Below are 124,704 nucleotides of genomic sequence, written 5' to 3' on the forward strand. Positions count from 1 at the left end.
ATGGTCTCCTCAACTTTGAGTTCCTGAGTTCAGTAACACCAAATCAATAAGGCTACACCCTGAATCAGATGCCAGTCCATCACAGAGGACCCACCATGCACACATACATACACTCATTCACAACTAAGGACAACTTAATGTTGGCAATCTGGAATATTTCTGGGTGGTTGGAGGAAACTACAGAATTTAGAGGAAACCCACAAAGACAAGGGGAAAACATGCAAAACTCCACACAGGCAGTAACCTGAGCTCAGGATCAAAACAGAGACTCTAAAGCTGTGAGCCACCAGCTGTGGCACAATGCTTAATCTTTGCAAGACAATATGCTAAAATTGTTGTCAGATGTTCCTGATTTAAGCTTATCTGTGTCTGAAAATAACTCTCAGTTTCAGTTTGTACAAGCTGACATTCATTTTTACTCAGAGTGAAACCGAATGTTTATCATCTCTGCTCCAGGGACTTTGGATGGCAGCCATTTGGTTTCCATAATAAAAAAAAAATCTAAACGCGTAAACATAATAAAATTTACATACATAAAATTGGCTGGGGAAATTTGTAACTCTCCATGAGATTAGGGATCTGTCCCTAATGCTCAAAAAAGTCTTTAATCCCTTAACAGCTCGATATAAAAACCCCACAAGAGAGTGTTTCTGTATTAAATACTTTTCTATTGTACGACCTGGATCTATTTCATGAAGTGAAATGAACGTCATATAACAAACAGTTGAAGAACTGTCAAAGAACCATTTTTAAGAGTTAAAGCTTAAAATGTTCCAAATCCTTTCCGGTATTTCTTGATAATCTTTTTTATGTTTCCTGCTATATTATTCTGAGTATCTGATGGAGACATTTCCCATTAACCCCACACCTGCAGCAGTGCAACAAAGTGGCTGGAAGTATTTGGTTTTCAAAGCCCATATTATTTTTGATGTTGACGATCTCCAGTTAGAAGAGGAGAAGCTGTTAGGGACATAAAGTCAGTGGGGAAAGAATGCAACAAAGTTGATTTTGTGGAGTGTCTGATGGTGGTCTGTATGTGAATAGTTAATGAGCAAGTAGTTCACAGATATGAGGTATGAGAATAAATAGTTTGTCAGACATTTTGTTGATTATATATTAATTACTGTATAATTAACAGAAGAGATGACACTGATTAGTAATGTCTTTTTTATTTTAGTTAAGCTACTTTTCCCAATTATTCTATCTATCTTTAAGTAACTACTACTACTAACTAATTTTACCATAGCTTCCCTGACATAGCTAATTAAGTTTTATTAATCAGTATTATTAATATTTATTTATTTTTTCACAATTAACCTTCTGGTCACTAGCTATAGCAATGAATTTCTCGCATAGCTTTAGCCGTTTAGCTGAGTTAGTATTATGATGGATGTGTTAGAGCTTTGCGTGTCTGCGTGCTCGTTTATACAAAGTGAAAAGACTCTTACAAAACTTTTAGAGAATTTATGTTCTTCAGATGTCCCTCTTTATGGAGATAAAGGTTCTATATAGGAATCTACAATATTTTTTTTTCTATCAGAATGAGTTATGAGTCCCTTTTTAAAAAAAAAAAAAAAAGCTTAGAACCTTTAATAATCCAGAATGATGAAAACGTTGTTCACAAATTTAATTGATAAACTGGTAAGTCAGGTTCCAGCTCAGTTTAAGTGGAGTAGTTTATAGTTTATTGTAAATATTTAATCTGAAAAAAAAAATCGGTTTGTTGACAGAAGTACTGTATCTTCTCTGAATAAAAGTTTCTGATGTAAAAATTTGACCAATAGTGGCACCGTAGAGCTCCGTGGCATAAAGTGGGATTCTTGGAAATTGTGTAGCATGTGTTTTCTCTGGTATAGGTAATAGAGGTATAAGATATTTTTCCTTATAAACAAGGAGATTTGTCTTAGTTAGTAAAGCTGCTACAAAAATAGCAACTGATAGAAACATTAAAGCACAAAGAAATGACTTAAATAGACCATATGAATTGAATGAGGGGGCGGGGCTTAACACAAAAATGACCTTCTTTGCTTGACAAGCCTGTAAACAAAATTTTATTTTTTAAAGGTTTATTTTATGTCATAAGAACATATTCAAAAAGCTTACAAGACCTGAGTTTATAAATGCATAATTCCGTTGATGTTAAAATGATAAAGATCATTTTGAGGCAGTGTGCCCTCAGGATAGAGCTCAGTAAGAATTAATTGGAGACATTCTCTTTAACATTGGCATACACTTTAATTAATGTCTACCCTATGCTAATAACGTATATTTACATAACTTTTACAAAAAGTGTTGAATACCTACAAATGTACATGCATATTTAATTTAATCATTTATTTGAATTCAACTTTTATTCGAAGAAACCAAATAAACTGAAATGTGGGTTGAACTGAATTTTTTTTCCCGGAAAAACTGGAAATAGCTAGATGGGAAAAGAAGAATAATTTTTTTTTCGTGTACAGGCATTGTGACTATGAACTCCACTGATTACAGTGAAGACGTAGTGTCTCTAAGGGTCCATACTCTGTTGATAGTGATGCCAATTTAGAGCCTTCGTCACTAGATTTGGCAACTTTTTAAACCTCTGTAGCAGCTTCATTTTAAAAAAGAGCCAAGTGAAAACTCTTGCTGCTTTTTGAGAAGACGTTAGCAACCATCCTGCACTGGATATGACTCTCCAGCTCACATCACAGCTGGTGGTTATAAGAGTTGAGAGTGCAGGTTCACTTGACTCACTACCAGTGTGAAAAGCCAACAACCAATCACTGATCACCATTGTTCCAATCACTGATCACCATCGTTCTCATCACTGATCACCATTGTTCCAATCACTGATCACCATTGTTCCAATCACTGATCACCATTGTTCCATACACTGATCACCACTGATCCGAACAACCAATCACTGATCACCATTGTTCCCAAGGACCAGTCACAGATTCTTAAATATGTAAAGTTACTTTTCATTTTCTTTACATAGGAAAAAAAAATATATATAATCTATTATTTTCTATTCTGATAAAAAATATACATTCATGTAACACGTTTTGATATGCAAATGATCATGACGATTCAACGAATATGCCAATTTATTTGTCACATCATAGTGACATCTAACGACTTTTAAAGCTTGCATTAGCTACTTTCCCGTGAAAAGAATTGACGGCACTGCTCCTCTCTTTGGACTCATGTTACCCAGAACGAGACTAAACAGCAGCTTTTGATTGGTCAGATTAAGAAGCTAGAGTGGAGCGCGCGCCTACACATGGGATTGTTTTTCCTGGAAGGTGAGAAGCTGTCCTTCTACCAAGGAAATGTTGGGACCAAAAAATTTCTGGCAATGATGTCATTAAATCACGCCGCCCACGTTTTCCCCTCACGCACCCCCCCCCCCCCCCCCCCCCCCCCCGCTCCCCTGCGTTTGTAGATCCCTTGTATGCTTTACGAGCACGAGTCCACCTTTTCCCGTTATTTCCTGCTTTCCGTCATATGGCCCTTAATGAAAGTGACTCATGCAATGTTTTCTTTTTTCCTTCTCCCAACTACAACCCTACTGGACAGAGAGCGAGAGAGCGAGAGAGAGAGAGAGATAGGGGAGGGCTCGCACTGCACGCACGCGCTCTCAGCGAATAGCGCGTGTATGTTGTGTTTTTTTTTTCTACAGCAGGCACGCGCTGAAGCACACACCGAGCGAGTGAGTAAGTGAGAGAGAGAGAGAGAGTGGATGTGTCGCAGATTTTAAAACTCCGTGAAAGCTCGCGCGCTCCACCGAAAATGCTAGAACACGCAGAAGTGTCCGGATAACGGGGTTGAGGAACGGGACGGATCGAGCTTCCGCACTGATCGCAGAGCAAAGAAGAAGAAGAAAAAAGTGAAACCGAGGCACGCGCTAGAAATTTAAACCAAACAAATAAATAAATACAAGTCAGTTTGAAGGCTGCGCTGCGAAATGGAGCTGTCATCCATCGGAGAGCAAGTGTTCGCCGTAGAGTCCATCACCAAGAAGAGAGTTAGAAAGGTACACTCACATCATTTCTCTTACATTAAAGAAAAGCAGATTTCTTTCAGTGACACGTTGTAAAAAAATAAAAATAAAAAAGAGGGGAAATTCGCGCGCGGGTTAGTTTCTGTTTCGTAGGGGAATTTTTAAATATATATATATATATCAAAGTGCAACGCGATACTTTTTTAATTTCCCCTGCTGCTGGTCGGTTGGTAGTTTTGCAATGACCAAGCAACCACAAAACGAGCTCCTTTGCTGGAATGACGTTTGCAACTTTTTTTTTTCTTAACTGCTTGTTGTTGCTGCACTTTTTTTGACCCGTCACACACATGCGCGCGCGCTGGTCAGAACACAGCTTTATCACCTCAGGATGGGCAAATAGAATAAAATGTTTTGAAAATATATCGTTATATATTTGTACATAAATATAAATATATATGCACATATAAAAAAGATATGAGTAGGATGCGTGTGTGAGAAGGTGAGAGGAGTGCGGCGCGCGCGCACCAATGTATAGCGCTATCTATGTATGTATGGGTCTCGTGCTCTCTCTCTCTCTCTCCGCGCGCTCAGCTTGGCTACGCAGTTAGCTCACAAGCGCACGAGAGAGAGAGAGAAAATGATAGAGAGAGAATGAGAGAGAGGGAGGGGTTTCAAGGATAGCCGAAGGATTTCTCTCTCATATCCATCCCACGCATCTCTCTCAAAGATTATACAAGAAACCAAACACATTTTATTTAAACCATACACGTTTTATTCCGCGGCTAAACTTCACCATGACTACACCATGGTGCCCACAAAAATAAACTGTATGTCAGTGGCCGAGTAGCAGTATGCTAACGTCTTGTTGTCGCGTGCCCTAACAGAATAACGGTCTCCATGACTCTCCATGTTCGCGGGGTTTGAGCCTAAATCGACGCGTTACACACTATGATACAGTGATCATTTACTACAGTAGTAGTGTGTGGCTCGGGATTGGAACGTGACGTTTTTTGGGGAAAAACAACAACAACAATGAAAATCGTCCGTTGCGTAACCGAGATGTTGTTTATATGTTTCCCATTGGCCCCGCCCACCACTCATCCATCCATCCATTCCAACCATCCCATAAATGTTCTAGAACCCCGCGTGGCGTGACGTCACAGCCAGCGGTAGCCTAGCGATGGGGACGCCTACGTCATTAAAAAAAAGAAGAATACAGTTCTGAGAGCGCGAGGAACAATTCGGGTCTTAAAGGGACAGCGTCCATGTTTTTACTGTGAACCTGTGCAAACTCATTTTAATAAAGCTTTCCGTTGCCCCTCTCTCTCTCTCTCTCTCTCTCTCTCTCTCTCTCTCTCTCTCTCTCTCTCTCTCTCTCTCTCAGGGAAATGTGGAGTATCTTCTGAAGTGGCAGGGATGGCCTCCTAAGTGAGTGGAGTCAAAACTTTATCTGCGGCTTTTAAAAAAAACAAACAAAAAAACAAGCCTCACACGTGCGCTGTGCGCATGATAACGGCTACAACTCTCGTCACGGTTAAACCGCTCGGTATCGAAATTACAGTGATCCAGTCTAACATTGTAGAGTCGAAGCCTGAATTCCTTCCCATGTATAAATCTGTGAATAAAGTGCTCTACTCGGACGGGATTAGTTTTTCTGACGTGTTTGTTAACTAAAGCCTCTGGTGTACTTAGTTTTTTTTTTTTTATGCATTCTCGTGTGTGTGCGCAGTCATACGCATAGCCTATTGAGGTATGCTCGAAGGACGACAACAAAGAAGAATCACAACAACATGGAGTTGCAACTTGCAATGTGCCAGCAGTTACACATTTTAATTTATTAACGAACAGCATGCCATGCTTTATATCCGTTTATATTTGCATTTAATATGTTGCAAAACAAGTTAGTTCATGCTGTCACTTGTGTTATAGCAGCTATAAATGGTAGTTCCGTCACAAGCCTCTCTTTATCTCAATCAGTTCGTGTGAAGCGTCCACTTTACACGTCCCTGTGAATGAGCTGTTAGTATAGAAACAATACCATATTAATATAAACCTGTGCTACTGTCAGAGCTGCTGTTATAGAAAATTAATCAACACCTTCTGACCAATCACAATCCAGAATTCAACAGCACTATACAGTAGCATGTCTGCAGTGATTGTGACTGATGAGAGTTACATGATGTATGAATTGTGGTTGCGATAACGTCCCTAAAGCATCAGATCCATCGCTCCACTTGAACACAGTCTATATTTTACTGTTCAGAGTTTTGATTGCAGCTTGGTTTGGGCGAAAGACGGAGCAAAAGTGAGGACTAACACGCAAATTTGCACGAGTCATAAAATATTTAGGTGTGTAAAGGTCATTTTATAGTCGGGAAAAGTTCATGCAGCAAAGCATGGTCTGTAAACAAACTAACAAACAAACAAATAAATAATTAAATAAATAAAAGTTTCTCTGGAAACTGTATACTATGCTTAACTTTGTCTACATTCACTGTCTAGCTTGAGAGACAACTTAATTACTTTATTATTTAATTGGTTAGATTAGCAATTGATTAATAATCGAACAACAAAGAAATATTCTAATAAATTTGAGCTAACTTTATTCATGCTAATAATTAGCCAGTCGATTATGTTTACTAAACGGAGATGGTTCAAGTGGGATTCATTGTACAGCCGTAGATGCAGTTATTCACTGAAGAGACTTGCACACTACCTGGCTGCTATTTCACACGTTCACTTTTGACATCTAGCCATGATTGGACACTGTTAAGTCCTGCACAGATTTCTGATTTCCGTGTTCCTTTAACTCCCTCGATTTGACTCGTCGCTTCATCACCATGTGGTGTTAAAGCACTCGTTTATTTATAGCATACAGAACCATTTCTACAGTTCTGCATGTGTTTGAGTATAGATGTTTGACCCTGTGTGTGTGTGTGTGTGTGTTTATCAGGTACAGCACGTGGGAGCCGGAGGATAACATCCTGGACCCTCGGCTCGTTCTTGCCTTTGAGGAGAAGTGAGTGTCTCTCCTTACACTTCACATTAGCTGGAAAAATGCTGATCAGAATTCTCGAGTTCCTTCTTCTTCTTCTTCTTCTTCTTCTTCTTCTTCTTCTCTCTGTCCGTCCCCAAGCCTTATCGTCTTACTCTGTGTGTGTGTGTGTGTGTGTGATAGGGAGGAGCGAGACAGAGCACAGGCTCACAGGAGGAAAGGCCTGAGGCCCCGCAGACTCGTCTTACGGGTAAGAAGCACTTTCCAGAAACCCATTTCTGTGAAACTTCCATGAAATGCGGCACAGACAGAACGGAAGGCGGACGTGTCCCTGGAACAACGTGCCCTTTAAACCAGTCACTGGTGTATGATGTCATCATTGTGCGCCTCCTATTTCCCCACTACTGAGCCTCTTATATTCCCTTAGTACGGGAGAGTAAATATGTAGCTCTGAATTTCACTTCACAGAATTGTTCAGTTACCAAAATCAGAATGTTATTAATGACATAAATGACATAAACTATTGTGTCATTATATCTAAGGAAAAAACATTTTTTTGTTTATATTTACTGTGTCTCTCTGGAAAATGATGCACGAGTAGCTAGTGAGAGTGCTCACAGAGCTGTTTATCAACAGCGAAAGAAGGTTTTAAGTGCTATTCTCAGGTTCATTTATCACTCAATTTTAACTATTAGAGAACTAACTATTAGCACATACAAACTGATACGTCTGTGTTTGCTTATACAGGTTGTTATCAAACTTTCATAGATCATCCATACACAGATGGACTTGAAAATTAAAATCAGAGTGTAGCCTAATCTTTAGAAAACACAGGTTCAGTGAATCAGATTTAAATAACAATTAAAAGCCTGGGTTCCTCAGTTAATTTAAACATCAGCCAAGATGTTAGTGATAGTTAGCGTGTTTGTTTAGCGTCTAATCGTGTTTAACTTTTTAAAGGAGCAGTGTGAAGTGCGTGGAGCCCTCTGCAGGCTTGGAGGTGAATTGCAGCTAAAACACTTCCAAGTTTTTCCTTTAAATACAGTTCAAACAGGGTGGGGTGGGTTTTATTTTTTGTAATTAAAGTTTATTGATTATTAAAGTTTAGAAAGACTTTGTTACAAACCTCTGACAGATAAATATTGTGGGACTAACGTACTTTAATTCTGTTTAAACAGATAGATAAAAAAACCCTTTAATTTATTCATTTAATATTAGGTTTGCTTGGGATTATTATGTGCACTTGATGAAAGCTCCATGGGACCATTATTTGTTGGTAATTCTAAAAGTATTTTATTTATTTATTTATTTATTTAGTAACAGTGAATTTTTATGAAAAAAAGGTAATATAAACAAAGATATATGCATGTGAAGGAATATAAGGTTTTACTGTTATTTTTTTGTTAAAAAAAAAACTTTTAAAAAGTTTTATTTAAAAGAACAAATAAACAGTATTGTTCTTAAGTTGGTACAATGATTTCTAATTTAATTGGAATTATGTAGTCAATCATTTAATTAATTCACCATTTTTATGACATTATATAAACAGTTACAGTAAGTTAAAAAAATGTATTTTGTGTTATTTATGCATGTTTTTCTTGTAATCACGTAGAACATCTATGCCATGGAGCTCCGAAGTGCTCAGAAAACTTCGGAGAAACCCGCTCCCCGATTCCGCCTGTCACTCGCCCGCTCCATGGGGGCGGGGCTACAGCACAACGCGAGGCGCTGCAGGAATGGTGAGGGCGGAGTCTACCACCGCCTGTTGAAGCGCAGGAGCAGGCAGTTTGTGCCTAAATCGTTGGAAAGTGCAGAATCGCCACGGCAACGAACACTGACCCTTGAGAAAAACGCAGCGGAGGAGGATGAGCAGGAGAAAGAGTGGGAGAAAGAGGAGGAGCAGCAGGAGAAGAAGAAGAGGAGGAAGACTGAAAATGAGGAGCATCATGACATTCCACACGGTATGTGTAACACGGCATCGGCATGACAACTGTTGCTAAGATACAATGCATGTATCATGCACTGAAGTGGGGTGGGTCAAAGAGGCCACACTGAGTCTCTCGAGCCGTCACGACTCGGAGCTAGTGATCGCTAAATACGGCTCGGTAGCTCGCTCTGCAGGAACGTGAAGAGAAAGTCAGTGAAGATCTGAGCAGAGCTTTCAAAGCCGTCAGTGCACCAGCAGAACGACACACCACACACACGCTGTACAACATACCGTGTCCTCGGGTATCTCAATCTGATATTTCTGCCATATCGCTCTCTCTCTCTCTCTCTCTCTCTCTCTCTCTCATGACTCACTGAGAAAGTGCCATATTGCCTGGAGATATTCAGCGTGAGATGAGAGATGAAGCGTCACCGATCTATTGGTTGGTGATCTAATGTTGTGCAACATTCACCAAAAAAAAAAAAAAAACAAGCACGTTTTAGAGGTGTTTCAGCTGCAGTGCCAGTTACATCATCCTCACTTCCATCAGCAGAGCGAAGCTGCAGAACATTGCACATACGAAGACGAACTGCAGTAATTAATGTGTATTCTTTTAACCAAGTTGTTTCTGGATCAAAGAAGAAAAATTGTATGGAAACCTCTCAGAGATAAAAAAAAAAAAAATAAACCAAAAACAAAACCCTCACAGATTAGATTACAAAATGTTTATTTTTTTATTCGAGAGCATTAGATCAGGTCTGGAGACCGAGGAACCTCAGAGCCTTTGATTCTCCATCCACGAGATACGGAGCATGAGAATGGTGCAATCTGATTTGCTCTCTGTTTCCGACATGAAAACAAACTCTTCAGATCAACAGTATTAATGCTGTAATACCCGTATAACCTTCACAGCAGAGACACATTACCCCCGAAAATATTTACACAGACCATTAAGCAGCTAGAGCAGTGGTCTTCAACCCAGTTCCTGGAGATCTACTGTACCTTCCTGAAGACTTTAGCTCCAACCACAATGGTGCCCATCTGACCACTTCCTTAAGAAGTTCTTGATCAACTTACATTTTGGAGATTTTGGAGATGAAACCTGCAGGAAGGTGGATTTCAAGGAAGATGGTTGAGCTAGGAACTATTAGCAAGATAGCTTACTAGAAAGCAGTAACACAATGTATTTCCTAATTAAGATACAAAAAGTGTATTTACTTCTCAAACACCTAAACATCTCAACTGGTCAGCTAGTGAGGAGCGGTGAATTTCAAGTTCACTTTAAAAGTTACCAAAAGAGTCAGTGGTGAATAAACAAGAATCTCAGATGTTTACATGTGCTAACTGGAATTTAACCTATAGGAACTCGTGCCCACTTGGGCAAAACACGCACGGAAACGTTATCCGTGACCTCAGAGAGATCTCTCACGTTTCCACATAGCAGGCAGCTGTGACAATCAGTAGTGGCGTAACGTCGTGCAGCCATGTTCTTTACTGAAGCTTCTCATTTCTTTTTCAATCTCAGGCCCAGAGATGACAGAAGACCACGTCCTCTCAACACAGGAAACTGTCATCACTGATGGAAAACCAGAACACTGCGCTTCCTCCCCTGACTGCGAGGTGAAGCCACCCAGCACTGAGATCGGTTCAGCTACAACAGCAGCGGACCAGTCAGCGAGCACTACCATCACAAACACATACGAGCACAAGCCAATCACTGACACTTCAGGGGTCGGAGTCACCCAAGATCAACCCACGACTGACAAATCACTGAACAGCAGCTCAGGAGTGGGTGTGATCACAGACAGGCTCCAGAATCGAGCCTCGGTGATAACGGTTCGGTTCGGTTCGATTGACAGGTCTGCACAGGATGAGGAGAAAGAGACAGGCGAGACAGACAGTGACGCGAAGAGAGAGACAGACAAGGACGAGGTCACGGCCGAGTGCACCACTACCTTGCAGCTGAGCGCGGAGGTCAGAACAGACGAGTCTCAGGCATCCGAGTGCACACGGCATCCTGGGAAGGTGATCGTGACTAACGTGACGATTAACTCCCTGACGGTGACGTTTAAAGAGGCGACGGCAGCGGAAGGGTTTTTCAGCAGCTACGGGCTGCAGGTCTGAGGGAACGAGGAGGAAAGAGGAAACACCGTTACAACCAAAAGTATTTCCTGTCAAATTGCTAATGTGGTTAAAGATCAAAGAGAGAGAGAGAGGAGGAGTAAGCGAATCGATTTTGAATAACGAATCCGTTAGAAATGTTAGCATTTGAGGTGAAGTACGCCTTATTCACATGCGCGCGAGATAGTGAGAGATTACATGACCAGCATATGTGTTGATCTGTCGATGTAGTGAAGCCTTTTCGCCATTTTTGCTTTACAGATACTCGTCCGTTGTTAAAAAGGGTTACGTTTCCGTCTCCGTCCTTTCGTTTTAGTGAAAACGTGAACAATAGTGGAAGGATTTTCATGTCGCTGACAGTGACACCTTTAAATGCACGCAAAAAAAACAACAAAAAACAAACAAACCGAACGCCGTTTCCACTTAACGCTTCGTTGGTGTTAACCGTTCCACTAAAACAAAAGAAAAAAAAATGCAGATGTCTATGGATTTAACGCAAGTTCTTCTTTCAGGGACGGCGATGACCAGATGACATCATCATCAACCCGTAGTCTCTGCAGCCCTGTCCCCCCTCCCACCCCCCAGTCTGGGAGAGGTAAAGGTTTAGCCGGCTCGGGTTTTGCTCTGCCTTTGCGCTCCGAGGCCTTGCTGCATTTTTAACGAGTCCGTATCAGTTCACATTACAAACGCCATTGCACAGGCTGTACTGAAGTGTATTCACGAAGCGTCGGAAAACAGTGTGCTTTAGATGTATCTCTAGCATGCAACAAAGTCGAGCTGAACGTTACTACATGTGGTGAAACCGCAAAAAGAAAAAAGGAAAAAAAAGAAGAAAAAAAAAAAAGAGAGAGAAAAACATGCCGTTATACGAGTTGTAGTTCATCTATGGCAAGGTTACATTTTTATTTGTATTTCCAATAAATAAAGTGACAAAAATGTTTTGTGTCATTCGTGGATCATGTTTACTACATCAACAATTTTAAAAAACGTCTTTAAATGATGAAATACTTCATGGGAAATTAACTCGAGTGTGAAAATGGGTACTGCAGCGGTCCTTTAAGAAACATCGCATTGAAAGATCTTAATTTGCTACTGTGTCCTAAAACAGAAGAGCCATTTAAAAGTTCCAATTTGCAAAAGAACCGGTTTACCAGAGAAAAGTTAGAAACGAAAATCTGGATTATTTTATTTTAGTTGAACTGCAGGATCTTCACTCTGGTGTTTACCTTTTATTACTGGAATGTTGTCATTTATTATTCCAAACCTTTGTAGGGGGTATAATTCAGTTCTGCCGTCTACTTTTCATGACCTCTAATGGTCCGAAGCAGAATAAATATGATTTTTTTTTTTAAACCATACCAAAATGTACAATATAATCATATATACACATTTCAACTTTTATAGTTACACCACAGAGCATGTTGAAGTGTGGATTCTGAGCTGGTCTGAAGGTGTTGATTTTACATGTGTAACTGCTGATAAAGGTGGAAATTTCCGTGAGGAGACACGCTTCGGTTTAACGTTTGTGGAAGGAGTCTCCAGTGTCAGAGCTTTGTAACAGAGGGAAAGCTGTAACTAAGTTTCCTGACAGCTTCAGGACAGAGGAGTTTTGTAGGACGGAGGACTATTTATAGCTGAAAACAGGAACGAACAGAAGTTACTTCCAGACGTTCCACAGCATTAAATGAAAAAAAATAACTTCAGTTGTTATAAACAAACAAAAAATAAATTGTAATCGCTCAGATTGCTGTGGTGCAAGACAAATAAATCACTATAGTAACCATCTTCAGGGTAGTAACAGTCAATTTTCTGCTTCATACCAACCAAACACAAGTGGTTAATATTTACCTCCCTGTAAACAAATATTAATGCTTGGACATCACTGTCAATCAAACAAACTTGTTGTTGACATCATTTTATTACAAAAATGGTATGGAGTCCAAGGTTTGTTCCTTTGTACAGTAAAAAATAATTAAATTAAACTAAAAAAAAAAAAAAAAAAAAAAAAAACAGCGCAATGAGATTTCTGAAAGTGGAGGCAATGAGGAAGGAGAGATCAGTTCTTTAGATAAACTCTAATCTCATCTATGCATATTAGCATAAACACGCGCGCGCGCACACACACACACACACACACACACACACACACACACACACACACACACACACACACAAGCTTCTGCAAATACATGCCTCCACTAGCCAATAAGTGTCGTAAGTACACACACACACACACACACACACACACACACACACTGGGGAAAACAGGACGTGTGGTTTGCCCCATGTGGACACTATGGCTAGGCATTTTCAACCAATGTGGCACAAAAGAAAACAAAACACAAAAAAAAGGTCCACTGGCCGACACCACTAAGCCTTTCAGCCCACAACACTGTGAATCTTCTCGATATTCGTCAACATAAATGTAACGAAACCACTCTGCAAATTCTCAGGTATTAAAAATAGACTCTGTAGAATTGTAGCAGTCTCCAGGAGCCAAGAGAAAAAAAAATATATCACTAGAATAAATAACAGAATGTAAAACCAAACTTTTCAAAAAGATACGCATGACATCTGAATAATTAATTAAACAGTAACAAAAATGACAGGAATTGTAACATTTGTCGCATTTCCGTCCTGTAAAAATAGTAACAGAGACCGCTTCAAGGAGCAAAAAAATATTTATAAAATAAAACCCATTGCATTCAATAAATCAGCACTTTACATTTTTAAAATATTAAAAAATATATCTTAAAAAGGTAAATACTCCCCCAGGCCTGAAAATATTACCTGTGTTCTATTCTCTGAGTCGGAGAAACAAGCCTTTATTTGTTCACAATTGGCAAAAAACAAAAAGGAAAGGAAAAAAAAGCCATAATTTAGCGTTCACACTCATAACATTCCGGTTATGCAAGTTCCGCATCTCCCATAGGAAGATCAGAGTTCATGGTGTTCATAGTTAAGAAAGAAATTAAATAATTAATAACCGTATTATCAAAACAAAGCTAACACTGTCTCTGGCAAGGTTTTCTAACTACATGTCTAACGGGTTCATGTTCACCCCGAGATCCTGCCCACTAGGGGGTCGTATGTCTTTCCCGCCCGCAGGGTGGAGTCCCACCATACCGCTGAGATGCGGCAGCATCGAGTTCCCACCAGGGTCCATAGCATTCTGCTGTAGCTGGGGAGGAGGTGGAGGAGGAGCCATGCCAGGTAGGTGCTGCTGTAGATGAGTGGGGTGTGGTGAAGCCGTCTGAGTCTGCTGCATTCGTGGGGACGGACTCGAGTGTGGCGGCTGCGATTGCGGACGAGGGGAGGGTTGAGGCGATCGCACTTGGTTGCTGAGAGAGTTGGGGAGCGGCTGGCCCTGCAGGTGTGGCGACTGGGACATTTGCTGCTGTGGGCTCATGGGATTGTTCTGCTGTGCAGGCGAAGTTCCACCTAGGTGCTGCTTCTGTTGCTGAAGCAGTCGCTGGTGGATTGCTTGCTGCAGCATTGCCGGAGATGATGAAGACTGTGTTCCTCCTTGTCCTGGCTGCATCTGTGGACCACCTCTATCAGGCCCTTGCAGCCCAGCGTTCTGCTGCTGCTGCTGCATTTGCAATCTGTGTTGATGCTGCAGTCTCTGCTGCAAGGCTGCAGCAGCTTGCTGCTGTGCAGTGTTGCCTGGGTAACCCTGTTGCTGGGCCGGGTTTCCTGGAAAAGCCTGCTGTTGGGTTAAGTTGCCTGGAAAACCCTGCTGCTGGGTCAAGTTGCCTGGAAAACCCTGCTGCTGGGTTGTGTTCCCTGGGTAACCTGGTTGCTGAGCCGAGTTGCCTGGGTAACCCTGCTGCTGAGCCGAGTTGCCTGGGTAACCCTGCTGCTGAGCCGAGTTGCCTGGGTAACCCTGCTGCTGAGCAGAGTTGCCTGGGTAAGCTTGCTGCTGTGCAGAGTTGCCTGGGAAACCCTGGGTTGAGTTGCCGGGGTAACCTTGCTGCTGTGCCGAGTTGCCAGGGTAACCCTGCTGCTGGGCACCAGGTTGGACCCCTGGTTGTGTCTGCTGAGCCTGCTGACTCATGTAGCCCTGCTGCTGTGTGAATGCGGTGTGATTTCCCCCTGACTGTTGCTGCTGTTGCTGCTGCTGTTGCAGCTGTAGTTTCTGCTGTTGTCTCCTTAACAGCAGCTCTCTGAACTGTGGATTCATGTTGGCCACGTTGGGAGGCACTTGGCCCGGTATTCCTTGCTGTTGCTGCTGTTGTTGTAACCCGGCAACTTGCTGCTGCTGAAGCAGGGGCCTCTGAGGTTGTTGCATTTGCTGCTGCTGCTGTTGTTGCAGCTGGGCCAGTTGGGCTTGTCCCATATTCATGGTTGGCTGAAGCCCACAAGCATTGACTCCCACTGGCTGGCTGCTCATGGCTGCCCCTGGTCCTCCCGGTGCACCAGCAGGACCTCCTGGCCCATTTTTATACTTGTAAACCCGCTGCTTTATAAATGCAGCCATTAGTTGTGGATTGGAACGAAGAATGTTGAGAACCTGCTGCTGCTGCTGAGGTGAGCTAGGTGATCGCAGGGCTTGCATGAATTCCTGCACAGTTCCCTGAGGAAGACTCCCACCTGCCATTCCACCTGCAGCACCACCCTGCAGTCCACCCTGCACCATATTCATCAAGGCATTGTGATTTGGCATTTGCTGTTGCTGCTGTGGCTGTTGAGACTGCTGCATTTGTTGCTGCATTGTAGCCACCCCAGGCTGGTTCATAACTGGAGGTCTCTGCTGAGGTGGAATCCCCTGTCCAGTCCATTGCTGCTGAGCAGCAGGCTGAAGCTGCACATTAGCTCTTTGCTGCATCTGCACCTGTGGAGGAAGCTGGCCCTGTGCAGTAGGCTGTGGTACAGGTTGCTGCTGCATGGGTCCCGGTCCAACCATCATTCCTTGAGGTCCCTGCTGCTGTTCTATCTGGCCTCGGGAAACAGTAGCTTGCGCATGAGGAGGTAGCCCTGTTCCACCTACCATGCTAACCCCTGGATGGGTCATCCCAATCTGCGCTTGGGGTTGTTGGTGGTGTGGGTGTGGTTGTATCATGCCTGTCTGTGTAACTGGCCTCTGTAGTAGGTGAGCTTTTGCCATATTTCTTTGTGCATCTGCCACTTGCTGGATCTTCTTTGCAATTTCCACAGCTGCTGCAGGAGGACCCGACTGTTGCTGCAATGGACCTGCCCCTAAGCTGCTGGGGCTTGCCGGACTCAGGCCTGGTTTGCCTGTAGAACCTGGAGGTCTCAGGCCATACTGAGCCAAACCGCTGGGATGTGGTGACTGTCCCGTCTGTTGTTGAGAAACCATTTGAGGCTGGGGAGAGGTCATCACTCCCTGAGCACTTTGCATTTGCTGAAATTGCGGATGGCCAGGGTGCTGGGGAGGCATGTTGCCCTGTGGCTGCTGTATCTGCTGAGGGGATGCAACAGGAATGCTTCCCATTCCAGGCTGGGGTACAGGAGCAAGACTTTGTTGGGTAGGCGTCTGAGGAGTGGGAGGCTGGGTACCCACTGATGTTGGTGTGCTACGACCCGTGGCACAGTTGCTGCCTGGCGATGGAAGACCTCCAGGTGGGCCACCACTAAGAGGAGGCTGCCCAGTCCGCTGCATGGTGGCCATGCGCCTACGCAGCATCTGCGCTTGCTGTAGCCTGTGCTGCAGCTGCTGCTGCCTGAGTTTCTGCTTTATGTTGAGGCAAAATGGCACAGGGCACTTGTTCTCCTGGCAGTGCTTGGCATGATAGCAGCACAAAGCAATGAGCTGCTTGCAGATGGGACAGCCACCATTTGTCTTGCGCTTGCAGCCCTTTGTGTGCTGCACCACCCGCTTCATCTTCTGGCAAGAAGGCAGGGAGCAGTTGGCATTGCGACACTGACAGGCATGCACCAGAGACTGGATGCAGCGCTGGATGCTAAGACGACGAGAGTCACCAGGGTTCTGAGTGGCGGCTGTTGTCTGGTTGCTACTCTCATCATCTAGACCAAGACCAAGCTTCTCCATCTTGTGCTCATGACCCTTAGTTTTATAGCAAGTGATGCAAAGGTCATAGTCCTGCAAAGAATAAAGAAATCACCTTTAGTGTTTTGAGAAAAGGATTCCCTTTGTGACAATTGTCACATTTCAGTTGTTCTGGTGCTTGGGATCACGGTGCATGAAGTGCAACAAGACAGATTAGAATTAGCAATGAGGTCTCTTACCTCACAGACGGTGCAGTGGAAGCGTGTCTCCACATGATGTTTGCACTCATTGCAAGTATAGACAAAGCGATCCTGGCTTTGGTTGTGCAGTTCCACCAGCATGCACATTGAGCTCCACTTGGCTCGTCGCAAAGAGCTGAACTCCAGGTGCTTGTCCCGAGCCAGCGTCAGAAAGGCGTCACGCCCATCCATCAGGTCGCACGCCATCAGTGGGTCTGGATCTATGATGGCAGGTAGCGAGTTGACGGAAGGGCCGGCAAGGAGACGGATGACGAAGAAGACCTAAGAACACCGAAGAGTTAAGAAAATGTTTTTTTGTTGTGGAAAGGCAGACATTGTCAAAGGCTGATTAAATTAGCAAGAAAACTACCTCTTTATGTTTCTCCATGGTAGCGTACAGTTTTTGAGATAGGTCGTTTGAAACATTAGGCACTCCTGGTTTCTTCTTGTTGGCTCGGCTCATGCTGCTTTTGTTTTTGTTCGTCTTCTTGTTGTTCTTTTTCTTCGCGTTTTTGCTGTCGCCCTCCGTGGCCTACAGAAACAAATAAGACGTAGGCGTTTATAGGAAAGCCAAACTTGTATAAAGACACCACCTTTATTGAACAAGTAAGCAACCTGCCGTGACCAGATCAGGACATGTTGGTGCTATCTAATTAGACGTGTTCATCCTTTCGATGGCTTCAGAATGTAAACTCACATCGACACTTTCGTTGGATGTGCTGTTCTCCTCTCTTTTCCTCTCCTCCTCTTCTTGCTCCAGCTCTTTGATGCTCTCCTCCAGCACATTGGGCCAGAAATCGCCTTCAAAATAAGGCAGCTCCTTTGCACTCGTCAGGCGATCCTCAGTTGCCTGTTTAAAGATGTCCTAGGAGAGGGAAGGAGAAGAAAATGGGTCAGGGGTTAACACGAAATATGGAGCAGAGCTTATTTACATAAACATAGCTTCATGTGCACAAACACACGAGCAGATACAATGATTAAGGAGAAGCTCTGAAGGGGGAAATGGGCCAAGATGCTCAGCAGGGATTTTGAAAAGCTTAACAAGAGCACTATAGCAATGGCTACCTTGTAGTCATGAACAATTCGCTCTGCCACAGCCTTGTCCAGCATCTTCTTGTACCACTCCTGCAGTCGTTTGGGTTTGGGGATCTTCTGGTCCGGTGGGTGACAGTGGAAGATGTAGTCATCTCCTTCACTTGGTGGACACGCCCAGATATGTCCTGTGGTGAACCCCAACTTCTTCACATATTCGAGGTACCCGACTAGGATCTCGTGATACACACCTGTCCTCAGATGACGTGGCTGAAAGAAGTGCACGCTGTCCAGATAGGAGATATACACACGTCTGCGAAAGGAAAGAGATGAACAGACGGAAAGAGAGACGGCAGCGAGAGAAAAAGTCAGTCAAACTTTGATAAATGTGCTTAAGGCTCAGTTAAAAGTCAACAGTATCACTGTCACAGGTGACAGACACATACACTCTAGTGGTCCCCCCACCCCCTTTCAGTTAATCAAGTATCTAGGAGATAAAAGTCTTCTTTGGAGTATTTGCTCTCACCTCTGATTGGGCGGAGGACAATCTGAGCCATACTCTTGTACGTGCATGCCGAAAAAACACACATCCACTCCACTGATGTCCTCGAATGCAAACAGAGCTTTCGTCCGGTAGGGGAAAGACTCCGCCATTTCACCACTGTCCACAAATCTGCCAACACAAAGTATTACACATTATTACTCCACTCATATTTTTAAACGATACCACTGGATATTTTGGATGGTGATGTTATCTACATGTTTGTTGGTATAAGAGAATTATACCAACATCCCAAAAATAACCCAACTGGACGCCCACCTGGACTTCATTCCCGGCTTCACTTCAACCATTTTGTCGGAGACGTGAACCACCCGGATAGTGACATCACCGGTTTCGGGATGAGTCTGCCGCTTCAGGAACTCGTTCACGCGTGTCTCCAGGAAGTTACCCAGCTTCGTCTGGGGAAGCCCTGGGAGACGAGACAGGAAGATGAAGAAAAAAAAATGTTGACATTTAAATCCTGACAGCAGTGATGAGTCCCACGGTCACCATAATAACTGCAACAGGTGACGAAAGTGTGTTCCTGTGATGAGCCTTCCTGGAGGATGGAAATATCCAATTAGTGCTGACGTTAAGCAAAGTTACTCTTACCAACCGAAACTTGATTACAAATTTTTTTTGTCATTAATGAACTACATTATACTTTCTCTGTTTAGAGTTACGTTTAATGCTGTGGAACGCCAATGAAACGAAGTTAGTTCTTTTTATCACTTACGTTACACGTCACTTACAGTTACAAACACATTTCTCCTTACAGAAAACTTCACCGTATTAGCAATTTTTAAAATCTGTTTACGTGGAGCGTCCACAGTACATGTTACCATGGCACCATACTGTTAGTCTCTGACTCACTCTCCACAAACAAAAGCATTTCTACTTCATCACTGACATCAAACTGGTAATATAGAATATCAACTTTTTTATATATTAACATTCACTGGATATGAATTATACTACTCTACAAATATTTTTTTCTGTGCAATATATACTTTGTCATCTCATCTTCATTTAAATCTTTCAACGGTGTACTGGAGCTTTAATTCAGAGCGAGCAGCGCGGCAAAAATAAATTACACTCAACGCCGAATCTCCCGCTTCACTGCTGCAGCATCTGGTGTAAAATATTATCAGTGCAGAGATTACAGAGATTACAAACGCAGTTTTGTCGTCATTCTACACAGAGACATCTTTACACACAGCACGGAATCAATGTGTTTTCCCGCCCTCTTTTGATTGAAAGGATATAATCGGCCCTGATCATTGGATGTTTTTAAACTATCGGCCGATACCTTGGTGCATCTCTTATTATAATGTATTATAAATCTGATTTGCAGCTGCACTGCTGTCGGACACCAGACACACACAGACACACACAGACACACACAGACACACACAGACACACACAGACACACACAGACACACACAGACACACACGACACACACAGACACACACAGACACACACAGACACACACAGACACACGGTCTCTGTTCCTGAAGTGACTTTCAGGCTGCAGTAAAGCACACACTGGGCTAATCTATCTGCATTGACCTATTTAACCACAAATTGCATATTCAATAAGATAAATACACAAAATGGACATGGAATTTTGCTCATTCTCCACGAACGCTGCTCAAACATCAGCTTCACAACTTTGCAGAATGCCCTGAGAATCTCAGCTGTACAAGTTGCTTGAGTTTGGTGTGAAGTTCAGTAATGTTCTGTAAAACACACCGAAGCTTTCAGCCATAGTGATAATAAACACTGTAACTGTCCAGCATCTCCTTGTGCTACTCCTGTGGAAGACGCGGGCAGAAGTCTACTATCTGTTTGGCATTCACTGTTTAAAAAGATAAACAACAAAAAAAAACACTTACTTTTGGCGGCGTATTTATTCTCCTTCCTCGTCTTATTGGACGCCTTCAAACAGCCGTCACACACAAAGCTGTAGAGGGATTTAATGTAGAGGTGAGGAGAGATCCCTGTGAAAGCTGACCTCATAACTACAGGCAGTGTTTACCTGTGACTCGTCACTGTTTTAAATACAGACAGAAACCAGCTCACCCTAACGGCCAGATCGTCTCGTTGTGCAGGACGCAGATTTGGTGCATTTTACGAGCACAGTCAGAACATTCCACGAATCTGCAGGAGGAAAATTTAAATACGTAACTGTTCTGGCTCTGATGCAAAACATCAAAAGACGTAATTAACGCCATAAAAACCCTTCGAACAGCTGAGCTATATGACGAGACTTACAGTTCTGGGTCGAGGGTGTCATTCTTCTTCTTCTCAAACTGGTCTTTATTGATGGCTCTTTTAAAAATAAATAAATAAACAAACAAATAAATAAATAAAGCAGGGGTTAACCAAATAGTTCATTAAACTAATTTGAAATGTTACAAGAAAATAAAACAAGCTGTGAGTAACGCACACATCTGAACAGAAACCGAAGACAAGCTACCAACCGAATATTACAGACTAAATTAATTTCCAATCGTAAAAGTTATCTAATGAGTCAAATAAAATCTAGCCTCTATACTGCATGTTCTTGCGTTGAATTTTTCTTAAGTTGACCAACCTATTCCTGAAAAGCTAACTTGTTATAAATGATCAAGATATTAGATACTATTAAAAAAACTCTCACTGCTGAACCTGTATAAGATTCAACAACAAACAAACACACTTAAAAGGTAAAAGTGCAAGTTTAAATACGTTAAACGATACAAAAAATTATAACAAAAATTTTAATTTTATAAATCTATGACTACCAAAGAATAATAAATTCAGTTGTTGGATCTTAAGAGGGGAAAAACAACAGAAATGAACATATTAATCTGCAAGGTTACATAGCGGTAAATACATTTCATCAACAACGAGACACTATCAGAAGTTAAAGCATACAATTAAAAAACACTTTATATTTCAACATAATATGTGAATATCAAAGTTAGAAAATGTCCTCAAGTTATTTTATCAATAACTCGCTAACATTGAACCTACATAAAACAGCATCTCAGTAGAAGTTAACATCAGAATATACAAAGTAACAGTATATATATAAACATACAACTAATATTTACTTAAAATATCATACTATAAAAATTTAAGCTGCACACATTAACATATCTTTATTTTTGCAGCAAACTTGTGGAATATCAAGTCATATAAAACAACATGAGAAAGAGAAAAGATATTAAGGTACAAATTAACATTGTATTAAATGTTACAGTACATAAGTATTGTTATGTTTTACAGTACAGATGAGCCTAACATACCTAATACATGCTTATCTTTTGATGAGATTACAGATATATAACTTTAAAAACACATTGTTAACCCTGATAATATTCAGAAGGTTAACTATAACGTGCCAATGTGCAAATTTCTTAACGTATAAGAAATCGTATATCATCAGGTTTTCATAAAAAAAAAAACCCAAAATACTACAAAGGAAGACTATGTGATACATTTCTGAAACGTTTTCACTTACTTAGCTTTAGAATGATCTGTATTGTGATATTACACAGCATACAGAAATGTATTGTATTACTTTTGTTTAGTTTTTGATATAATGTTAAGTAATAAATTAAGGATTGTAGTGTTTGAAGCGAGGCAGTACTCACGTTTGAGGCTGTGTGGGGTCGTCGCTCAGGGACACGTTCTCGCCCTGGATTTCATTGAAACACTTCTCACAGAAGTGGTACCTGTTAGCAAGAAGCCCATATTTGGGTGAACTACACCGTTCGCCAAGAGCACAGCCAATCACAGAGAAGGCACGCAGAGGGAGTCACCAATCAGGACAGGGCAGGCACACAGGGCAGGAGAGGGGTCGTCGCCGGAAGCAGCCAATCATGAAGCAGAAGGGTTTTTTTTGGGGCGTGTGAGCCGATTGATTTGATTGGTGGCGTGTAAATTTTCGGAGAGAGGATGATTGGTCGCACCAAAGCAGGCCAATGCAGACATCACAAGCATCAAAGAACAAAGAGGGAGAGATAAAGAAAGAGGAGGGAAGGACAGAATGAAGAATGGGGGGGAAAAAAAAGAGTGAAATAACAAAACAAAACAAAAAAATAGAATGAAATGGAAAAAGTGGAACAGAGAGAGGTGGAGAAAATGAATCAATACGTTCAGGACAAACACCACTGTCTAACCAAGCTACAGAAGCCAAGCAAAGCAACCTCCTATCCACCGAGCCCTTAATCACGCACACAAGCACACACAAACACACACACACACACACACACACACACACACACACACACACAGTGTAACGAGAAGGCCAATGGAGGGCAAAAATGAACAGGTGGATACGGAGGAACAGTGTTGGTGCACCTGAGACCCATCATCCTGTCAGAGCGCTTTAAAGAGAAACCTCATCTGTAACATGGTTTAATCTTTCTCTCACACACACACACACACACACACACACACACACACACGCGCTGCACAGTCTGAGGAGTCTCTTTCAAAGTGTCTGAGCTGTAAGTCGAGTAGGAAAGCAGGAGCGGTAGGACATCCGTGAGAAAGGATAATATACAGGAAGTGATATTTTATATAGAAATTATAATTATACCACAGCACTGCTGCTGAGTTCTGGATTGTGATTGGTCAGAAGGTGTTGATTAGTCTTCTATAACAGCAGCTTTAGGTTTATATTCACACGCCCGTTCTAATACGTTATCGTTTCCATAGCAATGGCTCGTTCACCGCGACTCGTACGGTGGACGCTCCACATAAAAGTGGAGTTTTCGGAAAGGAGACCTTTATACGTTTATGTAACACTAATGTAAGGAGTCTCCAGTGTCACCATTCACATTAAACGTAACTACAAATGGATAAAAAGCATGGCGTGTTGTTTAATGACTACAATAACTTGAACTGTTGGTAAATCATTGTGGCGTGAAAGGAATAAAACAGCGTGGGACGTGCTGTTATAGGAAAATAATCAACTTACAGATACTCTAGTGGCGCTAAAAACACGCGTACACGCACACACACACACACAGTGTGACAGACTCACAGTAACATGGAGGTGATGATGTAAACACTCGAATACGCAACAAAATTCTGTTTTTATTAACGCTGGAAATCCTGACAATTATCATCAGAATGTTTTTAGTTTAAAAAGGGGAACGATGGCGATGTTTGTAACGGTCAGGCTGTGGTATATGAGGAATGAAGCTGAATAAGGAGTGTGTGTATGTGTGTGTGTGAGAGAGAGACTGACCTGTTTTGGTAGCTGAAGTAGGCAGCATCTCTAGGGATTGTACAGAGTTGTTTCCCGTAGCAGCACAGAGTTTGAGGAGAAAATTCCAGCTGAGATAGAGCGAGAGGGATAGAGAGCGAGAGAGTGAGCAAGCGAGAGCAAGAGCGAGAGAGAGCGCGCGAAAGAGAGCAAGAAAGAGCGAGCAAGAGAAAGAGTGAGAAAGAGAGCGAGAGAGAGCGAGAAAGAGCACGAGAAAGAAAGAGAGAGGGGGAGAGAAAGAGAGTGAGAGAGAGCACCCGAGAGAGAGCGTGAGAGATGGAGAACAAGAGCAAGAGAGAGAGCGAGAGAGAATGAGAGATAGAGAACGAGAGCAAGAGAGAGCGAGAATGAGAGAGGGAACGAGAGAGAGAAAGAGAGAGAGAGAGAAAGAGAGAGAGAGACAATGAGCAAGAGAAAGAGGGAGAACGAGGGAGGGAACGAGAGAGAGAGAAAAAGCGAGAGAGAGGGAACGAGAGAAAGAGAAAGAGCGAGAGAAAGAACGAGAGAGAGAGCGAGCATGAGCAAGAGAAAGAGCGAGAACGGGGGAGAACGAGGGAGGGAACGAGAGAGAGAGAAAGAGCGAGAGAGAGGAAACGAGAGAGAATGAGAGCAAGAGAGAGCGAGAAAGAGAGGGGGAACGAGAAAGGGAACGAGAGAGAGAGCATGAGCAAGAGAAAGAGCGAGAAGGAGGGAGGGAACGAGAGAGAGAAAGAGCGAGAGAACGAGAGAGAACGAGAGCAAGAGAGAGCGAGAACGAGAGAGGGAACGAGAGAGGAAAAAAGAGCGAGAGAGAGGGAACGAGAGAGAACGAGAGCAAGAGAGGGAACGAGAGAGAACGAGAGCAAGAGAGGGAACGAGAGAGCGGGAACGAGAGAGAGAGAACGAGAGCAGGAGAAAGAGCGAGAGAGAGCGAGAGCAAGAGAAAGAGCGAGAGAGAGAGAGAGAGAGAGAGAGAGAGAGAGAGAGAGAGAGAGAACGAGAGAGAGACAGAATGGTGTTCATAATTAAACCCACATTAATGATATTTAACGATTTGAAGTAACAATCAGGCAAAATAAAACTAACCGAATCTACACGACGTGATTGGCTGTCTTGCGCTCGAGCTACATGCATGATGTCGCTAACAAAGACTCTTTTTCCTTAAACACACATAAATCTCTGTATACTTGCTTTAAATGTTAAATCAGCCCGTCAGTCCCTCCAGGATTCCGCCACCGCAGAAATGAACGCAAAAAAAATCAAGAAAACTCCGCGATGTTTGGAGGAGCTCGTCATTTTTCTAAATTACCGCAAATGTTCCGCAGATTTGGGCCGAGACGCGTGGTGTGACGTCATCACGACGTCTGTGCGGCTGTGGCTCAGGTGGTAGAGCGGGTTGTCCACTAACCGCAGGGTTGTGGGTTTGATCCCCGGCCCATGTGTCCCCACAAGCTGAAGCGTCCTCGGGCGAGACACCGAACCCCAAGCTGCTCTGCTGCCATTGGTGTGTGAGTGTGTGTGTGAATGAGAAACAGCGTAAAGCGCTTTGTAGAACCGCTAAAGGTTAAAAATCTACCATTTACAAAGCGCGTTCAGCCGATGCCGTCTTCAATTCACGTGCCTCGAACACGAGTACAGCTAAAACGTCTCGTTTACCAACACACAAACATTTCTGTGCGATTTGCAATTCCATAAACTCGACTAGCTTTCCGCAAAAAAAAAAGCACACAAGTCGCATCGCAAATTTGGAGGAAAAAAAAAAAGCTGCAGCAAATTAACAATGTTCCCAGAAATCATTTGTAAATTTGTTTCCCTTCACCACGATGCCGGATGTTACCCACGCTCACCTTCCTCCCGCAGCAGAAGCCCAGGCCCTGCATGACGGGGTCGATCTCCTGCTCGAACACCTCGGCCAGTTTGGAGCAGTACTTATACACACGTGAGGTCTTGCGGTTGTAGAGCCAGGCGTTGTTGAACATCAGCCAGATGTCGTCCACGTACTGCCACGGCTCCTGGTACTGACCCGTGTCCAGCTTCCGCTTTATGGTGGACAGGTCCATCGGAGTCTTCACGATGTCAAAGTAGTCCTGCGGAGGAGAGGAGAGGAACGAGAGGGAGGTTACAGTGAAGTCCGAGTCATGGGAGTTATAACAGCGGCGCCGAGCGGCGGCGGTGGTGTACGTACCGGGATTCCGAGTAGCTGTGGGTCAACGGGCTGGCGGAAGGGCAGAGACTCGGGATCCTGCTTGTAGAGCGCCTCCAGCGTGGGCATGAGGACCTCACGCATCTCCTCCGGCTTAAAGACTGAGGCGGAGACACAGTTACACCGTTACAGCCGTTTTTGAAGCACCACAAGGACGTTCCCTGAGAAAGCCTGAACCTTGCCGACAACCTGATCATCCATTTAACCACAGGATATTACTAGAGCATTCTTACGATGCCCCCTGGTGGCTCGAGAGCCCTAAACGTCTGCTTCTACCTAGGAATTGCTCTGATGAAAGATTAAAGCGAAACAAAGAGAAATAATCCGTCTAACAAGTATAATTACGGGACGCACACACACTGTACTCTGCTAACGCTGCTACAGGAAACGGAGCAACTGTTAGCAAAGCAAAGCAGGTGGAGTCAGACGGTGAATTAAAGTTAAGCAGGGTTTTTACGCTGATGATCAACGAGGATCAAGTGAGGAAGGAGTAGAAACTGCCACGTTGTACTCTTAAAAAAAAAAACAAAAAAACCCAATAATTTTTAGCTTTTTGATAACAAATTAAAACAATTCTCAGTTTGACCCCAGTACACCTTACAGTACACATGCATCAATCATCTAAAGCCCTTGGAGACCTTCAGAGACCACCTTCTCCTGCTCCAGAAGCTCACACACTCCCCGTGGTTTCCGTATTGGCGTACGTGTACAAGAGTTCCAGGAGTATAACCCTGTGACACTCATCAACACTACAACAGAGCTCATAATTTGTTGAGATAGATGTTAAATTGTTGGATTTCATTGCTTCATGCGTGAAATAGTTTTTTAAAAATGCTTTGAGAAGCTTGGTGTGTGTGAGGTGTGTGTGTGTGTGTTCTTACTCTTCTTCTTGCTTTCCGTGTTGGTGGACGAGTCGTTTGTCGCCTCTTTTTCCTCTTTGGGCTCGCACTTTATCTCAGGCTTCTTGTCTTCTCCCGTCTCCCCCGTCGATGCCTCCATCGGCTCCGCCTTACACGACTCTGCCTCTGGCTCCTCCTTCTTAATCTACACCACCAACAGGGGGACAGCGTTTACAAAATCAGTCAGGAGAAACACATCTCACGAAACGTTTACTAACATCTGACGTCATGTCCCTCTGACCTCCGGTTTCTCCTCAGCCTTCGCCTCCTCCTGCACGGCTTCCATCTTCATTTTCACCTCCTCCTCCTGAGTCTCCTCCTCTTCCTCCTCCTCTTCTTCTTCTTCTTCCTCCTGCTTTTTGACCTCCATTTTTAGGTCGGGTTCAGTGGCGGAGTTCATCTCGGGGCCGATGGAGCCCACCGAGGCCGGGGTTGACGTCGGACCGTCCGTCATCACGGACGGCTTTTGATATGGCTGGGAGGAGGAAAAAAAAAAGGACTGTTTACAGATCAGCCCATGAGGAAAAGTCACGTACGTAGAAACGTGCAAAGAGAGAACGACAGATACGGAGATACAGAGACTGACATATATGGAGATCAAAGCTGAAATTGAACAAAGCGTAGTGTAACTCACTGAGCACTGCGGCTGAGTGTTCACATCCTGGGAAGGCACAGACAATGCTTCAGAAGCTCCGCCTCCCTGCGGCTGCATCTGATTGGCTCTGTCCAGCTGCTGCGGGGTGGGCGGGGCCATGATGGCAGAGTTGGGCGTTTGAGGCTGGGGTGTTTGATTGCCAGGCAAAGGGGGCGGTGTCTGACGAGGTGTGGGCGTGAGTCTGGCAGCTGGTGAGGGTGTGGTTTGGTGGATGGGCGGAGTCTGGAGTTGTGAAGTGGGTGGAAGGCTGGATGTAGAACTTGTGGGTGGAGTCTGAACTGCTGGACTGTTGAGCAGTGGTGGTGGAGTGGACATCTGAACACGAGAGAGATCATTTGCAGAGAAATTAGTGTAAAACTTTATACAATTATTAACAACTTGCAGCTTTCGCCACATTGAGAAATTGTCACGACTCGTGAACCACATGCTAATAGGGCTAATCTGAACACTAGGCTCAATGCTAACGTTAAAACTTTTAATAAAACACTCTCAGAAAAACGATTCTTAATTGGCTGCTCACCTGGACTGGGCCGGAACCGGCTAACGGGAACTGGTTCTGGTTGAACTGGTTTTGCAGCTGAACCATGTTGGGCTGTGTCATTCGAGGTACTCCTTGCATGCCCAGCTAATAAAAACACATCCACAGAGTAGAATGAACTTCAGTTAGACGGGAACTAACTAAGTATAATAAAAGGTTTTCAGTAAAGCTATTATCTGCTTATAACTATAGATTTAAACACTGAGGCACTTATTTTTCCCTCTTTTTACTCTTTAAAATATTTTTTTTCCTGTGGAATCACCATCCAGACCATCTTATCCAATCAAAATCAATTCCGCAAGGAAGTGGACCTTTTCGCAAATGTTGCTTACGGCCTCTTTAATGACATCATATCAGCTCTAATACTCAATGTGCCGTATATTCCCGCCACCATTTTCCTCCCAAGAAAAAAGAAAAAAAAAAAAAAACACTTCAGTTCACCTGGTTCATGTGCTGTGGCTGTGCTCCCATCTGACTGAACTGATTCATACCTGCACAGGTGGAAAAAAGGGCGGGGTTACAGAGGTAAAGGTATATTTATGCTGAACAAGAATACGAGAGCATGCATCGTTTTCCTTTTTTGTTTGCCTCCAATTCTTTGGTTTAGGCGCTTACTATCAATTAACACTGATAATCAATTATTAATATTTTAATTTTTTTGTTGATTTACATTAACAAGCTCGTCAGAGTGCGTTAGAGACATCAGCACGGCGCCATCTGCTGGACTCCAATAGCAACCGTAACTACTGATACTTTGGGAGCTGCATAAACTAGTGTGTGTGTGTGTGTGTGTGTGTGTGTGTGTGTGTGTGTGTGTGTGTGTACCAGCAGGATTTGGCATTCTGTTGACCATCTGGTTCGGTCCAGTGGGACGAAGGAGTGACGGATCTGCCAGAGGACCATCTGACAGAGAGAGAAGATTATCAACATCACTCATTCATTTCATATACACACACATAACATTATGTGTGCGTGTGTGTGTACTTACTTTCTGTGTGTGTGCTCTGTTTCTGCAGTCGGGTTTTCCTCTTCTCCTCCAACTCCTTCTGGATCTTATAGATCTTCTCCGCAAGCAGGTGATAATATTCAGCCTGAGAGAGAGAGAGAAAGGGATAGAGACAGAAAAGGAGAGAGCGTGAGAGAGAGAACAAAAGAAAGGGAGAAACAGAGTGAGTGTGAGAGAGAAACAGAAAGAGAGAGACAGAGAAACAGAGAGAGAGAAACAGAAAGAGACAGAGAAACAAAGAGAAACAGAAAGAGAGACAGAAACAGAGAGAGAGAAAAATAAAGAGAGAGAAACAAAGAAAGAAACAGAGTGAGAGAAACAGAAAGAGAGAGAGACAGAAACAAAGAGAATCAGAAAGAGAGAAAGGAATAGAGAGAGACAGAAAGCGAAAAAGAAAGGAAGAAAAAGAGTGAATGAGTGAGAGACAGACAGAAACGAGAAAAAGAGAGAAACAAAAAGAGAGAAAAAGAGAGACAGAAACAAAAAGAGAGAGCGAGACAGGTGGATGTTAACGGTATTATACGGTATGCCGTATGCTGGCCGTATCTCAGCCATATCAGCACACACCTCATCAGACAGGGTGATCTCCCTCTCTGAGAAGACACAAAACCTGGCTATAGGACAATCAAATCTACTCCAACTGTATTTTATTTGTCACGTTTATAACCACACACAGTACGACACTGTAATGCTCTCATTTCTCAGCTCTTCACTTGGGAGTGTGTTTCTCCTGTTCATCAGGATTCTTCAGCAGGACCAGAACCGCCCTGTTCTCTCCATTCAGGTCCATAGTTCATATTGAGTCTTAGCAATTCAAACAGGAAATGAGGTGTTTCTGTGGCTAGGTGTGTAGCACTGCTGAAAGCTACTGAACCCAAAGTTTATTTCTTTTGGATGCAGTGAGTATGTGTGTGTGTGTGTGTGTGTGTGTGTTCTCACCCTGCTGTTGGCGGACTCGTACATGTCTCCCTCCACTTTGCGTGCGTACGCCACCAGGTTCTCCATCCTCCTGTCCTTTAGAGCTGCAGGGTCCGGGGTGGGGAAGATGGCCTGGACCCTACACACACACAGAGTTGTTATTGGGTTCCTCAGATAGGATTTTAATTTAAAAGACTTATTCCATTCTGCATGTGTGTGTGACTCACAGTTTGTGGACGAGGTGGTTGCGCAGGTCCTGTGTGATGTCCTCATGCCAGTTCTTCCTCATTCCTGCAGAAGGGGGTGTGGCTAGAGGAACTGAACTCATAGGCCCTGCCCCACCTCCATCACTCATCAGACTGAAAGAGAAAGAGATGTATTTTATCATATCTGGACTAATGCTGCTTTCATGTTAAAGTGAGGAGTACGGTATAAAGTTAGTCTGACTGTACGCCGTTACAGTTATGTGTACCTGTGTGTGCTGATGCTGCGGTGTAACAGAGCATCTGGTAGGTGGTTGGACTGCTGGGTTTGGGCCTGAACACCGCCATTAACACCAACCTGATTAACACCTGCACAGAGACACAGAAACTCACCCTACATTCAGGATATCAAGCAACAGACTGATCACATAACCGGTCATTTTCTCCAACAGAGACTAATCTCACTAGATATACAGAGAGAGAGAGAGAGAGAGAGAGAGAGAGAGAGAGAGAGAGAGAGAGAGAGAGAGAGAGAGAGAAGAAAAAGACAGAAAGAGACAGTAAGAAACAGAGAAAAGACAGACAAATATGGAGAGAGATAGACAGAGAGAGAGAGAGCGATAAAAAGAAACAGCAGCTCAGTATTTGGTGAAAATAACACAAACAGGGTAAATTAAAATAGAAATAGTTGAGTTTGCTGTAGAAGTGGATAAACAGCGCAGCGAGAGAACTCTACTGCCCACTAACAGCAGATCCAACAGCATGATGTTTTTCCTTCATACACAATAAAAAAAAGAATAAGACTAGAAGAAGAAGAGGAAGACGATGACAACGAAGAAGAGGAAGAATAAGAAGACTAAGAAAAGGAACAAGAAGACTAAGTGGAAGAAGAAGAGGACTAAGAGGAAGAAGAATAAGAAGAGGAAGACTAAGAGGAAGAAGATGAAGACTAAAATGAAAAAAAAGAGGAAGAAGGCTAAGAAGAAGCAGATGAAATAGAGGACGACTAAGAGGAAGAAGACGACAAAGAAGAAGAAGAGAAGTGGAAGACTAAGAAGAAGAAGAAGACTAAGGGGAAGAAGAAGAGGAAGTAGACTAAGAAGAAGAGGAAGATTAAAAGGAAGAAGAGGAAGATTAAAAGGAAGAAAAGGAAGACTAAGAAGAAGAGGAAAAGGAGATTAAAAGGAAGAAGAGGAAGACTAAGAGGAAGAAGGAGATTAAAAGGAAGAAGAGGAAGACTAAGAGGAAGAAGACGACGACTAAGGGGAAGAAGAAGAGGAAGAAGAAGCAGAAGACTAAGAAGAAGAAGCAGAAGACTAAGAAGAAGAAGAAGAGGAAGAAGAAGAAGACTAAGAAGAAGAAGAGGGATAAGACTAAGAAGAAGAAGAAGAGACTAAGAAGAGGATGAAGACTAAGCAGAAGAAGAAGAAGAAGAAGAAGAAGAGGAAGAAGAGGAAGTAGACTAAGAAGAGGAAGAGGAAGAAGACTAGGAAGAAGCAGAAGACTAAGCAGAAGAAGAGGAAGAGACTAAGAAGAAGAAGAAGAGGAATAAGACTACTCAGAAGAAGAAGAGGAAAAAGACTAAGAAGCAGCAGAAGACTAAGAAGAAGAGGAATAAGACTAAGCAGAAGAAGAAGAGGAAGAAGAGGAAGAGACTAAGAAGAGGAAGAAGACTACTCAGAAGAAGAGGAAGAAGACTAAGAATAAGAAGAGGAAGAAGACTAAGCAGAAGACTAAGAAGAAGAAGAAGAAGAGGAGGAAGAAGACTAAGAAGCGGAAGAGGAAGAAGACTAGGAAGAAGACTAAGAAGAAGAAGAAGAAGAGAAAGAAGACTAAGAAGAAGCAGAAGACTAAGAAGAAGAATCCCTATGGATTCTCACAGACATCTGATTCTTTACATTATCCATTTTCCTTATTTGGTTGTTATTTCCTGTTCTTTTCTTTTTTATAACCCTCAAAGTTTAGCAAACCTGCTTTTTGAAAGATGACTAAAAGTAAAACATGGGATTTTTCATTGCGCGCACACACACACACACACCCGTGGCAGTAGAGGGTGTGATCTGACCCGTCTGGCCCGTGTAGCTGAGCCCAAGCGCGGCGTACGCTCTCTCGATGGAGCTTGGGTCTATCTGACCCGCCGAGTTCAGATTAGGTCCTGAGGGAGGGGCACAGGGGGCAGAGCCACCCACAGACCCACCCACCGCCACACTGGCTCCACCTAACAGAGCTGCAGGAAGAGAATCGCAGATTTAACATGGATTCATCCCATTAATGAAAACTGTGTGTGTGCGCGTGTGTGTTTGTGTGTGCATATACACACATTGCTGGTTCCTCTTGTCTCCTGCATTTTTCAGAGGCAGACAGACGGGACAGTCGTGCCGTGTGCAGTTCTTCCAGTGAGAGATGATCTGCCTCGACGACGCACAGTGAGCCACTGCACAGAGAGAGAGAGAGAGAGAGAGAGCGAGAGAGAGAGAGTTCTCACACACTGTATTATGAAGTTACATGTATAAGTGTGTGTATAAATCGGTCCGTTCAGGATTTCGTCAAGTTTTTTTTTGTGATCTTTGAGGCCAAAAACATCCGATTTTGCGGAAGCTTTTTTTAAAAAATTTTTAAATCTGCAATGCAACTTGTAGAGTTTTTTTGTGCTCTTTTTGCAGAAAACTACTCGAACTGGCGAAATCACAATCACACGAAATAGTTCTGTGTGCTCTTTCACAGGGATGTTTGATTCAGCACACGAGTCGAAGAGGACATTAGATAAATGCACGTTTTCATGACGTCACATGACGCGTCTCGGCCCAAATCTGCGTAAAATCTGCGGTACTTTTGAAAAATTGCGAGCTCCTCCGAATATCATGGAGTTTGCTTGATTTCACGTTAATTTCTGCCATCACAAAATCCTGGAGGGACTGAAAATGTGTATAAACATGTACTTGAATCCTTGTTTTTTTTTAAAAACATCTGTTATTATCTCTGCTGAGTGATGGAGAGAATGATAGACAGACAGAGAGGTACAAAATGGAACAGGTGGCACAAGAAAGAAAACAACAGACACAGAGACAGACAGAGAGACTGAGAAAGACAGACAAACAGGACAGCAGACATGCAGGACGACAGACAGACAAGTCTAGAGACAAACAAACCCACAGACAGTTCTTACTGACAGACAGGTCTACAGACAAGAGAACAGAATGACTCACAGACGGGCAGGGTGACAGACAGAAGACTACACATAGAGAGAAACAGACAGGCCAGTAGTGAGTGTCACTGAGGACAGAGAGCGAGACAGGTAGAGAGACAGACCCTGGCAGGTTTTCCCGGCCTGACAGTGGGTCATGTGATTGAGGACGTTCTTCATGGTCCTGCAGTGAGGCAGGCTGCAGTGAGACAGCTCTCCGTTACTCTGCTCCCGACGCTGACACTTATGAGCGTGAAGCAGGAGAACGAGCTGCTGCTGGATCAACTTCCTCTTCTCAGGGTCAGCCACAGGGGGTGCCACCGCCTGCGCAAAACAAATTCACATGAAAATTCACCCAGACGTAGACTTACTCAGCGTCCTATAGTGTTACTGTGTTCCGTTCTGGATCTGCTGCCTTTGAAGTATCACACTTCAGCGTCACCACACTGTAAACAACTGTTTATTCACCATCGCTCACTCGGGTACGATATATTAACAATATATAACCAGGTAACGAACACAACTAGACAGTTCACTCGGTAACACAGCTAACTAACTTAACCCCGGGTTAAAACAGCAGGTCTTTGTGACGTAAAAAACTGAAAGCTAACTTAAATTAACAAATCTTTTCCCACCTTTAATGTGATGCAGCAACCAACAAAATAAGATAAAATATTAAGAAAAAAATTACGGGTTGCATAAGTGTGCACACCTTTATATAATGGGTCTTGTGATTGTGCTCAGAATCAAGCAGTTAAATTCAGACTCATGTTCAAATGTAATTATCATACAGCCATCATCGCTGAAGTGATTCTGATTAACCCCAAATAAAGACCAGCTGTTTCTGAGCGTTTTCTTCACGTCTTCCTGGTTTCGTCCGACTGCCGAAGCCAAAGAGCTTACAGAGCATGTAGCAGATCTCACTTTTGAAAGATATCGATCAGGAGAGGGGTACAAAATAACTTCCAAAACATTAGATGTACCATGGAACACCGTGAAGGCCATCATCAACAAGTGGAGAACAAGAAAACTTACCAGGGAGGCTCCCGGGAGACCTGCAGCAACATTAAAGGAGCTGTAGGAACATCTAACACGTGATTACTCTCTGCATGTGACACCAATCTCTCGTATTCTTCACGGCAGGGCGGCTAGATGGAAGCCCTCTCTCACCACAAAAAAACATCCAAGCTCGACTGAATCACCCCAAACCATTGTCTGATGAAACCAAGGAAGAACTTTTTGAACATAATTCTAAAAGATATGGCCCAAAACAAGACGCATAGAACACCACAGCCACAGTGAAGGACAGTGGTGGCAGCATCACGCTATGGTTCTGCTTCTCTTCAGCTTGGACTGGGGCTCTAGTCAAGATAGAGGGAATCATGGATAGCTCCAAGTACCGATCTGTTTTGGCAGAAAACCCTCAGGTCTCGCTATTAGACAGCTGAAGATGAAGAAAAATTTTACCTTCCAGCACGATAACGATCCAAAGCACGAATCCAAGTCATCAAAAGAACGGCTTCAGAAGAAGATCAGGGTTTAGGAGTGGCCCAGTCAGAGCTCAGATCTAAATCCTACCAAAAACCTCTGGAACAACGCGAAGAGGGCTGTATACAGGCGATTCGCTTGTAATTTGATACATCTGGAGCATTTTTGCAAGGAAAAGTGGAATAACAACTTGTAATCTCCCACCTACAACTGGGGAGAAACACAGAAAATGCCCTTTCAGCATGGGGCAGTCTTAGTTCCTTCCCTGTTTACTGAGCGAGATCAAATCAACATGGCCGGTCACACTGTGAACAGTGTAAAGTTCCCCTTCTCTACATTTAAATCAGTTTACAGCAGTACAGGCTTTAGATCAGGTCATATACAGACACAGTATTCGGTTAAATCTATAACACTGACCATAATGATCACTGTTTTGAGAAGATAATCAGGAGCGTTAGAGTCATCACTATCGTGAGCCAGCTAGTGGTTATTGCATGCCGTTGTCGCTTTGCTGCGATTTCAGTCTGAAACGTTGCCTGAATGTCTGAAGATCACTACAGTAGAAACAGAACCAGTAGCCACTCAGGCCTGGAACTGTAGAAGTGCTCTCAAACTAGCTTTTTATGAGCTTTACAGGTTCTGACTGAGCAAACAAAATGCATGCTTTTGCAGAGGCGTCCATGTTTTTCTCCCCACTTTGCACATCCCGAACGACCTGAGGTGGGAAATGACGTTATGACATCGTGCACGTTACCACTTACAAGGCATGAGGAATGCAGGAATAAGATAAGATAAACTTTATTGATCCCACACTGGGGAAACCCAGATAAAATTGCCAAACGAAGCAATGAAGATGTGCTAAGTTTTACCCAAAACACTGAGTGCTGTATTACAAGTAACAGGAGCAAAGTATTAGTTTAGGGGTATGCACACTTATGCAACCAGGTTATTGGTTCCCCCTCCTAAAACGTTCATATTTTGTTTTTCACTTGAATTTTGTTGGTTGCTATATTATTTGATCTGATATGACATTTTTTTTTTACCACAAAAAAAACAACTAATTTTAATTTCCACTGCACATACACACGAACGCATGTTACATTAGCCTGATAATTCTGACCCAACGTCTGAAGAATCTACGAAAAAAACTGCTCCTGCTAGCTAAAAAGACGTTTGATTCACTTGCGTATACCACATAACTATATCACGCTTTAGTATATAACCACACCGCTAGTATACACGTGACAGTAAGCACGTCATTTCCCATGATGCAGCTCACCAGGCCGGGGACACTCTGACCAGGCTGGGCTTTCTGATCCACGCTGAACTGTGAGAGGTTCTGAGGCGCTTTATTCTGGAGGGACGGGGCAAGAGATGACTGAGCTCCACTATGGGAGTAAGGTGGCATGAATGGGGCAGAGCCTGCACCAGCCATCATGTTCATCTGAGGCAGAGAGAAAGAGAGAGAGAGAGAGAGAGAGAGAGAGAGAGAGAGAGAGAGAGAGAGAGAGAGAGATCAATTTAATACTCAAAAATAACAATGGCACAAGATGTATAGCAGTAGAAATATATTATTAACAATGACAACAAATCAAACGATATTGAACCAAATGTTCAGAGTGAAATATTTCATATATTATCAGGCTAGTAGGATTAAATCACATTATTAACACGTTAAAAATGCATCCTGGGATTTTGTGTTTTCGACATCGGAAGGCAAACACATGATCTGCTCACCGCTCCAATGATTAAATTCGTGATAACGCTGTTGGTACGCAACCGGAAAATAAATGCAGAACATAAGTTAGTTAATGAGTGAGGATAAGAGTTGAACCACCCAAGCAGTGTAGCTAAAGTGGAAATGAGGCAAATTCGTTGGGGATGAACATTTCCCCGAGACATACTGGGAAATTACTAAAGAAAGACTCGGCCTAACTAAAATTACACTTTAATTATTTAGTTTCAAGGTTTCAGGTTTATTAAAACACATTATGACTTTGGACAGAATATAAAATTAGAATGAATGAATAAAAAAAGATTTTAATTCATTTTAAAACAAACATACACTTTAAAAAATTATTTACGTATCAAATATTTACTAACAGAGTATTAGTATTTTCTGGTTGGATTTTTGTACTTATTAATTCTAATCCTTTGCTAAAACATGTTCATGAGCAAAAACATAAAGGTAAAGAATCAACTTACTAAAATCTGAATCCTATCCTATACTCAGGATAAAACAGAAAAATAATAATGGTCTCAAATGATTTCAAATACAGTAATGTTGCACTGCCTTATCGTGACCAAATCTTAAAGATATATTCAGTTCAGGTGAAGACAGACAAACAAAAAAAAATGCTTGGACCCGATATTGCTTGCAGTTATATCATTGTTATTGTTATCATTAATTAATAGTATTAAATCAGTCAGTACAGGATTTCACAGAGTTTATTTGGGATTGCTGCAGCCAAAAATGTTTGAGGGGTTTTTTGCGGAAAACTACTCAAATTGACGAAATCGCAATCGCACAAAATTGTTTAGCACGGTCTTTAACAGTGATGTTTGTTCGTAAATGAGACCTCTTAGCTGTACTTATGTTTGAAGCACATGACTCTTAGAGGGTTTTGGCTGAATGCATGTTGTGATGAAACGTTTTGGCCCAAACCTGCACTTGCAAGAGTAAAAAATTGCAAGCTCCTCAGAACATTGTGGAGTTTCCTCGATTTTGCGTTAATTCCTGTGATCGCAAAATCGCAAAATCCTGGAGGAACTGATTAAAAAAACAAACCAAGAGAGTGCCTGGACCCCGATGACTGCTTGCGGCTATATTTATCATCACTATAATTAAGAGATAAACCTAAAAAGTGCTTGGACCTCAATGATATTTATTATTAACAGTAGTATTAATGCACTTTACCTTGTTAACGGCTCCAGGTTGCTGAGCTCTGAGCTGCTGCTGCTGCTGCTGTAGAGTATCGGCCATGTTCATGCCAGGATTAGCGTTGACGTACCCCATCCTGGGTACCCCGTTCATGGCCTGCCCTCCCATAATGCCCTGCGTCTGCACGTTTCCTTTCTGCGCTGCCATCATTGGCCTGTTAAAGCCGGCCGACGCCATCATACCTGCCTGCTGCTGCTGCTGCGAGGCGGAGCAGAGGAGCTCAGACAGCTGCTTGTGTTTGGCGACTGTGTCCTGGATCGGGCCGAGGGAGGAAGTCTGGCACACCTCGACCCCTCCGTTAGGCAATGCCAAGTCAGATGAACTGATGAGCTCATCAGGGAGGTCATGCTCCAGGTCAAAGAGGGAACTGAAGTCTGAGGAAGAGAATTAAGAGATAAATGCTGTGCAGAATATTTATTCTGTCTATCTAATATATATATATATAGACTACAAAACTTCACATTCAAACTATTAATTAGAATTATTTATATATTACCTTCTTGGCCCGCAAAGCAAATGGGATAATAAACATTATCATCATATACTACATATATAACGTGCCCAATAATTGGGCTAGTTATAATGTCTCAATAGGACACCAATATTCTGATCAATTTGGCCACAATATACAATTCTGGGACATCCCAGGTATTATTGTATAAAATATAATTTTTATAGATGTTAAATTAATAGATATTTAAACAGGTGTGGAGTGCAGCACTACGGGTATATCCTGTACTGTGAAAAAATATGTTGTGATTTTTGTGGTATTGCCCATCCCTACTACAGGCACCAAAGTTGGTGTCTTTTCCAATTAGCCCCCAAATAAGGGAGCTTAAAACAGCTGTAGTTACAGTAGACTACCTATGCAGTGTCCTATTAACTGGAATAGCTTTACCCCTCGTCCACACCACTGAATAGATGGACATGCTAATGAAAACCACATGGTTCAGAGAAACAATAGGTAAAAACGAGCTGAAATAGGCACATTTCTTCAGAACAACACAAACGTTCCTGAGAAATTGGGTAACATTACTATAAAAATGACTGTCCAGTCATTCTCGTTGGAGACATCTGCACATTTTAAGTGCAAATTGTGTGTCAGATGTGCATTATGACAAAGTTATTCAAAAGTAAGGAAGGGGCTTTGGTTTGACGATAATTTGTTGCAAGCAATCGTACAAAAAATTTTAAAACCCAAACACTGAAATCTTCAACCACCTGCAGATAACGCTAGAAGTTACGGTTTTGTAAAATAGTAGTATTAATCTATAAAATTTGATGTTAAAGTAGAAATGTGTCATCATTCACATCGTTCCAATACAACAACAACTTAAAATTTTGGGAGGCTGGGCCTAATTGGGCGGAGTTACCTGGGCAGCTAAGAAAATGTGATAGCAACTAGTAGTAGATTGTTGACCAAAAAAAACAACGAAAACCCAGCCATCTCAATTTAGGAAATAGATATAATGTTGCACCACCTGGGGAAGGAAATTTGATGTAATGTAACACACAATAAAGGCGTACGTACAAATCACAATTAGTCGATAGCTTAGATGTAGCTATGACCTGAACAGAATTAAAACAAACACTACTATACCATTCGTATCGCTCGCAGAACCGGACAGAGCGGGCGAGGACAATTTAGGCCTTTTGGCTGAAGATGGCCCCGAGTCCAAAACATTATCGGCCATATTTCTCCACCGATTCTGCATTAAAGCATATATATCCGCACGGGATAGGAAATTTCACTCGTCTGAGTGTGTAAATATTCTAGGAACTCTGTCCACTTTCATAGACCCAATGAAGGAAAGTTCAAACTCATTGATTTAGATAAATTCTGGAGAAATCGTGGTGATTTTGTTCTGCCTTGGACGTCTCTGAATTATCATAGTGTTTTGGATGCTGGAGCTTTGGCTGGGACGCCAATCGAACTGGGGACTCAATGCAGTCAGAAGCTGAGCAGAACTCGTGTGTCCGTGTCATGAAATTCGCCTCACGCGGTGGTCCCGAAAACGTCCACAATCCAGAAATTCTCCATGGCAGTCAGCGCCACCTGTCTCCAGCTTATTCGTTCGGTTAATCGTTCGATTCCAGAAGTCGCCCGGGACGTCCTCAAATCTCGCCTCATCGACACAGCAACTTCAAAAGGACACAAATCACAGTTCATGCAACAACGTTCAAAGAAACTTGACTCAGTCCAGATAAAGCCATCTGCAGTACTAATAAAACAAACCAACTGCTACACAATACCGCTGAAGTGCTGAAGAACTGTCCAGATGCACCACCAACTCCATGAACACTCGTGTTTTTGAAAGCACTTTAGTGTTTTTGTGACGGGATGGAGCGAAACGTGCAGGGCTGCATCTCTCGCACGCATTCGCATGGATCTACAGCTAAAAAAGCTCAAAAGAACCGTCCTCCTACATGCACAACGTACCAATGCTCATGCATGCAAAGAAATCATCTGCAGTTCAGGATCTGATGTCTCAGTACGTAAACATCAAACAAAAACTCTCATGTCCAATTAAGTCATTTACTTTGATAAAGACTCTGTTTTTTGTTTTTCTGCAGTAGTGTTATTGGTGGACAGTGGAGAACCGTGGCAGTGCTGGATGGATGTGCTCACTTTGTGGTTCAAACCAACTCTAATCAAGCTTGCGAGCAGAAGAAATGGGGAACAAATCCGCGAGCAATCAGGTGAGGAGAAGAACACATCGACGGGGATGAAACAGGGGGAGACTGAATGCAGTTGCGTTAATGGAGAAGATTTTAGATCAGATCCGAGATGCACTCCGCGATTTTACGGGGTTCTGATAAATGCGTCCCAGGCTTTTCTGGTGCCGTGACCCCCTGCGCCTTCATTTCTCCCTTCTTTCTCTCACTTCTTCTCGGTTCTTTTCTTCACTTTGTTGTGGACGTCCTTCACTTTTACGCCGTCCTCCGTCTTTTCATTTCGCGAGCAGTGCATCCATTCCGTACTCGCCGACGAAAAAAAAGTGTAAAAGAAACAATTATTTATTTATTTTCCTCTTTCCTCTTTCTCTCCGTCTGTTGTCCCTCCGCAGGGTTTTTTTTCCCTCCCGTTTTTTTTTTTTTTTTTTTTTTAAATCCCCTTCCGCCTCTTCTTCAGATTTTCACCGAGTGAATTTTTCTATAATTTATTTCCACCTTTCGGTTTTATTCCTTCCTTTCGTCTTTCTCTTGTTCTTTGAGAAGACGGCGGATCTCGGTGCGCGCCGTAGCCGGGGTTGGAGCGGCTCTTTTCGGTCTGCCTCTCGTGCCTCCTCCGCTCCTCTGGCCGCACAAAACAAAATGGCGGCTTGTTGTTTCTCCTCCTTTTGGCACTGAAGGGAAAGAGGGAGGGTTGGAGGTACATTACAGGGGAAAAGGAGGGGGTAAAGGAGAAGGATCCGGTGTCGGTGCTCGGCTTTTCCCGGATTATTTCGGATTTGAAAGCTCCTTGATTTATGTTTTGGTTTTTGATTCGGTTTTATATTGTTTTTTGTTGTTTTTTTGTGAAGAAATCACAACGGTGATGAAACGAGACCGTGTCTCTGAGAGGAACACTGACAGGCCACTGTGAATTCGTCGCGAATATCACGATAGTTACAACAATTCAACGATAATTCCTCATTCTTTCGTCAAGTTTCATAATATTATTATCGTACTTATTTAAAACAACAACAACGACATAAGGAAAGAGCAGCTATTAGGTGAACTGCCCTGACATTGGGCAAATGAAAAGTTGGCTTGACACTTGATTAAAATGGTCCATGTTGTTAGTTTAATCACTTGAAATCCATTTAAAATTCCTGCTTTTCTGAAATCATCCCTCCAAAAAAACAAAAACAAACAAACAGCCTTTTTCATGTCTCTAAACGTCTTATCCTTTTTTTCTATGTCACAGTACAGGAAAAATATATATTATATATTATGTAATGATATCATTTCAGAACCCAATCACATACTTGTGAATAAAAACCATCCATTATCTTGCACCTGAATATACAGTTTAATTTATTAACCGACATTGAAAAATGAGTCACGGCTCAGACCCCATCTCAAGAACCTTGGCTTTTTTTGCTCCATTAGATAAATTTGAGTTCTGAACAATGGTAGATTTTTTTTTTGTTCATTCAAGTGTTTGTACCTGCATTATTAGGGAATAACATGAGGGTGAACATCACGGTATCGAGAGATTATGTTGCCTTGAGGGGCGTTTAGTGTTAAAGAAACGGTTAATGTTGATGAAAATATTGAGGCAGGCCAGTAAATTTGCTATATCAGTTTCCATCCATACCCCCCCCCATGTAGAACGCATTCAGAGATCAGAAGTGTGGATTCCTGAGTGTCTGACTTCTGAGAAAAGATATTAAAATGTGTCAAATATATTACAACGCAGCAGGACTGCGAATGAGTGGACTGATAAATCACTGATAAACATGTTCTTTATTTCCATCTTTCTTTCTACCCCTGAGAAAATCTGTTTTCATGAACTCTGATCGTTGCAGTCATATCTGTGATCTTGAGTGGAAAAATGGATGTTTTGTTCTAGAAGCTTGATGTCCGCCAGGAAGGAGAAAATGAAATCGCACATGTTTATATTATTTGGGTTTCATCACTTTGTCTCCGTCCTGCGTCCTGTGAGAATTTATAGCTGTCCACATCCGAGCTTTATAACGTATTTTACTACGGATGCCGGGTTTATTGAGGCTTTATCACGCCTACTTCAATTTTAATTAAAGCATTAATATGGAAACCTGTAAACATGGCTTTTCTTAAAATCACAATTTTAATGTGACTGGAAAAAACACTTTCAGAGAAGAACGCAACCAGAATAGGCAATTCACAGTCATACTTTTACACACACACATACGGGCTCATGGTGCACACGGGGTTACAACATGTCTCCAGTGCTCGGCTGTATCCTAAACATCACCTCGTCACTCTTGTAGCTTCCTGAGACAATGGTACTTCACAAAGAGTACTAAACACAAAGGTGAGTAGAGTAATGCAGAACCAGGCCTTTATCCCTCCGACTGTGCACAGACTCTTTCCACATCACACACTGATTTTGGAGTGTGTGCTGACAGGATCAGGGGGCCGCCTTGTTCTCGGATCACCACGTCGTCTTCTATGCGCACACCGAGACCACGGAAGTGCTGTGGACACGACTCGTCATCCTCACTGAAGTACAGACCTGGAGAGAGAGAGAGAGAGAGAGATGAAATAATAATAAGAAGAAAAAGAGGAGAGCGGTCAATTTTTATTAACTGCATCAATCAAATGACATGAGATCTATAAAACACAGGAAGTTCTGTAGATGAGGAGCAATGCAAGTGTTTCTCACCAGGCTCGATGGTGATGGCCATACCGGCCTGCAGGGGCTGTGAGCGAGACAACTCAGGAGTGTCGTGAACGTCCATACCCAGGTAATGACCTACATGATGGGGACAGTAACGCCGCACAGCCTAAACCGGAGGGAGAGAGAGTGAGTAAACAATCAGATGACAGAGCAAATAAAGAGGAGACTGACATGAATAAGTGAGAGAGAGAGAGAGAGAGAGAGAGAGAGAGAGAGAGAGAGAGAGAAGAAAATAAGAAAAAGAGACATGAGAAACAGATACAGCCATATAAGAACACAAAAAGAGCAGACAGTGAATAAAATACAGTGAGTTCATCCAAATTCAAGCTAGGATTTAATATGTTCAGATTTGCAAGCATATTTACTACCTATTTTATATTTATAACAGCTGTTATTAATCAAACTGAGTAATATGTTGAAACATTGTGTATTTTGTTGTGGATGATAAAATGTGTGGTGATAAAAAGCAGATACACTGCAGTAAAAATAGGCAAAACGAATTATTTTACAGAAAAAAAAACAGGTGTGTAATCATTGATATGGTGAAGTTTTCTGTAAGGAGATGTTTATGCAACATTTATGGAAGGAGTCTCCAGTGTGAGCACTTTGTAACAGTCAGTAATAAAGCTGTAACTTTAAGGTTTCTGACGTCTTCAGGACAGAGCTTTTTACTCTCTGCGGCTGGTGAGGGAACGACTGCTTATGTAGCTGCTATAACGTACGTGAGAACGGGAACTACCTTGTGTCACAGAACATTCCACAAAAAGATGGATAAAAGTAAGATGTGACATCTTACAAAAATTGCAATTGTTGATAAATTGCTGCGGTATAAAAGGAACAAAACAGTTGAGGACAGACTGCTATAGGAAATTAATCAACTTTAGGATGTCAAGACTAACTATGATTGCGGTGTATGTGTGTGTTAGCTGCATGTTAGGAGTTATCGAGAAGCCACACAGTGTGAATACCTTGAGAGCGTCAGCGTGGTCCGTGTCGTGTGGTAACACACCGAGCTGTAGCAGCTGTTTGGCCAGCAGTGTGAGCATGGATGAGTAAATATGATCCAGACTGACTCCAGGAACACACAGAGACAAACATGCTGACTGTACCTCCAACACGGCCTCATACACACACCGCTGAACCTCACTGAACCTGCGCAAGCACAAACACACACACACACACACACACACAGATTAGATAGATAGACAGTTATCAGATAATAGATAATTATGGACTGTTTTCAGAGGCAGCAACTTAAGTCCAAAGGTTACATCAATATTTACTTTGGTGAAAGTTCCTCATATTCAGAGTCGGGTTACGCAGCTACTTTTCTCAGCTCCTCATTCAGATGATTAAAATCATTTATGTATAGTTCACACCTAGAAGCGCAGAAGCCCCGAAAGGTGGGGTCTTTCAATAGACGTCTAGAGCACCTTTATACACAAACACTCACCTTTAAACCTGAAAGAATCAGTGATAGAAAATGCAGAGTGAAAAAGTAAATAGTGTATATTTCCCTTTGCTATCAAGTGTAACATGGAAACCAAGAGATATTTTAAAAATTAAAAATTTAAAATGACTAAAACAGCGATACAATACAATGAGAAGATGGTGAGTGTTGAAATAAATCTAACAGGAGTCTTATATATCACCAATATATTACTGCATGAATAGTGCTAGTTAATTTAACATTAATCACGGGTTTAATTTAACAAAATGGCTTCCATTATTCAGCAGCACATAGCACAACAGCACTTGATCCCACACAAACTGTTCTATCCATCCATCCATTTTCTATACCGCTTATCCTATTGGGTCGTGGGGAGCCTGGAGCCTATGCCAGGATGCATGGGGCACAAGGTTCACCCTGGACAGGGTGGCAATCCATTGCAAGGCACACATTCACACTCCCATTCATACACTACGGACACATTGAACATGCCAATCAGTCAATCAATGGTATGCTGGGGGAGGAAACTGGAGTACCCGAAGGAAACCCTTCTCCCAGCACGGGGAGAACATGCAAATTCCACACACACAGGGCCGTGGTGGGAATCGAGCCCCCAACCCTGGAGGTATGAGTAGAACTTGCTAACCACTAAGCTACTGTGCGCCCTCAACACAAACTGTTATTTTATCTTTTTTTATTTTTATATCGTGCTCCAGTAGTTACTCATGCTCACAATTTAATGATGCCTTGAGATATTAAATCAAGGTCATGAAATCGTAATGTGTGTGAGGGATACAGGAGATTTTATCATGCTTTTAATTCACTATTTTGATCTGAAGGATAATCTGACTGTGCACTCATCTCTTACTCTAAAAGCCCACTTTATGTTCATTCATAATTTTATCCAAAAATAAAAAAAAATCCACTCCTTTTATCGGCAATGTCTCGATTTAACATGCTTGTCCTTTTCTAAAGCGATGGTAAAATCAGTTAATTAAAAGTGACATACTTATGTATTTAATATTGTCCCTGAATGACATTCCATTGTGTTTTTGAGTGGATTTACAGCCAAAACATGTATTTCAGCGTGACATATTGTCACGTCAAACTGTCTGTGGCACTGGACTTAAGACTGCTCCTCAGTCGAGCCAACGTCATGCAAGAAAGATGCGTTTAAGAACATCAGCCGCATGTGTGTATATTTCTCACGTAACTTCTGAACAGTGTGTAATTTCAGTATTAAAACCTCACTGCACACACTTAATACAGAGTGCCGATGTTAATAACTGGTGATGTCACTCACTTTCCACTCACGGGCCACGTGCGTGTGACATCACTGACGTAGCCAAAATATTCACAACCGCCATCCAACAACACCATCTCTCCATCCTGAGAGAGAGAGAGAGAGAGCGACAGAGACAGACTCTTTGTTACAGTGGTGCTTGAAAGTTTGTGAGAATTTTCAATATATTTCAATATATGCACAAATGTGACCTAAATCATCATCAGATTTTCACAAAAGTCCTAGAAGTAGATAAAGAAAACCCAATTAAACGAATGAGACAAAAATATTATACTTGGTCATTTATTTATTGAGGAAATGATCCAACATTACACATGTGAGTGGCAAAAGTAAGTGGACCTGTGGATTAGCAGGTTAACTTGAAGGAGAAATTAGAGTCAAATGTTTTCAATCAGTGGGATGAGTCTGATCTTCACAACACTTGTTTGTGGAAGTGTATCATGGCAAGAACAAAGGAGCTTTCTGAGGACCTCAGAAAGAGAGTTGTTGGTGTTCATCAGGCTGGAAAAGGTCACAAAACCATGTATAAAGGGTTTGGACTCCACCAATCCACAGTCAGACAGATCATGTACAAATGGAGGAAAGTCAAGACCATAGTTCCCCTCCCCAGAAGTGGAGACCAACAAAGGTCACTCCAAGAGCAAGACGTGTAATAGACCACGAGGTCACAAAGAACGCAAGGTAACTAAGCAACTAAACTCTCTCACATTGTCTAATGTTAATGTGCATGAGTCCACCATCAGGAGAAAACTGAACAAGAATGGTGTGCATGGCAGGGTTACAAGGAGAAAGTCACTGCTCTCCAAAAAGAACATTTCTGCCCTTCTGCAGTTTTCTAAAGATCACATGGACGAGTCAGAAGACTAATGGAAAAAAAAATTTGTGGATGGATGAGAACAAAATAGAATTTTTGGTTTAAATGAGAAGAGATATGTTTGGAGAAAGGAAAACACTGCATTCCAGCATAAGGACCTTATCCCATCTGTGAAACATGGTGGTGGTAGTATCATCCTTTAGACCTGTTTTGCTGCATCTGGGCCAGGATGTCTTGCCATCATTGATGGAACAATGAATTCTGAATTATACCAGTGAATTCTAAAGGAAAATGTCAGAACATCTGTCCATGAACTGAATCTGAAGAGAAAGCGGGTCATGTAGCAAGACAACGACCGTAAAGTCGTTCTACCAAAGAACGGTTAAAGAAAAATAAATGTAATGTTTTGGAATGGCCAAGTCAAAGTCCTGACCTTAATCCAATAGAAATGTTGTGGAAGAACCTGAAGCGAGCAGTTCATGTGAGGAAACCCACCAACATCCCAGAGTTGAAGCTGTTCTGTACTGAGGAACGGGATAAAATTCCTCCAAGCCGATGTGCAGGACTGATCAACAGTTACCCCAAACGTTTATCTGCAGTTATTGCTGCACAAGGGGCTCACACCAGATACTGAAAACAAAGGTTCACATACATTTGCCCCTCACAGATATGTACCACTGTATGTGATCAGTCACATTTCTATTTGTAACTAGAAGTCATTAAGGAAACTCGCTATCTTAACAGGCTACATACAAAATTTGCTAGCTAGCATTAAAGTTAGCCGTCACTGTGATATGAAAATATAGTATTTACACTTAATTTATGTTACCTTGACAATCTGGTTGTTGTTGATGTAGTGAAGCGTGTTCGCTCGGTTTCCGCCGGCAACCACTGGAGGATACGCTAAAAAGTTAGCACCGTGTGCTCGACACTCGAAATCAAACTGAAGAGAGACATTGTGCAACATGAAGAGGATAAAAATAAAAGTGTCATATTTTTTCCTCTTTTCATACATATACACACTATAGCTGTAATTCAAGCATTTCTTTTTTTTTTTTTAACTCGCACTTCACCCTTTCCCATCGCACAGACTAGCCTCTCCTCGGGTACACAAATTAGCACCTCCTACATCTTAACGTAGCATTGATTTACACCTATTTAAATTTACCTTAGCGTATATTAGTGCCTCGTCGATGTCCCCTTGGCACATGGCCATGGTTTTCCTGAAAGCCTTAAAACACACAAGAACAATCAGTCCACACACATTATAACCGAAAGCTGTGGTCGTGTTACAAGCCTTCTGACCAATCAGAATCCAGAATCCAACAGAGCCGTGGGATTAAGTTTAATAAAACTATTTTGTTCAAGAATAATCATGACTTCATTGTTTCTCTGGAGAAAACTGAATGGATAAAGGAGTGACACAGTACGTACCTGTGCGGTGATGTGTCCCGCCTGCTTCATCAGCTCCACCTCTGAGGGACTCTTTATCGCCCGGAGAGAGTGAGTGAGCGGCCGCAGGGGGCGAACCGACATCTGTTCCTCCAGCAGGGGGCGCACGTGGGTCTGATGGAGCCGAGGGTGAACCGGCTGAGAACCGTCATACCACACCATAGATCCTGAGAGAGAGAGAGAGAGAGAGAGAGACAGTCCATCTTTTAAACTGTTAAATCTTAAATCTATTCATCTATTTTTACTCTTTGTTTGCCTTCCCATCTTTCTGTCTGTCTTTCAATGTCCCTATCTGTCTCTTGCCATCTGTCTATCTATGTCCCTACCTGTCTGTCTTAACATCTGTCAATCTTTTTATGTCCCTACCTGTCTGTCGTCCCATCTGTCTATCTTAACATCTGTCTGTCTGTCTATGTCCATACCTACCCATCTTCCCATCTGGATTTCTATGACCCTGTCTGTCTTCCCATCTGTCTGTCTATGTCCCTACCTGTCTGTCTTACCATCTGTCTGTCTATGTCCCTACCTGTCTGTCTTCCCATCTGTCTGTCTATGTCTCTAAATGTCTGTCTTCCCATCTGTCTGTGTCCCTACCTGTGTGTCTTCCCATCTGTCTGTGTCCCTACCTGTTTGTCTTCCCATCTGTATGTCTATGTCCCTAAATGTCTGTCTTCCCATCTGTCTGTGTCCCAAGCTGTGTGTCTTCCCATCTGTCTGTGTCCCTACCTGTGTGTCTTCCCATCTGTCTGTCTGTGTCCCTACCTGTTTGTCTTCCCATCTGTCGGTCTATGTCCCTAAATGTCTGTCTTCCCATCTGTCTGTGTCCCTACCTGTCTGTCTTCCCATCTGTCTGTCTATGTCCCTACCTGTCTGTCTTCGTCCCTACCTGTCTGTCTTCCCGTCTGTCTGTCTGTGTCCCTCCCTGTCTGTCTATGTCCCTACCTGTCTGTCTTCCCATCTGTCTGTGTCCCTACCTGTGTGTCTTCCCATCTGTCTGTGTCCCTACCTCTTTGTCTTCCCATCTGTCTGTCTATGTCCCTAAATGTCTGTCTTCCCATCTGTCTGTGTCCCTACCTGTGTGTCTTCCCATCTGTCTGTGTCCCTACCTGTGTGTCTTCCCATCTGTCTGTCTGTGTCCCTACCTGTTTGTCTTCCCATCTGTCTGTCTATGTCCCTAAATGTCTGTCTTCCCATCTGTCTGTGTCCCTACCTGTGTCTTCCCATCTGTCTGTCTGTCTTCCCATCTGTCTGTGTCCCTACCTGTGTGTCTTCCCATCTGTCTGTCTATGTCCCTACCTGTCTGTCTTCCCGTCTGTCTGTCTGTGTCCTTACCTGTCTGTCTTCCCATCTGTCTGTCTATGTCCCTACCTGTCTGTCTACCCATCTGTCTGTCTGTCTACCCATCTGTCTGTCTGTGTCCCTACCTGTCTGTCTTCCCATCTGTCTGTCTGTCTATGTCCCTAAATATCTGTCTTCCCATCTGTCTGTGTCCCTACCTGTGTGTCTTCCCATCTGTCTGTCTATGTCCCTACCTGTCTGTCTTCCCATCTGTCTGTCTGTCTATGTCCCTACCTGTCTGTCTTCCCATCTGTCTGTCTGTCTGTCTATGTCCCTACCTGTCTGTCTTCCCATCTGTCTGTCTGTGTCCCTACCTGTCTGTCTTACTATCTGTCTGTCTGTCTGTCTATGTCCCTAAATGTCTGTCTTCCCATCTGTCTGTGTCCCTACCTGTCTGTCTTCCCATCTGTCTGTCTATGTCCCTACCTGTCTGTCTTCCCGTCTGTCTGTCTGTGTCCCTACCTGTCTGTCTTCCCATCTGTCTGTCTGTCTGTCTATGTCCCTAAATGTCTGTCTTCCCATCTGTCTGTCTGTCTATGTCCCTACCTGTCTGTATTCCCATCTGTCTGTCTGTCTATGATCCTACCTGTCTGTCTTCCCATCTGTCTGTCTATGTCCCTACCTGTCTGTCTTCCCATCTGTCTGTCTATGTCTCTAAATGTCTGTCTTCCCATCTGTCTGTGTCCCTCCCTGTGTGTCTTCCCATCTGTCTATGTCCCTACCTGTCTGTCTTCCTGTCTGTCTGTCTGTGTCCTTACCTGTCTGTCTTCCCATCTGTCTGTCTATGTCCCTACCTGTCTGTCTTCCCATCTGTCTGTCTGTCTATGTCCCTACCTGTCTGTCTTCCCATCTGTCTGTCTGTGTCCCTACCTGTCTGTCTTCCCATCTGTCTTCCCATCTGTCTGTGTGTCCCTACCTGTCTGTCTTCCCATCTGTCTGTCTGTGTCCCTACCTGTCTGTCTTCCCATCTGTCTGTCTGTCTGTCTATGTCCCTACCTGTCTGTCTTCCCATCTGTCTGTCTGTCTATGTCCCTACCTGTCTGTCTTCCCATCTGTCTGTCTGTCTATGTCCCCACCTGTCTGTCTTCCCATCTGTCTGTCTGTGTCCCTACCTGTCTGTCTTCCCAACCTGTCTGTCTTCCCATCTGTCTGTCTGTCTGTCTATGTCCCTACCTGTCTGTCTTCCCATCTGTCTGTCTGTCTATGTCCCTACCTGTCGGTCTTCCCATCTGTCTGTCTGTCTGTCTATGTCCCTACCTGTCTGTCTTCCCATCTGTCTGTCTGTCTGTCTATGTCCCTACCTGTCTGTCTTCCCATCTGTCTGTCTGTCTGTCTATGTCCCTACCTGTCTGTCTTCCCATCTGTCTGTCTGTCTGTCTATGTCCCCACCTGTCTGTCTTCCCATCTGTCTGTCTGTGTCCCTACCTGTCTGTCTTCCCATCTGTCTGTCTGTCTATGTCCCCACCTGTCTGTCTTCCCATCTGTCTGTGTCCCTACCTGTCTGTCTTCCCATCTGTCTTCCCATCTGTCTGTCTGTGTCCCTACCTGTCTGTCTTCCCATCTGTCTGTCTGTCTGTGTCCCTACCTGTCTGTCTTCCCATCTGTCTGTCTGTCTGTGTCCCTACCTGTCTGTCTTCCCATCTGTCTGTCTGTCTGTCTATGTCCCTACCTGTCTGTCTTCCCATCTGTCTGTCTGTGTCCCTACCTGTCTGTCTTCCCATCTGTCTGTCTGTCTATGTCCCCACCTGTCTGTCTTCCCATCTGTCTGTCTGTGTCCCTACCTGTCTGTCTTCCCATCTGTCTGTCTGTGCCCCTACCTGTCTGTCTTTCCATCTGTCTGTCTGTGCCCCTACCTGTCTGTCTTCCCATTTGTCTGTCTGTCTATGTCCCTACCTGTCTGTCTTCCCATCTGTCTGTCTGTGTCCCTACCTGTCTGTCTTCCCATCTGTCTGTTTGTGTCCCTACCTGTCGGTCTTCCCATCTGTCTGTCTGTCTATGTCCCTACCTGTCTGTCTTCCCATCTGTCTGTCTGTCTGTGTCCTTACCTGCCTGTCTTCCCATCTGTCTGTCTATGTCCCTACCTGTCTGTCTTCCCATCTGTCTTCCCATCAGTCTGTCTGTGTCCCTACCTGTCTGTCTTCCCATCTGTCTGCCTGTGTCCCTACCTGTCTGTCTTCCCATCTGTCTGTCTGTCTATGTCCCTACCTGTCTGTCTATGTCCCTACCTGTCTGTCTTCCCATCTGTCTGTCTATGTCCCCACCTGTCTGTCTGTGTCCCTACCTGTCTGTCTTCCCAACCTGTCTGTCTTCCCATCTGTCTGTCTGTCTGTCTATGTCCCTACCTGTCTGTCTTCCCATCTGTCTGTCTGTCTATGTCCCTACCTGTCGGTCTTCCCATCTGTCTGTCTGTCTGTCTGTCTATGTCCCTACCTGTCTGTCTTCCCATCTGTCTGTCTGTCTATGTCCCTACCTGTCTGTCTTCCCATCTGTCTGTCTGTCTATGTCCCTACCTGTCTGTCTTCCCATCTGTCTGTCTGTGTCCCTACCTGTCTGTCTTCCCATCTGTCTTCCCATCTGTCTGTCTATGTCCCCACCTGTCTGTCTGTGTCCCTACCTGTCTGTCTTCCCATCTGTCTTCCCATCTGTCTGTCTGTGTCCCTACCTGTCTGTCTTCCCATCTGTCTGTCTGTCTGTGTCCCTACCTGTCTGTCTTCCCATCTGTCTGTCTGTGTCCCTACCTGTCTGTCTTCCCATTTGTCTGTCTGTCTGTCTATGTCCCTACCTGTCTGTCTTCCCATCTGTCTGTCTGTGTCCCTACCTGTCTGTCTTCCCATCTGTCTGTCTGTCTATGTCCCCACCTGTCTGTCTTCCCATCTGTCTGTCTGTGTCCCTACCTGTCTGTCTTCCCATCTGTCTGTGCCCCTACCTGTCTGTCTTCCCATCTGTCTGTCTGTGCCCCTACCTGTCTGTCTTCCCATTTGTTTGTCTGTCTGTCTATGTCCCTACCTGTCTGTCTTCCCATCTGTCTTCCCATCTGTCTGTCTGTGTCCCTACCTGTCTGTCTTCCCATCTGTCTGTTTGTGTCCCTACCTGTCGGTCTTCCCATCTGTCTGTCTGTCTGTCTGTCTATGTCCCTACCTGTCTGTCTTCCCATCTGTCTGTCTGTCTGTGTCCTTACCTGTCTGTCTTCCCATCTGTCTGTCTGTCTATGTCCCTACCTGTCTGTCTTCCCATCTGTCTTCCCATCAGTCCCTCTGTGTCCCTACCTGTCTGTCTTCCCATCTGTCTGCCTGTGTCCCTACCTGTCTGTCTTCCCATCTGTCTGTCTGTCTATGTCCCTACCTGTCTGTCTATGTCCCTACCTGTCTGTCTTCCCATGTCTGTCTATGTCCCTACCTGTCTGTCTATGTCCCTACCTGTCTGTCTTCCCATCTGTCTGTCTGTGCCCCTACCTGTCTGTCTTCCCATCTGTCTGTCTGTGCCCCTACCTGTCTGTCTTCCCATTTGTCTGTCTGTCTGTCTATGTCCCTACCTGTCTGTCTTCCCATCTGTCTTCCCATCTGTCTGTCTGTGTCCCTACCTGTCTGTCTTCCCATCTGTCTGTTTGTGTCCCTACCTGTCGGTCTTCCCATCTGTCTGTCTGTCTGTCTATGTCTCTACCTGTCTGTCTTCCCATCTGTCTGTCTGTCTGTGTCCTTACCTGTCTGTCTTCCCATCTGTCTGTCTGTCTGTCTATGTCCCTACCTGTCTGTCTTCCCATCTGTCTTCCCATCAGTCTGTCTGTGTCCCTACCTGTCTGTCTTCCCATCTGTCTGCCTGTGTCCCTACCTGTCTGTCTTCCCATCTGTTTGTCTGTCTCCCTACCTGTCTGTCTTCCCATCTGTCTGTCTGTGCCCCTACCTGTCTGTCTTCCCATTTGTCTGTCTGTCTGTCTATGTCCCTACCTGTCTGTCTTCCCATCTGTCTTCCCATCTGTCTGTCTGTGTCCCTACCTGTCTGTCTTCCCATCTGTCTGTTTGTGTCCCTACCTGTCGGTCTTCCCATCTGTCTGTCTGTCTGTCTATGTCCCTACCTGTCTGTCTTCCCATCTGTCTGTCTGTCTGTGTCCTTACCTGTCTGTCTTCCCATCTGTCTGTCTGTCTATGTCCCTACCTGTCTGTCTTCCCATCTGTCTTCCCATCAGTCTGTCTGTGTCCCTACCTGTCTGTCTTCCCATCTGTCTGCCTGTGTCCCTACCTGTCTGTCTTCCCATCTGTCTGTTTGTGTCCCTACCTGTCTGTCTTCCCATCTGTCTGTCTGTCTGTGTCCTTACCTGTCTGTCTTCCCATCTGTCTGTCTGTCTGTCTATGTCCCTACCTGTCTGTCTTCCCATCTGTCTTCCCATCAGTCTGTCTGTGTCCCTACCTGTCTGTCTTCCCATCTGTCTGCCTGTGTCCCTACCTGTCTGTCTTCCCATCTGTTTGTCTGTCTATGTCCCTACCTGTCTGTCTTCCCATCAGTCTGTCTTCCCGTCTGTCTGTCTGTCTATGTCCCTACCTGTCTGTCTTCCCATCTGTCTGTCTGTCTGTCTGTCTGTCTATGTCCCTACATGTCTGTATTCCCATCTATCTGTCTGTCTATGTCTCTACCTGTCTGTCTTCCCATCTGTCTGTCTATGTTCCTACCTGTCTGTGTCTCACACCCTCGTCGGTCAGTGTGCTTTACCTTTAACGGCACTGAGGACAGAGCCAAGCTCCTCGATGCTGTGGACGGTCTGGATGCCAGTGAGAGCAGCAGCTCCATCTCGCCCTGACCTCGGTCCATCCCATAATTCCCGGGCGGGGTTTCTGGGTGGGACGAAGAGCAGGGTGCGGTCAGGGCGGGGCGAGCCATACATTACGAGGGCGCAGTCGGGCTCCAGCATGCCCGTCAGATACAGGAAGTCCTGGTTCTGGTGGAACGGGTACGGGATGTCGTTAGTCATGTAGCGCACCGGGTGAGACAGGATAATGAGGACGTGGGACGAGTCGGGTACACGGGACTCGATCAGGGATGCCAGACACTGCCGACGCAGCTCATACTCCGTCTGAGTCACACCGGGAGTCACCTCGCCTGAGAGAGAGAGAGAGAGAGAGAGAGAGAGAGAGAGAGGAATGTTTTTTTCTGTGTTTCAGTGTGTTATTATTACTTTAGATGGGAAATTAAATGTGTGTCTCACCGTGTTTCATGAGGTGAGGGTGTGTATAGGGACTCGGCTGTCCCAGGTATCTCTGAGGTATTTTCTTGGTCTTCCATCCTCCAGTTTTGACCCACGCATTCCTGCACACACACTTTAACACACCTGCATGGACACGCAAAGTATCCTGAGTTTTACACTCACTCACTCACTCACTCTCTCTCTCTCTCTCTCTCTCTCTCTCTCTCTCTCTCTATATATATATATATATATATATATATATATATATATATATATATATATATATACACACACACACACACACACACACACAAAGGTAGAGAGGGATGAGAATGAGATGAGAACTTGTACCTGAACTCAGGTGAGTTTTCACTGCAGCTCTCAGTAATGTAGCAGGAAACTGCAGCATTTTACTTTACTCGCGCGCAAAATGTTGGATTTCATAACATAAATAAACATAAACACACAAACATATAAATATTAAAAAGTGACACTCCGGCTGTGACACCGAGGACACAAAACATGCGAGTACAGCGGTCAGTACGCATGCGCCTCCAGGGTCAGCCCCGCCCCCTTTCCTATCACTCCCGGAACTAAAACCTATCATTCATCATGTGTACTTATTTCTTTTGTTTATTTGTTTTTAAATCGCTAAATATAAACGCGTGATGAAATACATTTAACATTAAATAAAGCTAAATAAAGCTAAAACAAAAAAGGTTCAAGCGCAAAGATTTAACAACACATTTAGGATGAAAAGGATGTATAAAATGTTAGGGCCATCATTTAAAAAAGTTAAGTTCGGGATTTTTAAACAGTAATTAGTAAATTAGGAGAAATGAGGGTTAGGTGAAAACGTAAAATTATTCGTATTAATAAATAAATATATTACATCGAGTCTGAAAAAGAAAATGAAAAACACGACTGTAAAAAAATACCAGCGTTTTGGCATTTTTATTTTTACGTCATGATACAATTTTTAGAATAAAAAAAACGGAAAAACAAACAATAATTAAGAGCAGTAACACTATGATTATATATACAGGCTACAGTATGTACCATATGAAAATTATATAAATTGAAATGAATATCTTTTGTGTTTATTATTTTCAATGCGCTCAAAATATAGTTGCACAAAACAAAAGGAATTTAGTTATTCGACTAAATAAGATACGCGATTAAAAAGCATCGTCTATTATTATTGTTTTTATTGTTGTTGTTATTGTTGTTGTTTTATTAGTCACGCAAGTGCTTTACTTGAACCTAATTTATTTATGTATTAACGTAGTTTCATTTTCATTTTATTTTAACTGTTGATTAAGGGTTCTACTTTAATCCTTCGGAGTAATACACTGCTTCTGACTGAGCAGTCAGTGAGTGTTGCCACGGAAACGCCGGCCCACGCGCGGAGGATTCCGCCCTCTCTGATTGGTCGGCTGTCACGCTGACGACATCCAGAGCGCGACTCGGGTTGAAGCAGGACCCGTACATCGGTTGAAGAGTTTCCAGTCCGTTCCGCGCCTGCGTACAATTCTCTACTCTGCAGTCGGAGCGCGGGGTTTACGGTTACGTTTTCGCGAGCTACGAGTTTGTAATCGCGGAGGCAAGAAGGCTCGTCATCCAGGTTCCTGTTCCATCTGACAACCAGGTAGCGTCGGAACGCGGGATCATGTAGCTGCTAGCTCGATTAACGGTCGCTCAGTTCCAGAAGGTTCTGTTCTGTTCCGAGGGCGCGCGATTAATCCAGCGTGACGTACGTGCAGCCTGAACGTGCGCGTGCTGCTCCAGTTATGGATTATTATTATTATTATGTGTTAAAGTCCCGCGCTTGCACACACAGGGTTTTAAATCGTTTTATTTAAATGAATAATAATAATAATAATAATAATAATAATTATAATAATAAACCACCTGAAAGTGAGGAGTGCACGCTGACCACGTTCATGCAGACTGTGGCATAGTGTGAAGTTTCATAACGCACTCAGTACTGTGTGATAAACGTGTATACATTGATAAATAATTGAATTGTTTGTTGTCAGGTGTTGGCGATGGACCCGCGGAAAGTGGCCGAGTTGAAATGCTTCGTGCAGATGTGTAAGGAGAACCCAGGTGTGCTGCACCTGCCCGAGATGGAGTTCTTCCGGACCTGGCTGCATGGGTTAGCAAACTAATCATAATCACAATCACGCTTACATATTACTCGTGCCTCACTGATACATTACTCATTCCTCCTCTGTGTGTGTGTGTGTGTGTGTGTGTGTGTTTCAGATTGGGAGCGACTATTCCACCCCTGCCTAAAAACTCAGGCTGCCAGGTGATCCACAGTGTTGATGTGTGAGACATGAACAGATTCCAAACCAGACACCTCCACCTATCCAGTTCTAACACACACTAACCCATCACTCACACCGTCATGTGACAAAGCAGCAACGTGTCACGTGTGTGTGTGCGCCACAATTTCAGCCACGAAGCACCATTTGAACTAAAATGTTCCTTATTCTGTGCAACTCCAAACGAATCATGTCGAACTATTTGATGTTTCTCCAGTTATTTCCAGCAAAAACAGGAGAAAGACTTATAACTGTGGTTTCGTATACGATCACGTGTTAAATATGTATACGGTTAGATCTTACGGATAAAGCTCGGGAGGTTGTTGGTGCCTCTGGTGCATGTACGACGCTAGCACAGTTAGCTTGGGTTTTTTTTTAAATCTGAGAACAAAGACGAGAACGAAACACGTGAACACATGATTTTCACTCTGTTCGGTGCGTTATTTAAATAGTTTTTTGACTAGTTATTAAGCTTTAAAAGCTATTTATAGCTACAACCATTTCTCATTAGAACTAAAAATGCTGGATCGGCCACGCCCCCAAGCAACTGTAGCTAGAGACCAACTGTAAGTGATTTGTCACTTGTTAGCGTGTTAGCGTAACAGGTGAAGGTGGGGTTGTGCTGGTGAGTCGAGCACGTGTCTGATTGCACAGTGTAAGTAAAGAAAACATGCTCACACACTAAATACTCAACATGGCTGCTCTCACTTCCACACAGGGAAGCTGTCCATGTGATGCAGCTCCGCCTCCTAAAACAGCCCCGCCCCCTCATGCAGAGCCGGCTCCAGCCCCGCCTTCCGAGAGTGAGGAGAGTGAATTAGGTAACTGTGTAGTGTGAACATGGCAGTGAAGCACCTGATGATAGTATAATCTCATGATGTGGTTAAAGGAGGTGAGCTGTTTCTCCTCTACAGAAATAGAAAATGATGGAGTGATCGACCCAGACATGGACGAGGTTCAGGAGATGGGCGACTATGAGAACCTGGAGGTGCTCGGTTTTATGTCATCTAGCGGCGCTATTACTTTTGCTGTAGATGTGAAGAGCAGAGCCTGACCCAGAAGGTGGAATTTTGATGGTTTTTCCTCTTCAAAATTTCAGGTGACAGAGGAGATGATGGACCAGGCCAACGAGAAGAAGATGGAGGCCATCGACGCACTGGGAGAGGGTGAGGATCACATACACACACCTCACACAACCACTACTGCTGATATTACAGTTAATTCAGTTACTGGATCAGTGTAACAGAACTGAATAAAGCAATATAGTAAGATAACGTGTGTGTGTGTGTGTGTGTGTGTAGGAGAGCTGCAGAAAAGTCTGGATCTGTTCACTGATGCCATCAAATTGAATCCACGATCAGCTATACTCTATGCCAAGAGAGCCAGGTAACACACACACACACACACAGGTAATATAAGTTAGTATAAGCATAAGTATGTTTTAGAACTTTTTTACTTTAATTGTTTATAGAATTTATTTCTTATACATTTCATATTTTCTATTTAAGCATAGAGTTGTATGTTTCTAATTGTTTTACATTGTTGTACAGTGTGTTCTATGTGAATAAGGTGTGTGTGTGTGTGTGTGTGTGGCAGTGTGTACATCAGGATGCAGAAGCCAAACGCTGCGATTCGAGACTGTGACAGAGCGATAGATATAAACCCCGACTCAGCACAGCCGTATAAGTGGAGAGGGAAAGCACACAGGTGAGGACGTTCACTCCATCACTGCTCAATAACCCTGTGTGAGTGCGCGCGAGTGTGATCATCACTTTCAAACATTTTTGAAGTGGGGTTGGGTGTAATGTGGATGATAAAGCCTCAGAGATGACTATTAAAATTTTATAAGGTTTTAACTTCTCTCCCTCCCTCCCTCTCTCCCTCTCTCTCTCCCTCCCTCTCTCTCTCCCTCTCTCTCCCTCCCTCCCTCCCTCTCAGGTTACTTGGTCACTGGGAGGAAGCAGCTAAAGATTTGGCCACAGCCTGCAAACTGGACTATGATGAAGATACCAGTGCCATGCTGAAGGAGGTTCAACCCAAAGTGCGTACACACACACCTCGATATGTCCCACTTTTTGTCTGTCTGCATTTGATATCTCACTGAGTAAGTGTCCCGTGTATGTGTGTGTGTTCTTTCACAGGCCAACAAGATCCAGGAGCACCGGCGTAAATACGAGCGTAAACGAGAGGAGAGAGAGGTCAGAGAGCGGCAGGAGCGAGTGAAGAAAGCGAGGGAGGAGCATGAGAAAGCACAGAGGGTGAGACAGAGCGGTGTAGTGCCTTTACACTGGATCTGATAGAGTACTGTTAACACGTGTGTGTGTGTGTGTGTAGGAGCAGGAAGCCAGGCAGCAGGCAGGAGGAGGAGGAGCACAAGGAGGCTTCCCAGGATTCCCAGGTGTGTGTGATAATAATAAACAGAGATGTGTTTGTGTGTGCGCATGTGGTGATAATAAATACAGAGGTGTGTGTGCGTGTGTGATGCGATGCAGCACAAATAAGAAGCTGGTTGGGTGTTAATGTTCTGTGGTGTGTATGTTCCGTGCTCCTGTAGGTGCAGGAGGTTTTCCAGGCGGAGCTCCGTTCGGCATGCCCGGCCTGCAGGAGCTCTTTAACGACCCCGAGGTGCTCATGGCCATGAAGGTGTGGAACCAATCCCCAAGCAGTTCAAAATGCCGTAATAGTGCCGTCAAATCAACGTTGTCCTTCATCTGTAGCTACTTAAAAATGCTAGTTAAATCAAGTAACGAATAAAAAGGGTTTTTATGCCATTAAAGGAGGAAAATCCTTTAATGACGTGCATATTAATCTTCACAAACAAAATCTTACCTTCAGAGTTGCCCAGGTTCTGATTTGAACCTCGTTTTCAATGTAGTTAATGGGTTCCTACGTTACCCACAATGCCATACGACTACCCATTGAAATGTGGATCTCTCCAACAGTTGTTGAGGTATTTTATATTTGATGCAATAAAGATAATTGTGTGTGTGTGTGTGTGTGTGTAGGACCCTGAAGTGATGGCAGCCTTCCAGGACGTGGCTCAGAATCCAGCAAACATCTCCAAATACCAGGGCAACCCGAAGATCATGGCTCTCATCAACAAACTGAGCTCCAAGTTCAGCAACCCGCAGGCCTAGGCGGCCGAAGGACACGTGTTTAGTGATGAGGTCAATGCTCTGAAATAGCGCTTACTGCCCCTCTCTGTCTCTCTCTCTCTCGCTTACATGATGTATTTCTTCCTCTGCACTAACACGGGTGGTGACTGGATGGAGGTCAGATAAACATGTAGTAAATGCTTTTTAACTCACACACTAGATAGATTTCAGGACTATTTAAGAGCGTTGGAACACCACCATGAAGGAGTTAGGCATAGGGAACAGCTAATCAGTGTAAATCATTAAAGGGGAAAAAAGAAAGGGGGAGACCACACGGTCTCCGTTTAACACTTCCTGGAACAGTCCTGAATCACACTGTCAACAGAACCGGGCTGCGATTGGTGTTTGAAATGGTCCAATCACTGCCTTTGATACTGAACCGGACTGATTTTAATGTCTTTTCACCTTGACTGTGTACTAGTCTCTTACTGCACTTAATCCAAACTGACTCTGAGATTATTCTAAAAGAGCTGAACTGATCATCATTCCATCCAGTCAGGTCTTAACTAAAGTTTTCTGGATTGTTGGGTTTTTTTCTGTTCTATTCTCTAAACAAAACAGGAAAATCACATGGCAAAATGTTTTTTTTTTTCTTACCCCCTTGATCCAGGAGCATTTATTTCTATCTCTGAACGACGATTTCAATCAATAAAGGTTTCGGTTGTTGCAGATCTGACACCTTGTGGGTTTTTAATATTGGAGGAGAATGCATCATGAAACAAAATCAGCCATGCTGTGTTCATATAAAACAGTGGTTCTCAACTAGGGATGGAGAGATGGGAAGGAGGGGGTGCAAATATCATTTGGGTATAACATGACTTTCTTTAATTGTTGGTGTAAGAGGAATAAAACAGACAGACAATCTTATATGAAAATAATAAACTTCCAGCTGGTAACAGTAACTAACACCCAGTGGAACTATAACAACAACACACACGGTATTTATTAAACATTTTGAAAGGTGATACAAGATGCCTTTCAAAAGTAAAACTCAACAAAAAGGATGCATGCGGAGTTCAGTGTCCGTACCTGAAAATCAGAGCACAACAGAACATTCCAGTCAGCAATCACACACATACAAAAGCATAAAGTGTACACTTATGTAACACAAATGTACAGCCTATTGGTTTTAGCTGTGGTACACTGTGTGTGTGTGTGTGTGAGTGTGAGAGAGAGAGAGAGAGAGAGAGAGAGGTCACTTACTTCTGGAACTCCCACTCCCTGTTGTCCAGAGGACACACCTGCCGCGTCTTTAACCATCGGGAGATGCAATGGAAATGAAATGCATGCTGAACACACACACACGAACACACACACACACACACACACACACACACAGTATTACAGCACCACAACCTGTACAATGATGCATATTAACTTGTATTCTATTACATCCAAAACACTGAGGTATAGAAATGCAGTGAAGAGAACGACAACTTGTGTGTCTTACATTACACACTCCCCAGGCCACTGTGCACTCCTCTGATGTGGCAGAAGCCTGATTGGCCTGACACTCTATACCTGCACACACACACACAAAACACACAGACACGTCAAACAGTAATCGGGAACTGGCTGCAAGGCAGAAACTAAAATTGTGAGCATGGAAGTGAAGAAATAATCGGACCAGACGCTCCGTAGCATCAGTCGACACGATCAGTTGAATTTGTTGCTCTACCACAACATTGCGATTTTTGCTGCGAAATCTGTAAAGACTAGAAAAAGACCAGGTTATTTATTTATATTTAATCCCTTCTTATCTTTAACTGTCCAGTTTGGGTGAGCCCATGCCCGCCTCAGATTCTTGTTCTTCTGCTCTTGTAGCTCATCCACCTCAAGGTTTGATCTTTTGCACGTCAAGATGGTTTTCTGCTCATCGCGTTTGTAAAGAGTGATTATACGAGTGACTAGATCTTTCCAGGCAGCTCGAACCGATCTGCCCATTTTCCTCTGATCTCTCGTCGACAAGGCGTTTCCACGCACAGAACTGCAGCTCACGCAATGGTTTTATATATTTTTGCCTGCAAATATATAAATATATATATATATATATATATATATATATATATATATATATATATATATATATATATATATATAAAAAATATATTTGCATTGCACTGCTGCAACATGATTGGCTGCTTAACTGCATGGATGTTCCTTTTAAAGTAGGCGGTGAGTGTATCACATCATTTGCACAGAGCGCATGGATAATTTTGTTCTCTTTGGGGTCTTCACACCTGGAAGGCAACGAAGAACCAGATCACTGGCGATGAACGTTAGAGCTCTCTATCCTCTGACCTCCTTGTTAGCTACATGATCTCCTCAACACCTCACTGAGCTAATCAACTGCACTTAATGTAAAGGTGGTGTGTAAACTTGATGTTTCTGTTTCCAGGTGAACGAGGAAACACTCACACAGGTCCATGATGTGGTTTCTGCAGATGGCGCAGTTATCCACCACGATGTCCCAGGCCCACAGAGCCACTGCATTCCACTGGAACAGAGCACGAGATGCATGTTAACAATAAAACAAACAAACAAACAAACAAACAAACAAACAAACAGAGACAAAAGGGAAGTCTTGATGGTCTCAATTCCAGTGATTGCTGACAACAAATATAGAATGAATGCCATAAAATGTAAATATATACACATCAATTATAAATAAATAAATATTTTGAGAAGTTTGAGCATGGTGGTTTAAAATAACCCCAGAAGAAAGTTCAAAACACACTGCAGGAAACATTATTCCATAATACTTTTTGTCCAATAAACATCATGTGAGATTAAGACACTGGGATTAGTCTCCTGTAGATTAGGACAGATAACTCCAGCAAGTCAGAGAAAATTCTAGCCGTTAGATTTAGAAATAGGATTATCGACAAAACTCGGATATATTAGCAAAACGATATACATTTATATATTTTTAAATAATAGAGTAGATGTATTTTGTGCCTACTCATCCCATGAGTGTAGCACAGCTAGCTACTGAGAACAGGAAACAGTCTCACATTCTGTACCTGTTTATATAAACACACCGCCACTCACTTCACCTCTAATATAATCATTTAATATACAGTTTTTAAGTCTGTTTTATTTATTTTCTGGTCATTCGTTACCTTTTTGACTTCAAAACGCTTCTTACTGGCGCCGCTGTTTGTCCCGCTCGGGGTGTCGACGTCCATCGCAGCCGCCATGTTTCAGCAACGCGATTCAGAATCTCGCGAGAGGAAGCGCAGTTTATACGAGACCTCGCGAGATCTCGCTCAAGTCTTATGTTCCTCCGGGTCGTTTTCAGACTGTTCAGGTTTAAACTGACAGAGTTTTCAGGAGGGTGAAGAACGAGTGTATTTTAGACCGTTTTTAGAGAATGTTTACAGTTGAGATAAATCCACATGTGTAATTATACTTTAAGGGTATGAAAAAATAATATTAACAAAATAGTCAGGTTCCACCGAGATTTGAACTCGGATCGCTGGATTCAGAGTCCAGAGTGCTAACCATTACACCATGGAACCGGACGGTGAGACGCTTCTATACATCACTGATATATATATATATATATACACACACATATATATACACTACGTGCGTATGTATATACTCTAACCCTATATACCCTAACCCTAACCCTAGGAAATGAAAGCTGAATATGATTGTCTCATATTCAAGTTTAGATCTCGAACCCAAACGTCTTCAGTGTATAGTAAAAACAAAATAATTGGCCTTGCTGTTCCAATACTTTTAGAGTGGACTGTATGTGTATGTAGATAAAAATGTACAAAATAAAAAAATTAATTAAAAATTAAAGCACACTGCTAATACGATGCCAGCCTGCCATTGTAATAGCCTCTGCCAATGTAAACACAACACATTTCAACCAAAGTGAGTTCTACACAAATTCAACAAATTCAGCATAGTTAGTTAAATAAACGGGACACTTGCGTGCCCTGGTGTCTTACAAAGACAAATAACTTTAGGTTCTTTCTCTTTTAGAAACCTCTTCTGGGATCCTTCATTGTGCTCTTCCATAGGAGTGATGTGAACCACAGAGACTGATGTCCCTCCACCTGGGGTTCAATAATTTAAATTTGAGAACAGACATTTAGACAAACGAATTTAACCCAAACAGGATTTCCATTCCGTAGTCAAGCTTAGTCAGACTATCCATCCATTTTCTGTACCGCCTGTCCCAAGGCTGGGGACACCCTGGATGGGGTACCAACTCATCGCCAGGCACAAGTCACACACCCATTCACACACTACGGACAATTTGGAAATACCAATCAACCTACAAGACATGTCTTTGGACAGAGGGAGGAAACCGGGAGTACCTGGGGTAAACCCTTGAAGCATGGGTAGAACATGCAAACTCCATGCAAATGTGCTAACCACTAAGTGTATTCCTGAACATGAAATACGCATATTTGTATTACAGCGGTATCCTTCATCTTCAGGTTCTTCCATTTTTTAGAAGCCTTTTCTGCAATCCTTCCTTGTGCTGTTCCATAAAAGTGATGTGATCCACAATGACCGATGTTCCTCCATCTGGAGATCAATAATTTAAATTTAAGTACAAACAGTTTAATGGGTGTTAAAATCAAACAGTTATGTAAATGTAAAAGTTTTTGATTTGAGACACAGGCCATGATAAGGAGGAGAATCACAAAGGCAGAAAGTTTTAAGGGAAACAAAGCGCCTCAATGTGCTTTTACAATTTGACTTGGAAATCAGACAAACAGGGAAATTTTGCCTCTCACATTCTGACATAAAACGTGGCTTTTTTATCTTTTGGATGTACATAAGATATGCCACTCGTACATCTACCGCTTCTGCATTTACACACAGATTTGTCCTTTCAAATACACTTCCTGACTTTTTGAAAAGCTGTGTCAAAATTTTTTATTTCACTCTTCCTACTAGAAGACTTGTAAGCCAGTGCAGGGAATATTCCTCTGGTTTTAAGTCACTTAGATTACAGATAAGGATGTCACTGACAGAATAAAATGTTACATTAGCCCTATATTATAAATCCAGAATTTAAAAAATATAGGATTGAGGTCAGAGAAAATCGTCCATGTCCATTTGGGTTTGTTTGTCCTAAGAGCATTTAAATGTGTGTATTTTGGTCTAATATGCTAAACAAACAAACAAAAATAACCCAGCAAACAAACAAATAAATAAATAAATATGGGCATTAACACCAATGACAAGTTTGGGAAAATGTATCCCTTTTAATTAATACTTCAGAAATAAGAACAATTAAGGAATTTCATTCAATCTTTTTTTATTTTATTTTATTTTCTGTATAGGATATGCAAAAAGAAATGTTTCCTTAACGTTCTACACCAAGTTGTGTACTGTTGATAAATGATCGACTGATACCATGAAACCACAATATTTTTTAGACTAGTTTGTAGTAGTTTCATGTCATGAAAATGACTGTAGTAAAATAAATCACTGTTTAAAAATGTGTGAAACAATCTCACCACTAAGTTTACCCGTGTTGGAGCAGCAGGAGTCTGTGGAGTTTTGCCTGAAGGAACCTTGTCTGGTTTTGATTTCATTCTAGATGCACTAATAGAAAATAATTATTAACTCCACACTCTACCACTTCATCCACAGTATAAGGAGTAAATCGAGAAAGAAAGCAAGAGAGCCAGCTTGTGTCACAACAATACAGTTTAAAATACTTATAGGTATTTTACATCAGATTACACCTTACATCTGAGGAAAGTTATTAATGCTTCTGAATATTTGTAAAGTAAATCTATTTCTTTAAGTTTCTCTCTCTCCCTCTCTTTTAAATTGAAACTAGCGGGGGGAAGGTATTTTGGAATAAACAATCATTGCATGAGATATCTAATGCTAGCTAGCATGCTGGCTAATATGTAAACTACTTAATAAGTGCTTAGGTATCCTGGATCCTCACTCTGAGGTAAACTTCAGTTTGTTGTTTGTGTCTGTTAGTGCAGTGGTGTGTGCTCTCGTGGCAATAAATCAAGCTTTTTTTGTGGTAGATGATGGTTTTTAGTTTTCGAGTTGATCGATCCATTGGCTCGGAACTGAGATAAAAACTAGTTGATACTTAATTATTTTTCGTGATTGTATTATAATGAGTCATACAGCTAATCAGGTGAACACAGTCGACTAAACAAACTGACCAATCAGCTCTCTCATAGTCTTTTTTTCTCATTGTCAGTTAATCACAATCAACACAGAAAACTCCAGATGTAAACAGATGAGGGCTTTGTTGCAATGGGTAGGTCTATATTCTTGATTGTCTGTTTGATTGATTGTTTGGAGATGCCAAACATCAGCGTCAACAAATGACTTTATTCATGTTCTAAATTCAAATCGTATTGTTGTAATTGAATTGAAGTATTCTCTTAGGGTGTGTCTCAACCAGCTCCCTAGTCCAGTAGTTCAGGACACTGATCAGGGAGTCGGCCATTTTGTGTCTCAATCGCAAAATCCTTCAAGTGCACTGAAACATTCGATCCCTAAAAAATCCCACAATGCACTGCAAAAACCAGGGAGCATCGATGCTCACTATGTTCCCTTACTGGAAATGACGTCATGTTTTCTGAAGTCTCTCAGCTCGGAAAAGAAAAAAAAAAGGTGGACGAACATAAGCCAACTTTGTCTACAAATGTTAATAGCTTGTTATTGTTGTTGTATCTCTCAAATTAGCAATTTTTTTTAACAATTTGACATGCTGTATACGGTTTCTAACGGCTTAAGTGTTTTAATTGTTTTTTTAAAAAAATACACTATTTGCCTAAGATCCTGCTTGACGTACCATGATTGAAACACGTGTGATCAAGCTAAATTTACATGACATGTCAGAAAAATATGAGTCCTGCTTACTGTTGATAAATGCAAGTGGTGAAGTTTTACAAAGTGAATACATAGTCATGTTGTAGGAAATTGAGTCATCAGTGTCTACACCAATGTGTAGTGAGCCAGAGTCCTTACCAGTGCCCGAACTCTTGTACACCATGTACTGATTCACGACCTAGGGAGCTGATTAAAATGCACTTATTCAGTGATTTGCAGAACAAAGCGTCTGAAATAGTAACACTCGACTCACAACTCTATTCTCACATCTGCTGGACAATAAAATACTTACACCACACCAGTGTCTTATGAAGCTGGTCTGATGTAACCCCAGGCTGGCCAGGTGAACTGAACCTTGGGGCACATTTAGCAGTAAGATGTTTCTCTGCCTCGTTTGGATTTTCTGACTTGTCAAACCCAATAAAATATTAAACCCTGGGTCCAGTGTGATTATTGGCAGCATACTAAGACATTCCACACTTTTACACCAAGTTGTCTATCAAATTTTCTCACCAGAGCTATCATTTACCACTTTGTTCTGTCGCAGTGTGGGAAACTGTCACCTTTCAGATGTCACCAGAAGTGTCAAACCAAATAGCCTCTCTTCTCTTGAGTAGACCTGTTGCAGTAGCTTGCAGTCTTTCTGAAGGACTAGTTTTTCTTTTAAATTACTTAGAGAAAACCTTATTTTGTGATTTTTAAAAGGAGTTATCCAAAAAATTATTTTGGCGTATACTCGTCCGTGAAGCACGTCCCATCCCACGGTTGCAATTGAAAGTGAGAGTACACCTTTGTCAATAAAATCTCACTGACAGTTGATATTGAGTGTTCAGTGTTTGCATCTGACGACAGAGGGATCCAGTCTCTCATTCATGTTGCAGTCCAACCTAGACTGCCGTAACATCCTAAAAAAGAACACAACCACATGGGCCCAAGGAAAGAATGCCAATCAAGCCTCTGGGTTTGAGATGAAGTAACATGAATTCATTATAAATCTATGCAAATTATTTAGAATCAATGAAAAGTATATTTAAGATGAGATAAAAGAATAAAAAACGATGAATATGGCAAGTTAAACAAGAAAATTTTAAATCTGGGTTTAAAAACATCTAGCATTTTTACTGTTCTCTAAAATACTACTTAAGGGATGACAAGAAAAGCATCTTCTGCTGGATGACCACATTCTGCATGCCTTGCTAGCGGTAAGTAAAATAAGTTAGTATGGTAAACTTTGTTGTTCCACAAAGGCCTGTTCTAGAACAAGTGTTTTTTGTTTTTTTTGGTTTTTTTTAAAATATGGATATTAATATAATAAATTAATTTTATATAATTATACATCTCTTAATCTCAGGATCGTAGGTTTGAGCCCCATGCTGGGCACCAAACCCAGGCACTGGGTTGCACAAGCTAGTGCACTCTTAGTGCCGGTCCCAAGCCCAGACAAAATGGTCTTTATCTTAGCTTCCACTGCTATGCTGATGACACACAGCTGTATGTTTAAGACAATATCAAAACAATATCACACCCCAAGTTAATTAGGAGCATTTACATCTGAGCAGTGAAACGACGACTTCTCCTGTTTGAACGTGCTAATGTTGTTGAAGGGCACGCTTCATTAAAGCCCTTCCCATGCCGTATCCTGATATAGGTTCTTCTTAGTGTGAATGCGCTGGTGTTGGTGGAGCGTACTCTGCTGACTAAAAGTCTTCCCACACTGTGAGCAGTAATACGGCCTCTCTCCAGTGTGAATGCGCAGGTGTTGTTTGAGAGTGCCATTTTGATTAAAACTCTTCCCGCATTGCGAGCACTGATAAGGCTTCTCTCCCGTGTGAATGCGCTGGTGTATTTGGAGGGAACTCTGTCGGTTAAATGTTTTGCCACACTGTGAACAGTGATGGAGCTTTTCTCCTGTGTGAATGCTTGTATGTGATTGTAGAGTACCGTGTTGAGTAAAACTTTTCCCGCAGTGTGAACACCGATACGGCTTCTCTCCTGAGTGAATGCGCTGGTGTCGTTTTAGAGTACAATGGTGACTAAAACTCTTCCCACACTGCGAGCAGCGATATGGCTTCTCTCCCGTGTGAATGCGCATATGCGATTGGAGATTTCTCTGCCTGTTAAAGCTTTTCCGACATTGTGAGCACTGATATGGTTTCTCTTCTGTGTGAGTGTGCTGGTGCTGCTGGAGGGTACCATGTTGACTAAAACTTTTCCCACACTTTGAGCAGTAATACGGCTTCTCTCCTGTGTGAACGCGCTGGTGTTGTTGGAGAGAACTTTGGCGAGTAAAAATCTTACCGCACTCTGTGCATTCATACGGTTTCTCTCCTGTGTGGATGTATTGGTGTGATCGGAAAGTCCCTCTGTCGCTAAAACTCTTCCCACACTGTGAGCACTGATACGGCTTTTCTCCTGTGTGAACGTGCAGGTGTTTCTTGAGCGTGTCTTTATGACCAAAACTCTTCCCACAATGTGAGCACTGATACGGCTTTTCTCCGGTGTGAATGCGCTTATGTGATCTCAGACTACTTTGGTGGACAAACCTCTTCCCACACTGTGAGCAGTGATACAGCTTCTCTCCTGTGTGAATGCGCTCATGGACCTTCACATCCCTCCGTGTAGAAAAGCTCTTCCCACAGTGTGAGCAGTTATATGGCTTCTCTTCTATATGGTGTGATTTGAGCTGAGGACCATGAACTTCACACTGGTTAATACAGAAGGATTTGCAGACCTCACAGTCTAGAAAGAGAGGACACAATCAATTTGTTTAACCGTTATTACCTAGAATATTTTTATTCCTTCTTTTCTAATTCTTGGAACTGTCATTGAAATGACAAAAAAAACTCACACAGTTAATGCTTTTCTTCAGGACGTTTTAGAATAAAAAGAATGGACAACTTTGCCATTCAAACAAATGCCACCTTGTTTCCTAGCTATCCAACCAACGATGCCGAAAGGATATTGATATACCACCATGGCGTCACCCTCCCTTGATGAGGTGAGCTGTACGTGAAAGACATATAGCTTTCAGAGAATAACCATTTGGTATATCTAGGGACATGTGACTTACCCTTACTCTTACTTTCTCTTCATTTCTCCCCAAAACCAATTCAAAAGTCTTGTGCCCCTTTCCATTCCTTTCTATCCCTTCCTCCCATCCATCTCTCTTTGCCCAGACAGGTCAAGTACTAGAGTAGCACTGCAGGGAGCCCGGGCACCCAAAGGAAAAGTGATCTGTTATGGAAATGTGGCATTAGACTGGATCCCAACCATGCCAGAATCCTTCCTTGATCATAATGGTGATCATATATGTTCTTGGTGAATTTCCAATCATAATTAGACCTCAATCCTTTAAAGCCTGATTTAAGGCAGGAGGTTTGAGAAAGCATATTTATGCCTAGGGATATTCCTAAACGTCCTCTGCTACCCGTCACTATAGATTATCAGAGACAAATGCATAGTGTTAGAGTGGAGATAGCACCCAACACATCTGCTAATCTTGGTAATCACTTGGCCAATTTTCAGGTAATGTCAAGGAACATACGTATGACAATGTTAAGAGATATAAATCACACAGACATGAAGACATGACTTCACATTGGGATGACCTCTGCCCATTTAAATACAGCACATTTCAATCAAAAGGGAGTTCCACACAAATTAACACCTAGTTTGAACATAAACTGGACACTAGAGTGTGCCCTGGTGTCTTACACAGATAATCATCATCAGGTCCTTCCTCTTTTATAAGCGTCTTCTGGAATTCTCCATTCTGCTGTTCCATAGGAGTGCCGTGAACCACAGAAACCGATGTGCCACCATCTGAAGTTCCGTAATTTAAATTTGAGTACAGAATTCTCAAGCAAGTACAAAATACACAACACAAAAATAACCGACTGCTTTGTGACTGAAATTCCTAGTCAGATGTCAAATTATTATTGAAAGTAATATTTAGACCCATACTTGTCTTACAGAGGTATTCATCATTTTCAGGTTCTTCCTCCTTTAGAGGCTTCTTCTGGAGTCCTCCATTCATTTGGTCCACAGGGTTGATGTGCTTTGCAAAGCTTGATATGCTATCACCTGCAATTATACAAGCCTCTGTATGCACACACTCACAAAGCTATTAATCAAAGAACAATATATATTTGGCATAAATGATAGATAGTCACCTCTAAAAGAATTGGGACAGCAAGGCCAATTCTAGTGTTTTTGCTATACACTGAATACATTTGGGTTTGAGATCAAAAGATTAATATGAGTTGCTAGATCAGAATTTCAGCTTTAATTTTTTTTTATATTTACGTCTAGATGTGGTAAATAACTTGGAATTTTTGGTGGCAGACCACCCAATTATTATTTTTTTTTACATAAGCAAAGGTTTAGGAACATGTAGTCATGAAAAATAACACTTAATATTTGGTTAAATATCCCTTGCTTGCAATAACTGCATCAAGCCTGTGACCCACTAACATCACCAAACTGTTGAATTCTTCTTTTTGTGATACCTTCACCTCTGCCCTGTGTAGGTTGTTGGTGATGTAACTGTTATTTTTTGGCATTTTTCTTCACAGCTCTCACAATGTTTCTGTCATCAGCTGTTCTTGTTCTCCCTGGCCGACCCATTCTGTGTCTGTTGCTTAGTACGCCAGTGGTTTCTTTCTTTTTCAGGACATTCCAAATTTTTGTATTGGCTACACCCAATGTTTGTGCAATGCCTCTGATTCAATTTCCCTCTTTTCTCATCTTCAGAATGATGTGCCTTTCTCCTATAGCCCTCTGCTATACATGTTGGATTGTCCTTTTTAACAACAAATGTAGTCTTCACAGATGAAACCTATGACTTAAACCAAGAGTAGATATTCAGAGCTATAAATTCTTTAAACAATCAATTTAACAGGGCACAGTTGGACAGCAAGAAACACCCATCAGTTATCAATAGGTTCCAATATTTTTGATCACTTGATACAAAAAAAGGGTGGGCTCAAACAAAAGGTGCCATGTTGTAAGATGTTTAACACATTTAGATGTAAATATGAAGAAATGAAAGCTGAAATTTTGATCTGTCATATCATATTCATCTTTTGATCTTAAACCCAAACGTCTTCAGTGTATAAACATTTTCCCCCAGAAATTGCTTATGATTCCAGCCTGAGCTCTAAGACGACCAAATTCCCTACTATAACCAAGATGTGTCAGGAACCTTCAAGAAACATCTGAAGACCCAACCATTTTACTACTACCAATTTATTGTAACTATATTACTGTTTTTACAGTGAATCTGACTAACTAGCCAAGCCAAGCCTGCTGTAAATCAGCTTAAACACATCATATACCTGCAGTGTAGTTTTAAACTTCGAGTCCAACATTTGCACTAATTCTGCAATTGTCCACCTGGGATTAAGAAAGTGTCATTTTACCATATCTAAATTCTACACTGGACTTTTAATTTGTATGTCACTGAACATTGATGGGAAATTGTGAGTGAGAAAACAGCGAAAGTTGCTGAACATTGAACACTCACTGTTTTCATTTTATATTTATTATGACTGTTAACCCCCCCCCCCCCCCCCTTCATTACACTTATTTGTAATTGCACTAGAGATAAATTTGTCCCTCCTGTGACGTTAGTGAGGGACACATCCGTTATCTCATGGAAATAACGAAAATGTAGCACCATCCCACAAATTATCATGTTATAAATATTTCAAAAACATATTTAATATGGTGGAGTTTTCCTTTAAAGGGTAAGAAAAAGGGTGTAGTGTTCCTGTGGATTATTCAACACACTGATAACTACAAAGTAAACCAAAGAACTTATTTTAAAGTCGTCAGGAGGAAATGTGTCTTAAGCTGAGCTAAACAATGATTTTAATGTTGAGGTTTGCATATTTTAGATATTGTCCATTATACAGCCACTGTTAGCCGTGTAGCTCAGCAAACAAGCTTCAGTTTAACTCACCTTGGTCTTAAAAACAGAACGGAGATTAAATACCTTAAATTAAGAAAAAATATGTTGTTTTTTCTCGATCACATGTAAATTCCTTCCTTTAATTATGTTGGGCTGATTAGCAGGATGAGCTAACTACCTTATCGTGAAAACATCAGCTCGTCTTCTTCTACTGATTTTACAGCGGACGTGCACACCGCCCCCTGCTGGACGGTTGTGTAATCACCACTCAGATAACGACGAGAAACTGAAAGTAAACTTGGAAACAAGTGTCAACGAAAAACTCTTTCAAATAATGAGAATTCTGCAGAGCGGAATTAGGACTGTACTCGATAATAATTAAAATAAAAAAGAGCCATTAAACTCCACGCCCACCTAAAAATTGTCAAACAGGGACCTTCCATCACAAAGTATTGAGATACCAAAAGCTAACCCAAAGAGAGAAGACTCCTCAGCAAGCTGGTCTTAGAACTGACTTTACAGTCCAAAACATGTCCAGCCAAACACCAGACAAAACAAATCAGATTATTAAAACACAAAAAGAAAAACATCTTAAACACTGGGCAGAAGAAACAGCTCAACAAAGTAAATTAGAAATGTTGCTATTAGCCCTAAATTGCCCCTGTCCCAAATTTTTTGGAACGTTTTGCATGGATCAATTTCAAAATAAACGTTTATCTTAAACAAACAAACAAACAAACAAACAAACAAACAAAAAACTATTCAGTTGATTAAGTAAAACATTAGGATTATGTTTTAATACGTTTTTTTGTTTGAATACAAGTCAAAGTACATTTACAATCTCAATTCCAAAAAAGTTGGGACTTTGTGTAAAATGTAACTTAAAAACAGAATGCAATGATTTGCAAATCACTCCTCTTTGTTTTTATCAGCATTTTCCATACTGTCCCAACTTTTTTGGAATTGCGGTTGTAGTTACAGTGTTAAATGGCCAAAGATGAAATCATAATACAATATTAGCACAAACACTTCAGATAATACAACTACTTATTTTTGCTATTTAACTGTCTTCTAACAACACTGTCCTCCATAATGTCCTGAACAAAGGCATATATTTATATTTTCCTCTGCACTCCACAGTTTTGCATATGTACTCAAACAATTCACATGGTTAAAGTAAAACACATTCTCAGATTTTAATAAAGGATATTTTTAAAAATACATTTTATTTTTTTACCATGCAGAAATTACAGCACTTTTTCTTTTTTTATACATACACCCACATTCTACAAGTTTCACACTGCTCTTAGTCCAAAGGTGTGCTGTTGGTTGTTGTACAAACTTGCAGGAGTGTGAAACGGTCAGTTGTAGGGACGTCCCCCTGGTTAATCCATTCCATTAGATGATATTATTCATCTCTTACCAACATGCATCACTGCATATGCATGGCACATTCATTGTAATAAAGCATTCATCATCCAAAAATATCTGCTAAACTCCTCAGCTGCTCAACATGTTAAGAGTTTTAATAGTGTGGCATGAGGAGGGGTGAAATGTGTCATTACCAGAGGAATCATCAGGAAGAAACATGGTAGGCTACAGGGCTCTTCCCACACTGTGAATGTCGGGAGACAGTAGGACATGTACTATTACACAGTAAAGCATATAGCACAGATGGGGAAGATTTAATAAATGCACTGAAAGCTAATGGATGAAAGGACTTACTTGGATACAATTCTCGGATAAGCACAGTTCACAAAAATATTTATAATATATTTAAAATTGCATTGTTACCTAAAACATTATTTATAAGAAATTCAGTATAACAAACAGAACATTTCCTAGTCTCCACTCCAGTTCGGTAGGTGGCTCTATTGCACCTTAAATTGGGAGAGAACATGTGGAATTCGAAAAGAACATTAGTGTGCAAGAAAGACCACACTTATAACTACACCTCTCTCCTAAATAACATTATTCATATATCTCCCTTTCATTCCATAGTCTGGAATACATGCCTTGCCATCTTGAGGCCACAAGTAATTCTCTGGTCTAGCTACTGAAATCTTACACAGTGGAAAGTATCTGTTTTAGAGGGGGAAATGCACAGAAAAATTGGTCAGACCACTTGTGGGCCAAATTCTGAGGCATTTGGGGTCCAGATGCAGAATAATAACCCATATCAGTTTGGCAGTTCAGCCAAAGCATCCTCAACAGACCACACATAGCTGGGGTGATTGGTTGGCTAAAATTTTTTGTGAATCTAGCCTCATGCTGATGAATGAAGGGATGCATCCAGGAGAATAACCAACATATTACCAGTATGTGGTGTGCTATAGCACCTGTTTGACTTGAGCTTGCATCAGTAAAATGTCCTTGGAGCAATTCCCTGACTTAATTATATTATAATTAAGGGCCCTGAAGATTGTATGTCAGCCATATTTTGCTGTGGGTCTCTTAAGAGCCCCTAGGGGGAAAAAAATACAAACACTCCCATAATATTTTCTGATAGAAAACACTGGTAATTTTACATAAGAAAATAAATATAAATATTCAACACCATTATCCGGCCAAACGGAGTAACCTGGTACCTTGCATAAGGTTAAAGAAAACCTTTCCAAATCCATAATCAGCATGGTATAATTATAAGCCACAAAAATTAATAGCACCAAATTTGCCAGAATTATTACTATTATTATTACTATAACAATTTCTTGGCAGTTCTCTGGCCATGTTCACACCACAGGCACACTTCCCCATAAATTCCATTAAAATTCTGCAATTAAATGTTTAAAAATGGTAGATATTATTATTAATAATAACTTTTCAAAAAATTAAATAATTTAAAAAAATCAAATTATGAAAAATCTCTCTGCACTACTCATTCATTTAATGCAAACCTTTTTTCCCCCTCAGTGGACAGTGCAGTCTGCATGAAATTCTCCATTGAAACCCACAGATGCAGCTATGATAGAACTCCACTGATGCAGTTTCAAATGAAGCCAGATACCATAAGACAGATACATCAGTACACTGATTGTAATGGGAGCAAAGACAAGGGTTCATTTGACAACTGCCTTTTAACACGTCATTTGGTCCTCGTCTGTACGCACGGATTCTCAGTCAGTAAGTATATGGACAGAAAGTCCCTCAACATTCATTGGACAGTAATCTCTTTGCGAATGTATTTTTGTCCTACCAGAAAGCACAGCGGCTCCATATGATGTTTGGGATAGTTCTCAAAAGAGCCGAATCTTGTAACCAACTGCCAATAATGGAAAAATGGCTGACAGCATGTCAAACATAAATGTAGTAGTTCCACCCTGCGATGGATCAGCACCCCGTCCAGGGTGTAACCCGCCTTGTGCCCCATGCTCCCTGGGATAGGCTCGAGGTTTCCCCACGACCCTGAAGGATAAGCGGTATAGAAAATGGATGGATGGATAGATGGTAAAAAAAAGAAAAAAATAGTTTAAAATAATAATAATAAATTAAAAATAATGCTTTGTTTATTCATCCATCCATCCATCTTCTATACCGCTTTATCCTTTTCAGGGTCAAGGGGAAACCTGGAGCCTATTTTGTTTATTCATTCATTACAGAATTTTTTTGTTTATTTATAGGTATAGCTAGCTGTCTCTACTTTCTTTAGTTTATAGCGTGACGTGGCAGACACTAATAATGTTATCAATCTGACTCTGGAAAATTATTTATGTTCTTACTTATGAGGGGAGACTGAAAATTAAAACAGGAGGTCAGACCACCAGATTAAACAGAATACACACATATATACACACTTCAATAACACACACCTGTGATTCTTGTATTTGCATCACTACTGGTTCACACCTGGCACATTCCATCAGTGATGTACTCACAAATGGCCAGCATTTATGGAGAAGTGTTTTACATCTGGCACTGCCATGTATCTTCCTATGGCTTCACTGGTATGTTTGCAAAGCATCCATCATCGTAAGCCTCTCATCTGTGTGAATGTACTGATGTCCCTTGAATTTACCTCCGTCACTAAAACCCTTCCCGCAATGAGAGCAGTGATAGGACTTCTCTCTTGTGTGAATGCGGTGGTGTCGTTTATAAGCACTGACTTGATTAAAACTCCTCCCACAGTCTGAGCAGTAATATGGTTTCTCTCCTGTGTGAATTCGCTGGTGTAACTGGAGAGTATTGAGTAGACTAAAACTCTTCCCACACTCTGTGCAATGAAATGGCTTCTCTCCTGTATGAATGCGCTGGTGTGTTTGGAGATTACCCAGCTGACTAAAACTCTTCCCACATTGCGAGCACTGATACGGCTTCTCTCCTGTGTGAGTGCGCTGGTGTCTTTTAAAAGCGCTCATTTGATTAAAACTCTTCCCACACTCTGAGCACTGATATGGCTTCTCTCCTGTGTGAATGCGCTCGTGTAGTTGAAGATGACTCTCTCGGATAAAACTCTTTCCACACTGTGAGCAGTAGAACACCTGACCCGTGTGAATGCGCATATGCGTTTGGAGATTATCCTTCCTAGTAAAATTCTTTCCACAATGCGAGCAGTAAAATGGCTTCTCTCTCGGGTGAATGTGCCGGGGCAGTTTGAGGTGTTGAGCAAAACTTTCCTTGCAATTTGAGGTGTGATCAGTTCCTTTCTGCATTTTCCCAGGAGTGGTGTTAGTTTGAAGAGTCTCAGGGAACTTTTGCTGACTACAGGTGCTTCTTGTGGGTATAATTTTTTCACAGTTAATATTGTGTTGCAGCAGTCTCTCATATTCTTTACAGTGCAATCGTCTGATGTGTTTGTAAAGGTAAATTTGAGATGTATAGGACAGTGGACAGAAGGAGCAGGAGACAGCTTCCATCATTGGGCCTTTCATTTCTGAGCAGAAAAAGAGAGGGGGGTCAGAAAAACATAGGGACTTGCAAAAAATTGACTGTACCAAAATGAACAATTGTTAAGACAGAAACATAACATACTGAAGAGAATAATTTGCACAAATACTGCAATAACAAGATCATGCTCTATGGCAGCCATCTAGGTCTGAACTTGGGGTTGAAAATTATAAATGGTCTGCACTTATATAGCATTTTTTTTTTTTTTTTTTTTTTTTTTAAACGTAGCGGTTCTACAAAGCGCTTTACACTGTTTCTCATTCACCCATTCACACACACACACACACACACACACACACACACACACACACACACACACCAAGGGCAGCAGAGCTGCCGTGCAAGGCGCTAACTTGCATTCTGGAACAACTTGGGGTTCCGCGTCTTGCCCAAGGACACTTCGGCATGTAGAGACATGTAGGCCAGGAACTGAACCGCCAACCCTACAATTTGTGGACAACCCGCTCCACCACCTGAGCCACAGCTGCCCCCAAAAATGCCAGGCGTAATAAGACTCCAAACAGTATTCTTAACTTATCTGCAATGGAAAGTACACAATTCCATTGCAATCATTCTCCTCTTAGTTCTCTCCCAGCTATAACAATTTGGGTGTAGATGGCCTTACAACTACATCCTAGAAGTAACAAATTGGTCCACCAGCAGTGGGGCAAATTCCCACTAAAGCCCCCCTTAATGCAAACTATGCTGAAATACCCCCCAAAGGCTATACCCTAAAGAAAGATACTTTCATGGTGGCATAGCTGCCACCTGAACTCTCAGCCGAGGTAAGTAAGTAGGACTGAAGGAAGTGTCACAGGTGCTCTAATACTTCATCTCACCATCTTTTTGAACAATACAGAAACACACTTAAGAATAAAGTCTACTTCCTCAGTGGCACTGTTGACAAAGAGCTACTGAAAGTGGTCTATAAGCCAATTCAGGTAGTCTATAATCTTAAATAATGTGGTCTGTAATTCACATACATCATGCAGTCCATGAGATATTTCAGGTGATCTGTAAGATGTCACTATGCAAGGAAAGGGGTTACAAATAAGCATAATACTTGCTGAGAATCAGGCAAATGCTAATAGTTTGGGCAGCTATTTGTATTTATTACCATATACAACAGCTCATCATCTGTATGACTGGAGATCTGAGGGAGAAACAAGGTGTCTGTAGAAACTCTATAGGATTAACAGTGTCCATTTCATTGGGTAACAGCCCAGAACTTGTGCGTGATGGTGGCCCGGCACCAAAGACTCGCCACATGACTACACAGTTACCATGGTTTCAATGTTTCCGTAAATACTGCATGCTGTTCAACAGAGCTTTGGGTAGATACCACAAAAATGCAACTTTGTAGCAATAACACTAAAATAATACTGAATGATACTGAGATGACCGGTCAGTCAGGGTCACTTGAGATTAAGTAAACCAAATTGTTTTTTGTTTGAGCAGAATACTTACACTAATGTAGGTTTCAGATGACACATCACTGTGTGACCTTGAACAATATTCAGTGTGGTGACTACCACCTCTTGTGATGATAGAAATGAAACAAGAATTCTAATTCAATCATACTCAGTCCCTATTTGAGAAAACCCTCAAATACGTAGTTTTGCGTTTCTCTGTTCTCACCTTACCAGCTCTATCAGGTAATGATCTAGCTGACCATTCAAAACATGTGTAATAAAACAAAAAAAAAAAACCATCTAAAGTAAATAGACATTATAAAATATCAAAGTGTGGGCAATACCGATATTGGAGCACTTTTTGTTCCAGATGTATTCAAATGCAATGCTGAGATCCTTAGCGTATTTCTCTTCATACCACACCAAGAGCTCCTGTCCTGGTTCGATAGGTTGACAGCAACGGTAAAAAATCTGCCCTCGATACTGGAATGCCACAAGATTCTGCTCTTCATCATTACGAGCACAATTCACATATCTATATTTAAGACAAATATATAAAAACAAGTGACAAATCCATGGTGAGAGGGGAAAAAATGGAAAATGAATTAATCACAAAGTGAAATCCAAAGTGTTTTTTTTTTTTTTTTTTTAGTGAAATATACCTCACCTCATCCAGTTTGCACATATCTCTCTCTTGGCATCGATGTATTCCTCACACTGGCCATGTTTGCAGATCTGCAAAACAAATTATACAATTATCCATTAATGCAACTGATACAGATCTCCTAAAAGAAAATAAGGTCTGTTTTTCATCTGTAATGAAAAAAAAAATATTTGCATTGCTTCTACATTTGAAATAGGAATCAATATCCCTTCATACATTAGAACATATACAATCGTTTGTCTTGGCAGAGGTGGCAAATGTAAAGGTTTATATTATTATGAGGGTTATTGTATTAAACCAATAAAAGATGGCAAATAAGACATGTATTTTTCAGAACCTAACTCACCACCCAAGAGTAGTCACTGTTCATGGCTTCCTCTTGGTCTACCAAGTCTCCTTGATAGGGGCCAAAGTGGGAACCTACTGGAACAATCTCTCCCTTATTAATCACTCCCAGGCCTGCCCCGGGAATATCAGATTTCTGCACTTCCAGGCCAGGTGGAAGGGTTTGTCTGGCTCGGTCTGGAACCCCCATGGAAACATGGCTATCAGAGATGAAGACAGCCAGTCCATGAATCTCACACTTGTTGATGAAGAATGAGCTGCAGTCCTCACAGTCTGCAAATAAAGACATAATAGTTAAATAAATAGAATTTTCAGGTGCAGTGAGTTTTGTTAGCTTTGATGACATACATTTTTAAAAAAATATATTCCCACACCACTTATTTCTAAGGTTTCTATGAAAATTATTCATGAATTCGGCCTAGTAGAAGGATTGATTGCCTCTACCAGGTGGTTAAACCTTGACCATTATCAAGACCGAAATGGTTGTGGGGTAACATTTTGTAAGTCTCAGTCATAAAAAAATGTGCTCTGAATTTCCAGGTGCATTAGAAGTATGATTAATTGTCACGTTCCTTATTTCTAAGTTTTTCTGTGGCTAGTAGTCCAGTCATGTTTCTGAAAATTGTTGTCGTTATAAATTCTACCAAAAATTACCAGGATATTTTATCCTAAGTAACCAGAGATGAATCATTTAAACATACATCGACATCAACAGAGAAATGGCTGTGGTATAAAATCAATGTTTTATAAATCTCGGTACCAGGATGTTAATCATATTAGAAATTTTTAACATGCACTTAATTGAACAACCCTAAGGATATAAAAGTGTTTGAGTGTTTAGATTCGCTAAGCTCTTATCTACTGTAAAAGACGGAGTTCAAATCCTGGTATCACCAACATGAGCAATGCTCCCAACCTTAAAAAAAATACTCAAGTAAAATATTTAGCAAACAAATTTCAGTGAAAATTCAGCACAGACTAACAAGTTATCAGTGATAGTGTTAATTAACTCCAAACCAGACTCTCTTTGGTAGCCTTACAGAGGTAGTCATCATCTTCAGGTTCTTCCTGTTTTAGATGCGTCTCCTGAAATCCTTCTTTCTGTTTGTCCACAGGGGTGAAGTGTCCCAAAAAGGTTGACGTACCTCCATCTAAAGTTCCATCAGTTAAATTTAGTTGCACTATTTGTTATAAAAAAAAAAGATGAAAAATACAAAACAAATTATGAGACCTATCTGAGATTAGGCCTAATTAGAACAATATAGTTTGGTAGAATTATCAATGACAGTGTTATTTTAGCTCCATACTGAACTCTCGTCTTACAGAAATATTCTTCATCTTCAGGTTCTTCCTCTTTAATAGGTTTCTTCTGGAATTCTCCATTCTGTTGGTCCTCAGGGCTGATGTGTCCTACAGAGTCTGATGTCCCTCCACCTGAACTCATACAAGTTTCTGTCTGCATATCTTCACAAAGCTAATGAAAAAACAAACAAACACAATACTATATCAGACTTGATATTTTTTCTGAAAGTTGGTTTGCCAGTCTTTTCTTTTTCAATCCTTGTAAAATTATATTTAAAGCTCAAGACCTGCAAGTGACTGGTCGCCAGTAGGGAAGGAAGGGTTGAGGAATAATTGATAACAGTCTCTCTAATGTTTAGCAGATAAACACTATTGCTATACATGTAAACTTCATTTTAAGTCACCTTGGTCTTAAAAGCAGAATGAAGTTTTGAAGCAGAACACCTTAAACCCATACACTATAACCAGTTTTTTGATGATGTAAAACTCGATCATATGTAAATTCCTTCCAGAAACATGTTCCTGTAGAGGTGATTAGCAGCAGAGTGAACTAGCTGTTCTACCGGATAAACAGCAGCTCCTCTTCTTCTATGGATTATACAGCGGACCTGCACACTGACCCCTGCTGGAGGATTCTGTAATCATCACTCAGAAACCAACGACTGTAGTACACTAATTACTGGTTAGGGCCTCCCTTTGCTCTCAGACCAGCCTCAATTCATCACGGCATGGATTCTGTAAGATGTTGGAAACATTCCTTTCAGATTCTGGTCCATGTCGACATGCAGATTTTTCAGGTGCACTTTCATGCTGTGAATCTCCCAAAATCCTCCCAAAAGTGGTCTATTGGTTCAAAAGGCTGTGAGGTGTGCCAGGTTTATTCTGAGATATCTGAAATGTTTAGTCTGTTATACTAGAATCCTTCTGGTGGACTTTTGCCCAGCATTTAGAATAATAGCATCATTCCAAATCTACTGATGTAAACTTTATTCAAGTTGGAAAAACATTAAAGATGATGAATATGCATGAGCTTACCTGTGACTGTTAAAGCAAAGCATCTGAAGATTTAAATATGTAATATTTCACATTTTAAAACCTGTTGAGAAAACCTGTTTATGATTTGCATTATGGAGAATTTTTATTGATTAATAAGGAAAGTATAAATTTGATTCTTTATTAAACATGAGATTTACCAAAGTGAAGAGGTCATCAAACCCAGACCCCTGGTAATGTACTCTCTCAATGCTCCATTCACTGTATATCCACGATTGTGATGGTGATCCTGCAGTAAAAATTCTGCAGATTATACAAAGATTACCTTACTTCTTAAAGAAACATATATATGCATTGCAAAATATTAGAATATAGTGGAAAAGTTCATTTTTCCCATAATTTAATTTAAAAAGTGGTACTTTCATATATTCTAGAGTCATTACACAAAGTGAAATATTTCAAGCCTTTTTGTTGTTGTTTTGTTTTAATCTTGATGACCACGGCTTACAGCTCAAGGAAATCAACCTTTCGTCGATATTCTAATATTTTGAGAAGCACCTGTACAACAAAAATCCATTCATTGATCTTACAGTGTGTTTTCCTGGTCAGGGTTGCAGTAAATCTGAAAACTATATCAGGAACACTGGGCTCAAGGCACCATGGCTTGGATGCCGTTCCATCAGAGAATATAATAGTTTTATGGCCAAAAGTGTCTTCACTTCCCTTCAAAAAAATGTATCATGTATTAACATGCATCTTAATTTGACAAATTCACACATCAAGATCTGATGGCTTTATGTTAGCGCACTTGTGTGTACTTAATGTTCTTGCATGAGTATAGCTCCGTCCACATTGTCCGCAGAGGTACAGCTTCTGTCCTGTATGACTCTGCTGGTGGCTGAAGAGGGCACTCTGGTCACGAAAACTTTTCCCACACTGCCCACATCGATACGGCTTCTCTCCTGTGTGAATGCGCTGGTGGGTCTGAAGATTATTCTCTTGAGTAAAACTTTTCCCACACTGTCCACAGTGATACGGTCTTACACCTGTGTGGATACGCTGGTGTTTTTGGAGAGTAGATAGTTGGGTAAAACTCTTCCCGCACTGTGAGCAGTAATGCGGCTTCTCTCCCGTGTGAATGCGCTCATGTGTCTGAAGATTACTCTTTTGACTAAAACTCTTCCCACACTGTCCACAGTGATATGGCCTTACACCATTGTGGATACGCTGATGTTTTTGGAGAGTACATGGTCGGGTAAAATTCTTCTTACAGTGTGCGCAGTAATACAGCTTCTCTCCTGTGTGAACGCACTCGTGTTGTCGGAAATGAGTCTGGCAAGTAAAACTCTTCCCACACTGTGAGCAGTGATATGGCCTCTCTCCTGTGTGGATACGCTGGTGTTCTTGGAGAGTATATAATTGGGTAAAACTATTCCCACAGTCTGAGCAGTGGTACATCTGGAAAACATAATAAAAATATTTCAGATGCTTAAATAATTTTAGATTTTGTCCCCATGTGCATATGGAATTGTTTATGGAAACATCTCCTACAATACAGTAATACAGCTCGACCACCCAATCACCCACTTTTAACAGCTGTATCAGCTTTGTAATTCCATTGATTGCAGCCCAATTTTACTAATGCCAAAACCACTGTGACTGATCGATTTTGAAAGCCAAGATGAACAAGACATTTGACCAAATTCACACATCATTTCTCATCACTAATCATACAGAAATAGTTCATGTAGATCTTTATACATGTTTATAAAATTCAGACACTAGCCATACAAATATTACCTTGCTGTGGGCATCAACGTTTTTTCAAGCAGAATCACTGAATTTGTTAAGACTCAGTAAAATCTACATGAAATATTTTGTTTCCAAATACAATGGATTACAGTGTTATTGTAATCAACACACATTCTCTGTTATAAAAAAATAATCTGACTATCATTCAGGTGTGAAGTTATAGCTCATGCCACATGCATGCTTCTTAAAATTTGGGGACTTGTATGGTGGTCGCAAGGCTTGTGTAATATAAGTCTGTACAGGCTTTTGTTGAGTTTTTTGTAACTGTTGCAGCCAAAAATGCTTGATTTTTCTGAGGCTTTTTTCAAAACTTGCAACCTGCAGTTTTTGTGCTTCTTTTGCGGATAACTGGATAATTGGTGAAATTGTTTAGCACAGTCTTTCGCAGGGATGTTTGTTGGTAAATGAGACCTTTTAGCTGTACTCATGTTCGGCACACATGAATCGAAGAGGGGTTTGACTGAATGCATGTTGTGATGACGTCACACTGCTGGCTCACACATTATTCTTTAGTTTTTGTCTGTGGAAGTAAAAATGGACTGGAATATACAGCAACCATTAAGCAGCATTCTTTTTTGGCTCATCATTATGAAGAGAAAAGACCTGAAAATATGGATATCACCCAAAAGTGGCAGAAAGTGTACAGCACTGTGGCTCTGGAGCTCTCAGAGAACAGACTACAAACTTCTGTTCATCACAGTGAAATGTCATATCACCTAACACTGTCGTGGATAATTATTCAGAAACCTAAATCTATAACACTAAAATCGTATTACAATCATTTTATAGATGTTTCTGAAACAAAACACTGACACCAAACTTTTGAACAATATTGTATATTTTTGTGAATTTCTACTAAACTATAAACATTAATTTTGAATGTGCACCAATCTTCTGTTCAAAAAAAACAACAAAAAAAAAAACAACAACAAAAAAAACACAAAGTCTTCTGAATAAAACCATAACAACACCCCAGATTCACCCAAATCTACTATGGAATATTTTAATCAAACAGAGTAGAACTCACTCATGTTTAACCAAAATAAAAGGTGTGAAAGAGTGTCAACAAGTTCTAATCAAAGAAATGATTTAATCCACTAAAACTTGTGCTTAAAGAGTATAACCAAATGTTAATCAGTATACTGGTACCTGTTCATGCTTGGAACATATGTAATCTTTTTAGAATGTAATCTTTATTTAAAAAGAGAGCTGGCTGTACCATGCCACCATAAAAAACAATGTAAGGACGGAGGACGAAGCCTTAGAGTTAATGGTAGTGCACAGGCAAAGTCTGAATAAATAACAAGAGGAAAAACCTCACCTGATGAGATGAGTGTTTTAGAATTGTATAAAAGCATGTATTGAGGATAAGTAAGGGAGTTGATCTGCAGACCAGCGTGGCTTTGTAGTGTGAATAATAAAGTCTATCTTTTCACATCAAGACCCAGAGACTTTTATAGAGCTTTTTGCTGAAGAAGATTCCACGACACTATCTAACAAGTCTTACACATTTCCACCTAATGAATTTTATTTATCTAGCTAACAGTTAGCAGACTTGTATTTTGGTTTGCTAATCTGCTAATTGTTTCAGAATTTACAACAGAAACATGCAATGAAATCAGTTCCTTTATTAATAATCTGAAGACCACATAAAGTGTGAGTCCTGACCTGAAGTCTTCTGCTTGTTGTATATAGTGTTGTAATGGTTACTTAATTATAAATAAGTTCTCAGAGTTTAAAAGCTAAAAGTGAAATCAGACACATGACTAAACTTTACCTTTGAGCCAGTAGCAGCAGGAGTCTGTGGAGATTTTCCTAAAGAGCGGCGTCTGGACTCTGATTTCATTATAAGAGGTGTAAAGAATCAGGACACTGGAAGAAAAATACAGAGATTCATGACTCCAGAATCTCCACTAACCTGTTAACCGAGCAGCTCAGGTGGTAAGTTTCAGATGAACTCACCTTTAGTGATGTTACGCAGAGTATCAGAGATCCGAAGCGCGTGTGGAGAAGGAAGCGCTCTTTCACATCAACTTCCGCAAACAAGCGTGCGTTGGTTTCCTGTAATGACGTCATCGATGACGACGGGATGCGTTCAACTTCATCATCTTCACTCTTTTTCTCAAACAGAACTAGTTCAGTAGTTCAGGACACTGATCAGGGAGTCGGCCATATTAAGGTCTGTCTCAATCGCAAAATTCTTCCAGTGCACTGGAACATTCGCTCCCTAAAAAATCCCACAATGCACAACAAAAACCAGGGAGCATCGATGCTCACTATGTTCCCTTGCAGGACATGACGTCATGTTTTCTGAAGCCTCTCAGCTCCAAAAAAAAAAATAATAATAAAAATAAAAATAAAAAAATACGGGAGACGAACTCTTCCGGCTACAAATGTATTTTAAACACTTTTTAATTTTTTTAAAATATTTATTTATTTATTTGTTTGTTTGTTTGTTATTTAATTAAAGGAAAAACACAATAAGGCAGTACATGTAAAGGTCTTTAGAAAGCAGAGCACATGAACAGTATAACAAAAAATAAACAATAAAAATGAAAAAGTAAAAAATGTAATTAAATGTAAATAAATCAATTTTTTAAATCATAATGTGTGGTATGATTTATTCTGTTGGTAAATATTTTTCAGTAGTTCTCTCTCTAGCTGCCATAAACAGGGTTGCAAAAGCAGTATTAAATTTAAGCAATTTTCCTCGACTTCTTCAACGTCCTAAAATTGTCCCGTATTATTTTACATTTTGTCATACATAAAGAATGTCTGAGTAAACCAGTTGACTCAAATTCATTCATATAGTAACATAGAGCAGAAGTAAAGAACAGGATCAATAGGTGTGTATGAGAGGAGATTACAGTGGATCCCCACTGTATGATATGATTCATCTAATGTAAACACACACACACACAGAGACGATTTCTAATCTATTCCTCTTCTAGACTTCTTGTTTCACTGACCACCAAAAGTTTTATAAAGACTTAGAAAATGTAAATGTTTATAAACTCAGAGTGACGAGTGTCTTTGTGTTCCTGCAGGTTGTGTGATTGTGGTGTCCCAAACGAAGGTTGAGATATTCATGATTGTCGCAATCTTATGTTAAGGAACATTATTCTGAAAATTTCCCACAAATTTTACAGTTTTTTTTCTCAGATTGGTGAACTTCGGCCCGTCTTTAATCGTGAAAGACTCTTCCTCTCTAAGATCCTCTTTTTATACCCAATCATGTTACTGACCTTTTCACAATTAACCTCCAGCTGTTTCTTTTTTACTAACACTTACTTTTCCAGTTTTGGTTGACCCTGTCCCAACTTTTATGTTGATGTGTTGAAGACATCAAATTCAAAATTACCTTTTTTCCTCCTTAAAATTGTACATTTACTCAGTTTAAACATTTGATATGTTTTCTATGTTGTATTGTGAATAACATATGGGTTTAACATATGGGAGATTTGGAAATCACTGCATTCTGTTTTTATTTACTTTTTACACAGCGTCCCAACTTTTTTGGAATTGGGGTTGTACATTATGGTTATCACTTATGTTATAGAGGCCATTTACAATTTCTCTCATACCAGCCTCTCTATTTTCTTTTAAAATAAATAAAATATAAAATAATACATAATAGCAAGAAAAAATAAGTAAGCATATTGTCAAGTAACCAGAAAACACAGGCACTGCCTCTCTGAAACTATATGATTTAGCTCATTACTCAGTTTTGTCTGTGGAGATGTGGAGAACATACGTGGCATTAAACCGATCATAGATCAGTTTGAAAAAAAAAATTCTGGGTAAGGTACCCAGACATCAGTATTAACTCAAGAAATCCAGAAATATAAAGTCGTTATGTGTAATAAAGTGGAATGATACAGGAAAATAGTATTGAACACGCTAAGAAAAAGTAGGTCTCCAAGACAAGGTAAGGCAAGGTAAGGCAAGGAACCAGCTGAAATCCGTAAGTAATTATACCCCCTATCTGTGCAAATTAATATCAGCTGGGTTAGTAAATTGATGGTCCATAAAACTGCTTTTCATTACCAAGGTATCACACAAGAAACATCTCATGATGGGTAAAAGCAAAGAGCTCTCCCAAGACCTTCACAACCTTATTGTTGCAAAACATATCAATGGAATCGGATACAGACGTATTTCAGAACTTTTGAATCCTCCAGTAAGCACCATTGAGGACATTATCCACAAGTGGAAGCAACATCACTCCGTCATCAACCGGCCATGCACAGGAGCTCCTCACAAGATTTCTGACCAGGGAGTCAGAAGAATAGTCAGAAGAGTAGCCCACAAGCCAAGGACCACTCAGAAAGAGCTCCAGAAACACTTGGAGGCAGCAGGTGCCATCGGCACAGAGAAAACAATAGGCAGGCACTGATCACGCTCACCCCGCAAGACTCCATTACTAAAGAAAAGGCATATCGAAGCTCGTTTAAAGTTTGCTACAACTCATTTGGACAAGCCTATGAAATACTGGGAGAGTGTAGTCTGGTCAGACGAGAGCAAAATTGAACTTTTTGGCTGTCATACTGCACACCATCATCACACGGTACTGGCAGACTTCACATAATTGAAGGAACGATGAATGGAGCCCTTTAGTGGAAGATTCTTGAGAAGAATCTGATGCCATCTACCAGGAGGATGAAGATGAGACGTGGGTGGAGCTTCCAGCAGGACAACGATCCAAAGCATACAGCAGAGTAAACTCTCAATTGGTTTCAGAGAAAAAAAATCAAGGTGTTAGAACGACCCAGTCAGTTACCTGACTCAAATCCAATTGAACAAGATTTAAAAGACAATATGTTTAGAAGAACAGACCAAAATCACACCTGAATACTGCGGCTGATTAATTTCTTCATACAGGAAGCGTCTTCAAGCTGTCATTACAAAGGCTTCTCCACAGAGTATTAAATACATTTTAGTTAGTGTGTTCAATACTATTTTCCCGTGTCATTCTGCTTTATAACACAGAACTGTATTTATGGACTTTAATGTTGTGAATTCTTTATATTTCCCGATTTCTTGAGTTAATACTGATGTCTGGTGACAATTTCATGTGAATAGCCTCATTGCAAGTATATTTACTGGGGAAAAAAAGTTGGTGCGTCCAATATTTATTTTCCCCATTGTAGATAGATAATTTTATTTGATCTCAAAGAGGAAATTTATTTCCATAATGGGTGTGTAGAAAACATAAGCACAACAACACCATACATATTACCCATCAAAACAATCACAGACAGAGGGGAGAAGGGGGGGGGGGGGGGGGGGGCAAATCAGGATCATACAATGAATGCCAGAGCACAAGATGGTATCACAATGGCTGATGGCACATTTTGATATTTCTGATATATCTAAAGACACTCAGTCAACAATAAAGAGATTATGTGAAGATCAATCCAGTCTCTTGATCATATTTGCTGAATATTGAACATGGCAACACAGGATCACTTAGTACGTTTACATGGACAACAATAATCCGATATTAACCCGATTAAGACAATACTCTGATTAAGGAACTAGCATGTAAACAGAGATTATTGATTACCTTAATCCGACTAAAGTCATACTCAAAGTAAACACAAATCGAATTAAGACATGTGGCGTATTCCTGTTTTAGGTGCATTATCTACATGCGTTACAGACATGTACACACCTTAATCAAAGTATTAACGCCATGTGGGAATTTTCACCACATTGTGCGACAGGACACGTACACACACGGCAGTGCTCAACCCTTTGACGACAAACAAGAGAGCACGGCTGCGTCCGAAACCACGTACTTACCTACTATATAGTAGGAGAAATACACGTATTTCAGCTTCTATATAGTAGGCAAGTATGCATTTTCGGATGCACCCGTGGCTTCAAGCAGTCGTTATGACAAATAATTAACTGTATTTGAAGCTTACGTAAAATTAAAAATGAAACACCCAAAACTGTATACGGTACCATAACGAAGATGAACTGCATGTTGATATGTGAAATTCTGGAGGGAACGCTGGACGGCGTGGTGCGGGGACGTAATGACGTGTGACTGTAATCGATCTATGTTCTATAACATGGAAAACGGTAACATGAAAGGAGTATTCTAAAAGCAACTCATGTAAACACCTTAATCAGAATACCATCTTATTCAGAATAAGGTCAATAATTAGATTATAGCTGTCCATGTAAACAAAGTCAGTGTTTTCCTCATCTCTGTCTCCATATTTAAATACTAGAAACTATTAGAAACCTATAGTCTGAATTAAACCTAAGAATATGGCAATGCTATGAGGTGGTGCATCAGATTTATTCTTTGATATTATAAATATTTAGTCTGTTATACTAGAATCTAAGACTTTAGCACAGCACCTAATAGCATCATTCGAAATCTATTGATGAAATCTATTTGACCTCATCCTCACACGTAATTGCGCCACACATAATCTTCTCATTACTCCTCTCCACACCTCCATTTCTTTATCCAGTTCTCTATTTCTCTCCCCTCACCACCATCAATGTCTCCTCCCTCTATCTCTTTTCGTTGCAATCTTTGCTCCCTTTCCCCCTCACATTTCTCCTCCGTTGTCACAACCTTACTTCCCTCCGAAAGCCACGTTTCCTCACTTGACTTAAACACCGCAACCAACATGCTATGTTCCACTCTAACATCTTCTCTTGACAGCATATGCCCCCTAACCTCCAGACCTGCTCGCACATCACCCTCTAGTCCTTGGCTCTCAGAAGCTCTGCGTAGCAACCGGGCCAAACTAAGAGCAGCTGAAAGGAAATGACGCAAATCAAACAACCCAATTGACCTAACCAATTACCAGACACTTCTCTCTTCTTTTTCCAATAGCATCTCCATTGCTAAAGCCACATTCTACCAAGAGAAGATTCTTAGTTCTCCCAACACCCGCATTCTTTTCAAAACATTTTCCTCTCTACTCTGTCCCCCTCCTCCCCCTTCCCCTACTTCTCTCACTGCAGATGATTTTGCGACTTTCTTTACCAACAAGGTTACATCAATCAGAAACCTGTTCTCAGCCCCAGACATGCATAGACCGACTCCTCCTCCGTGTAACTCCCAACTGACTTCCTTCTTTCCCCTCTCAGAGACTGATGTCTCTAAACTCCTCCTCTCTAGCCATCCCACAACCTGTCCTCTTGACCCTATCCCTTCTCACCTTCTTCAGTCCATCTCTCCCACACTATTACCTGCACTCACACACATCTTTAACACGTTGCTCTCTACTGGCACATACCCTACCTCATTTAAGCAAGCCCGGGTTACCCCACTGCTTAAAAAACCATCACTCAACCCTGCTATAGTTGACAACTACAGATCTGTTTCCCTACTCCCTTTTCTTTCGAAAACTCTTGAAAGAGCCGTTTTTAATCAACTCTCAAATTTTCTCACATAGAACAACCTCCTGGACACCAAGCAGTCTGGCTTCAAGAGCAACCACTCCACAGAGACTGCTCTGCTTCCTGTCACTGAAGCCTTACGACTAGCAAGAGCAACCTCTAGATCATCTGTCCTCATCCTACTTGACCTCTCTGCTGCTTTTGACACTGTGAACCATCAGATCCTCCTGTCAACTCTCTCCAGCCTGTGCATCCCTGGAACGGTTCTGCGCTGGGTGGAATCCTATCTCTCTGACAGATCCTTCAAGGTATCATGGAGGGGAGGTATTTCTGAAACTCAGCAACTCACAACTGGCGTTCCACAGGGGTCAGTTCTGGGTCCACTCCTCTTTTCAATCTACACTACATCTCTAGGGCAGGTGATTGAGTCTCATGGCTTCTCATATCATTGCTATGCTGATGACACCCAGCTCTATTTGTCCTTCCAGCCTGACGATCCATCAGTCTCTGTACGCATCTCTGCTTGCTTTTCGGACATCTCGGTCTGGATGAAGGAAAACCATCTTAAACTTAACCTGGCAAAATCTGAGCTTCTCGTGATCCCAGCCTGTCCCTCATTCAACCACAACCTCACTGTACAGCTCGGCTCACTCACACTCATGCCAACCAGGATGGCCAGGAACCTTGGGGTGATTCTTGATGACGGCTTGACCTTTGCAGACCATATCTCAGCAACTGCAAAGTCCTGTAGGTTCATCCTTTACAACATCAAGAAAATCCGACCCTACATCACCGAACAGGCTACACAGATTCTAGTCCAGGCTCTTGTTATCTCTAAATTGGACTACTGCAACTCACTGCTCTCAGGCCTCCCAGCCAGCTCCATCAAACTCTTTGAGATGATTCAGAATGCTGCAGCGTGCCTCGTCTTCAACCAGTCCAAGAGAACCCATGTCCCACCCCTCTTCATCTCCCTCCACTGGCTTCCTGTAGCTGCCTGCATCAAGTTTAAGGCCTTGATGCTCACCTACAAGACCTTGTCAGGAACAGCACCCTCCTACCTCAACTCTCTCCTGAAGGCCTACGTTCCCTCTCGCAATCTGCGATCGATTAGCGACCGACGTTTAGCAGTTCCAACTCAGCGTGGCACAAAGTCCCTTTCCAGAACCTTCACACTAACTGTTCCTCAGTGATGGAATGCACTTCCAATCTCAATCCGGACCGCAGGATCTCTCACCATCTTCAAAAACCAGCTAAAGACCCACCTCTTCTATGAACACCTAACCAACTCATAATAAAAAATAATAATAATAAATTAAAAGAAGAAAAATTTATATATATATTTTAATGCACTTACACCTCTACTTTGCTTCTTCTGGAATTCAATTAATAGATCTTGTATGGTAGCAGTTCTTGTATTGTTCTCTGCTTGATATCACTTTGCTTGTATCTTTCTCATTTGTAAGTCGCTTTGGATAAAAGCGTCTGCTAAGTGAATAAATGTAAATGAATGAACTGGTATTAATGTAATTTGAGTAATAAACTCATAAAATATCCCACAGGTAAACTTTATTCAAGTTGGAAAAACATGAAGGATGATTAATATGCAAGATCTTACCTGTGAGTGTCAAAGCAAAACATCTGAAGATTTATATATGTAATATTTCACATTTTAAAACCTGTTGAGAAAACCTGTTTATGATTTGCATTATGGAGAATTTTTGTTGATTAATAAGGAAAGTGTAAATATGGTGCATTATTAAACATGAGATTTACCAAAGTGAAGAGGTAATCAAACCCAGACCCCTGGTAATGTACTCTCTCAATGCTCCAGTCACTGTATATCCATGATTGTGATAGTGATCCTGTGGTAAAAATTCTAAGACTTGCAGGTCATACAAAAATCATCTTACTTCTTAAAGGAACATATAAATTTAAAAAATTTGAATATCGTGGAAAAGTTCATTTTTTCCATAATTTAATTAAAAAGTGGAACTTTCATCTATTCTAGATTCATTACGCAAAGTGAAATGTTTTACACAAAGTTTTAATCTTGATGATTACAGCTTACAGCTCATGGAAGTCAAACAGCCAGTGTCTCAAAATATTATAATAAAGAATTTATAATACAGAAATGTCAACCTTCTGAAAAGGAAGTTTTGGCACTGTGGGCAGGTGCTAAGTCCTGCTGGAAAAGGAAATCAGCATCTCCATAATGCTCATTAGCAGATGGAAGCATGACGTGATATAAAATCTCCTGCCAGACGCTGCATCGACTCTCGACTTGAGAAAACACAGAGGACCAACAGCAGATGACATAGCACCTCAAATCATCACTGACTGTGGAACCTTCACACTGGACTTCAAGCAACTCAAGATTCTGTGCCTCTCCACTCTTCCTCCAGAGCTTGATTTCCAAATGAAATGCAAAATTTACTTTCATCTGAAAAGAGGACTTTGGACCACTGAGCAACACTCCAATTCTTTTTCTCCTCAGCCCAGGTAATGATGCTGTCTTTGGTTCAGGAGTGGCCTGACTCAAGGAATGGGACAATGTGACATTTCTGTATTATAAATTCTTTATTCTATTATTTTGAGATACTGGATTTTTTTTTTTAATCATTTCCATGAACTGTAAGCCGTAATCATCAAGATTAAAACAAAAACAAAAAAAAGGCTTGAAATATTTCATTTTATGTGTAATGAACCTAGATAGATAATAGTTAAATAGTTAGATAGATAGATATTAAAATATATTGAATTAAAAATTATGGAAACAAATCTACTTTTCCTCGATATTCTAATATTTTGGGATGCACCTGTACAATAAAAATTCATTAATTGGTCTTACTGTGTAACTGTTATCTTGGTTAGGGTTGCAGTAAATCTGAAAACTATATCAGGAACACTGGGCTCAAGGTACCATGGATTGGACACCATTCCATCAGATGATATAATAGTTATATAAAAATAGATAAAATAGATATGATATAAAAAATTAATCATGTATTAACATGCATCTTAATTTTACAAATTCACATATCAAGATCTGATGGCTTTATGTTAGAGCACTTGTGTGTTCTTAAAGAACTTGAATGAGTATAGCTCCGTCCACATTGTCCGCAGAGGTAAAGCTTCTGTCCTGTATGACCCTGCTGGTGGCCATAGAGGGCACTCTGGTCACAAAAACTTTTCCCACACTGCCCACATTGATACGGCTTCTCTCCTGTGTGAATGCGCTGGTGGGTCTGAAGATTATTCTCTTGAGTAAAACTTTTCCCACACTGTCCACAGTGATACGGCCTTACACCTGTGTGGATACGCTGGTGTTTTTGGAGAGTACATAGTTGGGTAAAACTCTTCCCACACTGTGAACAGTGATGCGGCTTCTCTCCCGTGTGAATGCGCTTGTGTGTCTGAAGATTACTCTCTTGAGTAAAACTTTTCCCACATTGTCTACAGTTATACGGCCGTACACCAGTGTGGATACGCTGGTGTTTTTGGAGAGTACATAGTTGTGTAAAACTCTTCCCACACTGTGCGCAGTTATACGGCTTCTCTCCTGTGTGAATGCGCTCATGTTGTCGGAGATGACTTGGGTAAGTAAAACTCTTCCCACAATCTGAGCAGTGGTACATCTGGAAAACACAATAAAATTATTTTAGATGCTTAAATATTTTTAGATTTTTTCCCCATGTTGTCATGGAATTGGTTTTTGAAACGTTTGCTATAATACTGTAATACGGCTTCACCACGCAATCACCCACCTTTAATGGTTACAATAGCTTTGTAATTTTATATTTGTAATGTAATTCCATTGATTACAGCCCAATTTTACTCATGCCAAAACCACTGTTACTGATCGATTTTAAAAGCCAAGATGAACAAGACATTTGACCAAATTCACACATCATTTCTCATCACTAATCACACAATGATCTACATGAACTATATCCAAGTTTATAAAATTCAGAGACTAGCCACACAAAGATGACCTTGCTCTGGGCATCAATGTTTTTTCAAGCTGAACCACTGAATGTCTTCAGACTCCGGAAAATCAACATGAAACTTTATCTTTCCAAATACAATGGATTACAGCGTTATTGTAAGCAACACACTCTGTTAAAAAAGAATCTTACTGTCATTCAGGTGTGAAGTTATAGCTCATGCCACATGTATGCTTCTTAAAATTTCAGTAAAGCTGCATCTTTGGGGACTTGTATGGTGGTCACTAGGCTTGTGTAACAATCAGTTCAAACTAAATTTCTTGTTTTTTTGTGCTTCTTTTGTGGATAACTGGATAATTGGTTAAATTGTTTAGCAAGGTCTTTCACAGGGATTTTTGTTGGTAAATGAGACCTTGTACTCATGTTCGACACACATGAATCGAAGAGGGGTTTGGCTGAATACACATTGTGATGACGTCACATGATGAATCTTGGCCAAATCTGCAGAAATTTGAAACAATTGCAAGCTCCTCTGATTACAGAGTTTGCTTGAATTTGCATTAATTTGCATGAATTGGAGGAACTTTATAATGATGTAATTATCCCTACAGGAAATTGTAATTTGGGTGGGGGTTAGGGGTGTAAGTGTATGAGGGGCCACAGAGAATTCACTTTATTAATCTGCTGGGAAGTAAAATGGACTGGAATTAATGGCACCCATTAAGCAGCACTCTTTTCTGGCTCATCATTTATGAATAGAAAAGAACTGACAATACGGACATTACCCAAAAGTGGCAGAAAGTTTACAGCACTGTGGCTCTGGAGCTCTCAGAGAACAGACTACAAACTTCTGTTCATCACAGTGAAATGTTGTTGTATCACCTCACACTGTTGTGGATTATTATTCAGAAACCTACATCTATAACACTAGAATCATTTTATAGATGTTTCTGAAACAACACTGATGCCAAACTTTTGAACAATAATGTTTATTTTTGTGAATTGCTACGAAACTATAAACAATAGTTTTGAATGTGCATGAATCTTCTGAATAAAACCATAATAAGACCCCAGTTTCACCCAAATCTACTATGGAATATTTTAATCAATCAGAGTAGAACTCACTCATGTATAACCAAAGTATAAGATGTGAGTATAAGAGTGTCAACATGTTATAATTAAACAAATGAGTTAATCCACTAAAACTTATGCTTAAAGAGTATAACCAAATGTTAATCAGTATACTGGTACCTGTTCATGCTGGGAACATATGTAATCTTTTTAGAATGTAATCTGTATTTAAAAAGAGAGCTGGCTGTACCATGCCACCATTAAAAACAATGTACGGACGGAGGACCAAGCCTTAGAGTTAATGGTGGTGCACGGCCAAGGTCTGAATAAATAACAAAAGAGGAAAAACCCCACCTGATGAGATGAGTGTTTTAGAATTGTATAAAAGCATGTATTGAGGATAAGTAAGGGAGTTGATCTGCAGATCAGCGTGGCTTTGTAGTGTGAATAATAAAGTCTATCTTTTCACATAAAGACCCTGAGACTTTTAGAGAGCTTTTTGCTGAAGAAGATTCCACGACACTATCTAACAAGTCTTACACATTTCCACCTAATGAACTTTATTTATCTAGCTAACAGTTAGCAGACTTGTATTTTGGTTTGCTAATCTGCTAATTGTTTCAGAATTTACAAGAGAAACATGCAGTGAATTCAGTTCGTTTATTAATAATCTGAAGACCACATAAAGTGTGAGTCCTGACCTGAAGTCTTCTGCTTGTTGTATATAGTGTTGTAATGGTTACTTAATTATAAATAAGTTCTCAGAGTTTAAAAACTAAAAGAGAAATCAGACACATGACTAAACTTTACCTTTGAGCCAGTAGCAGCAGGAGTCTGTGGAGATTTTCCTAAAGAGCGGCGTCTGGACTCTGATTTCATTATAAGAGGTGTAAAGAATCAGGACACTGGAAGAAAAATACAGAGATTCATGACTCCAGAATCTCCACTAACCTGTTAACCGAGCAGCTCAGGTGGTAAGTTTCAGATGAACTCACCTTTAATGATGTTACGCAGAGTATCAGAGATCCGAAGCGCGTGCGGAGAAGGAAGCGCTCTTTCACATCAACTTCCGCAAACAAGCGTGCGTTGGTTTCCTGTAATTACGTCATCGATGACGACTTAAGCGTTCGATTCAGCCTCTTCTATATTATGGTGCTTCTCAACCAGTTCCCTAGTTCAGTAGTTCAGGACACTGATCAGGGAGTCGGCCATTTTAAGGTCTGTCTCAATCGCAAAATTAACCCAGTGCACTGGAACATTCGCTCCCTAAAAAATCCCACAATACACCGCAAAAACCAGGGAGCATCGATGTTCACTATGTTCCCTTACAGGAAATGACGTCATGTTTGCTGAAGCATCTCAGCTCGAAAAAAGAAAAAAAAAACCGGGAGACGAGTTCTCAACCAACTTTCGGCTACAAATGTATTTTACGCACTTTAAAAAAAATATATAATAATAATAATATATATATATATTATTATTTATAATTTATAATTATTATATATTACTGTAATTCAAGAAAAACACTAAGTTAACAAATGTCTTTAGGAAACAGAGCACATGAACAGTATAACAAAAAATAAGTGATAAAAATTAAAAAGTAAACTTATTTATTTATTTACAGCATTTGTCAGACGCCTTTATCCAGATTGACACACAATAATCTCTGAGCAGATGAAAGTTAAGGGCCTTGCTCAACGGTCCAGCAGTGGCAGCTTTGCGGTGCTGGGATTTGAACTCATGACCTTCCAATCAGAAGTCCAATGGTCTTAACCATTTCCCTCAGAATGGTCTTTACCACTTCCCTAAAAAATGATAATGAATCTTTTATTAGTCACATATACATTAGAGCCAGTGAAATTCTTCTTTCACATATCCCAGAATGTTAGGAAGCTGGTGTCAGAGCGCAGGGCCAGCCATGATACAGTGCGCTGGGAGGACAGAGGGTTAAGGGCATTGTTCAAGCGTCCAGCAGTGGCAGCTTGGCAGTGCTGGCCTGACCTTCCAGTCAGTAACCCAGAGCCTTAACCATCAAGCCAAGATGCTCAGTGCCTTGACTCTTAGAGTCTTTGGAGTGAAGTTATCTCCTGTTGATGCAGGCAAAAGAGAGAAATAGAAGAAACATCATCTTTCATCAGTGATTACTGACTAATGATTATATGTTATGAACACGATAAACGACATATCTATAGGATGACTGCTAGATTGATCACTTACACAATCAGATGACAATCAACACTGAAATAATACAGAGAGGAGAATATATAGCCTACAATAACATGTACAAATGAATTAATATGAAATAAGAAGCCATAATAAAATAAGAACTAACAAATAAGAATTTTCATTCTTGAAGTAATTCATTATAATTTTACCTGAATTAAAAAAAATTCCCTGGTGTATATACTGGCGTAAATGCTGTATATACGGGAGAGAGAGAGAGAGAGGGGGGGGGGGGGGGGGGGGGTGCGGAGGCGGAGCGCAAAGGGGCGGGGAGAGAGCGCGCGCGAGAGAGAGCCTTTGGAAAATGCTCGACTTCAATTGACGTCACACACATTTAACGGTATTGATTTAACTGAGGAGTACAATAAACCATAACTGGCAGAAAAAAAGAAGGAAAACATTGTTGGTGTAAATACTAGATTGGGTAAATCTAGTGGAAAAGGCAGTCAGTTATATGAGAATTGAATGGGTTTAATATGAAAGCGGAAGTTTTTGAGGAAAACGAACACTTCCCTCAGATTGTCCTGTTAGCCATAACCTATCATTCGATTTTATTAGTCACTTTCTTCATATATTTAGCTATATTTATGATATTGGTGACTGAAAATGTGTAAAGTAGAAAGTATTTACCTCAGGAAAACTCACAGCTGTGTGGAGATCCTCTCAGCAGGGACGACCGTTAGGCGCGCGCTGGACACAAACCTCAATCTATATGCCCTCTGCCAGGCTGTAGCGCGAGCTGTGCACGCGAGCAACGATTTACATTTTGTGAGGTGTAAACAAAGTTTATATACTTTATTAAGAATAAAAAAAAAAATTTAAAAATACATCTATATCACCACACTTGTGCTGTTATTACCCTAGCATAAAAAATTATATATAACAATATGCATACAGCCCTATGAGTAATACAAGTTGTGTACATAATGAACAGAAGTGCAGTCATCCAGTGAATTATAAGTCAATGATTACAACTTATGTGTATAGTGGTTGGTATATAAACCCATCCATATACTGACTGCAGAGATGCAGTCCGCAGTAGCATATATACACTTCAAGAAATCTGTCTTCTTCATTTACACTAGCACTACTGCTTTTGCATTAACAGCAAATTCACATATACAGTAAGTTACTGTAAACTACATAAAAATACCCATAATGCAGTGCATATTACAGTAGTTAACCGTAAATAATATATATGGTATTTTACTGGGCTTTTTTTGCAGTAAGTAACTGTAAAATTACAGCAAAGTCTAACAGTGCAGATGAGGACGGGTTCCCTTTTGAATCTGGTTCCTCCGAAGGTTTCTTATTCAGATTGTCTCAGGGTGTTTTTCCTTGCCTCTGGCTGCTCATTAGGAATACATTTATCAATTTAACATTTAGATCTGGAAGTATATATTTGTATAAAGCTGCTTTGTGACAATGTCCATTGTTAATTAAATGGACTGAATTACACATAAAAGTAAATTGAATTGAATTGCAGTATCCCCTGGATACAAATGTAAGTAGCTTGTTATCTTTGTTGTAGCTCTCAAATAATTACTTACATTACCATTGTAAATTTTATTTTACATTCTATATACTGTTTGTTTGAATCTAACAACTTGTAAGTGTCTAATGTTTTTTTTGTTTGATGTTTAATCAACAAGCTTGCCTACGATCTTGCTGGACATACTATGGCAGAAATGCATTTGATTAAGCTAACAAATTTATATGGCATACAATCCAAGAAGAAAAGTTTCAAAAATGTATCTTTTGAGTTTCCTAGGGTTTCTGCAACTGTGAAGGAACCTTAAAGGTTCCTTTTGGAAAAGGTACTAATTGGAACCCTCTCTTGAATGTGCATTGACGACCCATTAGAGTTCCTTATTGAACCTGTTTTTAGACTTCCTTACCATATTATTATTATTATCATCATCATCATCATCATCATCATCATCATCATCATCAACAATTACTCATTAATCCCATTTCACAACAAAGACACAACACCATGGTTGTCAATAAAATGTTTAATACATAAAAAACTTGAGCACAATACACCAATGAACAAATAGAGACTGACTTAAAACAAAGGAATATTGTCTTTCATGAAAAAACAATCAATTTCTTTCAACATGTAACAGAATGTAACTGAATATTTATAACATTTAGCAAATAAGAATGTTTAGAACAAGATAGTTCCTTCCACAAAAAAAGTATCGGAACAGCAAGGCCAATTCTGTTGTTTTCACTATACACTACATACATTTGGGTTTGACATGAAAAGATTTTCAGAATTTCAACTTTTATCTCCTCATATTTAAATTTATGATGTGTTAAACAACTTAGAATATGGTACCTTTTAATTGAACCCACCAATTTTTTTTCCAAGTGATCAAAAATACTGGAACATGTGACTGCTAGGTGTTTCTTGCTGCCCAGCTATACCCTGTAAAATTGAATGTTTAAAGAATTATTAGTCGCAAATGATTTTAGTGAAAATCGATGAGAGACAATTATTAGCAAGTCAGCCATTGGAACATCCAAGTGATTATCCTGAGAGCAGGTTGTGTGTGTGTGTGTGTGTGTGTGCAGGTATGTGTTTGTTTATATATATATATATATATATATATATATATATATATATATATATATATATATATATATATATATATATATATATATATAAATAAATATATAAAACACATACCTACACACACACACACACACCTCCATTTCCACTATAAATATATCTTGATAACATTCTAATCTTTAATTAGTTTAATTAAATAATCAATAATGTGGTAGGCATAAGGTACATTGCATCATGAAATACAATAAAATGACAATTGAGTCGTTTATTACCTTATATACCTGCTGTATATTACATACACACATTTTCAACACGATTTTACTATAAAATAAGGCACAAAATGTTAAGTAATTATACATTGCTTCAATACTGTAAAAATTCATATTGAAATATTACTAACCATATAAATTCTTGCTGTAACTTTCATAATTAGCAAACAATCCCCTGCCAAAAACTTGAGAGTCGCTACATGAAAGCAGACAAATGGCCTTCAAAAGCCTGCTACTCCCGGCAGTGCACGGATAATCCAGAAGGCAGAAGACATGTCAGAATCCATACAACACGTGTTTTCAGCAAAGTGCTGATCATGTTGACAACACAGAGGTCTCAGAACTCATGTAGCAAATATGATACAATTGGTGCTACAGTAAAGTGATGGAAAGGACAAAGTGTGTAGAAAGAAAGGACCTGCTCATAAACCAAAACATAGAAGCTCATCAGTCAAGCATGGTGGAGGAAGTCTCATGGCTTGGAGTTGCATGGCTGCTTCTGGAATGGGCTCACTAATCTTTATTGATGATGTAACTCATATGATAACAGCAGAATGAATTCAGAAGTTTATAAAAACAAACAATCTGATCCACTATAATTGGGACTTCATCATGCAGGAAGACAATGATTCAAAACACACTACCAACTCAACAAAGGACTTCAGGAGGGAAAAAATGGAAGATTTTAGAATGGCCAGATCAATCACCAGACCTTAAACCAGTCGAGGAGCATTTCACCTCCTGACGAGGGAAACTGAAGGGCGAAACCCCCAGAAACATACAACAACTGAAAAAGGCTGCAGTAAAAGCCAAGAAAAGCATGACAAAAGAAGAATTCAACAGTTTGGTGATGTCAGTGCGTCACCAACTTGACGCAGTTATTGCAAGCAAGGGACATGCAACCAAATATTAAGCATTTTTAATTTAAGACCATCTGTACCTATACTTTTGCTCATCTAAGTATTGGATGGTTTGCCACCAAAGTTGCCATATATTAAGTTGTTTAACATATCTAGATGTGAATTTCAAGAAATTAAATGCATATCCATTCAGTTAAACAAAACATTTGCCTTTTTAACCACTGTGGGTGACATTTTGGTTTTGGCCTTATGAAACTAAATACGTTTCAGTGGAAGTCAGGGTGTTTCCTATCTTGGTGTATTCAATGCTTGGAAAACATAAAATCATGAATTCTGCTAAACCCAGAGAGTAAGCAATAACAGTCCCATTCAACAGAATACTACAGTCCATGACAAATGATATAATATAGTTTTATGCCAGAAAGTCTCTTTACCTGCCTTTAAAAAATAAAAATGAACAGCATGTATGTAAATTTGAGAAATTCACGTATCAAGAGCTGATGGCTTTATGTTAGAGCACTTGTGTCTCCTTAATGACCTTGAATGAGTATAGCTTTGTCCACAGTGTCCGCAGATGTACGGCTTATGTCCTGTATGACTCCGCTGATGGCTGTAGACGGCACTCTGGTGACAAAAACCTTTTCCACACTGTGAGCAGTGATACAGCTTCTCTCGCATGTGAATGCGCTTGTGTTGTTTGAGTCTACTCTCTTGACTAAAACTCTTCCCACACTGTGAGCAGTGATACGGCTTCTCTCCTGTGTGAATGCGCTGGTGTATTTGGAGATGACTCTGGCAAGTAAAACTCTTCCCACACTGTGAGCAGTGATACGGCTTCTCTCCTGTGTGAATGCGCTCGTGTTGTTGGAGAGTATGCTGACGAGCAAAACTCTTCCCACACTGGGAACAGTGATACGGCTTCTCTCCTGTGTGAATGCGCTCGTGTATTTGGAGATGACTGATAAGTAAAACCCTTCCCACACTGTGAGTACACATATGGCTTCTCTCCTGTGTGGATTCGCTCATGATCTTTTAGATGACAACTTTTAGTAAAACTCTCCCCACAATCTGAGCAGTGGTACATCTGGAAAACAACATTATTATGATTACATAATTTCAGATTTTGTGTTTCTGAATTGTAATTGGAAACGTCTCCTACAATACTGTAATATGGCTTCACAACCAAATCACTCACCTTTAACGGCTGTAAAATCTTTGTAATTTCAGATTTGTAATGTAATACCACTGACTGGTATGTAATACCACTTGCAGTCCCATTTTACTCATGCCAAAACCACTAACTGATCATTTTTGAGAGCCAAGATGAATGAGAGTTGACCAAACTTGCACATCATTTCTCAGCACTAATCTGAGTTTTGATTAGCTAAAAATGCTTGAATTTACAGAGGCTTTTTTCAAAATTTCCAATGCAACCTGGATAATTGGTGAAATTTTTTAGCACAGTCTTTGGCAGGGATGTTTGTAGGTAAATGAGACCTTTTAGCTGTACTCATGTTCAGCACACATGAATCGAAGAGGGGTTTGGCTGAATGCACATTGTGATGATGTCACATGATGGATCTTGGCCAAATCTGCAGAAAATCTGCTGTAATTTTAAACAATTGCAAGCTGCCCTGAATATTGCAGTTTGCTTGATTTTGTGTTGATTTGCATTAATTGGAGGAACTGTGTAATGATGTAATCACCCCTACATGATACTGTAATTTAGGGTTAGGGCTGTAAGTGTTTGTGTGCGTGTGGACTGGGGGTGGGTGGGAGTGGGTTACAGAGAATTCGCTTTTTTAATCTGCTGGCTCACACATTATTCTTTTGTTCTTGTCTGTGGAAGTAAAATGGACTGGAAAAAATGGCACCCATTAAGCAGCACTCTTTTCTGGCTCATCTTTATGAAGAGAAAAGACCTGAACAAAAGGATATTACCCAAAAGTGGCAGAACTGTGGCTCTGGAGTTCTCAGAGAACAGACTACAAACTTCTGTTCATCACAGTGAAATGTTGTCGTATCACCTCACACTGTCGTGGATTATTATTCAGAAACCTACATCTATAACACTAGAATCGTTTTACAATCATTTTTGTAGATGTTTCTGAAACAAAACACTGAGGCCAGACTTTTGAACAATATTGTACATTTTTGTGAATTGCTACAAAACTATAAACAATAGATTTGAATGTGCATAAATCTTCTGTTCCACCCCCCAAAAAACAAAGTCTTCTGAATAAAACCATAATAAGACCCTATTTTCGCTCACATACACTATGGAATATTTTAATCAATCAGAGTAGAACTCACTCATGTATAACCAAAGTATAAGGTGTGAAAGAGTATCAACAAGTTATATTCAAAGAAATGAGTTAATCCACTAAAACTTATGCTTAAAGAGTATAACCAAATGTTAATCAGTATACTGGTACCTGTTCATGCTGGGAACGTATGTAATCTTTTTAGAATGCAATCTTTATTTAAAAAGAGAGCTGGCTGTACCACGCCACCATTAGAAACAATGTAAGGACGGAGGACCAAGTCTTAGAGTTAATGGTGGTGCACGGCCATGGTCTGAATAAATAACAAAAGAGGAAAAACCCCACTTGATGAGATGAGTGTTTTAGAATTGTATAAAAGCATGTTGTGGTGTAATTGTTTGCACTTGCTATGTAGACCTGGGGAGCGGGGGACGCTTGAGAGGTAACACAGCAAAATAAAAGGGATGTGCATTGTTGCATGTGAGCTTACATTGCTGTTATTAAAAAGCACACGGTTGAAATGATACGCTATCTCTATTATTCCACGGTACCAGAAACGGTAATGCGACATGGTGTCAGAAGTGGGATAGCGTATCCAGGACAAAGCACCGTGTAGAAGTTTGGTCGAAGGAAAAGTAAACTAGCGGGTGCTAGTTAGCAACAGAAAAGGCAGCTAATGGAGGGAGCAGGTGAGCTGGCAGCCGTGTGGAGAGGACCCGTCCCTGGGCCGACTGCTACATCCCCAGGCATCCAGCCACCAGAGCCTTTTGACTTCACCAAACCCCACAAATGGGAAAAATGGATTAGGAGGTTCGAGTGCTTTTGGCAAGCCAGCAATCTCCGTACAACCACGGATGGAAACTAGGTTAACACCCTCGTGTGCTGTATGGGGGATGAAGCGGATGATGTACTTAAAGAACTGAACTTATCCGATGACCAGAAACAGCAATATGCCACGGTAAGAGACGGAGTTCACAGCATCTTCGTCGTTAAGAAAAACGTGATATATGAAAGAGAACGTTTTAATATAAGAAAGCAAGAAGAAAATGAAACTGTCGACTCTTTTGTGATTGCTTTAGAGATGGCAAGACAGACTGAAGCAGTTAAACAACAGCAGACCAGCCTGTGTGGTGATATGTTGGGCAAAAGAGAAATGTACTTTGTTGATAGAGAAATGAGCAAAGGTAAACAGTTCCAGAAAAACAAGAAATACCCACAGAGGGACAAACCAAGCCAAGGGCACGCAGAGAATAACAGACAATCTAAATGCTTCAAATGTGGATAAAAAGCCCCTCTCATGCAAAAACACAGTGTCCGGCAAATGAAGTCATGTGTCACGCATGTGGAAAAAAGGACTACAAACATGTATGTATGTCATCAAAGACAGTGCATGAGATACAAGAAGAAGATGACAGCATTTTTCTTGGTACAGTAACCGCCCATGGAGACCCATACACAGTGGATTTAAAGCTGAAGGACAGAAAGGTCACATTTAAAATGGACACTGGTGCAGATGTGACTGTTATACCAGAGCCTGTGTTCAACACAGTGGATCAAAGCGAGAAGCCAATGCTTGAGAGAGCAAAGAAACCTATACTGGGACCAGGACGTACCCCATTATACGTGCTGGGGTTCACAAAGGTGATGCTATAAAAAAGAGACAAACAGATAAAAGAGGAGATCTGTGTGATCAGAGTTTACATTCATCATTACTCAGCCAACCTGCTAGTACAGAACTAGGGCTCGTAGCTCAAGTGAACAGCATTGACATCGAGACAATGAAAAAAAGATATCCAAAGGTTTGCAGAGGTCTTGGTCTAATACAGCAGCCATACACCATCAAACTGAAACTTGATGCGGTACCTTTTTTTCTCAAGACTCCATGACGGGTGCCCCTTTTGTTAATGCACAAAGTTAAAAGGGAACTGGAGAGGATTGGGGTCATCAACAGAGTGGAGGAACCTACTGATTGGTGCTCAGGTGGTGCCTAAAAAGACAGCCGACCCTCGCATCTGTGTCGAGGTCACCAAGCTCAATGATGCAGTATGTCGAGAAAAATACATACTCTCTTCCGTGGAACAACTGCTGGGCTCACTGGGTGGGGTTCATATCTTCAGCAAGCTTGACTGCAACATGGATTTCTGGCAAATCCCACTGGCAAAGGAGTGTGCTAAGCTCACAACGTTTATCATGCCATTTGGACGTTTCCACTTCAACTGGTTGCCCTTTGGGATAGCTTCTGGACCTGAACACTTTCAAAACAGGACTGCTACGGAGGTTACTGAGGGCCTGGAGGGTTTTGTCTGCCACATGGACTATGTTTTGATCTGGGGGTGCTCACAGGAAGAGCATGACTGCCGTTTGCATGCAGTCCTCACAAAGATTGAAAAAGCAGGCATAACCCTCAATGTGGAGAAATGTGAGCTGTCACGAAAAGAGGTCAAATTCCTAGGCCACATTATCTCAGAAACTGGAGTCAAATCGGATCCAGTGAAAACAGCAGCTGTCAGAGAAATGGCAGTGCCTACCAACATAAGTGAGCTACGTAGCTTCCTGGGAATGGTGAACCAGCTAGGAAAGTTTATACCGCTGCTCGTAGAGAAAGAAAACCTTTGAGAGATCTGCTTTCCAAAAAGAACCACTGGTACTGGGGAGCTGACCAAGATAACGCTTTCAACAGCCTGAAGGAGGAGCTTTCACACACACCTGTGCTAGCCCTGTATGATGCAAAGACATTAAAGTGTCAGCAGACGCATGTTCTGCAAAAATGGAGTGGAGACTGGAGACACATCGTCTACGCTTCACGCTATCTCTCACCTGTGGAACAGAGATATGCCCAGGTGGAGAAGGAGGCTCTGGGACTCACATGGGCCTGTGAATAATTCAGAGATTTTCTTATAGGCTGACATTTCGAACTGGAGACAGATCATAAACCACTGCGAAGTCTCCTAGGTGCGCAAGCTTTAGACACCTTACCTGCACGTATTCAGCGTTTCAGGATGAGACTCATGAGATACTCTTACACCATCTCACATGTGCCTGGATAGAACCTGTGGACAGCAGACACATTGTCCAGAGCACCGCTACAGGCCGACACGTCACACAGAGACAAAGAGCTCATGGAGAGCACAAATATCTTTGTGGATAGCATCATGGAAAACATGCCGATGAGCGCTTCCTACATGGACAATCTAAGGGAGCATCTTAAAGCAGACAGCGTGTGCTCCAGGGTCATGCACATGTGTCAGGATGGGTGGCCAGAGTTCAGCTCATGTGAGGACACCTTAAAGCTGTACTGGGCAGAGCAAGCCTTCCTCACAGTGCAAGACGGGCTTTTGTTAAAAGAGACAAGGCTGGTCATCCCAGCAGCCCTAAGAAATGACATCCTCAGCAAGCTGCATGAGGGGTATCAAGGTGTGGTAAAATGTAGAGCTCGTGCAGAGCAGAGGGTGTGGTGGTCGGGTTTGAGCCAGCAACTGAACGAACTTGTTTTGAACTGTAGAACATGCATTAAAGAAGGTACTAACCACACAGAGCCACTGATTCAAACAGAACTCCCAGAGAGACCCTGGCAAAAACTAGGGGCGGATCTGTTCACACTAAAACGGAAAACCTATCTGCTGGTAGTGGACTATTACTCAAGGTATGTCGAGATAGCAAACCTCAGCATTACAAAAGCTACCGACATTTTGGCCCATCTAAAATCTATGTATGCACACCATGGGGTTCCTGAGATCCTAATGACTGATGATGGGCCACAGTTCTCAGGGAGTCACATGTCAGCCTTCGCTGCATCATACGGATTCAAACACATGACCAGCAGTCCACGATACCCCCAAAGCAATGGAGAGGCGGAGCGGGCAGTGCAAACTGTAAAAAACCTTCTCAAAAAGGCTGCAGATCCGTATCTGGCCTTGTTGGCATATCGTGTCACCACACTTCACAATGGTTTCAGTCCAGCTCAACTGCTAATGGGATGCCAGCTCCGTTCTACAGTACCAACTCTCCCATCTCTACTGAACCCATCACTCCCTGACGGCGCAGCAGTCATTTCAAAGGAAAAAGAGCGAAGGAGTGCAGACTTAAAATGCTTCAGCAGGCATCAACGAGCACATGAGCTCAGTAACATCTCAGCAGGAGAACAAGTGTGGGTGACTGATGCTAAAGCAACAGGGATTGTGGTGGGGGAACACTCAACACCCCGGTCATACCTGGTGGATGTGCCGCATGGGACTGTTCGGAGGAACCGTCACCACCTTATGCCCATGGACAAACCCGTGAGCGCACAGGACACTCAGATGCCTACACCGACACACACAGCTGTGTCTTCCAACACCTGGACCTGGTCCAGCTTCCTCTACAGTCAGAACCAGATCTGGCCGTGAAGTGGTGAAACCACGTCGATTAGACTTGTAGAAAAAAGCTGAAAGATTCAGTTTGGAGAAAATGGACATTTTCAAAAAAAAATATACTGATGATTATGTGGAAATGCCATAAGTTGTTACAACCTGGGGAGATAGAGTGGACAGAGCCAAGAGATGAGGACAGATGTTGGGGCCAAGAGCCCCCCAACCAATCCAGGAGAATTACAGGATGCAACCACAATGGCAGCCACAGACCCCTGTGCCCCCAGGAGGCCCTATGTACAGCCCCTATGGGGGCTCTAATCAAAGCTGAAGAGGCCTAGAGATGCCCGGGGGGAGCTGATGCAGTATGTCACCACATACTGTGTGGAGACCTTGGCTGCAGTACTTGAGACCCAACTGCAGAGAGGCTGAGACACCCCTACACTGAACTATTAAATATGACAAAGGAGGACGAGATCAAGAGTATGCCAAACTGTGGGAAGAAATGGAACAAAGTCAAATAATGGACATCAAGACAATGGACATAACAAGCGGGCCACAGGGGGTGGCCGCTATAATCAAGCTCCCCGACAGAATGTTGAATTGGTATCAGGAAGAAGAGGCAGCTCACCACGTCACTCTCATGGTTGCGGAAGGTTTTGAACCAAAAGATTTAGGGCCAATGGTAAAAAGAGCCAGTGAGGTTAGGGAATGGAAACCGACTGAAAATTCATGCATGCATAGATCCATAGATGGGCAATACATACGCATCTCTGTGGTAGTAGTCGACCCCACGGTGGAAATTAGTGTTAGTATATATTTAGAGCTAGGTGTATAACACAGCATGTGGGCATATTTTGTTTTTTTCTGACATTCCTTTCACTCCACTTCTCAGGTCATCATACATCTCCCAGACACATGGAGACCTCCTGCAGTAGGCCATATAATGTCCAAGAGCATCCTGGGTTAAGCCTCCTCTGAAACCAATGACTGCCCTTAAAGTAAATCTCTCTCCTTGGAGAATCAGATTGGAGGGAAATTCACACAGAGAAAATTCTGTGGAGGTGCTTCCCAGGTCAGTGTCAATCCACAGAAGTTCTCCCAGACTGTAACTGTGAGAAACTTTCCCTGCACAGAGCACTTTTCCTGAGGTAGAGTCTGTCTTGAATGCAGAGGGACACTGTGATGGACTTTGGATTGGCCTGAGGCAGGGGGAGTCTCATTCCTTGCCAGAACACCCTGATATAAGAAGATATGGCCAGACATGCCATTTGGTCTCTGTAGTTTCCTCACCACTGAGCCAGTTGCATCAAAACTCACAGTGGGGTTAGCAGACTTATCTGATAATGACTTCTACATAAACATTTGTGTTTGACTCCAGTAGTGACAGAAGAACTTGTCCAGTCCAATGTCTTCAATGCTACCACTGTGAGGTGCACTATATTTTAACATCTGCAGTGACAAAATAGGATCCTTGTCACCTAATTCTAACTCTCTTGCTTTGATTTGTGCAGGGTGACCAAATTAGGAAGACGGCTTGGCTCATGATCTCCAAAATCCATCAGCTTTGTTGCCTCTGATGCCCTCCATACATGGGGTTCCATTCTACCCTCACACAGTTCTTTGGCTATCTGCACACGCAAGTTACCAGACATCGGACGCTTTGAACATCCAGTGTGCAGGGTGTCATCATTGTTTTTAATTAAACAATTGAGCAACATTGGGCTGTTCATTTCAGGCTCTCTGTCACATTTTATGTGAATGTGGCCATGACATTCCTTACAATTGCCTCTGATTTCTATGAATTTCTCTGTTACTGATGGATAGACCTTGGCTCTTTTAAAGACAAATGTGCAGGGGTTTTCACTTCCTCCCAAATGTGATGATTTCTCACATGTGTCCAGATGCCAGGCTTCAAAATTGTGTATTTCTTTTTTTGTGTTTTAGAGAACTTGTTTTTATATTGAACTGTTTCGGACATGAATTCAATCCATTTCTGAAATGGAACTTGAAGATCAAAAGTCCAGTAATCTTTTGGTCTGGGGGAAAGGCACCCTGGCTCAAAATCAGTGTCATCACTACTGCCACTTGTTTGATCACTTTCATAAATAAACCCTAAAGCAGTCCAGATGTTGTGTCTGTTTAATTTAACAAAATTATATAGAGCCTATGTAGTGATCTTGTTTTCTAGCTGCTCACTAAGCTCTGTCCAGATGCTCTGATTAGGAGTAGCTATGTTGCCATTTTGGACTATGGCCTCTTTTGATGAACAGTGGACTGTGAAAATCGAATCCCTGTCGACTGCTGGTTTCTTGGGCATCTGGCATAAGCAAAACATAATTACCGACTGAATAATAATCCTGACTCAAAAAATGTCATGTACAGTATAAACATGTTTTCATGTATTACTGTATTTGCCAGAATACAAGGAAAATATAATCTAGTAATAATATATAAGGATAGTATATCTTATATTACAACCAATATGGTAATGTTGCCCCCTAGATGCACAATGTATTCAAAAAACTAACATGGGTACCATGTGCAGCTGTAATTAGCATTTCATTGCTCCATTAGCCATATTAGTATTAGCAATGAGTTTTCTGTTCAATAAACATTGACAATCTTAGCGCTCTTGAATGTTGTACCATTATGATTGAAGTTAGTTAATAATATTGTAACTGACAGTATTAAAAAATTGTACTTACACTGGCCAGAATTTTGATTTAGTAACTATAGCGACTTTTCCTATACTAACAAGACTAATTTCCACAAGAGCATCTTGAACAGAAGTGTCACTGACACCTAGTGGTGGCAGTGAAGTGTAGCAGATGATTCTCCTTGTAAATAAATGAAAAGTTCAATCATGAGAGACCAGTGAATGAAGTAAAGAGAATTGTATATTGAACAAATGATGATATGATTTGTCTTGAAAAAGTCTTCGGCAGTTCGACTCTAAAAGTGTGCTCACACTGAGGAGATTTGCGCCTATAATTCAATGTCTAATATTGAATTAGACATTCATTAGGCTGGGGGACTTCACGCAGATGACTTTATCACAGTTGTAAACCTGGGGAGCGGGGGACGCTTGAAAGGTACCACAGGAAGTCATAGCGATGTGCATACGTTGCTGTTATTAAAAAGCACACGGCTGAAATGAAATGATCTCTATTATTCCACATTCTCAGAAACGATAACGCGACACATGTATCGAGAAGTAAGGGAGTTGATCTGCAGACCAGCTCAGCTTTGTTGTGTGAATAATAAAGTATATCTCCTAAAGAGCGGCGTCTGGACTCTGATTTCATTATAAGAGGTGTAAAGAATCAGGACACTGGAAGAAAAATACAGAGATTCATGACTCCAGAATCTCCACTAACCTGTTAACCGAGCAGCTCAGGTGGTAAGTTTCAGATGAACTCACCTTTACTGATGTTACGCAGAGTATCAGAGATCCGAAGCGCGTGCGGAGAAGGACGCTCACTTTCATGTGAAGATCTGCGTCCAAGCATGATGTTGATGTTGTTGTTGTTGTTGTTATTCTCCTCCGCCTTCTTTTCTTCTTGTTCTTATTCTTCTTCTTCTGAGGTTTATTGGCGGTTGGTAAACCAGTGTTGGTGAATTACTGCCACCTACTGAACAGGAGTGTGGAGCACTGGAGGTTAAAGGAGCTTAAAAATGTTATATTTTAAGTTTAAGGGGCGCACGGTGGCTTAGTGGTTAGCACGTTCGCCGAGCACCTCCAGGGTCCGCCGGGGCCATGTGTGTGCGTGCTTGCATGTTCTCCCCGTGCTGCTTCCCCAGGTACCCTGGTTTCCTCTCACAGTCCAAAGACACGCATAGTAGGCTGATTGGTGTGTTTAAAGTGTCTGTAATGTCTGTAGTTTATGAATGTGAGTGTGTATGGGATTGTGCCCTGCGATGGACTGGCACCCTGTCCAGGGTGCACCCTGCCCTGTGCCCAATGCTCCCTGGGATAGGCTCCAGATTTCCCCGTGACCCTGAAAAGGAGTAAGTGGTAGAAGATGGATGGATATTCCAAGTTTAAATCACCCTTATACAAATCTTAGATAATTTAATAATGTAGTATATACCTTCCCTTGTCCTGGACCATTTTCTTTTTAGAAGACTAAATTAGTTAATTACTATTAGTTAATAACGATTTTATTGGCTATGCAATGGGTGGAGGAAGTTCAGCCAGTGGGGGCTGTTATTTGTTCAGAATCTCAATCAGCTGTAAATAGCTTATTAAATGGGCATTCTGAATCAAGACAAGATTTAGTATATGAGACACTTACGCATCTACTTAGAATTCAGAAACTGGGGATGGTCATGAGATTTCGTTGGGTACCAGAACATGTGGGAGTACAAGGAAATGAAATAGTGGACAGACTGGCTAAACAGGTGAAGTTCATATACCACTCAGTAAAGAAGAGGTAAAAGGAAGAATTAGAGAACTTATGAATATAAAGTGGCTAGAAATGTGGGACAAGGAAAAAAAACGTTTCCAAGACGTTGTCGTGGAAATTAGACAACACTCGCAGACTCATCCTCTGAAGGTAAAAAGGTTTATTATATAATGATGGTTAATACAGTATAGAATAAAGCAGGATAGAATAATGAGAGCGCTCTGAAGTGCTTGTGCTGAACCACTACTATATATATGAAAAGCAGAGTATGACACACTTCTGTGTACCGATAAGAAGCAGTATAAACAGGCTTTGTTTTAGGATCTTGGAAGATATTTAGATGAACCTTGAACAGAAGAACATGTTTGTGTCTCTGTAAGCAGATAAACATTCTGTACTGATCTCAGTGACATGACATGGCCTTCTTAGACGTTATCCACTGATGAGAATGAAACAGAACAAGAACAAAACTATTTCAAAGTAAAAATTAGTAATTTCCCTCACAACATCTATACAATATCCAAAAACAGACATCTTCAGTCGTCTTGACTCAGTCTTGCCTCTGGATCATTGTGGTCACCGGGAAGTGAGAGTGAGGCCGATGCTATGCAAGGCTTCCTCACTTTAATCCAATTCACGTGCAAGTCGAGTCCCAGTTTGTGTTCTCCATAATGGAGGCAGAAATGTAAACTTCGTCTTCGTCAAAATCGACGGACGAACTCCTGTGTGTGAGTGTGGTCCAAAAACAAGGAGTGATGCAATTATCACTCGGCTTCGAATAGGACATTCTGGATTAAATAATCCATATTTCAAAATATGGAAACATCAAACAGGATTATGCTTGATGTGGTGAAACAGAGACTGTTTAACATGTATTATTACATTGTGTAATGTTTACAAGGGAAAGAGAGGAGAAATATAGATTCAATCAATATCACCTTATCAAACCTAGTGAATTGTTCCTCAGGACAGTCAAAAATACAAAGAGAAATAATTATCTCAGGAAAACAGGACTGGACATTTTATTGGACATTTAAAAGAACGAATATATTTCCCTTCTTATTAATGCTTAACACTCCAGTCCAGTTGGTGGCGGTAATACAGTATGACTTGGCTTGTCAACCGCCATTAAACAACACAAGAAGAAGAAGAACACTAGCTTGGACTCCAGATTTTTATGTGAAAGAGCGCTTCCTTCTCCGTACGCGCTTCGGATCTCTGATACTCTGTGTAACATCACTAAAGGTGAGTTCATCTGAAACTTACCACCTGAGCTTCTCGGTTAACAGGTTAGTGGAGATTCTGGAGTCATGAATCTCTGTATTTTTCTTTCAGTGTCCTGATTCTTTACACCTCTCATAATGAAATCAGAGTCCAGACGCCGATCTTTAGGAAAATCTCCACAGACTCCTGCTGCTACTGGCTCAAAGGTAAAGTTTAGTCATGTGTCTGATTTCTCTTTTAGTTTTTAAACACTGAGAACTTATTTATAATTAAGTAACCTTTACAACACTATATTCAACAAGCAGAAGGTCAGGACTCATACTTTATGTGGTCTTCAGATAATTAATAAAGGAACTGAATTCATTGCATGTTTCTGTTGTAAATTCTGAAACAATTAGCAGATTAGCAAACCAAAAGACAAGTCTGCTAACTCTTAGCTAGATAAATAAAGTTCATTAGACGGAAATGTGTAACACTTGTTAGATAATGTTGTGGAATCCTCTTCAGCAAAAAGCTCTCTAAGAGTCTCGGGGTCTTGATGTGAAAAGATAGACTTTATTATTCACACAACAAAGCCACGCTGGTCTGCAGATCGACTCCCTTACTTATCCTCAATACATGCTTTTATATAATTCTAAAACACTCATCTCATCAGGTGGGGTTTTTCCTCTTTTGTTATTTATTCAGACCTTGGCCGTGCACCACCATTAACTCTAAGACTTGGTCCTCCGTCCTTACATTGTTTTTAATGGTGGAGTTTTACAGCCAGCTCTCCTTTTAAATAAAGATTACATTCTAAAAAGATTACACACGTTCCCAGCATGAACAGGAACCAGTATATTGATTAACATTTGGTTGTACTATTTAAGCATAAGTTTTAGTGGATTAACTCATTTCCTTCATTATAACTTATTGATAATCTTTCACACCTTATACTTTGGTTATACATGAGTGAATTATACTTTAATTAAAATATTCCATAATAGATGTGGGTGAAAATATGGTCTTATTAGGGTTTTGTTCAGAAGACTTTGTTTTTGGGTGGAAAAGAATATTTATGTACATGTTTATAGTTTTGTAGAAATTAACAAAAATACACAATATTGTTCCAACGTTTGGCATCAGTGTTTCAGATACATCTATAAAATGATTGCAATATGATTTTAGTGTTAAAGATTTAGGTTTCCTAACAATTATTTATATGTATGTATGTATGTATGTATGTATATATATATATAATGTATATGTGTATATATATATATATATATATATATATGTGTGTGTGTGTGTGTGTGTGTGTGTATATTGTAAGGAAATTAGCCAGTGGTGGGTGGAGCACAGACACACAGGAGGCTGTTGTAGAAAACTGAGGTTTTCTTTATTTATGGTGTGCTGGGGGTGAGTGCGAGTGTGTACGTGCGTGCTCTTGTGTGCTTGCGAGTGGGTGTGGCAATCGGGGAAGGAGCGATCTTAATTTCTTGTGTGCCGGCTGTCGGTCCGTTGTGACTATATATTATATATAACGAGCCTACATCGTATTTCACAAATAAATAAAATCCATGAGTGCCAAGCTGTGCCGCGTAAGCAGCAGATCGCCATGAAGTACCTGGGCTTCACTCTACCACCTGTGATCGTGGACGACTATGCCACACCAACAGGAGGAGGAGACCAGGAACAATTTGAGTCTGTGGTCGGGGCTAGTACCATCTCCCACACTCCCTCCCCTATAATGGCTCTAGTTCAGCAAACGGAGTCAGCCTCCCTGCTCGTCTGAGTATGCCGCTCAACTTTTCCGGTCAACTGAGGACGCTGCTCAGTCACCCGGGTTGGCTGAAGACGTTGCTCCATATCCTGACATACCCAAGTGTTCCCCTCTGTTCACCAACGCCGCTGTGCTTGAAGGCTCCGCTGAGGAAGGCACTCCGCATTTCTGCCCGGCTGAGGACGTCCCTCCGCCTTCCCGCTCGGCTGAGGACGTCCCTCCGCCTTCCCGCTCGGCTGAGGACGTCCCTCCGCCTGCCCGCTCGGCTGAGGACGTCCCTCCGCCTGCCCGCTCGGCTGAGGACGCCGCTCCGCCTGCCCGCTCGGCTGAGGACGCCGCTCCGCCTGCCCGCTCGGCTGAGGACGCCGCTCCGCCTGCCCGCTCGGCTGAGGACGCCGCTCCGCCTGCCCGCTCGGCTGAGGACGCCGCTCCGCCTGCCCGCTCGGCTGAGGACGCCGCTCCGCCTGCCCGCTCGGCTGAGGACGCCGCTCCGCCTGCCCGCTCGGCTGAGGACGCCATTTCTCTTCTTTGCAGCGTGCCATATGTCACTCCCCCTTCCTGCTCCACAGAGGACATTGTTCCCCCCTTTCCTGCCAAGGAGAGGAGAACCTCGCTCCTCTCCTTGGCCTCGCGGAGAACCTCGCTCCTCTCCTTGGCCTCGCGGAGAACCTCGCGGAAATCTTCGAGCTTCTCTCGGGCCTCGTGGAGAACATCGCTCCCCTGTCCTGTGGAGGAAGTTGTCCCATTGTCTTGCCACACAGACGTCGCTCTGAGCTCCAGCCCCGCTGAGGACATCGCTCTGAGCTCCAGCCCCGCTGAGGACGTCGCTCTGAGCTCCAGCCCCGCTGAGGACGTCGCTCTGAGCTCCAGCCCCGCTGAGGACACTGCTCAGTCTCCTAGTTCTGCTGGGGACATTTTGCCCAAGGGGCCAGGACCACCAGATGGAGGGAGTGCATTTTTGAGCAATCCGGGAGAAGCGCCCTTGGCGGGGGGGCTCTATCATATATCAAGGAGGTAACTCTGGAATTCAGTTCCCATCAGCCACTGAACTGTACTACAATGTCACATGACCACCTGCACCTGAATCATGTTTCTGTTAACGAGCACACCTGTGTGTGTGTGTGTGTGTGTGTGTGTGTGTATATATGTGTGTATATATATATATATATAATATAATATAATATAATATAATATAATATAATATAATATAGTGTGTGTGTGTGTGTGTGTGTGTGTGTGTGTGTATATATATGTATGCGCAAATGCCATTGTTTGCACTGCTTCTCTTTCTTACGTTTGGCTTAGACTACCGTGTTCCATGTTACCGTGTTTTGATCTTGTTAGTTTGTTTAGTCTGAACCACAGTATTTTGCATCAGTCTAAGTATCCTTTGTGTTTTGGTTGAATTATATAATAAAACGTTGAAAATCTGTGATTGCTTCCATAACCATCTTTGAAACGTGACATCCATGTTGATTTTCCAGAGTCTAAACACATAAAAAGATCTACATGAACTATTTCTGTGTGATTAGTGATGTGAAATGATGTGTGAATTTGGTCAAATGTCAAGTTCATCTTGGCTCTCAAAAATGATCAGTCACAGTGGTTTTGACATTAGTAAAATTGGGCTGCAATCAATGGAATTACATTACAAATATAAAATTACAAAGCTGTTATAACCATTAAAGGTGGGTGAGTGGGTGGTCGAGCCGTATTACAGTATTGTAAGATGTTTCCAGAAATAATTCTATAAACACATGGGGACAAAATCTAAAATTATTTAAGCATCTTGAGTAATTTTATTGTGTTTTCCAGATGTACCACTGCTCAGATTGTGGGAAGAGTTTTAGTAAAAGTCATCATCTCAAAGATCACAAGCGGATCCACACAGGAGAGAAGCCATATGACTGCTCACAGTGTGGGAAGAGTTTTGCCCGTCAGAGTACTCTCCAACAGCATCAGCGCATTCACACAGGAGAAAAGCCATATCACTGCTCACAGTGTGGGAAGAGTTTTACTTGCAGGAGTCATCTCAAACAACACCAGCGCATTCACACAGGAGAGAAGCCATATCACTGCTCGTATTGTGGGAAGAGTTTTACTTGCAGGAGTCATCTCCAACAACATGAGCACATCCACACAGGACAGAAGCCGTATCACTGCTCGCAGTGCGGGAAGAGTTTTACTTGCCAGAGTTCTCTCCAACGACACGAGCGCATTCACACAGGAGAGAAGCCGTATTACTGCTTGCAGTGTGGAAAAGGTTTTCGTGACCAGAGTGCCCTGTACAGTCACCAGCAGTGTCATACAGGACAGAAGCCGTACCTCTGCGGACAATGTGGACGGAGTTATACTCATTCAGGGTCATTAAGGACTCACAAGTGCTCTAAAATAAAGCCATCAGCTCTTGACATGTGAATTTGTCAGTTTGTCAGTTGTCAATAAGATATATGGTTTTCACTTTCATTTTTTACCGGAGGGTAAAGTGACATTCTGGCATAAAACTATGATGATATAATATTCATCATGGACTTTAATATTCTGTTGCATGGGACTTTCTCTCTGGGTTTTAGCAGAATTCATGATTTTGTTGTTTTCCTGTTTTCCCCCCAAACACTACGCTACGAAGCATTGAATACACACATTTAACCAGTGGGAATGCCCACTTTAATCAACCAATCCAGACCTCTGAGTGAGACACACGACTCTGACATCTCCCTCCAAACAAAACCAAACACAACCAAAACACAGAGGCATTGTATTATACATATAGCAACACTTTTCATTTTAATTGATTTTTAAATGCGAGCTAGAATTTGTTTTCTAAAAGGTCGTGTTGTGCATACTATCAAACTGGACACATTTCCAAGCCAACAGAAGATGGTTGTGTTTACAGACAGTTTGAAGAGATATTTCTGGTCCAAGTTACTCCGTATTTGCAGTGTCCATTTAACTACAGCTAACTACACTATATGGCCCAAAAGGGATGCCTGACCACCACACCCATGTATGCCTTTTGAACATCCATTATAACAGGCAAAAGAGATTATTGACCCAGGCGAACAGTAACTGATAAGTGTTTCTTTCTGGATTTTTTTTTTAGTTGAAACTAGTTTTAGCACTGATTGTCAGGTAGAAGCTGTAACTGTGCTTCCTTGTTGCTATGAGCTGTATACACGTTGCTAGATTTAAGCTAATTCCGGTATGCATATTCGGTTGGGAGTTGCTCGTTCACACGACTACTCTTTGTTTTGCTAATTAAAGAGGCGTGCTCAGCTGTGAAACACTGCAGTACTTAATAATTAAGAAACGCTGAGGCAGAAGCGTCAGCCCTTGTAGTGTGAAGACCGAGCTCGTGTAAAGACCTGCGAGTCTACCTGCGCAAGTCCACCGAGCAAGGACACCAGCAAGACACCACACGTGCTGCTAAGTATACTTTTTTTTTTTTTTTTTTTTTTTTTTTCCTTCCCTCCCCTCCTTTAATTCCTCTTGCTGTTTACCTGTTTACACAGGTACTAACACTAATGTGTCATCAATTTATTCCTGTTATTTGCCACAGGCGCCGACCGCAGCATACTCCCAGAAAAGTACGCAACCTGGACAACCTACGCTCTCTGAATGTGGCCTCTGCAGATTCCCTCTCATTCTCTATCGGACTTTGGAACTGCCAATCTGCTGTCAACAAGGCAGATTTCATTCCTGCCTTTGCAACCCACTCCAACCTCAGTGTGCTGGCTCTGACTGAGACCTGGATCCATGCTGAGAACAGTGCACATCCGCTGCCCTAGCCTCCAACTACAACTTCTCCCATACCTCGTGTCCCAACAGGCGACGGGGTGGTACAGGTTTGCTTCTCTCCAAAACATGGAAATGTACTTTCTCCCTCTTGCTCATACACTTCCTTTGAATTTCATGCTGTTAAAGTCACTGACCCTGCCAAAATGCACTTTCTTGTTGTTTACCGTCCTCCAGGTCAACTGGGGAAGTTCATTGATAAATTTGACACGCTACTGTCCACCATCCCGGTTGATGGAACTCCTCTCCTCTCCCCTCTCAGAGACTGATGTCTCTAAACTCCTCCTCTCTAGCCGCCCACAACCTGCCCTCTTGACCCAATCCCTTCTCACCTTCTTCAGTCCATCTCTTCCACACTATTACCTGCACTCATACACATCTTTAACACATCCCTCTTTACTGGCACATACCCTACCTCATTTAAGCAGGCCCGGGTTACCCCACTGCTTAAAAAACCATCACTTAACCCTGCTGTAGATACAGACCTGTTTCCTTCCTCCCTTTTCTTTCCAAAACTCTTGAAAGAGGTGTTTTTAATCAACTCTCCAATTTCAAATAACGACTGACGCTTAGGAGTACCTACTCAGCGCGGCTCAAGGTCCCTTTCAAGAACCTTCAAATTAACTGTTCCTCAGTGGTGGAATGAACTTCCAACCTCGATCTGGACTGCAGAATCTCTCACCATCATCAAAAAACAATTAAAGACCCACCTCTTCCGTGAACACCTAACCAACCCTTAAAAAAATTAATAAATTGCACTTGCACCTCTACTCTGTGCCCTTTGCTTCTTCTGGAACTCAATTAATAGATCTTGTATGGTAGCACTACTTGTATTGTTCTCTGCTTGATATATCGCTTTGCTTGTATTTTCCCATTTGTAAGTCGCTTTGGATAAAAGCGTCTCCTAAATGAATAAATGTAAATGTAAATATTAGAGACAATATTACCTTTCTAAAATCCACACACTAGATGGTAGTGCTTATTGTAAAATTTATTTTCAAGTAGTGTTACTGGCCATTGTTTAGGCAACATTACAGTGTTGATTTTTTGAGTGATTACAGTAATTTATTACTGATAATAAACCCACATTAAACTCAAATTCGTGGTCACTTATTACATTCTTTAACAGCCGAATTTTCCATTTTTAGCTAAGCATTGATGATATTTTGTTATTTGAGTAATTTTTTTTGTATTTTGTTTCAAAATGTGGAAATGAGAGCACATGGTGACCATCGCGCATCGTGTTTTATTTTGTAAAGCAAAGTGTAAGAGCGATTCACTCAGGCAGGCTGCTTGTTTATCAGGTGTGGTTTTTGTTTTATATTATTTTAATTTGTTACTTGGGTGAATTCTGCCCTTTCGTATTGTAACTGAATGGGAGAGAGCACAATATAAGGGTGATTCACTCAAAGAGGCTGCTTATTTGTGTTGTCAGAGAATAAATAAAGAGTTGCCAGTTGCCGTCCGCCTATTTTTTTTTTTTGGATAAAATAAAACACAACGAAAACTACAACCAGTTACAGTTGCAGTGTATTAGGTTCAGAAATTATGACTAAGCGTGGTTATATCATTGACTATGGCAACAATTGCATTTGGTGTACTCCTCAAGAGTAAAGACAAGGTTGTGGAGATTTCTGATGTATATGCTCAATATGCGATCAAATAGTCAGAATTATTTTGATTATTTTAGATACCTTGTTATCGGTGAAAGATTCTTAGTTCTCAGAACAGAAATACTTTTGCTAAATCAAAGCATGATTGTGACTGCGTTGATACTAACGTGATGGAAGTTAAGGTTCAGGGAAGTGACCCACCGACCCTCAGAAAGTACAATTATCCAGATGAGGCAAATTCCTACATTCAGTGTACTGTGGACTCTCTGTTTAAAATAGGGTCTTATTAGGCCTTGCCTTTCTCAATCATTAGCTCAAATTTGACCTATTCTCAAACCAGACATTTCTTGGAGATTTGTACACTGACTTATTCACTTGTAGTGGCTTCTACCCCTGATGTACTGGCATCTCTTTTGGCAGAGGCTAACTATTATTCGATGTGTCCAATGGTTTCTGGTTCTGATATGCAGAACCGATATTTATTTATTGTTTTACTTCTGGTTTTGACACAATGATAACGCCACCACTAACTGAACAGTTTAATTTCTAACAATTTTGTCAATTTCAATTCCTCCTCGCATTTAAAACAAAACTCTTATTTATATACTAATACATAGAGGGCTCTGAAAGAGTGCAAAAAAGTGGTTACTAAAATTTTTTTTTTTTTTTTTTTTTTTTTTTTTTTAAATAAATAAAAGCTTCGATGAGAGTCTGGGAGTTTGTCTCTATTTCTTAGCACCAAGCTGCTTAAACTACATATCAACCATTTATGTAATCTAATTTGTATATTAATGGCTTTTAGAGCAGTCCTGCATGCAATTCTCAAAACGGCCATTTATCGGTTGACCCGATCTTACAAAACCGATAACTGATTATAGAAAAATGCTTAAATGTCGACAAATATCACTAAAACCGATTATTGGTCAATCTCTAATTGTGATAGTGATCCTGCATATAATTCCAAGACTTGCAGGTCATACAAATGTCATTTTACTTCTTAAAGGAATATATATACAACAAAAATCCATAACTGTTATCCTGGTCAGGGTTGCATTAAATCTGAAAACTATATCAGGAACACTGGGCTCAAGGGACCATGGATTGGACGCCATTCCATCAGAGGATGTTCAAAAGGCATATATGGGTGTGGTGGTCGGGCATCCCTATCCTTTTGGCCATACAGTTTAGTTAGCTGTAAGCAAATGGGTGCTGCAAAGACAGAGCATCTTGGACCAGAATTACTTATTAAACTGCCTGTAAACACAACCATCTTCTGTTGGCTTGGAAATGTGTCCAGTTCGATAATATGCACAACATGACATTTTAGAAAACAAATTCTAGCTCGCATTTAAAAATCAATTAAAATGGAAAGTGTTGCTATATGTATGCTAATCTCAGATGTCTAGATTGGTTGATAAAGTGGGAAAACAGGAAAACATCTCGCATTTAAAAATCATTGGTCGATTAAAGTAGGGATACCCATTGGTTAATTATGTATTGGTGTATTGCATTCTTGGTACATTAACATTCAGGTGAAACCAGGAAAATGACATGAATTCTGCTACGAAGTGGACAGTAAGCAACAAAGTCCCATGCAAGAAAAGTTTTATGCCAGAATTTCCCATAACCTCAATAAAAAAATAAAAATACAATTAAAAAGATGTATCTTAATTTGACAAATTCATGTGTGAAGAGCTGATGGCTTTATCTTAGAGCACTTGTATGTCCTTAATGACCTTGAATGAGTATAGCGTGATACGGCCTCTCTCCTGTGTGAAGGCGCTGGTGTTGACTGAAAGAACTCTGGTAAGCAAAACTCTTCCCAAACTGTCCACTGGCTTCTCTCCTGTGTGGATGCGCATGTGCTTTCGGAGAGTACTAAGTTTGGTAAAACTCTTATCACAATCTGAGCACTGGTGCATCTGGAAAACAATAGAAATATTTAAACATTCAAGATGCTTAAATAATTTTAGACTGTCCAGATATGATTACGGATATTGGAAATGTCTCCTACAATACTGTAATACGGCTTCACCACCCAATCACCCACCTTTAATATGTCATGATTCCCCCTTGAAGCAGCGTGCTCTAAGCGCGAATGCTTAGTGCAGTGTCAGTACTACTACGCGACAATAGTGACATCTAGACACGTGTGTTTTGTTTATGTTTCGGTCATGTCTCCTCCCTGTTCTGTCATTGGCTGGGATTTCACGTGTGTCTGTATTGCTCTCAGCTGCTAGCAGTTTAGACGCTGATCACGTCCACATAAATACCGCGCGCCTCCCAGCACACAACGCGGAAGATTATCGTGGAGTTAGAGCAGTTCGTTTA

The 124,704-nt window shown here is 41.4% G+C and overlaps 8 protein-coding genes, 1 non-coding gene and 1 pseudogene across 14 annotated transcripts; 3 read left to right on the forward strand and 7 right to left on the reverse strand.

Moving 5' to 3' along the window:
- The first annotated feature begins 3,568 nt into the window (after positions 1–3,568).
- Positions 3,569–11,976, forward strand: cbx7a (chromobox homolog 7a). Of its 2 annotated transcripts, XM_017481933.3 has the most exons (7): positions 3,569–4,018; positions 5,370–5,413; positions 6,939–7,004; positions 7,164–7,230; positions 8,593–8,941; positions 10,433–11,071; positions 11,541–11,976. In XM_017481933.3, exons 1-6 carry the CDS (start codon positions 3,950–3,952, stop codon positions 11,029–11,031), a joined length of 1,194 nt encoding a protein of 397 aa, XP_017337422.1. In that variant the 5' UTR covers positions 3,569–3,949; the 3' UTR covers positions 11,032–11,071; positions 11,541–11,976. The 2 variants fall into 2 exon arrangements, with proteins under 2 accessions (XP_017337422.1, XP_017337421.1); XM_017481932.3 differs by having other exon boundaries at positions 3,570–4,018; positions 10,433–11,976.
- Positions 11,977–12,927: 951 nt separating this feature from the next.
- Positions 12,928–40,833, reverse strand: ep300b (E1A binding protein p300 b). Of its 2 annotated transcripts, XM_017481881.3 has the most exons (31): positions 40,343–40,833; positions 39,690–40,231; positions 38,066–38,463; positions 36,428–36,592; positions 33,786–33,984; positions 32,797–32,910; positions 32,515–32,703; positions 30,746–30,845; positions 30,501–30,632; positions 30,295–30,412; positions 29,338–29,440; positions 29,175–29,252; positions 28,791–28,840; positions 28,332–28,436; positions 27,791–28,126; positions 27,398–27,631; positions 27,139–27,301; positions 26,240–26,358; positions 25,902–26,141; positions 24,058–24,146; positions 22,454–22,564; positions 21,087–21,143; positions 20,895–20,972; positions 20,708–20,775; positions 19,091–19,241; positions 18,797–18,943; positions 18,304–18,583; positions 17,936–18,103; positions 17,609–17,770; positions 17,239–17,520; positions 12,928–17,092 (listed from the first exon to the last, which is right to left on the reverse strand). In XM_017481881.3, the coding sequence occupies exons 2-31, from the start codon at positions 39,802–39,804 to the stop codon at positions 14,063–14,065; spliced, it is 7,581 nt and encodes a 2,526-aa protein (XP_017337370.2). In that variant the 5' UTR covers positions 39,805–40,231; positions 40,343–40,833; the 3' UTR covers positions 12,928–14,062. The 2 variants fall into 2 exon arrangements, with proteins under 2 accessions (XP_017337370.2, XP_017337371.2); XM_017481882.3 differs by having other exon boundaries at positions 22,454–22,534; positions 39,690–40,833.
- A 2,032-nt stretch (positions 40,834–42,865) lies between these two features.
- xpnpep3 (X-prolyl aminopeptidase 3, mitochondrial) lies at positions 42,866–55,553 on the reverse strand. Its single transcript, XM_017481912.3, has 10 exons — positions 55,342–55,553; positions 55,012–55,134; positions 54,519–54,905; positions 48,459–48,643; positions 48,193–48,255; positions 47,854–47,967; positions 46,211–46,296; positions 44,426–44,609; positions 43,443–43,563; positions 42,866–43,292 (listed from the first exon to the last, which is right to left on the reverse strand). Exons 1-10 carry the CDS (start codon positions 55,397–55,399, stop codon positions 43,120–43,122), a joined length of 1,494 nt encoding a protein of 497 aa, XP_017337401.1. The 5' UTR covers positions 55,400–55,553; the 3' UTR covers positions 42,866–43,119.
- Positions 55,554–56,479: 926 nt separating this feature from the next.
- Positions 56,480–61,144, forward strand: st13 (ST13 Hsp70 interacting protein). Of its 2 annotated transcripts, none has more exons than XM_017481934.3 (13): positions 56,480–56,638; positions 57,030–57,148; positions 57,259–57,304; positions 58,039–58,141; positions 58,235–58,308; positions 58,420–58,486; positions 58,622–58,706; positions 58,917–59,027; positions 59,259–59,361; positions 59,462–59,578; positions 59,655–59,718; positions 59,875–59,963; positions 60,326–61,144. In XM_017481934.3, exons 2-13 carry the CDS (start codon positions 57,039–57,041, stop codon positions 60,455–60,457), a joined length of 1,101 nt encoding a protein of 366 aa, XP_017337423.1. In that variant the 5' UTR covers positions 56,480–56,638; positions 57,030–57,038; the 3' UTR covers positions 60,458–61,144. The 2 variants fall into 2 exon arrangements, with proteins under 2 accessions (XP_017337423.1, XP_017337424.1); XM_017481935.2 differs by having other exon boundaries at positions 56,487–56,743.
- rbx1 (ring-box 1, E3 ubiquitin protein ligase) lies at positions 61,140–63,688 on the reverse strand. The gene is given in 5 exon segments (NM_001200542.1): positions 61,140–61,504; positions 61,679–61,764; positions 61,926–61,996; positions 62,894–62,972; positions 63,598–63,688. Coding segments are annotated over 5 exon segments (327 nt in total). The 5' UTR covers positions 63,676–63,688; the 3' UTR covers positions 61,140–61,491.
- Positions 63,689–63,924: 236 nt separating this feature from the next.
- On the reverse strand, positions 63,925–63,996 carry trnaq-cug (transfer RNA glutamine (anticodon CUG)). The gene has a single exon. It is a non-coding gene; the product is annotated as a tRNA-Gln (tRNA).
- Positions 63,997–65,687: 1,691 nt separating this feature from the next.
- Positions 65,688–82,366, reverse strand: LOC108272998 (zinc finger protein 420). Its single transcript, XM_053684212.1, has 11 exons — positions 82,124–82,366; positions 81,858–82,008; positions 81,575–81,715; positions 80,536–80,807; positions 80,193–80,260; positions 79,870–80,060; positions 77,171–78,099; positions 73,281–73,286; positions 71,282–71,441; positions 71,033–71,140; positions 65,688–70,057 (listed from the first exon to the last, which is right to left on the reverse strand). Exons 1-11 carry the CDS (start codon positions 82,217–82,219, stop codon positions 68,934–68,936), a joined length of 3,246 nt encoding a protein of 1,081 aa, XP_053540187.1. The 5' UTR covers positions 82,220–82,366; the 3' UTR covers positions 65,688–68,933.
- A 442-nt stretch (positions 82,367–82,808) lies between these two features.
- Positions 82,809–87,053, reverse strand: LOC128634052 (gastrula zinc finger protein XlCGF7.1-like). The gene is made up of 3 exons (XM_053683977.1): positions 86,604–87,053; positions 86,419–86,513; positions 82,809–84,287 (listed from the first exon to the last, which is right to left on the reverse strand). Exons 2-3 carry the CDS (start codon positions 86,485–86,487, stop codon positions 83,601–83,603), a joined length of 756 nt encoding a protein of 251 aa, XP_053539952.1. The 5' UTR covers positions 86,488–86,513; positions 86,604–87,053; the 3' UTR covers positions 82,809–83,600.
- A 4,351-nt stretch (positions 87,054–91,404) lies between these two features.
- On the reverse strand, positions 91,405–113,142 carry LOC124628730 (zinc finger protein 135-like; annotated as a pseudogene).
- Positions 113,143–115,102: 1,960 nt separating this feature from the next.
- Positions 115,103–122,221, forward strand: LOC128628793 (zinc finger protein 135). Of its 3 annotated transcripts, none has more exons than XM_053683988.1 (5): positions 115,103–115,224; positions 115,315–115,409; positions 118,781–120,395; positions 120,525–120,837; positions 120,938–122,221. In XM_053683988.1, the coding sequence occupies exons 2-3, from the start codon at positions 115,341–115,343 to the stop codon at positions 119,381–119,383; spliced, it is 672 nt and encodes a 223-aa protein (XP_053539963.1). In that variant the 5' UTR covers positions 115,103–115,224; positions 115,315–115,340; the 3' UTR covers positions 119,384–120,395; positions 120,525–120,837; positions 120,938–122,221. The 3 variants fall into 3 exon arrangements, with proteins under 3 accessions (XP_053539963.1, XP_053539962.1, XP_053539961.1); XM_053683987.1 differs by having other exon boundaries at positions 120,525–120,810; XM_053683986.1 differs by having other exon boundaries at positions 120,525–122,221.
- The last annotated feature ends 2,483 nt before the right edge of the window (positions 122,222–124,704 follow it).

The sequence above is a fragment of the Ictalurus punctatus genome, chromosome 12, assembly GCF_001660625.3.
Source record: "Ictalurus punctatus breed USDA103 chromosome 12, Coco_2.0, whole genome shotgun sequence".
NCBI lineage: Eukaryota > Metazoa > Chordata > Actinopteri > Siluriformes > Ictaluridae > Ictalurus > Ictalurus punctatus.

Coding starts and splice junctions, on each gene's coding strand:
- xpnpep3 (XM_017481912.3), bottom strand. CDS start 55,399: ATGCTGCAGTTTCCTGCTACATTACTGAGAGCTGCAGTGAAAACTCAC. Junction 48,644..54,518: donor TGTCCTCAGTGCCGTTAAAG/GTAAAGCACACT, acceptor TCTCTCTCTCAG/GATCTATGGTGTGGTATGAC. Junction 43,293..43,442: donor GGCCATCACCATCGAGCCTG/GTGAGAAACACT, acceptor CTCTCTCTCCAG/GTCTGTACTTCAGTGAGGAT.
- cbx7a (XM_017481933.3), top strand. CDS start 3,950: ATGGAGCTGTCATCCATCGGAGAGCAAGTGTTCGCCGTAGAGTCCATC. Junction 4,019..5,369: donor CCAAGAAGAGAGTTAGAAAG/GTACACTCACAT, acceptor TCTCTCTCTCAG/GGAAATGTGGAGTATCTTCT. Junction 7,005..7,163: donor GTTCTTGCCTTTGAGGAGAA/GTGAGTGTCTCT, acceptor TGTGTGTGATAG/GGAGGAGCGAGACAGAGCAC.
- LOC108272998 (XM_053684212.1), bottom strand. CDS start 82,219: ATGTATAGCAATAGTGTTTATCTGCTAAACATTAGAGAGACTGTTATC. Junction 82,009..82,123: donor TGGCGACCAGTCACTTGCAG/GTCTTGAGCTTT, acceptor TTTTTTCATTAG/CTTTGTGAAGATATGCAGAC. Junction 70,058..71,032: donor ACCTGATGATGATTATCTGT/GTAAGACACCAG, acceptor CTCTCTTTCTAG/ACTGTGAGGTCTGCAAATCC.
- LOC128628793 (XM_053683986.1), top strand. CDS start 115,341: ATGAAATCAGAGTCCAGACGCCGATCTTTAGGAAAATCTCCACAGACT. Junction 115,410..118,780: donor CTGCTGCTACTGGCTCAAAG/GTAAAGTTTAGT, acceptor TGTGTTTTCCAG/ATGTACCACTGCTCAGATTG.
- st13 (XM_017481934.3), top strand. CDS start 57,039: ATGGACCCGCGGAAAGTGGCCGAGTTGAAATGCTTCGTGCAGATGTGT. Junction 58,142..58,234: donor GAGTGAGGAGAGTGAATTAG/GTAACTGTGTAG, acceptor TCTCCTCTACAG/AAATAGAAAATGATGGAGTG. Junction 59,579..59,654: donor AGCATGAGAAAGCACAGAGG/GTGAGACAGAGC, acceptor GTGTGTGTGTAG/GAGCAGGAAGCCAGGCAGCA.
- LOC128634052 (XM_053683977.1), bottom strand. CDS start 86,487: ATGAAATCAGAGTCCAGACGCCGCTCTTTAGGAAAATCTCCACAGACT. Junction 84,288..86,418: donor CTGCTGCTACTGGCTCAAAG/GTAAAGTTTAGT, acceptor TATGTTTTCCAG/ATGTACCACTGCTCAGACTG.
- ep300b (XM_017481881.3), bottom strand. CDS start 39,804: ATGCAGAATCGGTGGAGAAATATGGCCGATAATGTTTTGGACTCGGGG. Junction 32,911..33,785: donor GGCCGGGAAAACCTGCCAGG/GTCTGTCTCTCT, acceptor CTCTCTGTGCAG/TGGCTCACTGTGCGTCGTCG. Junction 29,441..30,294: donor ACGAGTCCGCCAACAGCAGG/GTGAGAACACAC, acceptor TCTCTCTCTCAG/GCTGAATATTATCACCTGCT.